Genomic DNA, 144179 nt, shown 5'->3' on the forward strand with positions numbered 1-144179 from the left:
AACTAAGGACTCTCAGTTTAAGGATTTTGTCCTTCTCAGTTTGGGACAAATGGCGACAACTACCATGTTAAGTTTGTGTGGGTGAAAAACGGAGATTTTTTTGTACTCTTTCTCTTTCTTGTAGCCTTCATTGGGGGACACTTATACTGATGGGTATATGCTCTTGCCACTAGGAGGTGCTAACACTAGGAAAAAAAAGTTGGCTCCTCCCTGGCAGGATATAACTGCCCACTGGAAGTGGGGTAATCAGTTTTGTTACAAAGCAGTAGGAGAAGCCAACAAAGAAATAAGTCCGAAGGACCATAGAAAATCCCAAATAAAAAAAAAACAATAACTGCAAAAGATTATCCGGACAAAAGAAAATTAAGAAATGGGTGGATGTGGTGTCCCCCAATGAAGGCTAGGAGAAAGAGATTTTAGGGTGAGTACAAAAAAATCTCCTTTTCTCGGTCGCTCTTCATTGGGGGGGACACCTATACTGATGGTACATACCAAAGCAGTCCCCTAGGGTGGTAATAACAGAGAAAGGGAATCAGTCCAGAGACCAAACCCACTCGCCTGTAAGGCCTGCGGACGAGATCTGGGGCCAGAGACAACCGAGGCCCAGAAACTGAGCTCCCCGAAGTTCCGCCATCCATGAAGATGGACTAGGATGCCAAAGGAAGGGACCTTCCATTGCAGTGACTCTAAACTACGGTCCAGATAGAGAGCCAAGAAAAGGGTGACTAGGAAGCCAGATGGGCCGGAACCATCCGGGAAGGAGGAAGGAAGGAAATCAACTCCAAAAAAACACAGACCCAGGCAGAGGGCTAGCCTGGCTGGAAAACAAAAATGGAAAAGGGGCACAACAAGAGAACCTCATCCAGAGTCAACTGACTCAAGAGAATATAGCAGGAAAACACCAGAGAGAGCTGCGTACGCCTGAGCAGAAAGCGAGCACAGAAGGTGGAGACCAGAAAATCACTGGAAAAAGAAAGACAGAAACCGGCTCTAGATCAATGACCTGAACATCTGCAGACCCAAAACCCACCACAAGCACACGGGAGGCGAAATTAGTTCGTCTGGTGTAATCCGGATGACCGGACCCCCCCTCCAACTCGGGAGGACATGGACTCTAAAGGAGAAAACGGAATGTAATAACTGCCAAAAAAAGGAGCGGAACACCCTGAAAAAGGGGCATCCCGGAACACTGGAGTGACATATATGGGAACTAGAGGTTCCTGAGTAAACTGGAAGACGTACACAGAAGAATAAATGGCTAAGAAAGGAGCGAAAGACCCTGAAAAGGAGCATCCTGGAACACAGGAGCGGCCGACATGGGAATTGGAGACTCCTGGAAGACTTACACCTGAAGGGTAAGTAAACCCAACGTCTGCGAAATGCTCTGGGTGACAAACTTCCATGTCGAGACAAGAAAAAAATGTGGTACAGAAATACCGCCCCACAAAAGGGATCGCAAAGGAGTCTGGGCAGGATCGCTAAACATGCCTGAGACCCCAACCATCACTAAGTCCCAAAGAACCAGGAGGACCGACCTAGAAAATAAGGCACGTCACAGCATCCTAGGACAGTGTCCGAGACAAGGAGACTAACTGGTCCTGGACCCCAGCGGTCCGAGCAGACCAGAGCACTCCAAAGTAACATCCCGTCAGGATGGGAACGAAGGGGGGAAACAAAAGGGAAGCTAGCTGGGACTCCCAGGTTCTGGGCACAGGAAGGTTACACCAGAAGACTGTGGGAGCCAGTGCAGCGCAACTGACGCTGTCAAAGGGAAGGATAAACACACCCTTCCAGGGAGATTGTGCCGAGGGAGGAGGAGAGCAATGGCAGGACCCAAACAACAGAAGGTGGCTAGACCGGCTATCGCTGAGCCATACATCATTGCATAAACTCCTCCAACAGAGAAGAGTGCCAAGGCTGCATGAGCATCAACAGATAACCAAGGAACATGAAGAGAGCTAGGCCAAGATATTGGGCAGTAAGCACACAAGCATAGAGTGCTCCAGCAAACAAAACAAGGGCCCAGCCAAATACCCCACCTATATCGTGGAAAAAGAGAGATGGCTCCATATTGGCAGTAGAAAGCGCCCAGCCAAATAGTCCCCCCCAAGCTCCCTGATCCCCATACCCCCTGAGGAAAGGGGATTGTCACAGTGCGCCAGGCATTGTAGGAGCAGGGAAATGCCGCCCTACGCCAATGGGACAAAGTACTAGGTGGATGTAGCCCTCAGGAACTCCGCAACAACCTCTCGAGGTACGGAGGAGCAAATGTGTGTCCCAAGAGAGAGATCAGAATCCTGAACACTGGTGCTGGGCAAGGATACAAAGTCATGACTACGAATGCACTAAGAAGCACACACACAGCAACCAACTACATAGAAAGGGACACCATCACGGAGCCATCACGGTCATGTCTAAGGCAACAGAGCAGGCGCCTGAGCCACCCTGAAAAGGAACCCAGGAAGATACCTGGAAGTATTGGGGGGGGGGGGGAGGCGCTGAACTGACTGTGTCGCCCCATCAGACCCCATGTCAGAACAGAGGTGCTCAACCGCCGCAGACTTGTGGAAACAAAGATCACAGGAAGGCCCGAGGCACACCCACCGAAAAGGAAAAGTGGACTCTATACGTGCAGAGGGACCTTAGCATAAGTAGGGACACAGACATGGTTACCTCACCACAGTAGTGGGGTACCAAGACTGCGGACACGAAAGAAACAGCACACATCCAAAAATCCGGCAGTATGGAAGACAGGCTCAGCACCCAACGGTGTGTCACAACCATGCCCTTAGCAGACCAATGTGGCACTCTTAGAAAGGGGAACAGAGTGCTGCTGTTGCTGTGAAAGGCCATGGAAACTGCAGGAAAAGCCCACACCCCATCTCCTAATGGTGTTACACACCAGGACTGCTGTCGCAGATGCAAGAAATGAAGGATAAGAATGGGGGAGGTCACCTGGTGAAGCCATGCAGGCACAGTCTGGATATATGGCATGGGGACCATGGCCACACCGGGTCCCGCATCCAGAACCACACACTGAAATTGGGTCACCAGCCGACAACCTTGAGAGCGGCGGGCATGTAGAGAGGGACCTGGTAAAGTAGAGAATCCTGCGAACCAGTATGTGGTGCATTGTACAGGGCAAGTGAGCAACATGGGGTGACTTACTTGAAATTACACCTTGGCAGTGGGTTACCTGAACTTCCTTCTACAGTGTGGGAAGTGTATGGTAGTAGACCCGACGTAGTAGTAGTAGTAAACCATGCAGACAACCATCTGGCTGATTGGTATAGGATTCCTGAATGCACAGGATCACTCCTTCGAACCCTACAAATAGTGGGGTACTGGAGTGCGGCCGATCTAACGGGCGACCTGGCAGTGTAGGAGACCCAGCAGACAAAAGGCTTGCTGACTGGCATCAGTCCCGTGTTACTGCAGGGACCCTCATCCAGATTCCTCCCACCAGCAGTGAGGTACGGGAACCTGACCATGCCTGCGGCAGCCCTCAGATGGGAGACAGACTGTGGCAGAAACCGTGTGGACAACAGTCTTGCTGAACAAGTACATTTCCAGGGGCTGGCAAAAAGGGGACAACAGCCAGAAAGGTGATTAATGTGCCCCTCTGTCGCATGTGGGAGGGAGGGGAGGCCTAGAGAAGCCATGGATAGTCTGCCCGCCACCCTGGGAGAGCAGGAGAGGCTGAGAAGTCGTGGATTGTATCCCTATCACCCCCTATAAGGTCCATAGGACACGCTGGTTCACTCCACACCTCGCAAAGCAGTGGGGAACTGGAACTCCAGCAGCAGATAAATCAGCCGTGCGATGAGTGACAGGCGGCAGAGAAAACCACGCAGACCACTGTCTGGCTTACTGGTATGGGTCAATGGTATACAACAAGTCACTCCATTGAACAACTTGCACCAACAGTGGGGGACTGGAATCCAGCCGCAGATGTGGCATCTGTGAGATGAGTGACAGGCGAGACTACTGTCTGGCATATTGATATCAGGTCACTTCCACAGAGACCTCGCACTGGACGTGGGGACTGGAGCAGTAGCCGCACATGCGGCAGCCTGTGAAGGAGGGATAGATTGCATGCACACAACCAGCACACTCCCTTGATGGGTGACCAGTGGATATGAGGAGGAACTGCGAAAGCGTCCTTAGCATCCGCCAGGAAAGCCAAGGGCATTTGGCCAGTGCCATCCATGGTGGGGGTGGGACCGGAATTCGGCCAAGGGCAGACATGGTATGGCACCCAACGGTAGAGAAAAACACTCACTGACAGAATCTCCAGAATCCGCCACCGCGGCTCGCAGACGCTCCCTGACAATCCAGCAAAAATAGGCATACCTCAAGCGACTCAATGGAATTTGCCATATCAGGCCCCGTACAAGGTGACAGAAGTAAATAAAAGGGACCCCATATACAGTCCTTGGAAAGATTCCTGGCAGAAATTAATCTGATAAGAACAGATTTTACAGGCATGTAATAGCTATTGGATGCAAAAAGCAATAGACATTTAGGGCAATTCAATTATTGACCACAAGAGGATGCCAAACACCACCAAATGGTCTGAGAGACCAGCAGTAGAGAAGTACTTTTTTTATTGAACTAAACAGGGTAGAAACGGGACAAAGCAGGGCGCTATAGAAGTGCCTGCTAAGCCGCCGCACGGCTCTGAGCCAGAGGACAAGAGCAGGCTGGCTGGAAGAGCTCCCGCCGGGCTGCCACTCCGGGAGCTGCTAATGGAGTCGCTCTGTCTAACGAGCGCTGCTGACCCCCTGCAGCGAGAGAGGAGCGGTGCTGGGAGAAGCTCCAAGTAATGTTACGGCCGCCAGACATATATATGAATGACCCTGGTAGCGCGCATACCTGAAGAGGAGGCGCAGCCTGACCTCCCGTTCGTGCACTGGCACAGGGGGAGAAGGGCGGAGCTAAGAGCAGCCATAACCCCCTGAACTCCTGCAGACTGAGAACCCTGCCGGGTATGCACAGCTGACCCGGTGCAGAGGTGAGGCAGGGGCGGTCCCCGTTGCATAATAGAACTGCCGGGTCTGCAGTAGATCTGACCGTATGCAGGCAGCTCCGGCGCTGCAGAAAGTGGAAGTGCTGGCAGTTCCCGGACGGGGACATGTTAAAGTAGCTCATAACCCCCCACCATAGTCATTGAAGACAGGAGATGCAGCCAAAGCTGCGTGAATAAAATAGCGAGGGTTAACCTTCATATACTACTACTGCTCGTTTCTCGGGGGGGGGGGGGTGTAAGGGGTGGCCATACTCACCTCAGAGGTCCCCACATAATCACCCCTTGATGTCTTCAGCCAGCATTAGGCCATGCTGCATCATCCTAGGCTGCCATAGCGAGGCGAGCAGGGGCAGTGGGGGACCCAGACCCAGGGTACAACCTCCAGACGTTGGCCATTGGCGATAAGGGGCTGATGGCCCATACTGTTATGTTCCATGTCCCTTTGTCGCATGTGGGAGATCAGATAGCGCCATGCTCCTGTTGCCCAACCTAGGTAAAAAAACAAAGGAAAGAGAACCTAACTAGACATACTTAACTAGAAAATAATAAAATAATAGACTAGGTCTGGGGAGCTCCCAGACCTGTGTCTTGCCTCCTACTGACACTAGCTAAAACTGATTACCTCACTTCCAGTGGGCGAGTATATCCTGCCAGGGAGGAGACGACTTTTTTTTCCTAGAGTCAGCGCCTCCTAGTGGCAAGAGCACATACCCATCTGTATAGGTGTCCCCCAATGAAGAGCGACTGAGAAAATTTGCTTTTCATCTGGCCTTTATTCCATTAAAGCCCCTTCTACATACCATAGATCTTGTAGATCTTTGTAGATCTTAGTGACACCTGCTACTTTTCGATTTGTATAACTTTAGGTCCTATTCAGTGTTGCGAAATTTATCTTAAAGCATGTGGTCTAGGTCCGCTCTTTTTCTCTCTTCATAGTCTCTCCCTGATTTTATTTATCATGTACCAATAAAGTTGTGTCAATAATTGGATAAAGATGGTGTGCAGACTCCTGATTTGTAGGTGTGATATTGTTTTATAAAAGTTAGAGGATACAATTTAGAGATTGGCTTTGTTTGTAGGTGCACTATTTTAAGAATAGTAGGTGGGGAACCAGGAACGGTATTTTTCTGCCCGAGAATAGCATACCCTCATTGTTCAATTTCTATGCAATGGTGTTTTACCTGCCACATCCATAGGAATGTAATGGTATGGCTACTTACTGTGACAGTATTAGGCTAAGATTCCACTTGTTTTTTTTCTGGCAGTTTTTGGATATCTCCCATTGCAGTTTTTGAGCCAAAGCCAGAAATGTATTCAAAAGGAACAGGACATATAAAGGAAGGACTTACACGTCTCCTTCCTTATGGATCCACTTGTTCACATGAGCAAAAACAATGCTGGAAATACCACCTCAAAATCAGCTTGCCCATCTGCTTTGTCCTGTCTGGGCTCTTCTCCTGCTATCTTACCCCCTGGCTCTTTTGAAGGTCTCCATGGTTCTCCTCCTAGACCCCATCTCTTCCTGCTCCCAGCTGCTGCAGTCACCTCCGAAATACAGCCTGCCATGAAGCTTCTTTTGATTTCAATGGGATCTTTAAAGCGGTGTTCTGAAGAAAAAAGTCACTTATGAGAGACGGCTGGCACTGTAATAGGAAATGATTTACTGTATACCATTACAGATGGCCTGTGAAGGGGAGAATGGGGTTGTTGATGCACTTGGTTTGCAAGGTGCAGTGTGAGCTGAAAGGAAAACAGCAACAGCGTAAGGCAGGGGCTACATCATATCGCACATGCCAAACATTCATGCATATAGCAAGGTTAATAAAAAATAAAAAAATAGCAAAACCTAAATAGAGAGGAATAACTTCCTTTCCCAGAAAAAAAACCAAGACATAAAAAGCTGTTTATCAGGATGCTAATAAGACAACCCCTGTGATTAACAAGAAACACTTTAAAGGGTTGCTCCGGCCCTAGGACATCTTATCCCCTATCCAAAGGATAGGGGATAAAATGTCTGATCGTGGGGGTCCTGCCACTGGGACCCCCGCAATCTAGAATGCAGAACTCACCTGTGAGCACTGCAAGAAGTGCTAGAGGCTCCAAGTCTTATGCCTCCCGACCACGGGGACGGAGTATTGTGATGTCACGCCACGCCACGCCCCGCCCCCTCAATGCAAGTCTATGGGAGGGGGCCGGGCATGAAATCACACAGGGGCGGAGTTGTGACGTCACGCTACTCCGTCCCCTTGGTCGGGAGGCATATGACTGAGAGCTTCCAGCAGTGCTTACAGGTGGGTGCTGCATGCTAGATTGCGGGACCCCCGCGATCAGACATTTTATCCCCTATCCTTTGGATAGGGGATAAGATGTCTTAGGGACGGAGTAACCCTTTAAGGAGAACTTCATTATGAAAAAAATCCCCAGCCACAGGATAGTGGAAAAGTGTCTGACCGCTGGGGGTCCCCTGCAAATTCCAGAACAGGGCCCATCCATTACCCCTTAGTGCTCTGGCCCCCACCTTCTGATATGTATTAGTCTCAGCAGTGAGGGGCCGCTCAGTCAGTCACTAGCCACAGTGATGTCCTGCCTCAGCCAGTGATTGAGTGAGCAGGCAGTCACTGTTGAGACCAGTTCATCATGAAGGTAGAGGCCGGACTGCTCAGCTGTAAAATAATGGCACTATTCTGGAGATTGCGCGTCCCAGAGGTCAGACCCCCCCCCATCGATCACACACTTATCTCCTATCCTGTGGATGGGGCATACTTTTTTCATAACTGGATTCCCCCATTAAGGGTGATCAGTGTAAGGTTCAAGTTGGGAACACGGAACTGGCTCAGTATCCTGTGACATAATAGAAATATTCAGTAAAACATTTGACTGTTTCACGGTCAGCTGAGCACAGTGACCACAGATGACTTCTGTGCTGAGAATATATCAAGCATAGTTGTGTCAGATGTACCCCTGACACAAAAACATGTGCATTTACATATAATAAAAAACTATGAAAGACACAAAGGCAAGGCAGAAAAACAATGCATAGCCACCAGAGATACCACAGTGCTCTGCCAGCCATAAATCAGATTATACGTTTTATTTCAGTTGACCTATCTTACATCATTTTGTGGTAGTTATGTTCAAATGCAGCAAATAACTGAATACTTTAGAATTACAACTTGTACTGTGGGCGAGAAAAGCTCATTCAGTAATGGTCCCATTAAAGCCAGAAAATTCAAAGTCTGGGAACACTAAGGTTGCACTGAACTGAATGTAGGTCACTGAATAACCCTTGAACTCTAGAACAAGATGGAGAGGCTTGTACTTTTTAAAAACTTTATTTTACTATTACACTTTTTTTTTTTTTTTTTAAACTAAATTTGGAAAGCAGACAGAAAATACAGACATATGAACAAGACCCTTAAGTACCCAGCCAATTTTCAGTGTAGGACCCGGCCATTTTTTTCACATCTGACCACTGTCACTTTAGGCATTAACTCTGGGATGCTTTTACCTTTCATTGTGATTCAGAGATTGTTTTTTCGTGACATATTCTACTTTATTTTAGTGGTAAAATTTTGTCGATACTTGCATAATTTCTTGATGAAAAATTCAAAAATTTGATGAAAAAAATTGAAAATTTTGCATTTTCTTACTTTGAAACTCTCTGCTTGTAAGGAAAACAGACATTCCAAATAAATTATATATTGATTCACATATACAATATGTCCACTTTATATTTGCATCATAAAGTTGACATGTTTTTACTTTTGGAAGACATCAGAGGGCTTCAAAGTATAGCAGTAATTTTCCAATTTTATTACAAGACTGAAGGCTACATTTTGCATCTCTTCTTTACTACTCAAAAGATATAGCAGCAATGAATAACATAAGGAATACAGAAAATAACTTTAAATATGCAAATAGGTAGGTAACAGGTAGCCAATCAGAGGCCAGCACAGGTGATATAAGATATAACCAGGAGCATTACTTCCTCTTCTTTGCTGCTCCATGCTGCAGATAAGTTTACCATTACATTTTTTCTCCTCACATTCAATTTGCATAATTTTTCTTATTCTAATATTGTATATATTCATATTTTTTCCGTGTATTATATCATATCTCCCTTCTGCTTAGTACAGTACCTTCTCCTCCCTCATATTGCTCCGTGCGCATATATTTTTACCTCACTCTTATTTTCATACCACACCGTTCATTCCCCTGGTCTTTCACCATTCTTCATAGTATATATATATATATTTTTCTTTTCCAGTCATTTTCCCATACCTTCCCTGTTATTCATTGCGGCTCCGCTGCGTGTTTTTTCTCCCCTCGGCTGGTTATCGCTATCTCTGGCATTGCCGGAGTTCTCGCGATAACTGCGCGAGCTGGTTGTCAGTTCGCGCTCTCAGCTGATCCCGCCCGCCGTTTGTAAAGTCAGTCAGCATCCTGTCAGTCAGCAGTCACACTCCTTCACTCCGCACCTCAGTCGGCAGATAATTGATACTTTTGTTTCAATTTGATCGTTTTGAAACTTCCCTCAGCCTCAGACATTACTGGTATAACAGCACCATCTACTGGTCTTCTTCCTGTACTGTCTTTTCTCCATTGTCCCCTATTGAATATAGATATAACCGGTTAGAGTTAGTGTTATATATTTTTCTGAGGTATTATATATATATATATATATATATATATTTCCATCCATATAATTTGCCTAATTTTGTGTAGTATTATGGCAAATGAGGATACCTCTAAGGTTTCTGAGACCACTAATTTTAACATGCCTGAGAGTAATGCCATTCAGTCCATGGTGGACCTATCCGTCCGTAAAGCCATGGCTTCTATTCCAGATATTGTGGCTCAGTCTATGGCCCTAGTCATGTCTCATTAAAGGCCTCATAAGTCTCCCAAAGCCGGACCCTCTACCCCGTCGGATCAATTTTGGTCCGCGGAGGACTCTACTTCTCAATTAGCAAAAGGCTGGAGAAAGTCTGGGAAGGCCTCCCATAAACGGCCTAAATTACCTACCGGTCCTCAGAAAACATATAAAAAGCCTAAGATGGCCAAGGACCAGGTCTCTCATACAGCTTTTACAAAAAGCAAGCATACTGATGCCAAAAAGGTGCATCCCATACCCTCTACCCGAGAGGAGATAGATAATATTCGGGCTCACACAGTCTCTCATAGGAACAAACCAGACTCTGGGGAATGGTCCCCTCACTCTAATGTTTCCCAATTTTTGAGCCTATGGTTGAGAAAACCTTTAGATAAGGCCACTCGCAATAGGTTACGGGCTGAATGTCCGAGACCCATTATTCCACACAAATTATATGTCACTCCTGACATCGATCCCACCCTAGTAAAATTTCTCAATAAATCTGGGAAGAATCCCAAGAAAGGGGTGGATCGATCATTCCGTACTATCCAAGATCGTTTTTTAGATCTATTAGGCCTATTAACTAAGATCTTAGATCTAACTGAAGAGGCAAGTTCATCAGGCAACCCTGTGAATTTGGACACCCTTAAAGGGTGGGCTCAAAGAGCCCTTTGCATATATGGGGGAATAAATTCCACTATTTGTACGGAAAGCAAAAGATCTATTCTTTTAAAATTAGATCCCCAACTCATTAACCTAGCCTCATCTGAGCCTGACTCCCCTACGGAGGGCTTACTTTTCGGAGACACCTTCATTAAGGAGATAAATAAGTATGTCTCCCTATTCTCGTCTCTGGACAAGGCACAGACTTCACTCAAAAAAGTCTTCCAGCCCCGTGTTTTTCCCAAGGCTGGGAAAAGAAGGGGCAATTTTCCCAGCCAACATGTCCAAGACAGACGATATACTCGTGCCCCTCCAAAACCAGACAGATTTATAAACCCTACCACTTCCTACCAACCCAGCCCCTTCTTCCCTACAAGAGGAAGACCCTGGAGAGCCAGAGGACACAGTGGCTACCCTAGATCCAGACCCAATGCAGGTAAGTCTACAATTGATACCTTCTTTCCCACTTCCATTAGGAGGAAGGATTACATATTTTTCCCATGTTTGGGCGATGATAACCACAGATTCTTGGGTCCTGAACACTATTCTAGGTTATCAAATAGAATTCATGTGTCCTCCACATCAAACCCTGATTCCTCAACCAATTTACTTGTCAGAAGACAACAAAAATCTTATAGACATGGAAATTAAGGAACTAAGTTCCAAGAATGCAATTACACAAATACCTCCTCATACTCTGGGTTTTCTGAGCAACCTGTTTTTAGTAAAAAAGAAAGATGGCGGTCACAGGCCTGTAATAAATTTGAAAACCCTCAACAACTATGTTTGTTATCATCACTTCAAGATGGAGGGCATACATCTATTGAGAGATCTACTCTTACCAGACAATTGGTTAGCAAAGATAGATCTGAAAGATGCTTACCTGATGGTACCCATGCATCATCTTTCTCAACCATACCTCCAATTTTTATGGAAGGATCAGAAGTGGCAGTTCACCAGCCAGCCCTTCGGCCTCTCTTCTGCCCCTTGGTGTTTCACCAAACTTCTCAGGCCGATTGTAGCACTTCTAAGAGCCCGTGGTGTCCGTCTCATTATTTACTTGGACGACATCCTTCTCATGGCTCAATCTCTATCCCTGATACAACTACACATTCAATGGACCTTATCTCTATTTTCCAATCTAGGCTTCATTATCAACATGGAGAAATCAATCCTCTCTCCCTCGAAGGAATTAGAATTCCTGGGATTTCTTATAAATACCCAATCGGCTCTTCTCAGTCTTCCCTCAAGAAGATTGAAAACCATTCGGAGAGAGATTTATTCCATTCTGAACAAGGAGATGGTTTCCCTTCGTTCAATTGCCCGAGTGGTGGGCCTTCTTTCTGCATCCATTCAGGCAATCTTCCCAGCTCCATTACACTATCGAGCCCTTCAACGTCTGAAGGCTCAACATCTTCGACAAGGTCTTGGATATGCAGACGAGATAGCATTAACCCCAGATACCAAAGAAGAACTTCTTTGGTGGCTAAAACATCTTCAGGATTGGAATGGGAAAGCTATTTTCAATTCAGTCCCGGATCTGATCATAGAATCAGATGCCAGTCTTACAGGTTGGGGAGCTCGCTGCGGCTCCTCGTCAACAGGAGGAAAGTGGTCTCCAGAGGAGACTATGTTACACATCAACTGTCTCGAGTTATTAGCTGGTTTCTTCGCCCTGAAGAGTTTTGCGAAGACCAGGTCAAATTGTTGCATCCTCTTACGGATGGACAATATCTCCGCAGTTCAATATATCAACAAACTGGGAGGTACCAAGTCTCTACCCCTAGCCAATATCGCAAAAGATTTTTGGCATTATTGTCTTCACAGAGACATTACCATCAAAGCAGAATACTTACCTGGACTTTCCAACACCATTGGAACTCTCGTTTCCTCAAAGATTCCAGCGATTGGCAGTTGAATCCCAAAATATTGAACCGCATCAACACTCTTTGGGGTCCTTTACATCTGGATCTCTTCGCATCCCGGCTGAATCGCCAGGTCCATCGTTTTTACAGCTGGCGTCCGGACCCAGAAGCGGAGGGTATAGACGCCCTTCTCCAGCATTGGCCCCCGGACAATCTTTACGCGTTTCCTCCTTTTATTCTGATTCCGAGAGTTCTTCTACTCATCAAATCTCTGAAGTCAACTGTGGTTCTGATAACCCCTTGGTGGCCAACCCAATCGTGGTTCCCCCAAATTTTGGAAATTATTATAGACTTCCCTCGTCTACTGCCATCTCATCCGCTTCTACTTCAGGATTCCTTAGGGAATCCTCATCCTCTCATAACCTCCAACAGTCTTCAATTGATAGCTTGGTTTGTTTCGGGTCAACAAACTCGGATTTCGGACTTTCTAATACATCTAGAGAGATACTCTCAGATGCTTGGGCCTCAGGTACCAGATCTGCTTACAGATCAGCCTGGAAAATTTGGTCTTATTGGTGCATACAACGGGATCTGGATCCCGTTCATGCATCTCTAGAACACATTATAAATTTTTTGTCTTCATCTTTTGATCTAGGAAAAGCGTATCGTACCATTAACGTATACAGATCTGCCATTTCGTTCTATCATTCTCCTATCAATTCTATTTCTGTGGGCAGACATCCCTTAGTTTGTAGATTAATGAAGGGTATTAAATTCAGATGCCCTCCTTTACCCAGGTATCATTCTACCTGGGATGTTAATCTACTCTTACAATACATTATCTCTCTAGGGGATAACGAGTTTCTCTCCCTTAAATTGCTTTCTTTTAAACTCACTGCTTTATTATGTCTTATATCTCTAAAACGAGTCTCAGATGTCAGAGCCCTTGACATTTCTCACAAACAATACTTACCTAATGGGGTTCGTTTTTCTATATATAGACGGACTAAGACCACACTACAGTCGGTATTCTATCCTTCTTTTCCTCAACAAAAATATCTTTGTGTGGTTTCTTGCCTTCAAACCTATGAACTACGAACTGCTTCCCTTCGCAGTCCCTCTGATTCTCAACTACTGATTTCTTTCTGTAAACCTTACCGCCCTGTCTCTTCTCCTTCTTTAGCCAGATGGATGAAGCAGATTATGCAATTAGCGGGTATTGACATTTCCATTTTTAGGGCTCATTCTGCTAGAGGAGCCATGTCTACAAAATTACAACAGGCTGGAGTATCTTTATCAGATATCCTTAAAGCTGCTAATTGGTCTTCTGAATCAACTTTCAAGACATTTTATTTTAGACCAGATCCTCATGTTTCTACTGCAATTCTCTGATTATTTAATTATATTGAATCGTATTTGAGTTCATTGTCTTTTAGCTTTAAACTTGCAAAATGGAGCCTCCAGTCTTGTAATAAAATTTGAGATTTTCCTAGTCCTAATGACGGAAAATATGGATTTTATTAAAGACAGGAGGCGAACATTTTCCCCCCCGTGTGTTCCCTACCCTTATGATTATAATTTTTTCCTTTCAGTTTAACCTCGACAACTGGCAGAGACCATCCTTTCAGAAGACGATCTTCTTCCTTCAATATCTTGTTGGTGTTTTCCTGATTCATCTATTGGAGAATTCATTCTGTTCCTGCGTTCTTCAGACACTTCTTCCCGATCCCTCGTTTGCTACGATTGATGTCATCCATCCACTCCGAGGATCAAGAGAGATTTATTTTCTTCACAAGTTTTAGTTAGACTTTATTCCAGGACGTTTAATTTTATTCTGTTTACTTTACTTAGTTTATATGCATCAAAGAAGAGGAAGTAATGCTCCTGGTTATACCTTATATCACCTGTGCTGGCCTCTGATTGGCTACCTGTTACCTACCTATTTGCATATTTAACGTTTTTTTCTGTATTCCTTATGTTATTCATTGCTGCTATATCTTTTGAGTAGTAAAGAAGAGATGCAAAATGTTCGCCTCCTGTCTTTAATAAAATCCATATTTTCCGTCATTAGGATTAGGAAAATCTCAAATTTTTCACCAAATTTTCAAAATCGAAATTTTTCAGGGACCAGTTCAGTTTTGAAGTGGATTTGAAGGGCCTTCATATTAGAAATACCCCATAAATTACCCCATTATAAAAACTGCACCCCTCAAAGTATTCAAAGTGACATTCAAAAGGTTTGTTAACCCTTTAGGTGTTTCACAGGAATAGCAGCAAATTGAAGGAGAAAATTCAAAATCTTCATTTTTTGCACTGGCATGTTCTTGCAGACCCAGTTTTTGAATTTTTACAAGGGGTAAAAGGAGAGAAATCTTCCGAAAATGTGTAATCCAATTCCTCTCCAGTAAGGAAGTACCTCATATGTGTATGTCAAGTGTTCGGCGGGTGCACTAGAGGGCTCAGAAGGGAAGGAGCGCCAGTGGGATTTTGGAGTGTTTTTCTGAAATGGTTTTTGGGTGGGTATGTCACATTTAAGAAGCCCCTATGGTGTTGGTACTGCAAAAAAAGAAAAAAAAAAACAACCACATGGCATATTATTTTGGAAACTACACCCCTAAAGGAACGTAACAAGGGGTACAGTGAGCCTTAACACCCCACAGGTGTTTGACGACTTTTCGTTAAAGTTGGATGTGTAAATGATTTTTTTTTTTCACAAAAATGCTAGTTTTCCCCCAAATTTTTTATTGTTACAAGGGCTAATAGGAGAAAATGCCACCCAAATTTGTAACCCCATCTCTTCTGAGTATGGAAATACCCCATGTGTGGACATCAAGTGCTCTGGTGGCACAGTAAAATGCTCAGAAAAGAAGGAATCACATTTGGCTTTTGGAATTTAGCTGAAATGGTTTCTGGGGAGCATGTCGCATTTAGGAAGCCCCTATGCTGCCAGAACAGCAAAATAAACCCCACATGGCATACTATTTTGGAAACTACACCCCTCAAGGAACATAACAAGGGATACAGTGAGCCTTAACACCTCACAGGTGTTTGATGACTTTTTGTTAAAGTTGGATGTGTAAATGAATTTTAAAAAAAATTCACTAAAAAGCAGTTTTTCCCCAAATTTTACAAGGGGTGAAAATTATTTTGAGGGGGCTTTCTTCCTATGTTCCCTTATGAAAATGAAAAATTTAGGGTAACACCAGCATTTTAGTGGAAAATGTTTTTTTTCCATCCAACTTTGAAGAATTTTCATTAAACACCTGTGGGGTGTTAAGACTCACTATACCCCTTGTTACGTTCCGTGAGGGGTGTAGTTTCCAAAATGCGGTCACATGTGGGTATTTCTTTTTTTGCGTTTATGTCAGAACCGCTGTAAAATCAGCCACCCCTGTGCAAATCACCAATTTAGGCCTCAAATGTAAATAGTACAGTCTCACTCCTGAGCCTTTTTGTGCGCCCGCAGAGCATTTTACGCCCACATATGGGGTATTTCCGTACTCAGGAGAAATTGCATTAAAAATGTTTTTTTTCTTCCTTTTAACACTTGTGAAAATAAAAAGTATGGGGCAACACCAACATGTTAGTGTAACTTTTTTTTTTTTTTTTTTTTTTACACTAAAAGGCTGGTGTAGCCCCTAACTTTTCCTTTTCTTAAGGGGCAAAAGGAGAAAAAGCCCCCCAAAATTTGTAGTGCAATTTCTCCCTAGTACGGAAATACCCCATATGTGGCCCTAAACTGTTTCCTTGAAATACGACAGGGCTCTGAAGTGAGAGAGCGCCATGCGCATTTGAGGACTAAATTAGGGATTGCATAGTGGTGGACATTGAGGTATTCTACGCCAGTGATTCCCAAGCAGGGTGCCTCCAGCTGTTGCTAAACTCCCAGCATGCCTGGACAGTCAGTGGCTGTATGGAAATGCTGGGAGTTGTTGTTTTGCCATACAATACGTTTTTCATTTTTATTGGGGGGGGGGGGGGGGGGGGTAAACAGTGTAAGGGGGTGTATATGTAGTGTTTTACCCTTTATTATGTGTTAATGTAGTGTTTTTAGGGTACATTCGCACTTGCGGGTTATGTTGAGTTTCCCGCTAGGAGTTTGCGCAGCTCAAACTTCAAAAATTTGCCCCAGCTCAAACTTCAAGAAGTAAACTTACTATAAACCTGCCCATGTGAATGTACCCTGTACATTGGGGGGGGGGGGGGGGGGAACCTCCAGCTTTTTCAAAACTACAACTCCCAGCATGTACTGACAGACCGTGCATGCTGGGAGTTGTACTTTTGCAAGAGCTGGAGGCACACCGATTGGAAAACCTTCAGTTAGGTTCTGTTACCTAACTCAGTATTTTCCAACCAGTGTGCCTCTAGCTGTTGCAAAACTACAACTCCCAGCATGTACTGACCGCCGAAGGGAATGCTGGGAGATGTAGTTATGCAACAGCTAGAGGTACGCAACTGCAACTCCCAACATGCCGAGACAGCTGTTTGGGCATGCTGGGATTTGCAGTTTTGCAACTTCTGGAGGGCTACAGTTTAGAGACCACTGCACAGTGATCTCCAAACTGTGGACCTCCAGATGTTGCAAAACTACAAATCCCAGCATGCCCAGACAGCAAACTGCTATGTGGGCATGCTAGAAGTTGCAGTTTTGCAAGATCTTGAGGGCTAGTTTGGAGATCACTGTGCAGTTCTCTCTAAACTGTGACACTCCAGCTGTTGCAAAACTACAAATCCCAGCATGCCCAAACAGCTGTCTGGGCATGCTGGGAGTTGTAGTTTTGCAACATCTGAAGGGCTACAGTTTATAAACCACTGTATAGTGGTCTCAAAGTGTAGCCCTCCAGATGTTGCTAGGCAACTCACTGGCTTCCGTAGGATCCAGGGAGCCAGCCGCACGACAGACGCCCGCAGCCTCCGCAGATGGGTAAGTGACCTTTGGCGCGGGCCCTGTCGGTTTCCCTGTTCTGCCCCGCCTATTGTGGATAGGCAGAATGGGGAAACTGAAAGTCCCCCCCCCCCCCGATCTACTATTGGTCGTCGCGTCTATTCGACCAATAGCAGGGATAGGAGGGGTGGCACCCCTGCCACCTCACTCCTATCCCTTCAGGGGGATCGTGGGTGTCTTGGACAACCCCGATCCCTCTTATTTTCCGGGTCACCATAGACCCGGAATTACGTAAATCGCCGGTGTGAATTCACCAGCGATTTGCCACGATCACAGACACATTGGGGGTCTGATGACCCCCCCCCCCCCCCCCCCCCCATGGGCATTTGCGCGGGGTGCCTGCCGATCGATATCAGCAATCACTCTGGTCTGGTCCCTGCCTGGCGCGGAACGAAATTCTCGCGGGCGTACAGGTACGTCCTGGGTCCTTAAGTACCAGGGTGTCAGGATGTACCCGTACGCCCTGGGTCCCGAACAGGTTAAAAACCAACTGGTCATGTTTTTAAATCTTAAATGTTTATCTGCTCAGACTTCTTATTTCAAAAGTGATTTTCCAAAAACTGTAGTAAGTATGATCACCTTAAAGGTCTATTCACACCTGCAGAATTTCTTCTGCAGATTTCAAATCTTCAAATTGACTGAACACAGCTTTGAATCCTGGGCATCAAATATGAGCAGTATACGGTATGTGTGAATACCTTAAGGTCAGGGCAAACATGCTGTATTTTGCTGCATATTTTATGCAGCCAATTTCGCTATCCATTGACTTCAAGCAGCAAATACCCAGAAAAATATGTCACCCTACCCTAAAGAGGTATTCTCATTTCAGAAAGCAGATAAGAATAACTTTAAGAAGGCTGTCCTATTAGCACAATAATTCAAATTATATGGCAGAGATTTCAGCTCTGAAGCCAGCAGACCTGTTCATTTTGATTTGCTGTATAACATGTACAAATTCCATGGAGATGAGTCATGGTTTGAAGAAAACGTAATGACGATCTGAACAAGACAGACGAAAAGGTAAGAGAACTCCAAGAAGATGCCTCCTGTGAGTCAGTAGATGTAACTGCACTGTAATCACTTATAGGGGGAGATTTATCATTGCTTTTAGAGCATTTTTTTTGTCTATGTTTAGGCACAATTCAGGCGCAAGCAGCATATTTTGAGACTTATGCGCTTTTTGATAGACAGTTTTACTCTTTTTGCCAACCCGTAGAACTTTTTCTTTTTGACCATGCAGTGGTAACGTATTTATCATTTGCGACTTTTTTCAAAAGTCGCAATTTTGTGCGCAAAGGTACTTTTTTAGGCGCAAAGCTACACCACCTACCAGTAGGCATGAGAATAATTTCTACCTTTCACAGTTCAACCTTTGACCTCTTGTGGATGACATCGTCCCACTCCCCTTCTATGACACGTTCTCAGGAGCTGAGCGCGGGTCATAGCTGGGTGGTCCTGGTGGCTATCTGCCACCAGGACCCATCTCTAATGCCAGACATTACCAATCACGGTGATGCCCTGCTTTAACCCCTTAGACACCGCAATTTGATTGTAGCGTCTAAAATGCAAGTAAAAATGTCCCAGCAGCTCTGTGAAAGTAAGTAAAAACACCAAACCTGCCAAAAAGTGTTTAGTGGTAGAGCTTTTCCCACCACTGCAGAGCTGTGCAAAATTCATCATCCTGCTGCACCTTCTTGATAAATAAGATGCACGCTAGTCAAACCCACCACCCAAATAAACATGGGAAAATAGCTCTACCATAGACATTCTTTGATAAATCTGGGCCATAGAGTCTGCAGTGTAGGTGTAGTGCTGAGTTACCACTGTATGGGCTTTGTATGGGGGTATTAGTCTATATACTAAACTCAAAACCTCTGTATGGGAAAAGCACCTAGGCTTTCCAAGGGGCAAATGCAGACAGTCATTATATTAATTATACGCAGGGTATTTGGAACTCTAACACTAAGTTGTGGCCACCATAAATATATATGGATTAAAAGGAGTTATTTCAAAAACTGGCTGAGCACTGCTGCTTTTTCAATGTTCACACGTGCTTGTACCACACACCTTACTTTTCAGGAAGATGCACTGCAGCCGTTTCCCATTCACTTGCAGATAGGCCAACGGTTTTTAAAACTGTGAAACCCTCTAGGGTTATGTTCACACTTTCAACGACAAAATTCATTGGCACTAGGATGGTGTGGACCTGTGCAATATTTGAAGGGTCAGTGACACTAGTTAATTCAGTACATTGTCTACAGCGTAAGTAAACAACCACACGTTCTCATGTCTATTCTTGGAGTAGTATAGAAATGTGTGAGAAGATTTAGAGAATGATTATGGCTTATGTTCTCCCAGTGTCACATCCATCATAAAGAACCATTCTCTGTGATGGTCACTTACCACAAAACAGTTCTTTTCATCTTTTGCCTAATACTGATCTGTTGTATTTAGTGGCCCAGGCATTAAGAAAGAACACTTTATTCATACAACATTTTTTCACAAGCAAATAGACGAAACACTATCACCCACATTGGATAGAACTTCAGCTTCCTGTAGCTGTAGGTAGGAAAACATTGCAATGAACAAAACTCCATCTGTATATACAGGCCTAATTTAAAGGGAATCCCTCTATTGTATTTGCTGCTCAAAGATGCAGACACTGTTGGATAGCTGTTGGCATTAAAAAAAAAGCAAAGTGTGCCTTCTCATGGAGCTGATGTGCTTGCCAAAAGTATAAAATCATCCTTTTATTTCTCAGCCGAGGGTCAAAGAGGCAGGGCCAAGCTATCCAAGTGCCAGACTGATACTTGAGCACCCTGACCTTCCAGCCCTTCACTGACTGGCATACTTGTGTAATTTAAAGGAGGACTCTGGTGCAGACTACTCCTGCTCCGTCCTGCCCGGGCTGCAAAATAAATGAAAATGAACCACTCACCCACCTCCCTGGGTTCCCGCGGAGCGCCACTACAGCTGATCTGTCCTCCGGTCCATCTCCTTCATACTTCCGGGTGTAACGAAGCGTCACATGGCGCTCAGCCTATCGCCGGCTGAGGCAGAAGATCGCGGCGGCCGGTGATAGGCTGAGCGCCATGTAACGCTTCGTTACACCTGGAAGTATGAAGGAGATGGACCGGAGGACCGATCAGCTGTAATGGCGCTCCAAGGGAACCCAGGGAGGTGAGTGATGGTTCATTTTCATTTATTTTGCAGCCCGGGCAGGGCGGAGCATGAATACTCTGCACTAGAGTACTCCTTTAAGGAGGGGCTAGGAAGTGAGAGCAAGTGAGGCAATGTTTTTAAGTTTGGCAACCACCATCAGCTCCAGGAAAGGCACAGTTTGCTTTTATACCCTACCAGCTATCCAATGGTGTCTGCAGCTCGAACCAGCAAATACAGCTTACAGGTTCTCTAAGATCCCTTGAAAAAAAGTGACTAGTGTATACCAGCCAATTCTAATGTCTGCATTACTCCTGTGTGTTAATAGGGGTCAGACATTATAGGTCAGCAACTTTCCATTTACCAGCAACTTTCCACTTAAAAAGAATGGAAGTTACAGACCCAGAAATATGTGCAAGGTGTCATGATAGAACTGCCTGGTTTTTAGGGTTGTTTCCAGATATATTTACCAAGGAGCAAAATAGCCTATGGCACATAGCACTTCAGAGTAGTTTACAAACACAAAATTTAGTTATTTATATATGTACATGGGAGAAGAAGTAGGAAGGAAGAAAAGAGGGAAAAAAAATAAAATAAAAAAACGCCTACAGTTACCAAGCTACAGTTATCTTCAATCACCATACCCTGTATTTCATTCTATTTAGCTCTATGTGATACTTTATAATGCAAACACCCCAACAAATATCAGGTAACAGATCAATAGCGCCGCTCTTCATTTTTGGTTTCTGAGCTTTCCAGAGTGCTGCTAGTTAAAAAACATATGAACTTTGCCAAGTCCCTACTACCATCAACAAATGAAGAAACCTATTAAAATTAACCATGAAGCTAAGGCTTATGGAGTGGTATGGCATGTAATGATGCTGGAGATGTATTTTGTGTAAAACCAATATTCAAGTGAGGTGTCTAGGACTCCCTTTTATTGTCATAAATCACCTGGACACATCTGAACCTCTATAATAACAAAATGTGCCAAGTCTTTCCCTTTTGGACCAGGATTATAGTTAAGCAGAACTGGCACAGCAGCTTCTTATTTAACACAGACAGCAATGCCAAGCTGCTGCTGATGGCAAGGCCCACAGAATATAGTAATGCGGAGATGTCCAATAGCAGTCAAAGCCAATATTGCGGCTTTTCACTTCCCAATAGTGGTTGGGTGAATCCTTTTTGTCTTTAGCAAACTAAACTTTGTCAAAATGGAATCTATTATTCACATGAAAATGTGAATAGTATTGTATTACTACATAAGTATTACTACAACCATTAATGTTTGACCAACTGAAGTTTTTGTTTTACTGTAATACTATATTTTAACGCCCTAGATATAATACTGACTATAAACAATACATATAACATTCCTGAAAATGACAAGACTAGGAAGAAAAGGCTGCATATGTATGCCTTTCTAAATGTAATGAACCCCATCCCTCGCTTCTGATGTACATACAAAAGAATTTTACTGCACACAATAGCAAAAAGATTTATATAAAACTCATGAAGCTTTTATGGGTAATTATTTTCTTGCGATTCCAGACAGTAACACAGTGCTTCCTCCTTTACATTAAAAGTAAAAATACTATACGCTGCATGGTCCCAATGTATTTAACAAGGTCTTTTTGGCAAAAAATTAAATTGGAAAAAAAAAAAATATGTGGCATTGGTCCATCCCTTTCATATACTCTTCCCTACCCAGAAAATGAAGATCAGAACCAGAATTTAAAAATAAAAAAAAATAATATATATATATACTGATCTTGGAAACAGGAAACATTGTCATTTAACACTTGAAAGATGAGGGTAAAAATCTTGGCTTTTAATTAACAAAAAGTTTGTTGGTTTTAAGCAGAGGCTTCTTTTAATCCTTTCCCCTTCTGAATGTGGCCCACATAAAAGGTCAGGGTAGCAACAGATTGTGACACTTCAGAAGTTAAATAACTGGCAGCTAACTAAACTCCTGAAATGGCACAAGCATGGAGGCACCTGGTAAAAGGGGAATAGGTGGAATGTCTCTGTGTCTGAATGGGAATGGTGGATACAAGTCTGTGCTGGAATTCTGATCATGGCTAGGACTCTGAGGAAAGTGATGAATGTGTAGTATGTGATCTGGCAGTGGGCACCTCCAGCTCAGCTAAGACTTTGCTTATTCTTCAGACGTATCATTGTTGGTGAGATTGGCGGTTAGGTCTTCTAGTTTTGAGATACGTTCACCCTGGGCTCTGATGAGGTCTTTCATAGAACGCAGTTCCTTCATCACCTCATCCAACTTTCCATCATTTGCCTGAAAATGAGTAAAAAGGTTACAATAGGAAATACTATACAACCAGCCTGACACATCACAATAAAATATACTGTTTAAAAGTAGTAATCCCTATAATTAGGGCTGCATGATATATTGCATCACAATTTTTGCATTTTTCCATATCAAAAAGAGGTGCGATTATCTAGGTACTGCTGGGAAGAGAAATAGGAGCAAACAAGCAGGGTGGCTCCAGCGGGCCGTGCTTCACCTTATTGTCAGATTGGCCTCTCCTGTGTGCGGCCCACTGTTTCTCCTCCTAGCAGTGTGTAGTGCTGAGAGGAGGCAACATAACCCCTACACTATTGGCCATTATATATATATATATATATATATATATATATATATATATATATATATATATATATGTGTATATGTATATGTGTATATGTATATGTGTGTGTGTGTCTCATGTCTATGAAGGGAGCTTAGAAGCAGAGCTTGCTTCACAAGTAGCGAATGCCAGACATCACCGATCAGGGTGCTGTCTAGCATTAACCCTCTAGATATCACGATCAAAGTTGACCACGGTGTCTAAAATGCAGAAAAATAAAGTGCCAGTGGCACCTGCATGAGTAAGTGGTGGACCTCCAAAAACATCAAGTCAGACTCTGATGGATTCTTGACGGCCATCACACCCCCTCTCATAGGAGGTCATGTCTCCAGTGCTGGAAACACAGATGTTTCCAAGGCTAGAACAGGAGCCCGGCAGAGAATGCCAGGTGCCAGACGCAATCAGACATCTTATCCCCTATCCTTTGGATAGTGGATAAGATGTCTATGTCTGGAATATCCCTTTAAAGTAGTAAATTTAAGTAAAACCTATATAAATTGGTATCATTGTAATCGTATGGAGCTACAGAATAAAGATAATGCATCATTTTTACAGAAAAGAGCACTGCATATAAAAAAGTAGCGCAAAATAAAAATGGAATCATTGCCCTTGTCAATCAGATCTGCCCTTTCCTTTTTCTAAGGTCCATAAAAGCAGCGACCTAATATCAAAGATCCACTGCTCCACTACTGCTTTGCACAAGTTTTGATATCGCCCACATTGAGAACTAGGTAACAACCTCATACATGATATACAGAGTGCCCCAAATCACAGCACCCTTCTATGTAGAGGATGAATAACCTAGGGATGCAGCATTTTTAACTGCCTTTTACTTACAGGACTAGAAGCTTGTGATGCTGGTTTGGGCGTGCTGGATGGCTCAGACTTCTTTTGCGCAAGTGGCTTACTTCCCAAAATATTCTTCTTCACCACATTCAGGTCCCGATTCTTGCTTGGCACGTAGCCATCTTTTAGGGATATCAAAACTGGATCAGCATTTTTTCCATCAAACCACTCTTCGGCTTCCATGGGGGCCTCTGGACCGGCAGTATCTGGGTATAAATCATCTTGGAAAAGATCAGACTAACAAAAAACAAACAAAAAAATGTTAAAATGTACGCAGGTCTTTGGTTTCAGATATTTATTTAGCCAGAAAATAAAAGTTTGTCTAATGTAGAAATCAATTCACTGGAAGCCAGCTACCCCACAGGTAATTCTTGATAAGAATCTAAACATTTGAGAAGCCTTATCAGCTCCAACCCTGGTGTCCCAGATGTACTGCGGGCTGGTCTCTTCACAAGGGGTAAATATCCTCATGAATGGCGTTGTGTCCCCTCCATTTTCAGGATTAATAAGTCTAATAAGTATTATAAGTAGTACTTCCAAAAACACACAAAATGAAGTTACTGTCTCTATGAACCTAGATCCCTGCCATATAGCTGCTTAAAAGTAAAAATAATGACAACCAAACTCACCTTCCTGGGCACAGTCATGATAATTGGCTCACATTTCCTTTCATGAAGTTTGTAAAACCTCAGGAGAAAAGAAAGGACACAAAATTACTTGTCCATAATGAAAAAATATATACTTTATATGGAATTTCAATTGGCATTAATTCATTATTTAATGCAGAATAATCTAGCAAAGGTAATTCTAGAGCAGATGCTTTGTTTTACTATTTATAACTTATGGTTATATATTAATCTGACTGGATTTGCACTGGCTTAAACACATTGGGGGAGAGATCAAAACCTGTTCAGAGGAAAAGTTGCTGAGGCCTCTTTTTGGTTGCTATGGGCAACTCAGCAACTTTTCCTCTGGACAGGTTTTGATAAATCTCCGCCATTGTGTATATCCAAACCATTAAATGCAAAACGGGTCAGATCTCTGGATGCAGGTACGTATTTAACCCATTAACCCCTCATCGGTCTCCTGTTCACCCACACTATAACCCAGTGTATTGGGTTTAGTCTGGATGAAAAGATGACGTTTTCATTTAAATACACTAACCCCTGCTTTTTTACTGACCAATAAAAAAGTGGAAGTTATCTGGGGAGATCAAAGTTTTTCATAATCTGGAATTTGGCTGCTATGGGCAATTGCTCTAGTAATGTCTGGACTACTCTGACACAATGTGCAATTTCTTCTAACAATGTACACAGCCTTGTATGGATAACCAGTCTATTTTTATTAGTTACAACATTCAGCCAGCAGTGACTTTATGAGTGCGATTTTATTCTCCACTAACTATACTTAACATATCTATCCATGTCCTACAACTTGTATTACAACTAGAAACAAAACAACATGATTAGTATAGACAATTATTATAGTGACGAATGTTGTCTAATAAAAGAACAACCGTTAAAGAAGTACTCCAACGATCTTCCGTACGGAGCCCCTGCTCTATGCATGAATGGAGGCGGCTTGACCACAACAAGAAGAAATGACCGATGCCCCTTGATGCATCCCTATGGAAGAGCTGGAGATCATGCATCTCTATGGGACAGCCAGAGTGCACTAAGGGGGCGTGAGGTTGAGACAGCTCTTTTCATGCAGAGAGCCGGGGCACCATACGAGAGATCATGGGGGTGGGTTGGTCTCAAACCCCAGCAGTCGGACCCCACGTGATCAGGCACTTATGCCCTATCCTTAGGATTGCCGATACATTTCCCTAACCCAGAGTACTCCTTTAAAGTAGAACATTTACAATAAAGCTAAACACAGGAAGTCTTCCCCTCTGTAAATACTAGAGATGAGCGAAGTTACCGTGATTAGATTTGTCACGAACCACGACTAGCATGCATAAATTAGTTCAGCTTTCAGGTGCTCTGGTGGGCTGGAGACTCTCTCACAAAAACTCCTCTGCTTATTTTTTATTACATTTTTCCCTTATCTGGCAGGGCTGTGCGGTCAGTGAAGCATTGACGAGTGACGGGACGTCAGGGAAGTCACTCGTCATTCCCTACAGCCGCCGCTGGTCAATGTTCTTAAGTGGATGCTGCCGGGCTACAGGTAATGACGAATGGCGTCCCTGACACCATGCAGAGGACGTCACTCACCAGTGCACTGAACCTGAGCCTGCCGGAAATGAGGCAGAGGTGATCACAGGGGAGAAATTATGAGGCACTAAAGGGGAAATAATCACAAGTGGGGGAATGATTTTTTTTTTTGGCCAAAACCAGGAACTGACACAGAAAAACTATATTGGAAGACCCACTCCTGGCTTGGCTAAAACACAGACCATAAAATACTATGCATGGACACAACCAGTGCTGCACAACTTTTTTTTCTTACCATGCCAATTGACCAATAATATAATAAAATGATAAAATTTATGACAGAAGCCTCCATTAGGTGGTTAACTACATAAAACAGCTCTTTTCATACTGCCTACTAGAGATGAGCGAACTTGCAGTAAATTCGATTCGTCACGAACTTCTCGGCTCGGCAGTTGATAACTTTTCCTGCATAAATTAGTTCAGCTTTCCGTTGCTCCCCTGGGCTGGAAAAGGTGGATACAGTCCTAGGAAAGAGTCTCCTAGGACTGTATCCACCTTTTCCAGCCCACGGGAGCACCTGAAAGCTGAACTCATTTATGCAGGATAAGTCATCAACTGCCGAGCCGAGAAGTTCGTGACGAATCGAATTTACTGTAAGTTCGCTCATCTCTACTGCCTACATATAGTGCAGAAGCAATGAAAGAGTCTTCTAGATGTCAAACAACAGATATTTGTCATATAAGCAAATTCTCAATAAGGGTGTATTCACACATACAGTATTCTAAGCATATTTAATGCACATGATTTGAAGCTGCAGATTTCAATGTACACTAAATGACTGAACACAGCATCAAAACTGCAGCATAAAATATGTGCAGGATACTGTACATGTGAATAGAGCAGTGTTTCCCAACCAGGGTGCCTATAGCTGTTACAAAACTACAACTCCCAGCATGCCCGGACAGCCAAAGGCTGTCCGGACATGCTTCGAGTTGTAGTTTTAAAACAGTTGGAGGAACCCTGGTTGGGAAACACTGGAAAAGACGCTAGAGCAATCTCAATACTTACACTGACAGTAAAGAGTAAAGAAGAGATCAGATTTAAAAAAAACTTTTTGTACCTGGCAATCTCACACTTGTTAACATCCAGTCCTCGCTTTGGCATGTACCCCATCCCTCTTTGCGGTTCCTTGCTGCTGAAAGTGTTGAGGTAGTGAACATAAGGCGATTCATCAGTGATCTCAAAATACCGAATACTGCTGTCGCCCTGTCATGGAAATGAGGTTAAGATCAGAACATGCAACAGAGATGAACAGAGATTATAACTAAAACTTCATTCGCTTTACTAATTCGGACAAACACACAATTGAAGAATTTTTTTTTTTTAGCTTTAATGCCCTCACATGTGGACTCTATAACAGGCTTGAGTCTCCTACAGGGTCAACCAATTGTCTCTGGTGTAGGAAGGTTGTCCAAGAATTTGTTTGTCTCTATTGAACAAGTAAAGGGCATTTGTTATAAGTCTCCCTTCCTACCCAAAGGCTCCTATGGAACATTTGAGGAGGTCAGAAGGTATCTCCATGGAACAACCTACACATGGCTGGCAACTGCACATTAGTAGACTATTCGTTCCTCTATCATACACAACTGACTGTCAGGGCTTATTTTACAGCATTGAGCTATGTTTCCAACCCTCATTCCCGCACTTCGCATACAAGTTGTGCAAAGGTGTAAGATTTGGAAATAAGGCTCAGTTTCCAGCTATCTGTCAATAAAGTAGATATACCAGGGAAGTAAGGCAGTGTTTCTGTCCTTTAGAACTTCAGGAGCTTGGGAACACAGAGAATAAAAGGATTTTTTGTAAGTTATGGAAGTATAAACACCTATGAAAGGTACCATGTGTCTCCGTACCCTAACAGTGTCAGCAGTTTGGAATGTGAATTGCAGCTAACAGATTCCCTTTAAAGAGGTATTCCAGGAATTTGTTTTATTTGACTATGCTACAGGGGCTGTACAGTTAGTTAGTGTAGTTCATAATATAGTGTCTGTACCTGTGTGTGACGGACGTCTCACAATTCTTTTATGATTATCGCCCGAATATTTATTTTTAACAGTATACAAAATTACTCATGTCTCGGGATTTCCCAGGTTGCAGTGCGTCGAGATCTGACACTAGTCAGGTGATCAGAAGGAGCCTATCCTGCTTCAACTTTGCAACAGCTGTAGGCCCCTGATTAGAAAACACTGTTTCAATGGGTTGGGTGGCTGATGTGTGGGAGGAAGGAAAGTGACCTCAAACTTTCAAGCATGGAACTGTGGGATGTGTAGTTTAGTGATCAAAATCCAACAGGAAATACCCAGTTCTGGCAGGAAAGTACTAAAATCACCTTATGATAGATAACCCCCTTATCACTGGAAATATCTTTATTATTATTATTTTATTTTTTTCACTTTTTTTTTTTTACTCACCTTGCCACACAAGTAAATTATGTTAGTGTCGGGGTCATAAAAAGGTAGCAAGACTCCGTTGCTTGTGTCCATTTCATGTAGTGCAATAGGCTCATCGATACTTTTCTGTGTATAAAGAAAGCATTTAGTTACAAAAACACCTTCACATGTTGCAATTTCACTATTACAACTAATCTCTCACAGTTAATATTAACACACAGTTAAGCATTTCATATACAATATAGTGAAACTTTTAAAAAGGTAAACATTCACCATTAGTAAATGTTAAAACTGAGAAGAAAAAATAAATAAATGACATGAGCTAGAACACATGCTTGAATTTATTTTAAAACCAACTTGGTGCATTAGATATAATCCCCATACAGCTATTTAAGTTGAAATCTTTTTGCATACAGCAAACCTAGCTTTCTCTCATGCATAAAACATGGTGACAACCTACCTCCAAGGACTCCTCATTTTGCACTGTGCAAACACTACCTGCCAGTAAAGCGCGATTTAATATTCAATTCCTTCATCAGACAGCAAATAAATAGCACATCTAGGGCACTAATAAGTATCAGATTCTGAAAACATCCCTCCTGCACAAGACCAAAGGACTGTACTTTTTCGCTTTCACATAAAGTTTGTAATTTACAATATGTCCCAATTGTAGTCTACAGGTGTAATATTGTGCAAAAATTAATACAGCAGCTCTCCGTAAGAAGGGGTTTTATGGCCTAAAACTACTGGTCTATACAGAGGGCCATCATTAGTTGATCAGTGGGATGCAGACAACTAGCACCCCAAAGATCAGCTGACTGGTACAGCCGAGGCACCAGAAGTAAACAGTGTACAGGATTTAGAAGCATTGGCTCAGTTATCTGTTTGTAAAGGTGGGCACTGGATAACTGCAGAGTAGATCCATTGATGTGAATAGGAGGCTTCCAGCTCTTGTACACTTTTTCCAGCGCAACAGCTGCACGGGATAAACAGGGGCATGGGTGTTGTCCCTCTGTTGCTCAAACATAGATGGCCTATCCTGTAGATGGGCTATTAATAGTTTAAAGCCAGAAAACACCTTTAAGAAATATGCAAAACATAGAATATTTCCTGTTAAACTGGAATATAGCAATATTTACTCTCCTCCCCCCTCGTGACCCATGAAAGTTTTAGTTCGCCTTGGTGCCGCTAAAGGTCTACGAAGTGGTATCCAGACACGTTCCCACACCATATTGGGCAACCCCAGCTGATCAGCTGGGGATTACTGCTAATAGCCGCCACATGGTGACTGCCATTTGTGGCTAAAAACCATTTCAATTCTGCCATTGAATGACAGCGTTACAAGTATCGTTGGTGGTGTAATGGGTCGGATATTCTGGCCATTGCGGCCAGGAGAATTGTTGCCCAGTCAGTCAGAGCGCTTACATGAGCCTCGGTGGCTGATAAACTGCTCCTATTGACAGAGTCTGTCTGTAGCAGGCTCTACCAGCAAAGCACAGATTTCATGCAGTACAAAAAGTACTTTTATTGATTTGAATGAGCCATCTAATAATGGCTCATACAAGTACCCTAAAGTATTAACCTCTATATAAATGAACCTCTTCCATAATAAAAATTTCAGAACACTCCTCTTTTCTAATTTTTCTAATAAAAAAGTATAAAAACAAAAAAAAAACATAAAAACACAAACATATTTGGTATCACCGCCGTGTGTGGAAACGTCGAACTATTAAACTATAACAATTAGGAAACTGTACTGTTAATGGCATAAATGTGTGAAAAAAGGATAAATAAATAATAGATGACAGGTCAATACCAAAATAGTACAAAAAAAAAAAAAAAAAACTGCATATGGCACAAAAAATGAGCCCTAAAACAGCCTGAAACAGAAAAATGTAAAGTTGTTAAAATAATTCCTAAAAAGATTCCAATTTTTTTTTAAAGTTGTAAAACATGACTGGAACTAAACAATTTGGGTATTGTCGTAATTGTACAAAGAACAAAGCTAACAACATTCAGACCACATGGTAATTTCACCTCAACATTTATGGCTATTAAAAAGGCAAGGAAGAAAAGGTAGAAAAAATGAAAAAAATGGACCAGTGCTGAAGGGGGTTAAACAAGAACTCCTCCATATTTCTGGAACATCTTTTGTTGTGCCATTCTTCTGTGATACTTATTACAAATACATGACTAAATGGCCATCTGGGTGTTACTAGTTTGAGGCCTGTCCCTACTGTAAGGTTTGATATCACACAGCATAACAGAGCACATAATGTAGGAATAGACTCCTGTCCCATGGATGTGAGAGGGAAGATAATTACATATTTACAGGCTGGCAGGTAATTTGGCAGCAGAGGGGATGGAGGCAGGGAAGCTCAGAAAGCTAGTTCCCGCCTCCATTGCACATATGGTGAAATTTACAAGTTATAACTATGGAATGGGACCATAAATCTTGGCACGTAATACAACCTTTCCCACACTATAACCCTATGTATTGGTTTGGGGAGCTGTCAGATTCCCTTTAAGATTTCTTCTTCATTTGCGTTCATGCTAGGCATGAGAGTGATCCAGCAGAACTACTAGAGAAATCACATTGTTTCTATCTCCAGTGGAGCGGAATAAGATTGGCATCTTACAAGACAAACTATATAATTTACTTCTAATAAAAAAAAAAAAGGTTGAAAGCATGTTTTGTGTCTACTACTGTTGTATTAAAGCACTGCTAACACTTCTGTTCATCACTTACCGGATTCCACAATGCTAACTGACGCTCACTCATACGGCTGAACCCAGTTGTGAAAATGCTGCCATCAGCTAAAAAGATTGCTCTCATTGGTCGAGCTCCTTCGTGTGCTTTGTCTTTCTCCTATAAAAACACGGACAAATTTTTTTTTGTGTGTGAAAAACCACATATTTTTGTAAATGGTGACTTAATACTACAGTGCAGTAGCCATAAGTGTAGGCTGCATTTATAGTGTAATTAAAACATACATGCAGTAATTCTTGAGGTTCTCTGCACAGAACTGACCACTACTATCAACAGAGCCTTAGGGTACATTCACACGCGCGGATTTACAGCGTATTTTATGCTGCAAATCCGCTGGTGAAGGCCCGCTCTATGCTGGCTTTACATGTGCCTGCTGGTAGCGGCAACACGCTGCTACCAGCAGACACCCTGCGATGTGCGAGTCACAGTATACATCGCGGGAGCTCTCTGCCTAGCTCAGAGCAGGGAGAGCGGCTGCAATCATCGCTGCACTGTGTCTGCTCGTAGCGGCGTATTGCCGCTACCAGCAGGCACATATAAAGACAGCATAGAGCGGGGCCTTCACCAGCGGATCCGCAGCCAAATACGCTGCAAAATCCGCCCGTGAGAACGTACCCTTAGCGTACATTCAAAAGTCAAACTCAATACAATGCAGATATCCGAGACTGAGCCTCAAATTTCTGCTGTGGTTGTACCCAATTTGGAATAACCCAATTGTCATTCAACTAGGCTTATCCTTGGCCCACACCAAATTTAGAAGACCATAATAAAGATGAGTTTCGCACCTACAAGCCCTGACTCAACCACTGTTGTACTGGCCCAAATAAAATTATAGATCCAACGGATGGTAAAGCTGAAACTTGTATAATATGAACACAAGAAAACTGTCATATTCTGCTTTTCTGAAACTGCCCTTGCACATATAAAAGTGACTTTATACTTGACAATACTTAGAGATGAGCAAATAGATTTTTGTTTAGAATCTATTTTACCGGAATGCAAAATGTTTGGTCTCCTTCCACTTCCCTACCAGGACCAGACAATTGCTATAGAAAGAATATACACTGCTGCAAATTGAACGGTTCCAACCAATCAAGCCTCTGCTCAAAATGTGGACCCCACCCAAGCTCTTTGCATCACATGGAAACAATCTTCCAACCCACATGTTGCTCCAGTTTAGTATTAAAGAGTACCTGTTACCAAACTAAACGTTTAATATATTTTTCCTTTTGTAATTGTGAGTCACTTTGCTATTTACTTGCTGTTAAAATTCTCAACCTATATAGGTTTTTAATGTGATTGAAAAAAATAAAAATAAAATAAAAAAGCCACTAGGTGGCTCTGTTCTGTTCCCTGCCAGAAGTCAAACAGTTAGCTTGGTATCCTCCCGGCCTGGCAGGAGACCAAATTCAGGAAGTGCGAGTGGGGCATGGCGTGACACAGCTCTTGCAGGCTTCAGTGACTTCGCTCCTGCTAGGGAACGCCCCCTTTCTCCTGCTGGGAGATCACACAACGTGAGCAGGGGGAAAGGTATGATACAGAGCTTTTTAACGCTTGGATTTTTTTTCTTTTTAAAGAGCAGGAGGGGTGTTAGTGAATATAATCAGAGTTACAGTGGGGCAAAAAAGTATTTTGTCAGCCACCAGTTGTGCAAGTTCTCCCACTTAAAGGGGTACTCTTTTTGCTGACATCTCTGTCCATTTTAGGAACTGTCCAGAGCCAGAAATCTTGCTTGATTGAAGGTGACCAAATACTTATTTTCCACCATAATTTGCAAATAAATTCATTAAAAATCAGACAATGTAATTTTATGGATTTTTTCCTCATTATGTCTCTCAGTTGAGGTATACATATGATGAAAATTACAGGCTTCTCATCTTTTTAAAGGAAATCTGTCAGCAGTTTCACCCGCACTAAAGCTGTCACAAAGGTTTGTAGTACGGGTAACGCTGATCAAAACGATACTCACATCATCCAGATTCGCCAAGCCGATCCACCGCAATTTCTTTTTTCTTTTTATGCAAATTAGGGCATTGGGCGGAGCTCCGAACCGAGCTAGGGGCAAGATGACGTCATCTTCACCGGGATGCCAATATTCATAACCCCCCTCCCTGCTCTTGCACTCCGTGTTAGCGTACGGCGCATGCGCTGTACACTAAAACGGGACGCAAGAGCAGGAAGGGGGTTATGAATATTGATGAGCCGGGCAGAGTGCCTGCATGGCGAAGAAGACGTTAGCGTGCCCCTAGCTCGGTTCGGAGCTCCGCCGATGCCCCAAGGCCCTCATTTGCATATAAATCTGGATGCCGTGAGTATCGTTTTGATCAGTATCACCCGCACTACATGTCTGTGAGCCAACTTTAGTGCGGGTGATACTGCTGACAGATTTCCTTTAAGTGGCAGCACAATTGGTAGCTGACTAAATACTTTTTTTTCTGCCCCGCTGTAGTTTAGAAAATATGGTTTGATGACAGGTACTCTTTAAAAGCAGCAGCTGACCCATGGCGCATTAAGGTAAGCAGGGATGCATGAGCCTCAAGGAGGAACTCTGAAAGTCCCTACTCCTGTAAATAGTTCTCACCACGTGTGACCTATGCATCCCCACTAACAGATGTGTGGCTGTTGCGGTTAATGATGGAGTTGCATGTGAGGTGGTTAGCTTCTGTGAGATACTAAGTAAACTCAGTCAAATCCTTACCTTGTGCTGCGACTCTGCAGAGGCTGCATCAGTTGTGACCAGCCGATGTGCAGCACTCCATATTCCTTCTATAGCAATCATCTGATCATGATACAGCCCAAACACATTAACAAGGCTAGGCGCGCTGCATGTGGCCCAACAAACGTAACTGAGAACTATGTGTATGCCTCTTAGCAGTGTACAGAAGCCAGAACTCCTGTGTTTTGACAGAATACCCACTCCTGTACAAATCCAAATATGTATAGAGTTTGAAAGCAGATTCCAACAATCCTTCCCAAACATATTTTGGGAGCTTGGCTCATTTCTGCCATTTTTTTTGTTTACAGCGGCACAAATGACCTGTTGAAATCTTTACTACAGGTGAAAGCATAATTGTCCTATTTGACACATTAAATCCAATTCAGATGTAAAGGACCCTAGGCCAAACAACCGAGACAGAATACACAGTGCTTACAAATAAATACGTTCATTAGAGCAGGTAACATTAAAGCTTCTCCCACACTGACCCTCCCAAATACATACTGCCACTAATTCCATTTTGCGGGGATCAATAACACGAAGCTTCTTGTCCTTGGAGGTTGTGCAAATGAGGCTGCCATTTCGGTTCCAGCTGGCACTGAATATAATGTCGCAGTGCATATCCTCAAGACAGATTAGTGCCTCCCCGGTACCCACATTCCATATATAGACGACGTTATCACAGCCTGTTAACAAATTCACAATTACCTTTAAGGACAGATTTACAGTTCCATATTACACCCCCCTGCCCCCCACCAGTCAACAGTTCAGAAAAAAGATGTATAAAAAGAAAAAGACCACATCCAGGAGTGATGAAGTAAAAATATGTGTGTCTGCATCCTATGCTAATTTAAACTGACACTATAAACATGAAAAACAATATAGGTATCAACCAATAAGTGAGACAATATACCACTAGGGGGCACTATGTGAAAGCATATTGGGATCTGAATGCACATCAGAAGTGACAGCACATTTGTATGTACAATACGTGAAGCAACACTAAAGCCTCCTAGAGTGTCCCCTAGAAAGACAAGCACAGCTATTATTGGAGAGGCTTGCTTAGAATATTTCAAGAACAACCAATGGAGAGTTAACACTGTTTTACTATACAGCTAAATATTGATGTGTTCAGGAGGCACAGTATGGCCATTCACAGCCAAATGGGAACTATGGACCAAGAAGATTGACCCCTCACCTTCAGGTATTTATACTCTATCCTCTGTATAGGGGATAATTTGCCAGCTGGAAAAACCCCTTTAAACCCCACTCCACCGAAAAAAATCTTATCCCCTATCCATAGGACATGAATGCAGCTGCAGTCGCCAGTTATCCAGCACAGAGTGGAGTTCGCTTTGTGCATGGATGACTGGGGTGCCGCTCCAGAGATTGTGGTGGTCCCCAGCTGCAGGACCCCTGTGATCAGACATCTTATCTCCTCTCCTTGGATAGGGGATCAGAAGTTTTTTGGCGGAGTACCCCTTTAAATCAGTTACATGTCAAAAAGTTTTTTGCAAATGATAGACATGTCGAAAGTTTTGGTCAGTTGGGTCCGGATATTCAGACTGCCAGCAATCATTAGAATGTGCCTAGAGTGTTAGAGTGTGTGTCACCCCTTGACTCGCTGATCTCAGTCGTATTACAGGAGACAGGCTCTATAGATTTTTAATGAAACGCGTCTCCAGCAGTGAGCAGCGAGCCAGGAGTGAAGCACACGGCTGCACACTTCTGACTCGTTCTAATTATCCGTGGGGGTGTATATGACCAAAACCTAACTGTTTAAAACTTTTGACATCAAAAGATTTTGCAAATGACAAGGGCACACATTTTATTCATGGATACGTCAGTGAACGAGGCATATGCCAACCTACCTGCACTAAGCAGCACGTTCCTGGCTGTTGGATGCCACGTAATAATGCCTACCCTCTTGGAATGTCCCTCCAACACTACCACAGGCTCTGTGAGAGGAAGGGTTAGGCCACTATCTGGGATCTGCCATACCTAAGTAACACAAGATACATATTTGAATTGTGTGTTGAAATTATTAAAAATGTTACCATAAAAAAAAAAAAATAATAATAATAATAATTAAGATATTATAGAAACAAGTGCTCTCTCTCTGCCTCTTTCTGTCCTCCGTGAAGAAGACAGCCTTCCGCAGAAAGGAGAGTGATGGGATAAGGAGAAAAGTATTGTGTTCTGCCAGAAAACTAAAATAGAAATTCTGACGCAATGCAACCATTAAAGTCTATAGAAAAACTGGTGAGAAAAAAATAAAGGCCTAAAGGTGTGAACAAAACCTTAGATGTAAGAAAATAAATCAGTAGAAATTCAGACGAACAGTTTTTTTAAATTTTTTTTTTTAGCTTAACACTTTATAATAATTTTGCATACATCTTTATTATCAATATAAAGGTTTATGGGTTACATAACAAATATGCTAATATATATTAGCATTACTAGGAAAAAAGGACATGAAAAAGGCTACAGGAGGTAACTAAAATATTGCTTTTTTTTTTTTTTACTTGGCTTATGATGAAATTAAGTAGTTTACTTTTTTTCTTTTTACTGTTGCACTTTTCCACATGCACACACATCTCCCAATATACCACTAGAGGTACTGTATGGTCTATCTCCCAGTATAGATTCATGAAGCATTTACCATGACCGTGCAGTCTTCAGAGGCACTGGCAATAACATTGTCATTATGAGGACACCAGTCAATGTCCAGCACTGGTCCTGTGTGACCGCACACTGTAGGGTACGACTTGTCAATTCTTCCACTCTAGAAAGAGAGAAATACAGGAGTTAAGAACAGAATATTAAATCTAAAAATATATCTTATTTGCAACATGAATTGTTGGTGAAAAAAATACTTAAGACATAAGGCACATAACTGTCAAGGAATCCAGACACTAGTTTGCGCTGAGACACTATCTGCATTTTGCATTAAAGGGAAACTCTGCCCCTAGACATCTTATCCCCTATCCAAAGGTTAGAGAATAAGATGTCTGATCACAGGGGTCCCGCTGCTGGGGAACCCCGCGATCTCGTCTGCTGCACCCCAGACATCCGGTGCATGGAGCAAACTGCCGGACGACTGAAGATGTGGGGTAGAGGCTGGTGATGTCACAACCACGCCCCTCAATGCATTGAGGGGGCGTGGCCGTGACATCACGAGCCCCGCAATCAGACATCTTCTTCCCTAGCCTTTGGACGGGATAAGAGGTCTAGGGGCAGAGTACCCCTTTAAGGGTACGTTCACACGTACAGGATCTGCTGCATACTTTCTGCAGCTGATTTTGCTTCCCATTGAAGTCAATGGACTGCCAAATCAGCTGCACAAAATATGCAGCAAATCCTGCACGTGTGAACGTACCCTTATACAGAATACTGCTGAGACATATACACACACACTGTTGATAGAGGGATCTGGACAATTAAAAGGAATGAAAGCCAAGTGTATCCATAACCGCAAAACATTTCTAACACTGGCCTCCTAAACAGGGAGTTGAACCACTAGTAATGGCTCTGTTCACACTACTGTTTGAGGGTTCCCCCTGGGTCTTTTGTCTGGAAAGCAGTAGGCCGAAGTATTCTTGATGTGAAAAAAAATACAGTAATGGACACCAATAAACTTCAGATATTTCTATCATTTATATTAGTTTACACTGAATGACTCTTCAAACAAGCTACATTTTGGAACTATAAAGAAGTAATCGAATATATAGTCCCATTGTACACATGTAAAGCACTCAGGAACGTGAGGAGTGGAGAGAATCTACAGTAAGTTTTACAGAATATAATAAATCAGCTATCACTTCATTTAGTCTTTAAACAGTTGTTCCACTTTCCAAGTGTTACGATTCCTGGATAAATCTGACCCAGTCCTGGGAGACCTCAGCTTCTTTAGGGAGTCAAAACACTTGCATAATGGAGTGTTTTTTTAAGATTTTTAAGACTGCCAAATCATTAGGCACAGGAAATCAAGTTAATATGCGAGTCAGCAATATATGGTTCTCACACCATAGACCGGTTATTCTTGTGAGACACATATAGCGGACACATTTCAATCATACATGTTTACGCTTTAGAAAAGAAAACAAAAAGACAAAGACTTAAAAGGGTACTCCACTGGCCAGCGTTCATAAGCAAGTGTTCTGAATGCTGATTTCGCGCTGCGGGGGTCGGTCACGCCCCTTGTGATGTCACAGCCACGCCCCTCAATGCAAGTCAGTGGGAGGGGTGTGACGGCCAGTGGAGTACCCCCTTTAAAATACATTTTGAAAGTTCTCCATTAATTAACTCCATTTATCAAAGCTCAATTCCATTGAAAACTATAGAAAATCACTCACCAAAAATGGAAAAGAAATAAATAAAAATATGCCCATAAGAGTATCAGACCAGTTTTTACATTTTCTGCTGTGTAAATACATGACATATCTACAGTGATCATACATGAAGCCCATTAAGTGTCCTTCTCCCTCCGATCACCTGATCATAATGTCCTTTTTATGAGCATATTGTAGCGACACATTATCTTCAATGAGACTAGTCAGGAGGAATCACACTGGGAAAGGTCACTAATAACAGCGGGTCTTATGGTCATAGCTGCAATCATACATTATGTGTAGTTCTCAGGGCAGCAGAGCAGAAGCACTCTTCAGCTCCATGCACAATTTACAGCTATCCCGCTGAAGGCTATAGCTAAATCTATATAAAAAGGCGCAGTGAAGGTGACTTGTTCTACTACATTCCATGTCACTGCACTTTTTACCTGCTGCCAAGGTCACACACTGCAGGGATCGCTCTCTAGATCAAGCAGCTGCTCTCACATCAGTAATTCCAACATAGACTTTGCATACACAGTACTTCCTAAAATAAACCAAGCCCCCATTGGTACTCCAGTCAAGGAGCAGTATGCAGGCCCCCTGAGGAGAGACACATGCCATCCATGTATAGTGGTCCCTCAACATATGATATTAATTGGTTCCAGGAGAACCATCATATGTTGAAACCATCATATGTCGAGTACATATGTCTATGTAAAAATGGTAATTGGTTCTGGGGCCTCGGAACCATTGTATGTTGAATACATATCTCTATGGGAAACTGCTAATTGGTTCTGGGATGACCATTGTATGTGGAGTGTTTAACAAACCAGGGTGCCTCCAGCTGTTGCACAACTACAACTCCCAGCATGCATGTACAGCCATTGACTGTCTGGGCATGCTGGGAGTTCTAGTTTTTCAACAGCTGGAGGCACACTGATAGGGAAACATTGATGTATGGGGTGTATAATGTGTGTATGTATTGTATGTGATGTGTGACATCACATACAGTACTGTACAGTTCTTTAAATACCTTCAGGGGGGACAGACTTTCCTCCATTACCATCCTGCCGACTACAGCTCTATAGGAAAGGAAGGGGAGCAGTTCATTGGATGCCTGCAGGCTATTGGCTATGGCTGCACTGGGGGGGGCGGGGCTTACACGGAGCTCACAGTGGAAGCCTGCGTGAGTTAGCAGGACAGCATGTGAGTAACAGGAGGCAGAACGGTGCACACGGGGCACATTAAACAACTATCTGTCAGTTGCTGAAGTTGTCAGCGCTGTCAGATAGCTGTTTGTATGATGGCCCCGACACACAGCAGCATCATATGTCGAGGCTGCTTTCAACATACAATGGGCTCTGAGAGGCAGTCATATGTTGAAATTATCATATGTCGGGGCCATCATAAGTCGGGGGATCACTGTATAGTCTGCAGAGGTTTGTTCTAGTCATGGAATGGCTAGGAAAGTGTATTATTAACCACTGACAATTCGCGGGGTTTGGGGATCATGGTAAAAGGGGTTTTCTGAGAAGAAATTACTATGGCTGGGTTTGGGAGTCCCCAATATGGCAAAATGTCCTCTGAAAGATAGTGATTAAAGTTCGGTAGAACTGCAGGTGGGTACAGGTTGGAGCTCTGCGCTGGACTTTTCTTTCCCCCATGGGCTAGTATGGTGGCATCCTCAAGTATTATACAGGAGTAATTACAGTACACATGACATACCGTTATCTTTGGCTAGGACACTGGTGAGCACTATATGGAGTCAGGCAGTGTATGGTGCACCCCTAAGGCAGCTGTGTAGTGTACATGGTCCTTGAGTTGACTGAAGTCTAAAGTCCTCATAACCTTTAGGGTGGACCTGAGCGGCTCAATGTGCAAGGCACACCACTGTCACCAACCAGTCACTGTACCAGTGCACCGTCAAGATAACGTACATTTACAGTGGTGGGAGGAGTCAGCTGAACACAGCACAAACTCCTTAATGGTCTTCACCATGTGACTTGTCATTGTGGTTGTAATGCATTACAGTGAAGGGGTTCTCTCCTCACAGAAAGTGTAGGACACTTATGAAAATTCACTGAACAGATCACTAAACCTTCAAAGAGATGCTGACATTTCCTGAAAGGTGGGTGGACAGGGCCGCCAGCATGCAGGAAGTGAGGAACAGGACACATCCTGTGGTAACTAGCTATAGCATATGAAAAGGAGTTCTCTAAACTGGAGAACCAATTTACAAGTATGACAAATGTCCTCATGTGTGCAATGTGCAAGTCATGTAGAACTGGTGGTACGCTTTAAAGTACTGTTTATATAGTATATTTTGAATTTAGCTGTAACTGAAAGAAACCACTATATTTAAAGGGGTATTGCAGAAAAAAAAAATTTGTCATGTCAACTGGCTCCAGAAAGTTAAATTACTTCAATAAAAAAAAATCTTAATCCTTCCAGTAGTTATCAGCTGCTGCAGTTGAGTTCTTTTCCTTCTGACAATAGTGCTCTCTGCTGACATCTCTGCTTGTCTCAGGAACTGTCCAGAGTAGGAGCAAATCCCCATAGCAACCCTCTAATGCTTGCGACAGTTCCTGAGACAAGAAGAGGTGTCAGCAGAGAGCACTGTTGTCAGAAAGAAAAGAACAACTCAACTTCAGCAGCTGATAACTATTGGAAGGATTAAGATTTTTTAATCTGTTCACAAATCTGTAATTTTGTGGATCCAGTTGTTGAAAAAAGTTTTTCCTGGAATACCCCTGTAACGTCTCACACCGCACAGGCTCAGGAAGCATACAATGGGACTTTGATGTGGTTCTCATAGTGGAAACTGACTTTGGCTGCCCGTGTGCTGTAGCATGGAGAGAATGCGGATCAGTGATCTCTTTTTCCTGATGGTCACAATTTTTGTTTTCCTTCCCATCAGATGAATATGCATTCCTATGAAAGCATGGAATCTTTTGTGTGGCAATTTAAATTATTATCAGAAGCACATCACCCTTTATAAACAGGTCATGTGCAACCGACTATGAGAGATTTAGAAGGCCAAACAATTGATCGAGCATGTTTGAAGGCTCAGCAAAGATCCCAAAGATCGCTACTCGTAACATAGCTTCATTGGCTCATCTACGTGGTGTATCTGGTTAGGGAAAGGAAACTGCATGACTACTGAGCACAGTGCTCCCTTCACATAAGCCCAACACAGCGTATGGAGACCACCATTACATCATCATCTTGTTTGGTACCAACTGTATCTATTTCCATTGGGGTAGCCAAGGGCTCTCCGGGTATGCTAGGAGTTGCATGCTGGGAGCTGAAGGGAACCGTGGCTGGAAAACACTGCATTAGGCAATAACTTTCACTTGACACATCTGGGCAGGGAACCCACCACACTATGTGATGATCCCCATAAAAGGTCATCAGGTTCTGAACCAATTTGAGGAACATTAACCCAAATATATAAAAAATGGTCTTTGTTGCCCAGAGACCACCAATCACAGCTTGGCTTCTCTTTTACCAGAGCAAAGAAAGTGGAGATAAATCTGGGACAAAAATGGATGAAATCAGAAAACTTCTCCACCCCCTTCTAAACATCAACTTATCCTATGAAGCCAGATGTCCTTTTAGTACTGCTAGACACTGAACTAGAAAGGATTTTTTGCCAAATTTCATAGGAAAGAACAAGGGGTACTATGAAGTAGAAACTATGCAACATTATTTGTTTTGCAAATGAAAATAAGCGAGTAAATGACTTTATCCAGTCATTAGCTGGAGAGGACGCCAGCAGCATTCCTGCAGAAACAGCACGACTCCAGAGGTTCCCTTGAGCATAGCACTTTACTGGCACAGACACCGCCTAGTTAATATCTGTGCCGACATTTTTCAAGTTCTTGTTCTGGAGATTGTCCGGAGCTTGGAAACCAGCCTGGCACGTAACATGTGCTGTGCAGCTTGTATTCGGCAAACGTCAGCCACGCAGACTTCTCACAGCAAAGCTTTGCAGGTGGAGATGTGGCACATATATATATATTTTACACATGATCATAAATGCATGGTGTCAGAAGTCAATGTTGCAAGAAGAATCTTCAAGGAGGTTGCATACTTCCTGACACACCTTAACCAAATGCCTTAGGAAAACTATGAGCATGAACAAGTTTGGTTTTTATGAACATATATCAGTGAATCAGAAATAAGAACAGGAAGGGGAGCAGCCAATAAGTTACTTTTGGATTGGCTTCTCAATAATAAATCCAACTTTTCATTGTGTCCAACCAGTAACAGTTTTACCGTAACTTCTCAGGAGCCACTATAAAAGAGGACGACCAATATGGTGGTGCTTTCCCTCACCATGTAAGCAACAAATACCCAAATCAACAGAGGGTGAGGGGTCCTATCATTTACAACAAACTCCAGGGCCGAAGCCCGGAGTCACTAACTCCCCTCTTATTACCTTCTCCCTAAAAAGTAACTTTTACATTACAATCACCTGCCGCACAGATTGTGTAGTACCACCAAAACAGCTCTGCTCCATCAAGGCATGGACTCCACAACAAAAACTGAAGGTGTCCTGTGATATGTCTCCAAGAGAGCAGAAGATCCTTTAAGGCTTGACATTTTTTTTTGCAGCAGTTCCCACAGATACTCTGTCGAATTGAGATCTGGGAAATTTGGAGACAAAGTCAACACCTTATACTCTGCCGTGTTCCTCAAACCATCCCTGAACAATGTTTGCAGGGTGAAAGAGGCCATTGCTAATATAGGATCAGAGCCATCAAGGTGTGTACTTGGCCTGTATGGTGGTAAATGTCAAATTAACATCCACATGAATTACAGGATTCAATGTTTCCTAAGACTATTGCCCGGAGCACAGTGAAACCTACCCAAAATTGCACTGAAAAGTGGTCTTCTATGGAAGTGGTCTTCTCAAAGAACAAAGTCATTATTATCATCTGTCACACAAATTGTGGTCTGGATAAAGGGTCCTTTGGAGCCTACTGCCTTCTTCTGGAACTGTTTCCTGGTGCCATCACTTCCCTAGGTAAGCAGCATGTGTACCTGGCCATCCACGTCATTTAACAGGAAGGTCCCTGGTTGTCCTCCTTTGGACCACTTTAGGTAGGGACTTACCAGTGCATAACAGGAACACCCTTCATGACCTGAAGTTTTGGAGATGCTGTGATCCAATGTCTAACCATCACAGTTTGGCTCTTGTCACAGTCACTTTGATGTATTGGGTGCAGAAAAAGGGTCTACTATAAGAACGGACTGTTCATTTGCTGGCATATATTCCACCTCTCATCAGGCATCAAAAAAAAAAAAAAAAAAAAAAGGAAAAATCCAATAAAAATGTCCTTATGACCGGTCACATAAAAGATCAAATTGATCACAACTGGTAAAGTCTTCAATACCAGCCACAGCCCTTGAGCAAGTGTGGTGCTATGTCTAAGGCCAAGTTCAATAGACAATATTCTGTGCGGAATTCCACAATAGAATTCTGCAAGGACATTCCGCTGCAGCAGAGTCCTATTGATTTCAATGGAATTCTGCTGCACTGTTCCCACCACAGAATTTCAGCGCCGGATACTTTTGCCACAGAAATCCTGATTCTGGCTTCTGCAGAAATAATAGGCTTGTCGATTAGCTCTGAGGAGTCTGCAAGGAAATGCATTGCAGTCTACGAGACAGCTCATTTCCAAGTGGTCCTAGCAGCGGCATGTTTTGCCGGCGTTTTGCTGTTGGTGGAATGTACGCACTGAAAGTTTCTGTGTGGATATTCAACTGTATAAATATAACCTAAGGGTATGTTCATACAGTAGAATTTCCTTCAGAATTCCACAAGAAAATTGCCCATTCACTTCAATGGGATTCCGCTGTCATTTACACAGCAGACTTTCCACTGGGGAAAATATAAAATAAAAGTCCTGTCTTCTAATTCTTATGGAATTCGGCAGGGAAAACCTAATAAAGTCAAAGGGACTTGAATTTCCGTGGAAAGATTGCAAATCGTGCATAACGTGCACAGAATTTGCATGTTCCTATCATTATGTGCCCACTTTTATATAAGTGTACTGCGGAATCCTGCAGAATTCTAAAGGAAACTGCAGAAAATTCTACACTGATTCCGCAAATGCGGGGGAAAAAAAAATGCAGAAATTCTGCAGTGTGAACATACCCTAAGGGTCCAAGTCACACACACCATGGAATCTCTGCCCAGAAATTCCAGGTAAAAATTCCATCTGTAGACAGAAATGCATTTCAGAAAATTCACATAAATAGTGTAAATGATGCAGCAGAATCCCACTGAAAACAATAGGAGGCTGCTGCACTGTAATTTCTGAGCAGAATTCAAGTAAAATACGCAGTATGAATTGGCCCTTAGAGTGATCACATTTCTTTAGTTTCTGTGTATATAGGGGGACTTTTTATCACTCGATTTGCTCTTGGTGTGAATATTACAAATGTGCTCTACACTACTTTCTATGATGTTCGTTAAATCCTGTATCTTGGATCTCGGTTTGTCAGTGAAAAAGAAAACGCACACAAATAAGAAAAAGCAAAGCAACACTGCCTTAACCTCAATGTGCAAATAGACCAACAGTGTGTGGGTGTATGTATAATCTGGATATAACAAGTGTTTAAAAAGGACATGGATTGCGGTGTTTGGGTGGTATCAGCATTCCCAGCAGCTTCCCGGCTTCCTACATCAGACGTGTCAGATGAAGACTGATCTGTTCAGTGGTAAAACACCCAGCGATCCAGCAGGGGAGTATTCGCCTCCCTCCTCCCTGGCCAGCACTCCCCAAGCCCAGACAGTAAATTTTACCATATAAGGCCATGGATGATTTGAACCCTGACAGGCACACAATCCCTGCTTCCTGCGCCCGCTCGCTCATTGGCTGCATTGTCTCCGTGCTATGATGACAGCAGGGTGTGTGCTTTGCAGGCATCCACACACAGCAGCGTTCTCCATTAACTCTTTCCCTCCAGGGAATCGCGGCATGCTTATGCCTCTCTAGGACTGCAGAAAGGAGCGTCTTAGGGAATCACCGGAGCCACAAGCAGGCTATTGACAAGACTGAAAATCAAATCCGGGCCACGATTTGTTGCTTCTCCATTTTAATTGCATCCTATTACACATATATCCTTACTAGTCATGCAAACTAAGTCTTTCTGCATTAAGAACCAAAGCTGTAAGTATGACCATACCCCGAGGGCACCTCTAGCTGTTGCAAAACTACAACTCCCAGCATGCCCGGACAGCCGTTGGCTGTCCGGGCATTCTGGGAGTTGTAGTTTTGCAACAGCTGGAGGCACCCGGGTTGGGAAACACTCGTGCTGCATGGCCACCATTTAACATGATCCATTGTATAGCATTGAGACCCTTATGGTCGCTTGACAATTTAGTTTCCCAATACAAGAAAATAAATGTACAAAAGGAAGTAAATATATTCAGTTCTCCTTTCCACAAGCCAGCAATGCTTCTCTTAAAAGCCACAGCAATGTACGTTTGCTGTGCTAGCAATCCCACTTCTATATTTTCTTTTCCTTACATATTTCCTGTTCTTTATATAAAGAAAAGACAGGAAGGGCTTCACCCCCCCCCCCCAATACATATAAGACAGTGAATGTAAACTCCAGTACAACCCTCCAGTAACTACAGAAAGAAAGGAAGATAATGGAAAGACAGGAAATTGGATGTCCGCAAGATCTTTGGCAGTCGGTGCTTACTCTGGTGTCGAGATAAGCGAACTACTTTGGAGAATTTGACCCCACTGATATTCCAAACCCACAAAAAGCGGTAGGCAGGTAACTCATAGGGATAGCTTTACTAAAGACGTAAATTCTGTAAATTTGCTAACTGTTCAGTATTTTGAGCCAGTAGCGCGGGCCCCGGGAACAGGTAATCATAAAACTGGGAATGGGGGAGGTGGCGGTCTCTGGCTGGTGGGGGGGTCGCTGTGGCGGTAATAGGACTCAGGAGGACCCCAGGACAGGCAGGGGGAGAGAAGTGGGTGGCGGCGGTGGTCTCTGGCACCGCAAAAGCTGCTGCAGTTCATTGATTTAAAGCGCCCGCTTTAAATAGCCGATAACTTATACCTGAATATCGGTATAAGCTATCGGCCCTAACCTCCAGAGTATCGTATCGGCCCTAAAAAAAAAAATCAATATCGGTCCATCCCTAATGTCTTGTACCACATCCATCATGACACTTACATGCTTAATGCTGCTTGCTTGATGACTGGGTATAGTCTCTAGGCAAAAAGAGTGGTTTTGCCCAAATGGGGCATGGCATTAAATGCAACACTGCACCAAAATCTTGGTTTCAAATATTGATGCAAAAATGTGTAAGGATGCAGCAGATTTTTAGGTGACTCATACTGTATTGATAAGCTAAGCACCTATTCGGTAGCTTACACCACCTATTGAGTAGATTAGTAGAAGCGTCAGGCAGCCACGAAACGGACGTTGTTCCAATCTGTCTGCTCCCTACCTTTATACTGATGTCGTCCCGTCTCACGTAAGTGAATAAAATTCTTTACTTCATCCACGTTGCGAAGTGCCATCTACTTCCTGTATGGGATTAGTAGCTTACTTTGCATCAATATTTGAAACCAAGATTTTGGTGCAGTGTTGCATTTAATGCCATGCCCCATTTGGGCAAAACCACTCCCTTTTTGCCTAGAGACTATACCCACTCATCAAGCAAGCAGCATAAAGCATGTAAGTGTCATGATGGATGTGGTACAAGACATTAGGGATGGACCGATATCGATTTTTTTTAGGGCCGACACCGATACTCTGGAGGTTAGGGCCGATAGCTTATACCGATATTCCGGTATAAGTTATCGGCTATCTAAAGCAGGCGCTTTAAATCAATGAACTGCAGCAGCTTTTGCGGTGTCAGAGACCGCCGCCGCCACCCACATCTCTCCCCCTGCCTGTCCTGGGGTCCTCCTGAGTCCTATTTCCGCCACAGCGACCCCCCCCCCCCCCACCAGCCAGAGACCGCCACCTCCCCCATTCCCAGTTTTATAATTACCTGTTCCCGGGGCCCGCGCTACTGGCTCAAAATACTGAACAGTTAGCAAATTTACAGAATTTACGCCCATCAAAAGAGGCATTTACTGGACATGTTAGGAAGACTTAGGCGGCAGATCCTATTTATTGATAACTAGGCCATATGAAGCAAAGAGAGTCCTTCAACATGCTATAATACTGGGAAATTATTAACTTTAATCTTGTGTCATAGGAGTAATCCAAAAATATGTCAAGGATAGCCAAAAGGATGAAGTCAGCAGAGCACAGATTCTGGTTCATTGTAATGCTACCATTATAAACCTGTTCTAACCAGTCAATCGCAGGGAAGCTGTAGGTATGTGGGGGGGGGGACCTCAACTACTGGCATCACGCTGAGAATAACGAAGATTCTGGAATTGCATTTTGTCCAATTATTAGTATAGTGAAATGACACTCCAACCTGTCAGAGCTGCAGGGAATTCCATTTTCGCTCTACTTTTCTGCAGGCAATTTTTCAGACTGAGGATGTGGTAAAAAGACATGTGATGCCAAAGGGCTCCTGTGGGGAGATTACTGGAGGCAGATCATAAAGCAAACCCGTGTCATAATAATGCTACTGTGGTTCCACCATATGCCCCTACTCCCAGGATATAGCACAATATTAAAAGGGTGTATTGAAAGATCTCCACAGTAATGGACAGATTTTTCATTAAAGAATTTTTCTTTAAAACAGATATTGGAGAATAAGAAAATAAGAGTACATAGAATAATAAACAGTCATTACATATTAAAAAGACCAGGTTACTATATGATAACATAGATCCGGCTGTAAAGATGTTGTAAAGTCCAGATTATTTCAGGTCGGCTCTGTGAGTATCCAGGGAAGACCCCACATCAGAGACATGAAGCTTAGATAAAAGCCGTTATCTAACAGATAATAAAGAATGAAGCGAGGATAATATGAAGTGCTATTAGAGGATACTAATAATATCTCTTGACTCCGCGTCCATTATACCTCAGCTTATGGTCAATAATCCAGGCAATATACAATGAAGAAGATGTAAAATAATGTAAAAAAAAAAAAAAACAACAGGAGGTAAAAAGTTTGTAAGAGGTAGACAGATTTTTCATGTGTAAATTATTTACAAGGTTGCAAAAATATTGTTTGCACACTGCAAAATGTATTTAGGGGCACCTTATTAGGCATGCATTGTGGTGGATCTCATCTATTATATGGCAATTTGTAAAGACAAGGGCAGACTGATAGGGATCCTGTATAATTACTGTTATTTGCCCTAAAACCTGCACCTTTTCCCCCATTTTTTTTTATAGTCTGCTCTCAATGATCACTACTTCTAAAGGACCTCAATATATTGTTACATAAAGATATGAGTGTAATATTGGAAGCAGCAGGCTTTCTTTAACCCCTACAGGACACATAACAGAAGTACGTAGTGTACATGGGACTAAGAGCACCATGATGTGCATTCATGGCACTTAAAGCAGCTGCGTGGCTAAGTGACAGTTTTTGACCCTTGCAGTGATCGCAGGAGTCCGATAAGTAAAAATGGAGGCCGGAGGTCTCCTCACCTGCTCCATGCAGCTTTTGGGATCTTTTTGTATACTCTGCATACAAGTAAATCGCCAATTGTACTGATCAGTGCTATGCCATTGCACAGCACTGCACAATAATAGCAGTCAAAAATAAAAAGATGTCAGTTTCACCTTAGAGTCAACTGGGTAAAAACAGAAGCCCCCAAAAGTTGCAAGATTCAGCTTTTCTTTTCAGTTTCTCCTGCAAACAATTTATTCATTGCACCATATATATTTTATAGTAAAATGAAAGGTGTCATTACAAAGTACAATTGGTCACGCAAAAAACAAGCCCTCATATGGGTCTGTGGATGTAAAAATAAGAGTTATGGCTCTTAAAAACTATGAAGGGGAAAACCAATGAAGGGGAAAACGCAAAAATGAAAATCAGCTATGTTCTAAATGTCAAAATGACTGTGTCCTTAAGGGGTTAAGCTACTGACTAGAAAGCAGAGGTGCAAACAATAACATGTTCCCAGCTCTGTGGTAATATCAGGGTAGGGCTGAATCAACAAGCCCAAGAGGCACAACTGTACTATGTGTCTGTGCTACTTTATATCAAAAGGCCTCCTGGGAAAGCAGCTAAAAGCTCTTTATGCACATTATTGATTTGTGATCTAACTCCAGAAAGCTACAATCGTATTACCTCTATTGATCAAACATGGGGGAAGGGTACATATCAGGGGCTGGCTCCACACATCTCCCACCACTCCCAAACTAGGCTTTGCCATAAATACTGAAGACTACCAACATTATATGGATGCATGAAATCCAATGTGCTTCAAGTAAAGCAATGATTATTAGCTCTATAATGCACTTCATCTGATCAATAAGACTAATAATGAGTACACTCCCATATACTTCTACTGCAGTACGGGGTAATGCTAGTCAATAGGGCAATGCACAAACCATGTGCTGTGTTCTAACATGAAAATTTCCATATGGAATACAAAACAGTACAAGCTCCATTAGATATGCTATGATGTCCTTAGCGACTGCTAATACATCTTTTTAGGTGGCCCTATGCCCAGAAAGCCATGATTTTAAAACATGGAATCCTGTGCTGCGGGTGCTAGGCTGTCTAATGCCCCATTCAATACATAGGAACCCACGTGGCACCAGCCATGGGGATCGTATGCACAATACACCCGCTGCTATGGCACACTCAAAACCTGTGCAGAGGAAAAGTTGACCAGTGCCCATAGCTACCAACCAGATCACTTTTTTTTAGTTTTCAGAGGACTTTTTAAAATGGGCAAATGGTCAGCTTTACCTTTGCACAGGTTTTGATAACTCTCCCCATAAGTAAGAGTGTACTATTTCACAGTAAAATAGTGTTACAGGACAAGGAAAAAAATGGCCATGCAGGCTTGGTCATTAAGAGGTTAAATTGCCTTACAGCAACAGAACATAGAAAAAAAAAAAATATTTAAAACGTGGATGAATATTTTACAATTGTATGACATCTGCATAATGAATACATACTTTGGTAGTACGACAAAAGAGTTATTTTTTCCTCCTTCAATATTGTAAGGGAACAGTATAACAAAAGAGTATATATCATACCACATAGCCCAGTAAGTCCAACTATATTTGAGGGCAGCGAGAGGATTAAAAGGGTACTCCATATAAATATAGATAAAAATATATCCCCTACCCACAAGAAAGGGGAAAGTGTTTGATCACAGGTGTCCGCCCTCTGGGACCCAATATGAACAACTCCAACTCTCCGTTTTAAGCTCAGGGGCCTACGTTTCAAGATGTACTTGTCTCGGCAGTGATGGCACACTCAACCAATTACCGGCTGAGGCGGAACAGAGGTTTCTATCATAGTATAACACCATTCTGATTTAATAAAAAAAAAAAAAAAAACTACAGCCTGCTAGGGCTGCAAAATAATAAATCACACTATACTTACCTCACCTAGTCCAGCACCAGCACTCTCCGAGCACTTACTTCCCTGAAGATGCGTTCTTAAGGGGGTACTCCACTGCTCAGCGTTTGGGCGTGACGGCATGATGGGGCGGGGCTATGACGTCACACGCTCCAGACGCCAGCTTCAGCGTTCCGAACAGTTTGTTCCAAACGCTGAGCAGCGGAGTACCCCTTTAATGTTCTTCACGTTTCAAACCCACTGCAGCCTCAGTTATTGGCCTCAGTGGGTTTGGAACTCCATCAGGTTAGGTAAACATATGGGTGGACAAGGCTGCTGACACTGGACTGGGAGAGGGGAGTATAGTGTTATTATGCAGGCTTTCATTTTTTTTTTTATATAAGAAACCCTTTTAATGCCTTACCAGTTGTGCATAACAGTAATTTACGATTTTTATCAGGGCAAAGCACACATTCCAGCATATTGTAGCAAATATTCCAAAAAGCAAAACATGCATAGTTAATTGCCAGAAGAAAAAAAGTAAAAAATAAACAGGATTCTTCTTTCATCTCAAACATTACCTGATGATCTGCTGAGTTTCCCCACCGGATTCCCTCACTTTGCATCTTGCAGCTATAATCCATAACCACATATGGAGTCATTGCTTAGGATTGCATGATGACATAGGCCCGAGAAGCACTAAACAGAAGATCAAGGCCTTGTGCTAGGCAATTGGCACACACAGGCCGGGACACTTCTCTAAAAGCCTTAATAATCAGATATGTGGTAATAATAATCACCACTTATCCAGCTCCAACATCATCTGCTGTGATTTCTGATCTTTAAAGAGCAATGAGAACAGAAAGCAATGGCTCCGATAACAGAACGACTGCAGCATTACAAGCTCACACCGATCCATACAAGATAGTAACGCCACATAGAAGTATTATCTTCCCCCCTTGTCTTCAAAATGTAACCAATATGCATGATTCGCATCTCAGCTCTGTATGGAGCCATTGTAATAGGGCTATTATAGAGTTGCATGAACCCTATACAGTGTTCCCTCAAGTTACAATATTAATCAGTTCCAGGACGACCATTGTATGTTGAAACCATAACTATGGAAACCTGAAATCTGAAGCCATGAAAATGTCATCCAAAAATAGGAAAAAAGTGAGGATTAAACTAAAATAAGTAGATGACATACAGAACAAAGGAAATCCTTACACATAAAAGTAATAAAGATCTGCTGGGAGCTGTAAATCACTGTATGTAGAGGGCAGGATCTTCTTCAGGGTCCTGAACAGAACACGCAATGTCCTAAAAAAACTTTAAATGGAGCCGCCCTTACCTGGTGTCCAAAGGAGCAGCTAACTATGGCACAGGTTAAGAGTAGTACAGAACATGGCCGGCTCCTTACAGTGCGCTCAGCCTATCACCGGCCGAGGCGGTACATAGCTGTGGCCGAAGATACGCTGACTGCTATGTGACATTCCCGTCCCCAGGAAGCAGATTGTTGCGGAGAACAGTGAGGCCGATACCGGAGCAACAGGGAAATGTAGGAAGGGGAGTCAAAGTTTATTTTGTTTATTTTTGCAGCCCGGGCACAGGAATATGTAAAATTAATCAGTCCAGATGTCCCGAGGGGAGGGCCTTACCGGTATAGGAAAGGTATCGTACAGAATTTAAAAAAACTGTATTTGGTATGAAAACCGGTTAGGGAATCGACAGATAGATTTTTTTTTAGGGCCGATACAGATAGTCCGAGGCCGATACCACCCCCCATAGAAGAAGCGGGCGCTTTAAATCAATGAACTGCAGCGGCTTTTGCAGGGCCAGAGACCGCCACCCGCTTCTCTCCCCCTGCCGGTCCTTAGTCCAACCACCGCCGCTGCCCCATTGCCTCCCCTATACCCAGTTTTATAATTACCTGTTACCGGGGCAGGGGTCCGCGCTACTTCTGGCTCCGGTGCAGTGGGGGGGGGGGGGGCCCATTATCGGATACCGATAACGTCCAAAATCGTGAATATCGGCCGATAATATTGGCCAAACCGATAATCGGTCGATCCCTAGAACTGGTATATCAAGCAGCACTACCCCATATAGATATGTTCCCCAGTTAGTAGGAAAACGTGGGCTCCCCCAGCAGGCAGACAGAGCCCAGATAGATATGTCCCCCATTAGGTAGAGCTCCCCCATATGAAGACAGACCCCCAGATATATATGACACATCAGGTAGGGCTCCCCAGTAGGTAGTCAGACCCCCGGGTAGATATGACCCCCATCAGGTAGGGCTCATTTAAACAATTATACTCCAAGTAGACAAGTTTAGCCCCTGGTGGTAGGCAGGTCCTCCCGTATGTAGTAAGTAACTGCTAGTATGTCCCCGCAGGCAGATGTAAGTAGCTGTTACTTACTAGCAGTTTAGTAACGGAGCAAGACTGGTTTCCCCGTCATATGTGAGTTTCCCAAAGCAGGGCTAAATGCCTAAAGAAATCACCTACCCAGCTCCTGCATCGCGTCGTGGGCGATACAAATTCCACATGCCTGGTCCAGAAAAGACCACTGTATGTTGAGGCCATTGTAAGTTGAGGGATCACTGCACTGTATATATTGGATTGTGTACAGAAGCATACAGACAAGTGGGAGGCTTTTTTTACATACTTTTTTTTAGAGGATTGTTTTCAGCCTAAAAACACACAACACATCCTACATTTTAGCACGTCATAGCCATAACAATTGAGGTCATGTATGTGTGTATAAAAAGCCATTACTTGTCTCCAGAGAAGTGCCCATCACTGATAAGATGTCTCAGAAGTAGACTAAAGAGACCAGACGATGTCATACCAGAAGCTGTGGGGTACCAAAGTAGGGAAGTATGCCTTTTTATAGTGACCCCATCAAAACATAAAAAATGTGATATGCCCAGATAATGCCTATAATGTGTATAGCCAGTTAAACTTATTTTTTTTTTTATTTTTTTTAAAGAGAACCCTTTACAACATGGAATCTGTAAATAAGGTAGCCTCTTAAAATAGCCAGTTGTGTCAAACTGTGGCCCTCCAGATGTTGCAATACTTCAACTCCCAGCATGCACAGACAGCCGTTGGCTGAAGCCAACGGCTGTCCGGGAATGCTGGGAGTTGAAGTTTTGCAACATCTGGAGGGCCACAGTTTGACACCACTGGCCTACACGATCATCATACACATATCAAAGCAAGCACAAGCCAAGGGCATCATTAATCGACAGCAGCTCCGAACAAGAGAGATTTCTCTCAAAGGGTGTGAGCAGACTCGTGTTTGTACAAGCTACACTATATGATTAACATCAGTAGGTGCAAACCAAGAAAAACAAATAAATACATGTTCTCCCCTATAGGTGAGCATACAGCAGCAAGGCAAACAGTACAATCCAACTCACATTCATGCTATAAAGACCGGCATGGTCTTTTGTTCTATGTGTGCCATTGTGGTAACACTGACTCCGGCACGTTTTCTAAAACATTTCTAGAAACCAGCTCATAATAGTTCAGTTAAGAGAGGGGCACTCCAGGACACAGTGTTATCATGGCAAAGTCAGTGGTTGTCTGAATGGGCAGCTCCTGCAAAGACATCTTAATTTGGAACAACCAAGAAATGGTGATGAACATGGGGCCGGAGCTGGGACAGGAGCTACGAAGTACCGAGGTAAAGGAATCTCATTTATTTTACCATGCCCGGAACCAGAATCCGGAATACCCCTTTAATTGTGCTGGTAACTAACAAGTATACATACAAAAAAAGCATAGTCAAGAAGGGAAAGACATGAACAGACTAAAAGAACGTAAATTGAAGAGCATAACAAAAGCAAAAAAATGTTTCTTACCTTCACTAATGGCAGCACCAGGAAAGCTCCACCACCACTGGCTTCTATTATTATGGCAACGAATTTGGGGTTAACAGCACAGAAGGAGCTATCCCAGGTAACGCGGGAAACTCTGATGTCATCATAGCACTGATCATTCTTCACAGCCTGCCCGAAGACATGCCGGAATTTACTTTGTCGAACCACACGCCTCATTGTTTCTGTGGACACAGATACAAAAAATGAAAGTCAGTATAGATACAATATTTAAAACAAACAGGGCAATAAATAGAAACTGTCAGAGTAGTAGTTTTGATTGACCATAGCAACCAATCAGAGCTCAGCTTTTATTTTACCAGAGCTCATAAAGCATGAAAGCGGAGCTGTGATGTTATGCCCCCCAGCATGGGCTCTGAGGCAAAGACTGGTCTTTTCGGCAGCCAGTAATATGGTACTGCCAACTCATAAAAGCACTGTGCTTCCATGAAAACCTACCTGCAAGGCCAAGTGTTAGAAGGCTGTGTGAGGATGAAGCAGTGCAGACTATCATTAAAGTAGATAATGACCCAAATTAAACATTTATAGTCCAGGTCTCCAAAGTCAGCTGCTTTTACCCATAAGGTTGACCGTACTTTAGCAGGACTCCAGCAGAACACAATGGTACGGACTCTGGTAGAATTTCAAGATGACATTTTTAAGAAATGTAAATGGTTGATTTACACATGTAGTTCATGGGATAGGCCCTTTTGAGTCTGGTGGCCCAATTTACTAGTCATTATCGCAGATACATCAATGTGCAGGTAAATCTGGACCTGTCAAATAGAGACTAGGAAAAGGGAAATGGTTTACTTTGCCAGGCAGAGTCATACGCGCAGGTGGGCTACAGGTACGGTGTTCTGTAATGCAGAATGCTCCTCAGGCATATTAGTCCCAAGCAGCTTCCTTCAGGTTAAGCTGCAGAACAGATGGAAATAGGGAAAGAAACCGGCTTGTAAAGAAAGGTCTAAAAGGGTGATAGCCCATAACTTGACCTCCACCATTACTCCCCGCCAATAGATGAGTAGAAAAGTATGCACTGGACATAGCACTATAGCTACAATTATAGGAACTGCAAAGCATAGTATAGCCAGATATTAGAAGACCCAAAGAGTCTCCTCCAGTCTTCAATAGGAACACTTTCTATGCTATCCTTAAAGAAATCCTTGGAAAGACAAATCTGGAAACATCAGAGAATGCAGGAATGGGACAGCAATATGGAGATTTCCTATACTACAGGTCAATGTTTGAGGGAAAACAAATGTAAAATGCTTGTATCCTATCCAACCAGCCTTCCTCCTATGACACTGAGCAGCAGTGACATCAGATCTGCAGAGACTTCAAGAAAAGAATAAAGGAAGCATCCGCTGCTGGTACGCAGCCATTAAGAACTGGCAATGCTTCAACAGCATGGGCGCAAGAGAAGAGTAACCTTTACATTGCCAGAAAGACACTCCTGAACAGCAGATATCACTGACTCTGGCAGACATCACTCTGATGCAGGCACTACTCAGATCACTGCAGATATACTCCATGACTATGGGCAAACAATATAGGAGGGCTGTCCTGAAGAGAAGAGCTGTCTGGTAAGCATTCCTAGTTTTTGGATTTCTACAACACATCTACAGGCTTGAGGAACTGGCTACACCCAGCTATATTATTCGCCCGCACCACAAGGCTTTTAGAAAGACCAACAAAGAGAACCAGCGGTTTGTTTTACATACTGGGAGATTAACACTCAAACACATTTATATGGCCAAAAATAGGTCGCACACCGCTCTTTGGGAGATTACCATCTTCGGTAACAACCGCTCTTAGTACCCACACAAAATCTGGAATCCACATAGGGAAAGCGTTACCCTTTTATGTCCAGGTTTAGCTCATAGCATGACATTGCTTTCTCTCTAGGGTGAGTACAACAGAAGTTTAACTCTTTACTGACTCTGGTGCTTATTACAATAAAAAACCCTTTCAGCCAGGAATTCTACATTCTGCTATATTTATCTGACATATTAGGGCCACTGTCTAGGTCACAATCTTGAATAGTTTGAGTAACATGAATATATGAGTGTACTATACCTGGCTTTACTGACACTACAATTGTCCCCACTATACCGGACATGCTCACTTGTGGGCTCCTTCTACTCTTCATGCAGTGGTGATATGACAGCACATGTGATCACACAACATAAAAAAGGATGATTGTTTTCATGTTTTTAACGCTGTGGTTTTTCCACATAAAAGTGGGTAAAACCATAGCAAATGAGAAAGCACCAAGTGCTAAATACCATGTGGTTTTTATTCACAATAGGTGAATAGATTTTCAAGAAAACAACCCCTGGCAAAAATGATGGAACCACTACCCATAGAGCTTTATAGCAAATACACAAATCACAATATCTGTTTAATCCCTCCCCAACATATAACATATGTGAATGAACATCACAATGTGGACTGGGGAGCACACTCCATACATGATGGGTGCAGTGTTATACAGCCAACACCCACCTCCAATAGCTGGGACAGGAGATAACTCATCACAGCCATTTAACCTCCTGGATGTGGTAGTCAATAACAGTGGCATGACGTCGCCACAACATCCTGCAGCCACAGTAGGCAGGAGTGGTTTTGTTGTATGCAGCAATCGCAATATAGTTTCAGTCCTGCCGACATAGCCCACCCCCTGCAAGCAGGAAAAAAGAAATGGGCACTGATCATGGGGCGTGTTAAGCATTGTTACTCCACCCCAGTCATCTGAACTGGGAAGAGCTGCAATACCAGGTACAGCCCATGTGCAACAACAAAAAACACACACACACACACACACACACACACACACACACACACACTGTTCAAGCCTTGTCGGATATATTTTTTTTTATCTTTAACAAAATGACACAAACACAGCATGACAGATCCCAACTAAACAATCATAGAACGGAAAAGAAAACATATATATACCTGCGCTTAGAGAAAAGATTCTTATCACAGTTTAGAGGAAACCAGCAGTTTGCTGCCACTTTGTCCATAGTGGTGGGATGTAAACTCCTTTTTACATACCGCCCTCCATGTAGGTGTATCTCATTGCCATCCGGGGCCAAGGCTCAAGTCTTCCACAACATCCAGTTTATATACATAAGTTTCTTACCCAGTCTCCCGCCACTGTGCGTCCATTACGGCCGGCATCAGGCAGTGTCTGACGAACTTCCGATCAAGTGAAATGTTAGTGCTGGGCGGTATACCGGTTCATACCAAATGCCGAATTTTTTTCCTGCATGATATGAATTTTTCCTATACTGCAATACCAGTTTTGTGCAGGTCACATTTTCTGAAATTTCTCTCTTCAATTACACCAAAAAGCTAAGCTAAGTCTGGAGTGGTGTAGTTTTAGAGACTTTTCAGTGGCTTTGCACCTTTTCACAAAAAGGCACCGTTCATAAATCCCTTCCATATCATGTGTATTGCCAAAATCAGTGGATTGCAATGCAAAATCAGCAAAAAAAAAAGTGTAACCCAAAAGGCGTAAAAAAGGCGCAAATAAACCCTGCTTGCACCTTTTTAGCGTCTTTTGTAGACACAAAAAACAGTCTAAAGACAATTATAAACGTCGGCCATTGGGTTAAAAATATGTACACCACTTGGAGTATAAAATGAAAATGTATTCTCTGTAATATGCATTTCATTATTCTATGTAACAATACACTGTGTCCATCTATATTACAATATATATAAAAACATAAAGATGGTAGATTTAAAATAAAACAAAGTAAACAATCAATACACTTGCTCTAAAACTTCATTTAAACCCTGAGGAAATAAGGTGTTCAATCTAAAAATCCAGTAAATCTTTTTGCAGAGCATTTTAAAATCCTGATCTTCAATTCTCTCTAGCAGAGTAACCTTCATAGCTGTGGAATCTCTCTCATGGTGGGTTAAAAATGCCAAGATAAACAATGGATACACATTACATAGTGTATGTTGGACCGGTGTTTGTTAATTCATATTCTCAGAATATTAATGGTCCTACCAATATATCTGTCTACAGGGACACTCAATTATATAAATAATAAAATTGCTACTGCATCGAAGATGTTCATTAATGTAATAAGGTTTGGGTTCATCTGGGATAATCACTTCTGTTCTTTTATTACAAATATGTGCACAACATTTACATCGGTTGACACTGCACTTATATGGCCCCCTAATATCTCCCCACAACTCCACTTTTGGTTTCGGTTTTAGGGTATTGAGGGGGCGAGAATATTTTTCAATGTTTTACTTCTAAAGATGCATCTGGGTTTATCCATGATGAATTTACCTAAGATGGGGTCACTTTTAATCAAACTCCAGTTGGCACATAATATTTTATTGATCTCAGAATGTGAGGCGTTATATCTCATGATAAAGGCTATGTTGAAATCTACCTCTCCTTGTGGTTTATCCATTTTTTCTTTTGTCCTATCTGGAAAGCAGTCTGACTTATTCCGTATTAAAGGTTGGGGTATCCCTTTTGCCTAACACTGTTATGTATAATGGATAGATGTTTGAATTCACCAGAGGACCCTATTTCCACCTCACTAAAGCCATGCGCCATGTTGGAAAGCAGAGGACCATTTTTTGGAAATGTCAGTTTTAGAGAAATGTACAAAAAGAAACAGATTTTACAAAAATCTAAATAAGGAACAACAATCAGCCCTAAAAACACTTGTTGAAAATAAAAACATAGTACTGAAACCGGCAGAAAAGGGGGGGGGGGGAGAATTATCATAATGGATTATGAAGACTGCCACATGTAGGATTTTATCAGATGAAAAATACTATAAAAGTACTATGAAAAAAAAAAAATTGAGAAAAATCCAACTGACATATACAAACATTTTGATAAATTTAGATAAAGCTCTGACCGGCTCCTTACGTGACAGTGTGCTCAGCCTATCACCGGCCAAGGCGGGACATCGCTGCGGCAGGTGATACGCTAACGGTTCTGACATTCCCGTCCCCAGGAAGCAGCAAGAGGACCGCAGCGCAGGACCGTGAGGCCGATACCAGAGCAATGGGGGAATGTTATTTTGTTTAGTTTTACAGCCTAGGCACAGGAATATGTAAAATTCATGCAGTACAGATGTCCTTTAAGATAAATGTAATGGATTGCTGTTTGCATCCCACCACCCATTTCAAGATTTAGATTGCAGTGGTTGCCACAAAAAAAGCTGTAAAAATAATTTACCCTATGGTTAAATGAAGAGGAAAAGACGGAATTGTTCCTCTGATGGTGAATTCAAACAACAACTATCCATTCTACATAACCATTTTAGGCAAAAGGGATACCCACAACCTTTAATAGAGAGGGCCCAAAAATGAATAAAAGACATGACACAGAATGCTTTCCAGACAGGACAAAAGAAAAAATGGATAAACCACAAGGAGAGGCAGATTTCAAAATAGCCTTTATCACGAGATAGCACCTAACATTCTGAGATCAATAAAATGTGTGCCAACTGGAGTTTGATTAAGGGTGCGTTCCCACATGGGGTATACACAGCGTATTTTACGCTCTGCAAAATTTACGGCAGCAGCGGGAAATACACTGCGTATTCCTTGCTCACTATACACACAGGGCTTTCCGGCAGCAGCCCTATGCGTGTAGTGAGTTTTGGAGGCGGAGCCGCGTGTCACAGTCACGCCGGCACACGGCCCCGCCTCTAAAACTCACTACACACATAGGGCTTCTGACGGAAAACCCTGTGTGTATAATGACCAAGGAATACGCAGCGTATTTCCCGCTGCTGCCGTAAATTTTGTGCAGCGTGAAATACGCTGCGTATACGCCATGTGGGAACGCACCAAAAAAGTGACCCCATCTTAGGTAAATTCATCATGGATAAACCCTGCAGCATCTTTAGAAGCAGTAAGACATTGAAAAATATTCTTGCCCCCTCAATACCCCATAGACAACGTATAAAACCCAAACCAAAAGTGGAGTTGTGGGGAGATATTAGGGGGCCATATAAGTGCAGTGTTAACCGATGTAAACGTTGTGCACATATTTGTAATAAAAGAACAGAAGTGATTATCCCGGATTAACCCAAACCTTATTACATTAATGAACATCTTCGATGCAGTAGCAACTTAGGGGGAGATTTATCAAAACCTGTGTAGAGTCAAAGTTGCCCAGTTGCCCATAGCAACCAATCAAATCAGCTCGCTTTTTACATTCCTAACAAGGCCTGTGAAAAATGAAAGAAGCGAGCTGATTGGTTGCTATGGGCAACTTTGCCTCTGCACAGGTTTTGATAAATCTCCCCCTTTATTATTTATATGATTGAGTGTCCCTGTAGACAGATATATTGGTAGGACCATTAATATTCTGAGAATATGAATTAAACACCGGTCCAACATAAACAATGGATACACATTACATAGTGTATCTTGGCATTTTTAACCCACCATGAGAGAGATTCCACAGCTATGAAGGTTACTCCGCTAGAGAGAATTATAGATCAGGATTTTAAAATGCTCTGCTAAAAGGAGATTTACTGGATTTTAAGATTAAACACCTTATTTCCTCAGGGTTTAAATGAAGTTTTAGAGCAAGTGTATTGATTGTTTACTTTGTTTTATTTTAAATCTACCATCTTTATGTTTTTATATATATTGTAATATAGATGGACACAGTGTATTGTTACATAGAATAATGAAATGCATATTACAGAGGATACATGTTCATTTTATACTCCAAGTGGTGTACATATTTTTAACCCAATTTAAATTTTAGAGCAAGTGTATTGATTGTTTACTTCGTTTTATTTTAAAACAGTTTTTATAATAAGGTAATGTTCCCTGGTATCCGCTTAGCTCCTGTTAAGGAATATAAAAAGCTGATCGGGATTTTATGCCAAGCCAGTCTACTCCCCAAAAGGGAAGTTTCTACCCATCTGCAGACAGCTGTTTCGTGGTTTTTGCCACTCATCAGTACAGAGCAGGGTAATCTGGCTTGGCTGGGGTAAGAGGCCTGAGAGCAGCTAAAGGGGGTGAGTATTTACCTCAGGGTGAGGCCACCACGCTGCTCTGTACTGACGAGTGGCAAACAGCTGTCTGCAGATGGGTAGAAACTTCCCTTTTGGGGAGTAGTCTGGCTTGGCATAAAATCCCGATCAGCTTTTTATACTCCTTAACAGGAGCTAAGCTAATACCAGGGAACATTACCTGAAAAGGTGATGTAATGAGCTGCTTTGCATATTCCCCTACCCGGAATGCCCGCGGAGTGCTTAATGGCCCTCTGAAGCTCCGTTACACCAGGAGTGGTGGCCTCACCCTGAGGTAAATACTCACCCCATACATATATATTATACACACTGTATGTGTATATGTGTATATGTGTATATATGTGTATATATGTGTGTATATATATATATATATATATATATATATATATATATATAGCAACAGGCCCATATAATAGTTTGGTATCAACTAAAGTGCTGGCTGACTTATTCTTTGTCTATATATTTATTTATTGTAATATAGATGGACACAGTGTATTGTTACATAGAATAATGAAATGCATATTACAGAGGATACATGTTCATTTTATACTCCAGGTGGTGTACATATATTTTAAACCGAATATGTTAATATTTGTAGTTTTTAATACCCACTGTATGACCCTTCCGGTTCCGGATATCCGATTTAACAATGCATTGCACCAAAAACAGGAAGTGACATCACTTGGAACCAATAGCGTGTCACGTGATCGGACTCCGACCGGAAGTTTGGCAGACACTGCACAATGGCGGCAGGAATGGACGCACAGTGGCGGGAGACTGGGTAAAAAACTTATGTATATAAACTGTTTGTATTGTAACTGTTTAATAAGCCTGATGAAGGAGGTGGCAAATTATTATTATACCTCAGAAATGCGTCGCAAATAAATCTTTAATATTATAAGGATTGGAGTCAATGTCTGGATGTTGTGGAAGACCTGAGCCTCGGCCCCGGATGGCAGTGAGATACGTCTATTTGGAGGGCGGTATGTAAAAAGGAGTTTACCTCCCACCACTGTGGAGAAAGTGGCAGCAAACTGATGGTTTCCTCTAAACTGTGATAAGAATCATTTCTCTGAGCGCCGATATATATATGTTTTCTTTTCCTTTCTATGGGACCTATATTGATACCTTTATGGTGGAGGAAGATTTAAATAATTGATGTTGACATGGCTTCAGTGGTGTTTGTGGTGAATTCTTGGTTATACTGGTCAGTAGCGCTCCCCATCTTTTTGGTTTCATTATAGATCCTAACTGAAAGTAGATCTATCTGGAAAAGTAATCTTATGCCGTCTCGATACAACCCCTAAGTGCTTGCTCCAAGAGGCATTGTGAATGTTTTCTGTGATATACATTTGAGAAAGGCTCTATAGCAAGCCAAAATGCGTCATGTGATGCACATTTTATAAAGTTTGCTTTTCTTTTACAAATAAACTTCTCATCTGTATTCAAGCTACATGTGAGTGCCAGTGTCTACACTTACCTGCTACAAAGGGACGGCTTTCCCTGGATACATGCACCAAGCGGTGAAACTCTGGCTGATTTACCTAATGCCATGCTCTCCAAACTGAGTTGCGACAAGTTAGTGCGTCGGCTGCAGTGTGTAGGTGTGTCACGCAAAAATCAGCAATACCAACTTGCATCTTTTTATGGCTTCCCTTTCTGTCCTATTTGAGCAGTCACACTGTGGTTAAGGGATCATTTGCAGTATGTATAATGTGGTTGAAACGGTGGGAAGCTTTTTGATCACACCAGGCAGGAGTACAACATCTAAGACTGTTACTATGTTGTTAAATTTTGCATTTCTAAAAAATTAGTCACCAACAAGAATAATCTGGAAAGCTCTGACCTAGTGGAACTCAATACAATCCATGGCCCTTTTAAAGGGGTACTTTGCTGCCCAGCTTCCAGAGCTCCGCTCCCCAGCGTCCGGAAGTTTATTGTTCCGAACGCTGTGCGTGGGCTTCCGTGTTGAGGGGGCGGGCGTGACGTCACGAGGGGCGGCCCTGAACACGGAAGACCGTACACAGGGTTCGGAACAAACTTCCAGATGCTGGGGAGCAGAGCTCCAGTAGCAGGGCAGCGGAGTACCCCTTTAAAAGATGCCCCATAAACAAAAAACAAATGATGTGTTTTGCAGAGATGAGGAAATGGGACATAAGATATAACACAGAAGTATGTCTGTGGCTGGTAATTCTATCGTAGTCATACTAATTTCATGATAAGTTTCCTTTTGGGAACAACAGAGGAAGTGGATTTCAGATAGGGAAGTGACTATATGTTTTGTAAAGCTGGGGGCAGTACAGGGGGATGAAAAGTTTGTGATACTAGGTTTCCTTTGTTATAGCACTTTTTTCAATGTATGCAGGACAGTTTAGCCGACAGCAGTTCCACATTATTCCTCCTCCCTCCTTGCAAATGGAGATTGGAGGACTGGAGTCCTGATCATTGATCAATGTAGTAGACTTCAAGCAAGGATGGACATGCTTCCAAATGGTGGCCAAGCATAGCATAACTTGAGGAATCGAGCACAATTCTCTTGCGAGGACTAAACCGAAATACTCCGCAGCTGCTGTATAAACTGCTGGGAGCAATTTTCATGTTCTGACATTTCACTTGCAATCAAATGAAAAACAATACTTAAAAGTGAGAATAACCACCAACCAACTATACATAGCACAATATGTATCCCATAAAGGTTAGAAAACAGTGTATTAGAAGTGATATAAAATCTTTTAAAGGAGATGTCTGGTGCAGATTTTCTATTCCATCCTGCTCGGGCTGCAAAAAAGAAGAAAAACGTTCACTTACCTTCCTACATTCCTCCGGAGCTCCGCAACAGCTGATCGGTCGGCCCGGCTGTCTACTACCTACTTCCCTTAGCTTGGGACGTCACACGGCGCTTCAGCCTATCACCAGCCGAGGCTGGACATAGCTGCGGCCGGTGATAGGCGGAAGCACCGTGTTACCTACTGGGCTAAGGGAAGTAGGTAGAAGACAGCCCAGCCGAACGATTAGCTGTTGCAGAGCTCTGGGGGAACGTAGGAAGGTAAGTGAAAGTTTGTTTTCTTTTTTGCAGCCTGGGCAGGATGGAATAGAAAAAGCCTGCACCAGAAATGTCCTAAGGTAACAGGGTTAAGGTACACAGATTGTCAGTCAAACCTGCTGATAATCTTATGTATATGGTCACTGTGGCCTCCTAACTTTCCTCCTACAGATGATGACAAAGCAAAAGACTGGGCCGGTTGTATTTATACATACCCAACTGTTTTGTTCTCGGGAAGATAAGCTGGCTCCAGGGGTGTCTGGCAGCAGCGTACCCTCCACACCCTAATAAAAATGTATATGGGGCAGGAAAGGACCGTTACAACAGATGGCTGTGGTTTGAATGAGATTTAGCAAAAGTTATATGGCCACCTTAGAACACTGGAAGCAATAGGGGTGGACTAACTACTAAACATTTCATTTTTGTATATATTTTCAGTTCAAAGCTGTTAACAGAGCAAATAATTCTAGATGCACTGCATAGCTGTATTTTAAGACTTTACAGCCCTTTCCAGGGACAAAACTATGAGAAAGCCTGGGATTGTTAAGACACATGATGGTTGTTAGCCGCAGAGCCAAGCAACATGTTTATTTTATTAAACAGAGATACTAGTGATGCATAGGGGGTTTATGCCAGTGTTCTTTTAACCTTACCAGCCGATCTGTAATGTAAAGCAATAAAGGGATGTCCCAATGTAGAAACTACCTTTAGACATGAATTACGCACTGACAAGTTGCATATTGATATATTCAACAATTCTAGCAACATATTCAGCATGTAACCTCCTGCATACCTGAACAAGTTAAGACAGCACAGCCAAGTATGCTTACATAGAGTACTACAGTGTAACACTTGCTATGTCAACAGGGCACAAGAATGTTTCAAACATACCTGTAGAGGGCAAAGGGTAAAGATCTCATTCACATCTGCATCGAAGGCTTTATTTAGGACAGTGATGGCGAACCTATGGCACACGTGCCACAGGTGGCACGCCGAGCCCCCTCTGTGGGCACACGGCCATAGTTCGCCATCAGCCCATTCAGGACATCCCTGTGTAACAAAATATCTTTTCGGGATAAAAGGATATCCCTGTGACCTTTCTGCAGCCCCGCGTTAACGTTAACAACGCAGGGGCCGCCGGGAGGTAGCGCACGCAGGGACATCACTGACGTCCCGTGCGGGCACCCATAGCAACAGCAAAACGGAGCAGCGAGGACGACGCACGGGCATGGTAAGTTACATGCACGTCATCTTCAGTGTTCCGACCACCGCTCCTCCGGTCCCATAGCAGTAGATTGTAACCCCTGACCGGAGGAGCAGTGGACAGAGGACTGAAGTGGGGCAGTACACAGGCATACAGCCTCCAGCCATACACTGGAGGTCGAGGGAGGAACTATACTGCCAACCTAATGTGGGGGGGAGGACGACGACTATACTGCCAACCTTATGTGGGGGAACTATAAACTATCAATTAAAAAAAATCAAGTTTGGATCATTGAACTCAAATGAATGGGGTCCTTCAGTAGTGGCCGTTGTGTTCTGACCAGTTTCAAGTGGCGAACGGACCCTGAACAGGACAGAAGACAATGTGAACCTAGTCTAAAATTTAAATATACTCCTCTTTTCCCCATTGTAAAAAATGCGTTTTTCTTTTGTCACATCATATCCTGGGAAAAAAGGCAACAAGAAGTGCCAACTACCCCAAAATAGTAAAGATTAAAAACTACAGATCGGTAAGCAAAAAAAGGCCCATAAAAAAAATTTAAAAAAACAACAATTTTTAAATTATAATAATAATAATAATAATAATAATAATAATAAAGAAGAAGATGAAGAAAGTATTAAAACACAGAGAACTATACAAGTTGGGCATTGATTGTATGGACCTGCTGACTAAATATAACATGTCACATTCACTGCATATTAATGAGTAAAATCAACCACTTACTTGCGAAATTGCATTTTTTCTTTAAAATTCACCTTACAAACTATCTTCCTGTTTAGAAGTATTTTATGGTAAAATGAAGGGTGTCATTACAAAGTACATTTGGTTCCACAAAGCCATCATATGGATGGGGAAAAAAATTCAAAGTTATGGCTCTAAGGCCCCATTTAGAAATGTGGGTTGTCTGGTGGAGTTTCCCAGAGAGAAGCATTAAAGGGGTTCTTCCCTTGTTTATACTGTTTTTTTTGTTATTATGTTTGTGTGTAAAAGTATGTGTTTTTTTATGTGTGTTGTGATTATGTATATATGTATTTTCTTACCTTTTGTAAAGATCCGGAAGCTGGCCCCTTTTTCTTCCAGTGGCTTGCTGTGTAACCTCGGCCTCCGCCATGTTGTGTTCGGTAAGTGGGATGTCGGGGGGTGTGTTCTTGCTTCTGTCCTTCCTATCTTCTGACGTCTGAGGCAAATCTTTTCTTCCGTGGCTCAGCGACTAATCTGCGACCTCTTCCAGCGCATGCGCAGGTAGTTTTTTTTTTTACCAATAAAGTTTTTTTTGTCTAATTGACAAACTGTCTGCGCATGCGCGAGTACGCAAGTGCTACGCTAACAGCGTAGCGTACGTTAGGTCTACGCTAATAGCGTAGCTTCGAGCAAGTGCAGACAGTTTGTCAATAAAAAAAAAACTTTATTGGTAAAAAAAAATACCTGCGCATGCGCCGGAAGAGGTCGCTGAGCCACAGAAGAAACAGGAAGAAAAGATTCGCCTCGGATGTCAGAAGATGGGAAGGACAGAAGCAAGAACACCCCCCCCCCCCCCCCCCCCCCCGACATCCCACTTACCGAACACAACATGGCGGAGGCCGAGGTGCACTGCAAGCCACTGGAAGAAAAAGGGGCCAGCTTCCGGACATTCACAAAAAGGTAAGAAAATACATATATACATAATCACAACACACATAAAAAAAAAAAACAACACATACTTATACACACACAACACACAAACATAATAACAAATAACAGTATAAACAAGGGAGAACCCCTTTAAAAAGGAAACAGATGATAGAATGGCTCCTATTCATTTCAATGGAACAGTTCATATTAATCCAGCGTCTCAAGTTGGACACTGGAGAGTGGAACATGCCACATGGGCGCTGTACTGATGCGAAAAGTGCATTATTTGGCATAAGTTGTTTAAGATCCAGCATTTATTAATTGTGCAAGCTGGACAGGGGAACCCAGCAAAGTGAGCTCCCCTGTCCGGCAAGCACAAATAATAAACACCGGATCCTAAACAACGGATGCCAACTAATGCACTCTTATCAGTTGTGGCATTGAATGTAGCCAATTTCAGGCTGGGTTTACTGAACCAAACATATGTGAACTCAGCCTTGAAAGAAGAGGGGGAAAAAACGTAAAAACGTAAATTTCAGGTGACTATTCATGATAGGCTGCCATGTGTGTATGCATGAAGAGCAGCACTTTTTACGGCCATCATATAACTTATTTTCAGCAGATTTCTGCTCTGCAGGCTTTATCTCTAATTTGCATTTCTCACAGAGCTGGTAGGTGGAGCTCCCTCCTCCCCTCTATAGATTACATTTGCTTGTCTTACAGACACAGGACAAAGTGGAGGACATTTTTAGAGGAGAAGATTTGAGTAGCAGAGGGGGAAAGAATACGGAGTAGGTCTGATAACATGAAACAAAAAATTTTTGTCTAAAGATAGATTACAAAGTTTCTTATATTCACTTGTGCTATTGATTTATTAAAATGTTTGTTGAAATGACACAGCCTATTTGAAGAGGACCTGTGGCCAACCTCCACAAAACTAGATTTCATTATCAATAAATAGCTTAAAGTCCCCTGATCACACACCTTTTTACAGTTTCTTGATATGCTCTCCTGTTTCCGAGCTATGAGGGTATAACATTTGTCTAACAATTTAGGCAGTCAGAAGAACATATTTTTAATGATGTAAATATGTAAAAAGAGGACACAATTATACAGTCAGGTGGTGTGAATGTTTTACATTGAGGGGTGTGTATGTTTAATGCATACCCCTATAATCTCGCCCATCTCCTGATATTCAGTCCCATCGTGAAAAATACATTTACACCCATCTGACTGATTGCTTAAATTGTCAGATAAATTATACACTCACATATCTAGGAAATTGTGAGAAGATTACATTCAGGAAGCAGCACTGAGTACACACAGTAGTACTAACAAGTATTTAGAGCTGAATATAACGTTATGGGCCTTAAATGATGGAGAGGAAAGCTCTGATTTACTTTTTTATTCACAGTGTGGTCCTCTAAAGGAGGCAGACAGGCTCACAGATTGCAAGTGCACAGCCCAGGCTCTTACCCTTTGTCCAGCATGTAGCGGTGTTCTGCCCTTGTCTTTGTTACTTGACAGCATTCCCCTAACTACACCCAGTGGCTGACAGATTGCAGTGAAGTGAGACACCAAGGGGTCAAGACTTTATGGCTTTTATTTGGGGTGAGGAGTGATTTTTGTTAAAGGAGTTATCACTTCGTGCTGTGGTCAACACACTTTATTCATGCAGAAAGTCGGGGACACGTATCCCCTATCCTGTGGACTACTCCTTTAAATGAAACAGTATACAAATATATTGCAGATCACCTAGACTATCAAATAAATGGAAATTGTTTAAAACAGCAGTGACCATTTAAAGCATGCAGGCTTTGAAGCTTGGGGAAGAAAACAAAAAAGGTATGAGTTTTAACCCTTTAAAACACAGCCCACCTAGGCCTTGAGGACACAGAATTAAAATGTTTACGTTTTAGCACAACAAATGTACGTCTTGGTGTGGTAAGTGCCAGGGCACCAGGAAGTATATTTAAGTCCATTGTCCCTAAGGCGTTAAAAACCTGCCAATACTAAATGTATTGAAGGGTGCCAGAAGCAATAAAAACACTTTGATCTTGGTTATATAAGCCTATCTAAAAAAGATGACACCAGGCAGGTGCTACAACCTCCCACATCAAAACAGCCACACGTTATTGGACAAGAGAAACTGCTCACTGTTGTGCCGTAAAGAATCATCCCGTTCACTCAAATTCACTGGTTTCCAACAAATGATGGGATGGAAACCAGATGACCAGTATATTCAATGGCTTAAATTCCACCAGTACTTAATTGTTTTAGCTCTAGTGGTGTTTAGCTTACGAATAATATCTCATAGCAACCTTTAAAAGGTCCTGTATAGATGCTGTCCACTGCGTAAAGGTACAAAGCAACGTTTACTAGGTAAAGGTTTAGAAAACCTTCAAAATGGCTAAAGGGATCATGTGTCTGCTATAAAGCAGAAGACAAATATGCCAAGGCTATAACTGGGTCAATTCAGGATGTCAGGACAACCAAGGAAGCACTGCCATGTGAGTAAAGTGCAATAAATGTCCCAAAGAGGTATATATATTATATATATATATATATATATATATATATATATATATATATATATATATATATATATATATATATATGTGTGTGTGTGTGTGTGTGTGTGTGTGTGTGTGGTGCCACAGGAAACATGTTGCTGCTAATCTAAAACATATAGGAAGTTTTAAGACATGTTCACTTGTTACAGAAATCTCTGAGGCTGTTCTACCAATCTGTATGGGGTTAAATGGGCACTCATTAAAATAAAATTGTTATATTGTATTCTAATATATTCTAATATACTTGCTTGTTAAATTTTCAACATTTACATGTTTGTTTTTTATTTTGAAACCACAGCCACTAGGGGTCTCCCTCTTAGTGCTGGCTGTATTTTCTGTCTGCACAAGACCTGATTTTGGACTGGTGCCGACCGGGCATTAGTCCAAAGTTAGGAAATGAGGGCGGGATATCAATCATGCGGGGCAAAGCGAACGCTGTGTTCAGCTGCGCTGCAGGTCTGCTTCGATCCTCCCCTCCTCTCTGCGATATGCAGAGGGGAGGAAGAACCGCCTGCAGCGATTGGCTGCCTCTTCTATGCTGCGCTCTGTAGTGGGAGGGCAGATGTTCCACTGGCACGGCTTTAGATTATGTCGTGCCTGCCAGGGAATGCCCGCTCCCTCCCGAGTGTGAGCCGAACATAGGGGCTGAAAAAAGGGCCAAAAAACACGAAAATTAAAAACAAAGGCTGGGAAGGGGGGGGGGGGGTACTTGGTGACAAGTACTATAAGTCCATGCGACAAATCTGTCCCATTTAAACAAGTCAAAAATTATACCATTCATCTCAAAGGGAGGTTTACTCAGCATTGATGGCAGTCTTTGATTCCAACATTTGAGCCAAATCCAGAAGTGGATCCATGGTATTAAAGAATACCACTGTGTATATAAAGTAGTGAGAACACAAGGGGCTGCTGCCCGAAACGGTGTGTGTTGTCAGAGATAAGAGGGAGGCCTTGATTCCCTTTTAGGGACAGTGTGGTTCTGTCACTCTTTTCTGCACATAGTACATGCTATGCCCCTACATTTTGTACTGCCTTCTAGTCTCTCTGTTACTAGAGACAGAATTACCCTAACAATAGGCAGGGGAGGGCAGACTGCAGAGTGGGACATTAGCGGCCAAGCCTACAGAGCTTTTTTTCTGGGGTAAGATGTCATTTTTGGTAAATTTACAAATGTTACATATCAGATCTAGCAATCACGAGGAATTTTTTTTTTCAAAAAGTTAGGAACTTACAAATTTCTTAGTACACTGGCTACCATACACCCATGATATGTCTGAATAGCTGTACAGAGAACTGTAGTTATCCATAACAAACTATTATGGCCTAGATATGAGCTGAAACCCAATCTAAACTCTCCACCACCAATGTGTATATGTCTACCCACATTTCCAGGGCTGTGGAGTCGGACGAAATTTTGGGTACCTGGAGTCGGAGTCGGCAAACAATGAACCGACTCCTCCTAAATTTAGAGATTGGAATAAAAAAAAAAAAAAAGCAAGTTTAAATGTTCCCATTCACAAAAAGTTATAATTAATGACTTTTCTACTTTAAGAATAAAGACCAATGCATGCAGTGCCTTACGTAACCGCAAAACGAACACGTTAAGTGACCGTGAAGAAGCATGCTTTTCATGTGCTTTACTATATGGCACACAACGCACAATTAGGAGCGGCAATACTTATACTTTCCATAGTGTTGTGTTCTGCTGTTACAGGGAACCCATGGGTAACCTAGCCTCTCACTGATAAGGGGTTAAGGAAATATGTTTTTTGCAGGACTAGAGACACTTGTATAAGTGAAGGGAATGGAGGGTCAATAGTTCAAGACTGAAGCTGTAAACCATTGGAAAAACTGCTGCCATTCAGCTAAGGCTATAAAAACTTGTAAACTCGATTGTTAGCTTAAAGGGGTACTCCGTACCTAGACATCTTATCCCCTATCCAAAAGGATAGGGGATAAGATGTCAGATCGCCGGGGTCCCGCTGCTGGGGACCCCCGGGATTGCAGCTGCGGCACCGCGAGTTCGCTCTGTGCGTAATGACGGGCGATACAGGGGTTGGAGCACCGCTATGTCATGGCTCTGCCCCTCTTGATGTCCCGACCAGCCCCCTCAATACAAGTCTATGGGAGGGGACGTGGCGGTCTTCACGCCCCCTGCCATAGTTTTGCATTAAGGGGGCGGGCCGTGATGTCACGAGGGGCGGAGCTATGACATAACGCTGCTCCGTCCACTGTATCGCTCTGTATCTGTCCCCCGAACTCGCTCAGTGTAGTAATGAAAGCGCGGTGCCGCAGCGGCGATCCCGGGGGTCACCAGCAGCGGCACCCCGGGGATAAGATGTCTAGGGGCAGAGTACCCCTTTAAACTTTAAACATGACTATGGGATTCTACTAGGGAAATCATGTTTTATAATAAATGCCCCTTCCTTGATCCTTCCACTGCCCTATCTTCAGCAGCAGATCAGCACACAAACTGTTCAATACAGTAGACTGTTGGCTTCCCAGCCAGTAGTCCTGTAGTAATGACAGGTATGTTACCTTTCTTTCCTTCAAGGACTGTATAAAATACATTCGCATATTAATACAGAGGAGTCGGAGTCGGAACATTTATCTACCGACTCCACAGCCCTGCACATTTCACTAAAGTGTTTAATCAGATTGACCTGCAACTATTAACACACTAAACTACAGCACCACAAAAAAAAAAAAAAAAAAAAAAAAAAAAAAAAGGTGCTAAAACCTATTTAGTATGAACACAGATATTTACTCAACCTGGTATATACAGAAGTCCATAAAATAAGAAAGCAGCATCTTCAGTGTCTTCCTCTTTTGCTGGTACTGTACGTTACAAAGCACTCACAGAGCCAGAATAAAGGGAGCAGATGCACTGGCGCTGGGAAGCCAAACACCCTGCACACATTTTCAGGCTCAGTGAATACATGCGAGCAGTCTCCTTTCATATACATCATTCCTGGATGCTACCAGGTTGAGTAAATGGCTATAGATTTATGATGAGTTATCAGGTGAGGTCAGCTCTCCCCCCCCCCCCCCCCCCCAACAGAAGCACAGTGATTTTTTTTATATTTTTTTGGCGGGGGAGGTTATCTCCACCAATGGATTGTTTTCTATACATAGAAAGGTATGTATGTCATCTCCAGTCCTGGGTTATCCAGGATTTTAGCAGCTCATGTGACTTACTCTCCAAGGAAGGAAAGATTTCAGGAAAAGTATCCTCTGATATTTTAACCGGTCACAGGAAGAGTGGAATTCCTGAGAGAGGAAGCAGCGTCTGTACAGCAGTAAGGTTGAACAGGAGGCACGGCATCAAAGATCCTCATCATATCATTATAAAGGGCACTCCTCAACCCCAATATATGCCTGGAGCTGTCTAATATGCCTATGAGGCTGAAAGGGTGTTGACAATGCAGGGTAATGTCTGACACAGCAGTATCGCCATATGGGCACGGTGGAGATGGGTAGAGTGGGCATCACTGTTCCCATCTACATCAGAGCTTCACTTTCTGTTTCTAAATGTTAACCTGATACAAAACAGACCCTCATCAATCCCAATGTGATCTAGCTGGGAATCTATGGGTGTAATACCGGTGTGAACGGAGACTAAGCACACGATGCACATGGCTTCCCCTAGGCGACAAACAAAAAAAAAAAAAACGTGCCCAGGGAAGTCATTTCCAATATAAAAAGGTCAACCCTCTAAATAACATATGAATGAATACATATATGAATTTATGAGAGATCAGTAAAAATGGGTGTATTATTATTACTGTGCTGAATGTTACATTGTAAAGTGTGCTGTGCCATAAATAGCAGGAAAACTGTGATATAAAAAACAACAGCAAGTAAACACCAAGTAATTTACAAGCATCTGCTCAGAGGCCAAGGGCGCACACGGCCCCTGATACAGGCTGCCACAAGGCTACTGTATCAGACTAGTACCCAATAAAACTAACAGGAATGACCTACTGTGATGTACTGTAGTGGACGGCACACGCTGACACACACCGCCTCCACCCTCTCAGGCACCCACACCCATATAACAATCACTACGGCTCTAAGGGGTTAACAACATACCACTGTTCCCTATAACACGCCCAGCCAAGGTGCACGACGCGTCTTAGACGTAGGCTACGTACGTCTCGCAAGTCACCGTATTCACAGCATTGGCCCAAATCTGGATCCCCTACAAGCCAAGCTAAATGAGAAGCGTATAGAGCAGCATCTCGCAAGTCACCGTATTCACAGCATTGGCCCAAATCTGTAGCCCCTACAAGCCAAGCTAAATGAGAAGCATATAGAGCAGCGTCTCGCAAGTCACCGTATTCACAGCATTGGCCCAAATCTGGAGCCCCTACAAGCTAAGTGAGAAGCATATATAGCAGCATCTCGCAAGTCACCGTATTCACAGCATTGGCCCAAATCTGGAGCCCCTACAAGCCAAGCTAAATGAGAAGCGTATATAGCAGCGTCTCGCAAGTCACCGTATTCACAGCATTGGCCCAAATCTGTAGCCACTACAAGCTAAATGAGAAGCATATATAGCAGCATCTCGCAAGTCACCATATTCACAGCATTGGCCCAAATCTAGAGCCCCTACAAGCCAAGCTAAACGAGAAGCGTATATAGCAGCGTCTCGCAAGTCACCGTATTCACAGCATTGGCCCAAATGTGGAGCCCCGACAAGCCAAGCTAAACGAGAAGCGTATATAGCAGCGTCTCGCAAGTCACCGTATTCACAGCATTGGCCCAAATGTGGAGCCCCGACAAGCCAAGCTAAACGAGAAGCGTATATAGCAGCGTCTCGCAAGTCACCGTATTCACAGCATTGGCCCAAATGTGGAGCCCCTACAAGCCAAGCTAAATGAGAAGCGTATATATAGCAGCATCTCGCAAGTCACCGTATTCACAGCATTGGCCCAAATCTGGAGCCCCTACAAGCTAGGTGAGAAGCTTATATAGCAGCGGTTCCCAACCAGGGTGCCTATAGCTGTTGCAAAACTACAACTCCCAGCATGCCAGGACAGCCGAAGGCTGTCCGGGCATGCTGGGAGTTGTAGTTTTGCAACAGCTGGAGCCACACAGATTGGGAAAAACTGCTATATAGCACCAGTATCCATTTATCCAATACAGCAGTGATTCCCAACATGTGGCTCTCCGGTTACTGCACAACTACAACACCCAGCATTCACTGACACGTTGGGGAACGCCGCAATACAATATATGGATAATATTACACATTCTTAAGCAGTTGTAACTGATAAGGACTGAAATGTGGCAGATTTAATGAATCTTGTGAGAGAGGAAAAAAAAGAATCTGCAACATTCCAGTCCTGTGTGAACATACCCTAAAGACATGGCCAATCCCCACTATACATAAAAAGGTGCAGGGTGACCCAGCCCCCACCCATCCCCTGCAGACATTGCACCCATCCATGGGCTGCCCATAAATGCCCAAATTCCTTCATCAGGATGTGGAGGACACGGACGAGAGGATATATATAAATTAACCCCTTACAGACAGGCAGTGCCTCCCCCCCCCCCCCCCATGGGTGACGACATGCGTCCTCCCCGACCACTGTAATCTATGGAAGACGTGGGAAGCCGCACGGCACATCTGGAGCCCGCATTGCTGCATACAGCGCCCCGTACACACTATGCAGCGGCACGGGGATGCGGATTCTCAGCGGACAGTGCCCATCATTGATTTCCCCCCACAGCACAGTCCGCCCAGCGGTACCGCACACATCCCTGTACACGAGCGCACGGCTCACCTATTGGTCCGTCTTCCGTTTTTGGAGCCTTCGTGTGAGGCGCCGCCTGCACTCTGGTACTGAACTGGTGGGAGGTGGTGGCCTGTGGATCCGGGGAATCAGGTGCTGAAGCTCGGTCTCCCCACACTCTTCTTCCTCCCTAGCACTATCGCACCGAGTAGTCCTCGTAACCGGAAACGCAGCTCACACAGCACCCCCCCTCCCGCCGCTCCAAACAGGCAGCGCTCACAGCCAATCACAAGCCGAGAACGGACGGGCGCTACCCAAGCCGGATCTATATCGCTGGAGTCCTCCGCGCGGTGAGCCGCCTATTGGGGAGGTAACGTAATATAGTCCACAGTTGTTGAGGTGACGCCTCACAACCCATGAGCGGGCTGTGGCTGCACGGCTAGGGGGCTGCGAGCAGTGCTATGTTACGGGGGTCTCCACGATTAACCCTAAATAGATAAATCAGAGTTCATCATTTAGGAAAAGTTTTAATGGAAATTGTGAGGTGCATTTATACTTGAGCCCTAACCTCAAATACTGACTTTACCTCATAACAGCCCCAGAGAGCACCCATAACAGTGCCAGCCAGAGTGCCCCAGCAGATCACATTTGTTACAGACATGTTTGGCACTGGAATTTGCAGAAATCCACATAGAAACAGATGAATGGAAATCATTTTCAACTGAAGAAATTCCTGGGACAAATCTGCTGCGTGTGAACACACCTCAGTTCCAGCCTGCGTTACATCGGTTTTCAGGGATGTTTTTATTAATGGCCTTACCTCAGCACAGACCAATAGACCAATTAATATCTGATCCGTGGGCAAAACTGGCACCCCCTTCCCCCATTAGCTGTACACCACATACACAGAGCCAGAAGCAGATACACAGGAATGAATGGGAGCTGGGCTGCAATAACCAAGCATGGCCACTACACAATGTACCACATTGTATGATTGAATATTGGAAGTTCCCATGTGTCAGACCCCATCAATTAACCACTTAACCCCTTAAGGACCCGGGCTTTTTCCGTTTTTTCATTTTCAATTTTTCTTAACTTTAAAAAATCATAACTCTTAAAAATTTTCACCTAAAATTCTATATTAGGGCTTATTTTTTGCGTCACTAATTCTACTTTGTAATGACATTAGTCATTTTACCCAAAAATCTACGGTGAAACGGGAAAAAAAATCAATCTGCGACAAAATTGATGAAAAAACACTATTTTGTAAGTTTTGGGGGCTTCCGTTTTTACGCAGTACATTTTTCAGCAAAAATGATACCATATCTTTATTCTGTAGATCCATACGGTTAAAATGATTCCCTACTTGTCTAGGTTTGATTTTGTATTACTTCAGAAAAAAATCATGAATACATGCAGGAAAATGTATACGTTTAAAATGGTAATCTTTTGACCCCTATAACTTTTTTATTTTTCTGTGTTCAGGGTGCTACGAGGGCTCATTTTTTGCGTCGTCATCTGAAGTTTTTAGCAGTACCATTTTTGTTCTGATCAGACTTTTTGATCACTTTTTATTTTTTATTTTTTTGCGCGTATGCCATTAAACGAGCGTTTTAAAAGGCAGTATATTTTTATAATTCGGACATTTCAGCATGCGGCGATACCACATATGTTTATTTTTATTATTATTTACATAATGTTTTTTTTATTCTTGGAAATGCCGGGTGATTCAAACTTTTATTAGGGGAAGGGATAATTGAAAGGGTTAATGATTTTTATACACTTTTTTAATGCAACTGGATCAATCAGTGTTTTCGGCGATTGAATGCTCAAGCCTGGATCTCAGGCTTGAAGCATTCATTCGGCGATCGGACTGCAGGAAGGAAGGTAAGAGACCTCCTCCTATGCTACAGCTGTTCGGGATGCCGTGATTATACCGCGGCGATCCCGAACAGCTCCCTGAGCTAGCCGGTCACTTTTACTTTCGTTTTTAGCCGCGCGGCTCAGCTTTGAGCGCGCGGCTAAAGGGTTAATAGCGCGCGGCACAGCAATCAGTGCCGCGCGCTATTAGAGGCGGGTCCCGGCTTCACTATGACGCCGGGCCCGCCGCGATATGATGCGGGGTCACCGTGTGTCCCCGCGTTATATCGCAGGACCCAGGACGTACCCATACGTCCTGGGTCCTTAAGAGGTTAAGGACACAGGGTTTTTCCTTTTTTGCATTTTCATTTTTTTCTCATCACCTTCTAAAAATCATAACCCTTTCAATCTTGCATATAAAATTCAGGCGAAGCTGAAAAAAAAATTAATTGTGCGACAAAATTGAAGAAAAAATTTCATTTTGTACCTTTTGAGTGCTTCCGTTTCTACGCAGTGCATTTTTTGGTAAAAATGACACCTCATCTTTATTCTGTAAGTCCATACGGTTAAAATGATACCCTACTTATATAGGTTGGATCTTGTACTTCGGAAAAAAATCATAACTACATGCAGGAAAATTTATACATAAAAAATTCTCATCTTCTAACCCCAATAACCTTTTTATTTTTCCGCGTACAGGCCGGTATGAGGACTCATTTTTTGCGCTGTGTTCTGAAGTTTTTAGCGGTACCATTTTTGTATTGATCAGACTTTTTGATCGCTTTTTATTCATTTTTTCATGATATAAAAAGTGACCCAAAATATGCTATTTTGGACCTTGGAATTTTTTTGCGCGTACGCCATTGACCGTGCGGTTTAATTAACAATATATTTTTATAGTTCGGACATTTCCGCGCGCGGCGATACCACATATGTTTATTTTTATTTACACTTTTTTTTTTTATGGGAAAAGGGGGGTGATTCAAACTTTTATTTGGGAAGGGTTAAATGACCTTAACTTTTTTTTTTTCCTTTTTTTTTGCAGTGCTATAGCTCCCATAGGGACCTATAACACTGCACACACTGATCTTTTACTCTGACCCCTGCAAAGCCAGGCTTGGAGCAATCAAACGCCGATCGAACGCGACGGATCAAGGTAAGGAGGTCTCCGCTCGCGTCCTAGCTGATCGGGACATCGTGACTTTATCGCGATGTCCCGATCAGCCCGACTAAGCTGCCGGGAAGGATTTACTTTCACTTTTAGACGTGGCGGTCAACTTTGATCGCCGCGTCTAAAGAGTTAATAGCGCGCGGCACAACGATCGGTGCCGAACGCTATTAGCCCAGGGTCCGGGCTATCATTAGCAGCCAGGACCGACCCGGTGTGATGCAGGGTCACGGTGTGACCCCATTTTAAACACCGGCACCAGGCGTAGGGCGTACAGGTATGCCCTACGTCCTTAAGGAGTTAAAAGCCCATTTAGCGTCTTTTCAAATGTACAGGATTTGAAGCTGTGTTCAGTCATTTAGTTTACATATTGTACGTGGTAATGTTTAATTCAGTTAATATTCATTGCTGATATCACAGGTGACCATTTTTCCGCACCATAGTAATTTTGGGTGGGTGGGTGGGTTCACACCACGATTTTGCTATACGGTTTGCTATACGGTTTCGGCATACAGTTTCATTAAAAAAACGTATGAAACCGCACAGAAAACCGTGCCCATAGACTTCCCATTCAAAACCGTATGCACCATATTGTATACGGTTGTCTCCATTTTTCAATCCACACGGTTTTTTACTTTTTTTTTTTTTCCGGACAGAAAACCGTAGCCTACCATGGTTTTTGGTCCGGGTGAAAAACCGTATTAAACATATACGTTTTTTTTTAACATGGGAGTCAATGGGAACCGTACAGAACCGTATGTGCGTACGGTTCCATCCAGTTTTCACCATACGGTTTTTGACTTTCCACATTTTTTTTCTTGGAATTTCAATCAAACAAGTGAAACTTTATTCATAATGGAGTGAAAAGTTCAAAACTTTTACGTTTTTTTTTCTTAAAAAACGGATGCAACCGGAAATAATTTTTCAAACCGTATATGGTTTTCAACCGTATACAGATAAAAATTTGTACACACGTTTTGATACAGTTTAGTCAGGTTTTGAGGAATCTGTGTTTTTTTTTTAATCAAAAACCTGATACAGGAACCGTATAGCAAATTCGTGGTGTGAACCCACCCTAAATTATCTTCATTTTGAATTCGGCATTTAATGGCTCCCCACCACTCTTCTCAGCTCATAAGTGTGCGAAACCCATCTCCAGTGTGAGACCCAGCACAATTTATTCTATGGCACCCGGTCTTTAGCTGGATACAAATTTTGCACAGCTAGGCACCCAGTTGTAAATGAAGAAAATTTAGAAAAATGACTTATGCAGGGTGCTGCACATTTGTACGCTTTAAGATCCACCCACCTGTAGGAGGAAACCAAAATACTTGGAGGAAACCCGTACAAACACAGGTAAAACATACAAACTCCATACAGCTGTTGCCTTTGATTAAATTCAATCCCAGGATCCCCAGCACTGCAAGGAAACAGAGCTAACCGCTAGAGAAATTCCTGCACACCTTTGGGTTACGAGGGGCTCTTTGTAGGCAAACAATCTTAAAGGGGTACTCCACTGGAAAAAAAAAATTTAAATCAACTGGTGCCAGAAAGTTAAACAGATTTGTAAATTACTTCTATAAAAAAATCTTAATCCTTCCAGTACTTATCTGATGTTTTATTGTCACGATGCCGGCTGGCAGGTAGTGGATCCTCTGTGCCAGAGAGGGATTGGCGTGGACCGTGCTAGTGGACCGGTTCTAAGCCACTACTGGTTTTCACCAGAGCCCGCCGCAAAGCGGGATGGTCTTGCTGCGGCGGTAGTGACCAGGTCGTATCCACTAGCAACGGCTCACCTCTCTGGCTGCTGAAGATAGGCGCGGTACAAGGGAGTAGGCAAAAGCAAGGTCGGACGTAGCAGAAGGTCGGGGCAGGCAGCAAGGATCGTAGTCAGGGGCAACGGCAGAAGGTCTGGAAACACAGGCAAGGAACACACAAGGAACGCTTTCACTGGCACTAAGGCAACAAGATCCGGCAAGGGAGTGCAGGGGAAGTGAGGTGATATAGGGAAGTGCACAGGTGAACACACTAATTGGAACCACTGCGCCAATCAGCGGCGCAGTGGCCCTTTAAATCGCAGAGACCCGGCGCGCGCGCGCCCTAGGGAGCGGGGCCGCGCGCGCCGGGACAGAACAGACGGAGAGCGAGTCAGGTAGGGGAGCCGGGGTGCGCATCGCGAGCGGGCGCTACCCGCATCGCGAATCGCATCCCGGCTGGCAGCGGAATCGCAGCGCCCCGGGTCAGAGGACGTGACCGGAGCGCTGCCGCGGGGAGAGTGAAGCGAGCGCTCCGGGGAGGAGCGGGGACCCGGAGCGCTCGGCGTAACAGTACCCCCCCCTTGGGTCTCCCCCTCTTCTTAGAGCCTGAGAACCTGAGGAGCAGACTTTTGTCTAGGATGTTGTCCTCAGGTTCCCAGGATCTCTCTTCAGGACCACAACCCTCCCAGTCCACTAAAAAAAATTTTTTTCCTCTGACCTTTTTGGCAGCTAAAATTTCTTTGACCGAGAAGATGTCCGAGGAGCCGGAAACAGGAGTGGGAGGAACAGATTTGGGAGAAAAACGGTTGAGGATGAGTGGTTTGAGAAGAGAGACGTGAAAGGCATTAGGGATACGAAGAGAGGGAGGAAGAAGAAGTTTATAAGAGACAGGATTAATTTGACACAAAATTTTGAAAGGACCAAGATAGCGTGGTCCCAACTTGTAGCTAGGGACACGGAAGCGGACATATTTAGCGGAGAGCCATACCTTGTCTCCAGGGGAAAAAACGGGGGGGGCTCTTCTTTTCTTATCCGCGAACTTCTTCATGCGTGATGAAGCCTGTAAGAGAGATTTTTGGGTCTCTCTCCATATGATGGAAAGGTCACGAGAAATTTCATCCACAGCGGGCAGACCAGAGGGCAAGGGAGTAGGGAGGGGGGGAAGAGGGTGACGGCCGTACACCACGAAAAATGGGGATTTGGAGGAAGACTCAGAGACCCTGAAGTTATACGAGAATTCGGCCCATGGGAGGAGATCTGCCCAGTCATCCTGGCGGGAGGAAACAAAATGTCGCAAATAATCACCCAAGATCTGGTTAATCCTTTCTACTTGTCCATTGGACTGGGGATGATATGCAGAAGAAAAATTTAATTTAATCTTGAGTTGTTTACAGAGAGCCCTCCAGAATTTAGACACGAATTGGACGCCTCTATCCGAGACAATCTGCGTAGGCAACCCGTGAAGACGAAAAATGTGTACAAAAAATTGTTTAGCCAACTGAGGCGCAGAAGGAAGACCAGGAAGAGGGATGAAATGTGCCATTTTGGAGAATCGATCAACGACCACCCAAATAACAGTGTTGCCACGGGAAGGGGGTAAATCAGTAATAAAATCCATACCAATCAGAGACCAAGGCTGTTCGGGGACAGGCAGAGGATGAAGAAAACCAGCGGGCTTCTGGCGAGGAGTCTTATCCCGGGCACAGATAGTGCAGGCTCGCACAAAGTCCACAACATCCGTCTCCAGAGTCGGCCACCAATAGAAGCGGGAGATGAGTTGCACAGATTTCTTGATACCCGCATGACCTGCGAGATGGGAGGAGTGACCCCATTTGAGGATTCCGAGGCGTTGGCGAGGAGAAACAAAGGTCTTTCCTGGAGGAGTCTGCCTGATGGAGGCAGGAGAAGTGGAGATCAGGCAGTCAGGTGGAATGATGTGTTGCGGAGAGAGTTCAACTTCTGAGGCATCCGAGGAACGAGAGAGAGCATCGGCCCTAATGTTCTTATCGGCAGGACGAAAGTGAATCTCAAAATTAAATCGGGCAAAGAACAGAGACCACCGGGCCTGGCGAGGATTCAGCCGTTGGGCAGACTGGAGGTAGGAGAGGTTCTTGTGGTCGGTGTAGATAATAACAGGAGAACTTGATCCCTCCAGCAGATGCCTCCATTCCTCAAGTGCTAATTTAATGGCTAGAAGCTCTCGATCCCCGATGGAGTAGTTCCTCTCCGCTGGAGAGAAGGTCCTAGAGAAAAAACCACAAGTGACAGCATGCCCGGAAGAATTTTTTTGTAGAAGAACAGCTCCAGCTCCCACTGAGGAGGCATCAACCTCCAATAGGAAGGGTTTGGAAGGGTCAGGTCTGGAGAGGACGGGAGCCGAAGAAAAGGCAGACTTGAGTCGTTTAAAGGCGTCTTCTGCTTGAGGAGGCCAGGACTTGGGATCAGCATTTTTTTTGGTTAAAGCCACGATAGGAGCCACAATGGTAGAAAAATGTGGAATAAATTGCCTGTAATAATTGGCGAACCCCAAAAAGCGTTGGATAGCACGGAGTCCGGAGGGGCGTGGCCAATCTAAGACGGCAGAGAGTTTGTCTGGATCCATCTGTAGTCCCTGGCCAGAGACCAAATATCCTAGAAAAGGAAGAGATTGGCATTCAAACAGACATTTCTCAATTTTGGCATAGAGTTGGTTGTCACGAAGTCTCTGAAGAACCATACGGACATGCTGGCGGTGTTCTTCTAGATTGGCAGAAAAAATTAGGATATCGTCCAGATATACAACAACACAGGAGTATAACAGATCACGAAAAATTTCATTGACAAAGTCTTGGAAGACGGCAGGGGCGTTGCACAGTCCAAAGGGCATGACCAGATACTCAAAGTGTCCATCTCTGGTGTTAAATGCCGTTTTCCACTCGTCCCCCTCTCTGATGCGAATGAGGTTATAGGCGCCTCTTAAGTCCAATTTAGTGAAGATGTGGGCACCTTGGAGGCGATCAAAGAGTTCAGAGATGAGGGGTAAGGGGTAGCGGTTTTTAACCGTGATTTTATTAAGACCGCGGTAGTCAATGCAAGGACGTAAGGAGCCATCTTTTTTGGACACAAAGAAAAATCCGGCTCCGGCAGGAGAGGAGGATTTACGGATAAAGCCCTTTTTTAGATTCTCCTGGACGTATTCGGACATGGCAAGAGTCTCTGGGGCAGAGAGAGGATAAATTCTGCCCCGGGGTGGAGTAGTGCCCGGGAGGAGGTCGATAGGGCAATCATAAGGCCTGTGAGGAGGTAGAGTCTCAGCTTGTTTTTTGCAGAAAACATCCGCGAAGTCCATATAGGCCTTAGGGAGACCGGTTACTGGAGGAACCACAGAGTTACGGCAAGGGTTACTGGGAACCGGTTTTAGACAGTTCTTGGAACAAGAGGACCCCCAACTCTTGATCTCCCCAGTGGACCAATCCAGGGTAGGGGAATGAAGTTGAAGCCAGGGAAGTCCAAGGAGAATTTCCGAGGTGCAATTGGGGAGGACCAAAAGTTCAATCCTCTCATGATGAGATCCGATGCTCATAAGAAGGGGCTCCGTGCGGAAACGTATGGTACAGTCCAATCTTACATTATTTACACAATTGATGTAGAGGGGTCTGGCGAGACTGGTCACCGGGATGTTGAACCTGTTGACGAGAGAGGCCAAAATAAAATTTCCTGCAGATCCAGAGTCCAAGAAGGCCACTGTAGAGAAGGAGAAGGCAGAGGCAGACATCCGCACAGGCACAGTAAGACGTGGAGAAGCAGAGTAGACATCAAGGACTGTCTCACTTTTGTGCGGAGTCAGCGTACGTCTTTCCAGGCGGGGAGGACGGATAGGACAATCTCTCAGGAAGTGTTCGGTACTAGCACAGTACAGGCAGAGGTTCTCCATACGGCGTCGTGTCCTCTCTTGAGGTGTCAGGCGAGACCGGTCGACCTGCATAGCCTCCACGGCGGGAGGCACAGGAACAGATTGCAGGGGACCAGAGGAGAGAGGAGCCGAGGAGGAGAAACGCCTCGTGCGAACAGAGTCCATATCTTGGCGGAGTTCCTGACGCCTTTCGGAAAAACGCATGTCAATGCGAGTGGCTAGGTGAATAAGTTCATGTAGATTAGCAGGAATTTCTCGTGCGGCCAGAACATCTTTAATGTTGCTGGATAGGCCTTTTTTGAAGGTCGCGCAGAGGGCCTCATTATTCCAGGACAATTCTGAAGCAAGAGTACGGAATTGTACGGCATACTCGCCAACGGAAGAATTACCCTGGACCAGGTTCAACAGGGCAGTCTCAGCAGAAGAGGCTCGGGCAGGTTCCTCAAAGACACTTCGGATTTCCGAGAAGAAGGAGTGTACAGAGGCAGTGACGGGGTCATTGCGGTCCCAGAGCGGTGTGGCCCATGACAGGGCTTTTCCGGACAGAAGGCTGACTACGAAAGCCACCTTAGACCTTTCAGTGGGAAACAGGTCCGACATCATCTCCAGATGCAGGGAACATTGGGAAAGAAAGCCACGGCAAAACTTAGAGTCCCCATCAAATTTATCCGGCAAGGATAAGCGTATCCCAGGAGCGGCCACTCGCTGCGGAGGAGGTGCAGGAGCTGGCGGAGGAGATGACTGCTGAAGCTGTGGTAGTAACTGTTGTAGCATAACGGTCAGTTGAGACAGCTGTTGGCCTTGTTGCGCTATCTGTTGTGACTGCTGGGCGACCACCGTGGTGAGGTCAGCGACAACTGGCAGAGGAACTTCAGCGGGATCCATGGCCGGATCTACTGTCACGATGCCGGCTGGCAGGTAGTGGATCCTCTGTGCCAGAGAGGGATTGGCGTGGACCGTGCTAGTGGACCGGTTCTAAGCCACTACTGGTTTTCACCAGAGCCCGCCGCAAAGCGGGATGGTCTTGCTGCGGCGGTAGTGACCAGGTCGTATCCACTAGCAACGGCTCACCTCTCTGGCTGCTGAAGATAGGCGCGGTACAAGGGAGTAGGCAAAAGCAAGGTCGGACGTAGCAGAAGGTCGGGGCAGGCAGCAAGGATCGTAGTCAGGGGCAACGGCAGAAGGTCTGGAAACACAGGCAAGGAACACACAAGGAACGCTTTCACTGGCACTAAGGCAACAAGATCCGGCAAGGGAGTGCAGGGGAAGTGAGGTGATATAGGGAAGTGCACAGGTGAACACACTAATTGGAACCACTGCGCCAATCAGCGGCGCAGTGGCCCTTTAAATCGCAGAGACCCGGCGCGCGCGCGCCCTAGGGAGCGGGGCCGCGCGCGCCGGGACAGAACAGACGGAGAGCGAGTCAGGTAGGGGAGCCGGGGTGCGCATCGCGAGCGGGCGCTACCCGCATCGCGAATCGCATCCCGGCTGGCAGCGGAATCGCAGCGCCCCGGGTCAGAGGACGTGACCGGAGCGCTGCCGCGGGGAGAGTGAAGCGAGCGCTCCGGGGAGGAGCGGGGACCCGGAGCGCTCGGCGTAACATTTATGCTCCACAGGAAGTTCTTTTCTTTTTAAATTTCCTTTCTGCCTGACCACAGTGCCCTCTGCTGACACCTCTGTCCATTTTAGAAACTGTCCGGAGTAGAAGAAAATCCCCATAGAAAACCTCTCCTGCCCTGGACAGTGCCTGACATGGACAGAGGTGTCAGCAGAGAGCACTGTGGTCACACAGAAAAGAAAATTCAAAAAGAAAAGAACTTCCCGTGGATCATAACAGAAGCTGATAAGTACTGGAAGGATTAAGATTCTTTAATAGAAGTAACTTACAAATCTGTTTAACTTTCTGGCACCAGTTGATTTATTTAAAAGAAAATGTTTTCCAGTGGAGTACCCCTTTAAGAGTTATCAGGCCCTTTCAGTCTAGTTATAATGGGCAGCAGTCTGAACCCCTAAATTAATGATGACATATCCTAGTAATATGCCAACAACTTCAAGAGTGCCAGTCAGCCTTCTCTATCTATCCTTTAACTTCTTCAGGAAGATACTTGTGATCACCCAACAAGAAAGTGCATTACTGTACATGACACTTCTTCCCCCTGCACTAAACTCTATCAATTTTAGCCATTATCAGAGCACGGAAAATTGCTATTTGTCCACTGACGAAAGCAGACCAAATACCTTAGCTAACTTTTGCCTATCCCACCAATTTTGCCAACATCAACAGACTATCCAGTGTGTTTAATGTCCTTTTGACTCTTCTCCAATGGCAGATGTTGGTGAAGCTAAGGATCGGGCATGTTGGATTACATGTGCTGTTGTCACATGACGTGGCAACTTCCGGGGGCCGGAGCTTTTGTTGGAGGCAGCATTCATGCGCCATGTTTCCTAGCCGCATGGTTCTACACTGGGATTTGGGGAAATATACATATAATTATACATATATTTTATTATATGCAATTATCTGAGCCACATCCTGATTGGCCATTGGTGTGTATATATAAACAGAAAGTCTGGGATAATGCCACTCCTAGAAGAAGGTGTGACGTGCCGAAACGCGCATTGGAGTGATGCTGTCCCAGTTTCTGCGCACATTACTCATTTATATTGGTCTGTATGTTTTGCATTTTTGTATTTTGCACATTCTTGCAATTAAGCACTTAGCACTTTGTTGTACTGTTTCATTACTTGGGTTGAGCAATTACTTTGAGGGACTTGTGTATTTTTTATGTCCCCTGGTGCCCATTCTGTTATTGTTACTGCACGTGCAATACATATTTTCGCTGCTATGATCTGATCCATTATTGTAGATACTACTTTTTTTTTATTGATGTGCGGATCCGGTGATATCACATTTTCCGATGTCTGATTCTTTCCTTGTAATATGAACATGCACATTAATTTTGTTTTTAACGTTATGTAATTAATTGTATGTCTTAAAGGGGTACTCCGGGGAACTAAACCCCTAGCCCATTCTTTCCCTCTCACCAACCTATGTATTTGTCTAAATAACATTCATTAGCCATAAAGAGCAGTTTCCCTCTTTCAGCTGTCAATTACATGCAGGGATTGAGAGAAAGACAATCCTCCTTGTTTTTCTGCAAACTCCTCAATGAGACTAGCCCCCACCCTCCTGAAATAGAAACACCACATGATTTCTATCTTCACAGCCACACCTCCCCTCCCCCTCCCCTATCTATGTGAGGAACTTGCCAGCAGAGAAGCCCAGTCTCAGCACATAACGCTGCTCTTTCCCTGCTGTAGATCTAATTACTGACTGCTGCCATTCAGAGAATATCATGATTTATTGCTGGGGGGAAGGAAAGGTAGAAAAAAAAATACATGTACAGTGTGTTTACACAACACAGCATGCACACAGATAGGAAGAGCAATTGGCTGTCAGCCATTAGTCTGGGCTGCAGCAAGAAAAAAGGATATTCAGGAGACAACAGGGGCCACAGGAGCTGGCAAAATCACATGAATAACTACAGGGGACACAGAACAGGTATTGTGGCTTTGGGGCATTTTTATTTTTCTTAACTTCCCCGGAACACCCCTTTAATAAAGTATTGTAATTTATTTTTTGTTGCACAATTTGAGGTTGAGAGGTCACCAATAATTGCCATACTATTTACTTAGGGGGTTTACTTTGCCTTAGAGTATTGTACCTATTTTCCCCTGGGTAGCTTGTATAATTTGGCTATTTGTCCATTGACTAAAGCAGACCAAATACCTTAGCTAACTCTTGCCTATCCCACTAATTTTGCCAACATCAGCAGACCATCCAATGTGTTTAAGCCCTTGGGGACGGAGCCCATTTTGACCCTAAGGATGGGAGCATTTTTTGCAAATCTGACATCTGTCACTTTAAGCATTAATAACTCTGAGATGCTTTTACTTATGAATTTGATTCTGAGAAAGTTTTTCGTGACATATTGTAGTTTATGTTAGTGGTAAATTTTTGTCGATACTTGCAAAATCTCTTTGTGAAAAATTTTAAAATGTCATGAAAATTTAGAAAATTTTCCATTTTTCTAACTTTTACTTACAAACTCGTTGCTTGTAAGGAAAATGGACATACCAAATAAATTACACAGGGTGGGCCATTTATATGGATACACCTTAGTAAAATGGGAATGGTTGGTGATATTAACTTCCTGTTTGTGGCACATTAGTATATGTGAGGGGGGAACTTTTCAAGATGGGTGGTGACCATGGCGGCCATTTTGAAGTCGGCCATTTTGAATCCAACTTTTGTTTTTTCAATAGGAAGAGGGTAATGTGACGCATCAAACTTATTGGGAATTTCACAAGAAAAACAATGATGTGCTTGGTCTTAACGTAACTTTATTCTTTCATGAGTTATTTACAAGTTTCTGACCACTTATAAAATGTGTTCAATATGCTGCCCATTGTGTTGGATTGTCAATGCAACCCTCTTCTCCCACTCTTCACACACTGATAGCAACACGGCAGGAGAAATGCTAGCACAGGCTTCCAGTATCCATAGTTTCAGGTGCTGCAGAATGGGCAAAACAAAAATTGGAACAGGACCCTCAGTTTACGCAGAAGATTTTGTTCAGAGATGAGGCAAACTTTTATGTGAATGGTGAAGTTAACAAACAAAACCACCGCTATTGGTCTGAGACTAACCCACATTGGATAGATCCCTCCAAGACTGTTGGAACACAAAAAATTGATGGTATGGTGTGGTATATGGGGTACAAAGATAGTGGGGCCATTCTTCATCAATGGAAACCTCAAGGCCACTAGATATGCAAAATTGCTACATGATGATATGTTTCCCTCTTTATGCACTGAAGCTGGTGGTGCACCACCACATTATGGGCGTCAGGTCCGAGCATTCCTAGATGAACAGTTTCCTGGAAAGTGGATTGGTCATCGTGGGCCAGTTGAATGCCCCCCAAGGTCTCCCGATCTGACCCCCTTAGACTTTTATCTTTGGGGTCATCTGAAGGCAATTGTCTAGGCTGTGAAGATACGAGATGTGCAGCACCTGAAACTACGGATACTGGAAGCCTGTGCTAGCATTTCTCCTACGGTGCTGCTATCAGTGTGTGAAGAGTGGGAGAAGAGGGTTGCATTGACAATCCAACACAATGGTCAGCACATTGAACCCATTTTATAAGTGGTCAGAAACTTGTAAATAATTCAAGAAATAATACAGTTACGTTAAAACCAAGCACATCATTGTTTTTCTTGCGAAATTCCCAATAAGTTTGATGTGTCACATGACCCTCTTCCTATTGAAAAAACAAAAGTTGGATTCACAATGGCCAACTTCAAAATGGCCGCCATCGTCACCACCCATCTTGAAAAGATTCCCCCCTCACATATACTAATGTGCAACAAACAGGAAGCTAATATCACCAACCATTCCCATTTTATTAAGGTGTATCCATATAAATAGCCCACCCTGTATATTGATTCACATATACAATATATCTACTGTTACACACTGCGCTCCCGGCCCGTCTCTCACCACGCCTTAGGGCACATGCGGCGGAGCTCTGAAATTTAAAGGGCCAGTACACCCATAATTTGTGAATACACCTGACACCACATTATAAGTTGTTTGCACCTCCCACACTTTCCTGCTGGATCTTCAGTGCCTATTGCCTGAGAGAAAGCGTTCCTACTGCCTGTTGCCATACCCGTGTATCCATACCTTCCTGCTACGTTTTTTTACTACGAAACGTTGCCTCCTGCCTTGACTTTTGGCCACGTTTACTACGCTACTGCCTCTTCCTTCAGTACCTCATCTTGCCCAGTTAACTGTGTGGTCGAGCCGTGTCGGGGGTAGCGACCTGGGTGTCGCCTGCCGCAGCAAGCCCATCCTGCCTTGCGGCGGGCTCTGGTGAAGACCAGCGGCACCTTAGACTCCGCTCCCCGATGCGGGGAGTCATCAGCCACACAGGTAGAGGATCCACATCCAGCTCTGTTACAGTAAGTTCCCGCCATGGATCCCACTGGGGTTCCTCTGCCTGACAACACGGATCTTGCTTCTATCATGGCACCTCAGTCACAGCAGTTGGCCCAGCAGGCACAGCAGCTGAAGCAGCTATCCGCCATGATGCAGCAGTTGCTATCTGTTCAGCAGCAACCGACACAGCCTCCTCCAGCTCCAGTACAGCTGCAGCAGTATCCTCCGTAACCAAACTCCGTTTGGCGCTTCCAGTAAAGTTTGAGGGGGATCCCAAGTCCTGTCGTGGTTTCGTGATGCAGTGCTCCATGCACATTGAACTCATGACGGACCAATTGTCCATGGAACAAGCAAAGGTGGCCTTCGTCATCAGTCTCCTATCTGGAAGGGCCTTGGCCTGGGCAACTCTGCTGTGGGATTGCACTGATGCTATCACTACCAATCTCCAGGCGTTCCTGATGGAATTTCACAGTGTCTTCGAAGAACCTGCTCGAGCTTCCTCCCCTGAGACGGCTTTGCTGAGGCTTTCTCAGGGCAACTCCACTGTGGGCGAGTACGCCATCCGGTTCCGGAGTTGTCTTTCAATAATGAAGCTCTCTGCGCTACTTTCAAGAGAGGATTATCAAGCCAAATTAAGGATGTCCTCGCTGCCTGGGAATTGCCATCTAACTTGAATAAAGTTATACAATTGGCATCCCGGATTGATATCCGTTTCTCTGAGCGACGAGAGGAACTACGACAAGAAAGGGAATGTGCACGACCTCGGCGCTTTCCTTGTCTGGCACCAGTCTTCCAGCAACCCCACGCAACCTTCTATGTTGCCTCCCGCAGTGGAGGCTATGCAAGTGCATCGGTCTCGCCTGACCCTGCAGGAAAGAACTCGCCGACAAACTGAAAATCTATGCCTATACTGCGCCAGTGCAGACCACTTCCTTAAAGATTCTCCTCTGCGTCCACAGCCACAGGGAAACACCCGCACCTAGGATTCGTGGGAGAGGCCTACCTAGGTGTGAATTTTACCTCTCCACGCTTATATTTGATGGTCCAGCTTCTTCTTCCCTCTAAAGAGATCATCTCTGTTCTGGCTTTCCTGGACTCTGGCTCAGTGGGGAACTTTATTGATTCATCCCTAGTGCATGGGTATCATCTGCCAGTGTCTCACCTCTTAAAACCACTGGACATCTCTAGGGTCAATGGAGAAAGACTAGACTGTACCGTGCTATATTGCACAGAACCCCTGTCGTTGCAGATCGGGTTCCTGCATAAGGAGAATTTGTCCTTCTACCTTGGTTGCAGCTTCATGCCCCACAGCTGGATTGGAAAACTGGAGCTGTTCTTCGCTGGGGTCCGTACTGCAACAACCACTGTATTCATATACGTGTGACCAAGTTGAAATCATCGTCTAGTCCTATGCCGGTTTACCTTCATTCCTCCAGGATTTTGCTGATGTCTTGCCTCCACATCGTCCATACGATTATCCCATTGATTTACTGCCTGGCACCACACCTCCAGGGGCTCAATCTACCCCTTGTCTGTTCCTGAAACCCAGGCCATGTCAACCTACATCCAGGAGAACCTTCAGAAAGGATTTATCAGGAAATCCTCTTCTCCTGCCGGAGCTCAGTTCTTCTTCGTGGAAAAAAAAGATGGGTCGTTGCGTCCTTGCATCGACTAACGAGGACTGAATAAAATCACAGTAAAAAAAACTTTATCCCCTTCCTTTAATCTCGGAGTTGTTTGATCGTCTGCGAGGTGCCAGGATTTTCTCCAAACTGGATCTTTGTGGTGCCTGTAACTTAATTCGTATAAGATAAAGGGGAAGTGGAAGACTGCAGTTAATACTCGAGAAGGACATTTTGAGTATCTTGTAATGCCATTCGGTCTATGTAATGCTCCAGCAGTCTTCCAGGAGTTTGTCAATGTTATTTTTTGGGACCTTCTCTACTCCTGTGTCGTTGTCTATTTGGATGACATTCTCATGTATTCGCCCAATCTCCACACTCATCGTCTCCATCTCTGTCAAGTTTTACAGCGTCTCCGAGACAACCAACTCTATTCAAAACTTAAAAAGTGTACCTTTGAAAAAAACAGTCTTCCGACATTTATCATTGTCTTTTAACTGTTTTGTGTGTCTACAAAAGGTGCAAAAAAGGGGCAAGCAGGGTTTATTTGCGCCTTTTTTGCGCCTTTTGGTTTACACATTTCTGCTGATTTTGAGTTGCAATCCACTGTTGTTGACAATACACATGATATGGAAGGGTTTTATGAACTGCACCTTTTTGTGAAAAGGTGCAAAAAAGGCGCAAAGCCACTGAAAAGTCTCTAAAACTACACCAGCCCTGCTCTGGTAATGTCAAGACCTGATCCAGACAAGCCATTTACTTTAGAGGTGGCTGCATCGTCAGTTGGTGCAGGAGCAGTCTTGGCACAAAGAACTTCCAAGGGAAGGACTGTGATGTGACTTGCGGATTTTTCTCTAAGACCTTCTCTCCAGCGGAGAGAAATTATACTATAGGAGATTGTGAGCTCCTGGCTATTAAGTTGGCCTTGGAAGAATGGCGATATCTCTTAGAGTGCTAAGTGCATCCAATAACTATCTATACGGATCACAAGAACTTGGTCTATCTTCAGTCTGCCCATTGTCTCAACCCTCGACAGGCTCACTGGTCCCTATTCTTTTCCAGGTTTAACTTTTTTATTCATTTCCATCCAGCAGAGAAGAATTTTCGGGCTGATGCTATATATAGATCTTCTGAGGTACAGGACCTGGAATCACATCTTCAACATATTGTCCTCCTAATCGCCTTATTTCCGCAGTACCTGCAAGTCTTCAGCATCTGCCCCCTGGGAAGACTTATGTATCTCCTTGTCTGAGACTCCGAATCTTGAGTTGGGGTCATTCCTCTCTGTTGGCTGGTCATGCCGGTGTCCGTAAATCCTTGCAACTAATTTCCCAACAGTACTGGTGGCCCACTCTGAAACGGGATGTCATTGACTTTGTTCGTTCCGGCTCAGTCTGTGCCCGGGACAAAACACCACGTGCCAAGCCTGCCGGTCTTCTACATCCTTTGCCTGTCCCTGACTTGCCCTGGACTAATATTGCAATGGACATTACTGACATTCCTTCTTCTAGCGGCAATACGGTCATCTGGGTTGTTTTGGATTGATTTTCTCAATGGCTCATTTTGTGCCCTTGTCTGGTTTACCATCTGTACCTCAACTAGCTAAACTGTTCCTTTCCCATATCTTCCATCTCCATGGATTACCAACACATATTGTCTCTGACCGGGGAGTCCAGTTTGTCTCCAAACATATTGTCTTCTGGAGGGCACTCTGCTCACATCTTCAAGTTAAGTTGGATTTCTCCACTGCCTATCATCCCCAATCCAATGGTCAAGTTGAGAGGGTGAACCAGATCTTGGGAGATTATCTTCGCCACTTTGTTTCTGCCCGCCAAGACGACTGGGCTGATCTACTACCCTGGGATGTGTTTTCTTACAACCATAGGTATACCGAATCCACAGGAACTTCACCCTTCTTAGTGGTCTATGGACGTCATCCTCGTGCACCTTTGCCCTTGTCTTCTCCCTCCAGTGTCCTTATGGCAGATGAACTTGTATGGAACTTCACCTCCATCTGGAAAAAGACTCGTCTCTCCCTTCTTCATGCCATGACCCGTATGAAATCCCGTATGATCTCAAGCGGACAAGAAAAGGCGCCCTCCTCCTGAATATTCACCCGGGGACAAAGTGTGGTTGTCATCTAAATATAATTTACCCTGTTACAAACTGGGTCCACACTATTTGGGTCCTTTCAAGGTCAAGAAATGTCTTAATCCTGTGGCTTATTCTCTTCATCTGCCTTCCTCCCTTCGGATCCCAAATTCTTTTCACGTCTCCCTCTTGAAACCCACCATCCATAACCGCTTCTCTAAAAAGGACATTCTTCCTACTCCCATCTCGGGTACTTCTGATGTATATTCATCAGAGGAAAATGTTTCTTTCTTGTAGATTGGGAGGGATTCGGACCAGAGGAGAGGTCTTGGGAACCACAGGATAACATCCTAGATCAGGATCTTTTTAAAAGATTCTTGAGCCATAAAAGGAGGGGGAGACCAAAGGGGGGGGGGTACTGTTACACACTGCGCTCCGGCCGCAAGCACCAGCTGTGATCATGGGACGCGCCCGCATGCGAATCCCGGCCCGTCTCTCACCACGCTCCGCTCCTGCAGCTCCCCCTGTCTCTCAGCTCCAGCGCGCGTGTCTCCATCCCTTAGGGTGCACGCGCGGCAGAGCTCTGAAATTTAAAGGGCCAATACGCCCATAATTAGTGAATACACCTGACACTACATTATAAGTTGTTTTCACCTCCCACACTTCCCTGCCAAATCTTCAGTGCCCATTGCCTAAGAGACCTTCCTGCTACCTTTTTTGACTACGTACCTTTGCCTCCTGCCTTGACCTTCTGCTACGTTGACTATGATACTGCCTCTTCCTTCGGTACCTCGCCTTGCCCAGTTACCTGTGTGGTCGAGCCATGTCGGGGGTAGCGACCCGGGTGTCGCCTGCCACAGCAAGCCCATTCTGCCTTGCGGCAGGCTCTGGTGAAGACCAGCGGCACCTTAGACTCCGCTCCCCGAAACGGTCTGAGTCATCAGCCACACAGGTAGAGGATCCACATCCAGCTCTGTTACATCTACTTTAGGTTGGCATCATAAGGTTGACATGTTTTTACTTTTTGAAGACATTAGAGGGCTTAAAAGTAAAGCAGCAATTTTCAAAAATTTCATGAAAAATTCAAAATTTGTAATAGGAGAAAATTTAAAACTCCATTTCTCCCAGGTAAGGAAATACCCCATATGTGGTCGTAAAGTGCTCTGCTGGCGCCCTAGAGGGCTCAGAACAGAAGGAGCACCATTGGGCTTTTGGAGAGAGAATGTGGCTGGAATTGAAGTCGGGGGCCATGTGCGTCTACAAAGCTCTCATTGTGCCAGAACAGCAGAAACCCCCCACATGTGACACCATTTTGGGGTTAGATTGGGGGTTAGAGTGAGTGATTACACCTCACAGGTTTTTTGAACAGTGGGCCGTAAAAATGAAAAACTTGATTTTTAACACTAAAATGCTGGTTTTACCCCAAATTTTTTATTTTCACATGGGGTAATAGGAGAAAAGGCCCCAAAAATGTGAAGCCTAATTTCTCCCAAGTAAGGAAATACCCCATATGTGGTCGTAAAGTGCCCTGCTGGTGCACTACAGGTCTCAGAAGAGAAGGAGCGCCATTGGACTTTTGGAGAGAGAATTTTTTTGGAATGGAAGTCATGTGCCATGTGGGTTTGCTAAGCCCCTTGGTGCCAGAACAGTGGACCCCCCCACATGTGACCCCATTTCGGGAAACTACACCCCTCACTGAATGTAATAAGGGGTGCAGTGAGCTTTTACACCCCACTGGCGTTTGACAGATCTTTGGAGCAGTGGGCTGTGCAAATGAAAAATGTATTTGTTAATTTTTACAGACGACTGTTCAAAACATCTGTCAGACACCTGTGGGATGTAAATGCTCACTGCACCCCTTGATACATTACGTGAGGGGTGTGGATTCCAAAATGGGGTCACATGTGGGGGGGTCCACTGTTCTGGCGCCATGGGGGATTTGTAAATGCACATGGCCTTCAATTTCAGCCAAAGTGCCAGAGCACTTGACATACACATATGAGGTATTTTCTTACTCAAGAGAAATTGGGTTTGAAATTTTAGGAAGATTTTTCTCCTTTTACCCCTTGTAACAATTCAAAAACTGGGTCTACAAGAACATGCGAGTGTAAATGAAGATTTTGAATTTTCTCCTTCACTTTGCTGCTTTTCCTGTAAAACACCTACAAGGTTAACACACTTAATGAATGTCATTTTGAATACTTTGAGGGGTGCAGTTTTTACAATGCGGTCATTTGTGGGGTATTTCTAATATGAAGGCCCTTCAAATCCACTTCAAAGCTGAACTGGTCCCTGAAAAATTCCGATTTTGAAAATTTTGTGAAAAATTGGAAAATTGCTGCTGAACTTTGAAGCCCTCTGATGTTTTCCAAAAATAAAAACATGTCAACTTTATGATGCCAACATAAAGTAGACATATTGTATGTGTGAATCAATATATAATTTATTTGGAATATTTATTTTCCTTACAAGCAGAGAGCTTAGAATATGCAACATTTTCAATTTTTTCATCAAATTTTGGAATTTTTCACCAATAAATGATGCAAGTATCGACGAAAATTTACCACTAATATAAAGTAGATTATATCACGAAAAAAAAATCTCGGAATCAGAATGAAAAGTTAAAGCATCCCAGAGTAATTAATGCTTAAAGTGACAGTGGTCAGATTTTATTATTTTTTTTTTTTAAATCAACTGGTGCCAGAAAGTTAAACAGATTTGTAAATTACTTCTATTAAACAATCTTAATCATTCCAGTACTTATCAGCTGCTGTTATGATCCACAGGAAGTTCTTTTCTTTTTGAATTTCCTTTCTGCCTGACCACAGTGCTCTCTGCTGACACCTCTGTACATTTTAGGAACTGTAGAAAAACCTCTCCTGCTCTGGACAGTTCCTAAAATGGACAGAGGTGTCAGCAGAGAGCACTGTAGTCAGGCAGAAAGGAAATTCAAAAAGAAAAGAACTTCCTGTGGATCATAACAGCAGCTGATAAGTACTGGAAGGATTAAGATTTTTTAATAGAAGTCAATTACAAATCTGTTTAACTTTCTGGCACCAGCTGACTTAAAGAATACAACAGTTTTCCAGTGGAATACCCCTTTAAGGTGAAAATGGGCTTGGTCCTTAAGGGGTTAAAGCACACCGCTGCACTATTATATTGGTTATAATAGTGTCAATGTTTACTACCGTACTTACCTTATATAAGGTACCGTAGGGACTTAAACAATTTTGAAGGCAATGCAGTATAAATTTGCAGTATCAGATTAGCATTTTGGGTGTATATATAAAGAATTTTTATATATATGCATGTTGTGCCAAATAATTAATTTACTGTAATGTAATTTACGATAATTATAAACACTCGGTGTCCCCCTCCCTATTGTTTGTATAAATCAATCCTTTATGTGTATGTGTTTTTATGAAATATTTTTGTGGCATGTTTTTTCATTTCTTATTTACTTTTAAAACGTAATTTGCATATGATATGGTTGTTATTTTCATAGCGGGTACTTGTAGGTTGGTTTAATATGTTGACGCATTCTTACAATTTTATGTAGATTTTTTTATTTATTTAAGGGGTATCTATCGTATGTGGGTGTATTGTGCCTAGTGTTTACCCCCTTAAAGAGTAACTTCCACCATCCTATTTTTTTTTTCTGTCCCTGCCTATTGCCAATCTATCCCTAACCCCCTCCCTGCTTTTAATTTTAATTTTTACTATATTAAAAATGCTTTTTGTCTGCCTGGCAGTGTGCTCACTAACAGGCAGACTTCCCCAGCAGGCACCACGTCACTGATGCCTGCTGGGGGGGACTTCCGCCCTTAGTTCATCTACACAGGGTGCCTCCAGCTGTTTCATCACTACAACTCCCAGCTTGCCATGACATCTATTGGCTGTCAGGGCATGCTGGGAGTTGTAGTATTGAAACAGCTGGAGGCACCCTGTGTAGATAAACTATTAGTTACATGCGGCGCTAGCCCGTCCCCCCCCCCCCCCAGGGACAGCGGCGGTGGCGACGAGGCGGAGGCGGCGGCGATGTGCGGGAGGAGTGGCCTCCCAGCCAGTGGCCGAGGAGCCAATGCGCTCGCTCCCTGCCTGTCTGACAGGCAGGGAGCGAGCGCAGGCTGAATGAAAAAGGACCGATGCCCGGCCGCATCGGTCCTTTTTCATCGTCACACCAGGCTGCAGCCAGCCACTAGGAGGAAGACCCCTAGTGGCCGGTTTTCAAATGAAAATTAAACAATTTTAATTAAAAAATAAAAAATAAAAGTATATTAGAGATATGTTGTAGCACATAAGTACTACAACATATCAAAAAATAAAGTTGGTAACAGTGCCCATTTAAGGACGGAGCCATTTTTTGCAATTCAGACCACTGTCACTTCAAGCATTCATAACTCTAAGATGCTTTTACCGATTATTCTGATTCTGAGATTGTTTTTTCGTGACATATTCTACTTTATTTTAGTGGTACATTTTCGTCGTTACTTGCATCCTTTCTTTGTGAAAAATCCCTAAATTTCATGAAAATTTGGACAATTAAGCATTTTTCGAAATTTGAAACTATCTGCTTGTAAGGAAAATGGATATTCCAAATAAATTTTATATTGATTCACAAAAACAATATGTCTACTTTATGTTGGCATCATAAAATGGACACATTTTTACTTTTTGAAAAAATTAGAGGGCTTCAAAGTATAGCAGCAATTTTTAAAATTTTCATGAAAATAGCAAAATCTGAAGGGACAGATGTTACAGAACTACAACTCCTAATGGCAGGGGCTAGGAGGAGGCTGCAGCACTGCAACCTCGCTCCTATCCCTCAGGTGGATCAGGGCTGTCACTGACAGCCCCGATCATCCCTATTTTCCGGGCGATCGGGTCACCCGATCAGCCCGGAATAGCAGAAAATCGCATTTCTGAATTGACATGCGATTTTCTTCGATCGCTGACCTGGGGGGGTCTCAGGCCCCCCCTCGGCGATGTGCCGGGATGCCTGCTGAATGATTTCAGCAGGCATCCCGGTCCGGTCACCAACCGGCTAGCGGCGGTCACGCCCCCTCCATAGGCTTTCATTGAGGGGGCGGAGCGTGATGTCACACGGGGGCGGAGCTGTGATGTCACTATGCTCTGTCCCCGTGATCGCCAGTAATCAGACCCGGAGCGAGCACGCTCCGGGGGTTGATTCTAACGGGGTGCGGCGTGGAAGCGGCGGGACCCCCACGATCAGGCATCTTATCCCCTATCCTTTGGAGTACCGGAGTACCCCTTTAAGGACTCAGGATGCAGGGCGTATGCATACACCCTGTGTCCTGAGCAGCTTAAGGTGTCTGTGTCAATTAGAAGTACTTAGCATTCCACCAATCAGGAAAACAGTGGGTATAAGTGCGTGGCAGCATGTTTTACTCCCTTACTCTCAGCAACCTTTGTCTTACTGCTCCATTAAAAGTCTATGGGGTAGCAAAACAAAATACAAAGATCGCTTAGAGCTAGTGATTAACCTCTTAAGGACCCAGGGTTTTTCCGTTTTTGCATTCTCGTTTTTTTCCTCCTTACCTTTAAAAAATCATAACTCTTTCAATGCTGCACCTAAAAGTCCATTTGATGGCTTATTTTTTTCGTCACCAATTCTACTTTGTAATGACATCAGTCATTTTACCCAAAAATCTACGGCGAAATGGGAAAAAAAATAATTGTGAGACAAAATTTTTAAAAAAACACCATTTTGTAAATTTTAAGGGCTTCCGTTTCTACACAGTACATTTTTCGGTAAAAATGTCACCTTCTCTTTATTCTGTAGGTCCATACGATTAAAATGATACCCTACTTATATAGGTTTGATTTTGTCTTACTTCTGGAAAAAATCATAACTACATGCAGGAAAATGTATACGTTTAAAATTGTCATCTTCTGACCCCAATAAGTTTTAGTTTTTCAGCATATGCTGCGGTATGAGGGCTAATTTTTTGCGCTGTGATCTGAAGTTTTTAGCAGTACCATTTTTGTATTCTTAGGACTTATTGATTGCTTTTTATTAATTTTTTCATGATAGAAAAAGTGACCAAAAAGACACTATTTTGGACTTTGGAATTCTTTTGCGCGTACGCCATTGACCGTGCGGTTTAATTAACGATATATTTTTATAATTCGGACATTTTGTGATACCACATATGTTTTTATTTACACTGGGGTTTTTTTTAAATGGGAAAAGGGGGTGATTCAAACTTTTATTAGAGAAAGGGTTAAATGATCTTTATTCACTTTTTTTTTTCACAGTTTTTTTTGCAGTGTTATGGCTCCCATAGGGGGCTATAACACTGCACACACTGATCTTTTACATTGATCAGTGGTTTCTCATAGGAAACCACTGGTCGATGATTCTGCCGCTTGACTGCTCATGCCTGGATCTCAGGCACTGAGCAGTCATTCGACGATCGGACAACAGAAGGCAGGTAAGGGACCCTACTGCTGTGTCACAGCTGTTCGGGATGCTGCGATTTCACCACGGACATCCCAAACAGCCCCCTGAGCTAACCAGCAACTATTTACTTTCACTTTAGATGCGGCGTTCAACTTTGAACGCTGTGTCTAAAGGGTTAATAGCGCGGCATCACAATCAGTGCCACGCGCTATTAGCCACGGGTCCCGGCCATTGTTAGAGGCCGGGCCCGACCTGCTATGACGCGGGGCCCCACGTTATAGAACGGGAGCGGACTCATGACGTACCAGTACATCATGGGTCCTGTAGAGGTTAAAGGGGTACTCCGGTGGAAATTTTTTTTTTTTTTAAATCAACTAGTGTCTGAAAGTTTAGCAGATTTGCAAATAACTTCTATTTAAAAAATCTTAATCCTTCCAGTACTTATCAGTTGCTGTATACTACAGAGGAAGTACATTTTTCGGCTGACCACAGTGCTCTCTGCTGACACCTCTGTCCATGTCAGGAACTGTCCAGAGCAGGATAGGTTTCCTATGGGGATTTGCTCCTACTCTGGACGGTTCCTGACGTGGAGGTGTCAGCATAGAGTACTGTGGTCAGACAGAAAAGAACTATACAACTTCCTCTGGAGCATAGAGCAGCTGATAAGTACTGGAAGGATTAAGATTTTATATAGAATTAATTTACAAATCTGTTTTACTTTCTGGCACCAGTTGATTTGAAAAAAATTATTTTCCACCGGTGTACACGTTTAACCTGTTAAGGACCCAGGGCGTACCTGTACACCCTGAGTCCACTCCCGATCTATAACGCGGGGCCACGGCGTGCCGGGACCCGTGGCTAATAGCACGCGGCATTGATCGCGCTGCCGCGCACTATTAACCCTTTAGACGCGGCGTTCAAAGTTGAATGCCGCGTCTAAAATGAAAGTGAAACTATGCCGGTTAGCTCAGGGAGCTGTTCGGGATAGCCGCGGCATCCCGAACAGCTTACAGGACAGCTGGAGGGTCCCTACCTGCCTCCTCGCTGTCCGATCGCCGAATAACTGCTCAGTGCCTGAGATCCAGGCATGAGTAGTCAAGCGGCAGAATCATCGATCACTGGTTTCTTATGAGAAACCAGTGATCAATGTAAAAGATCAGTGTGTCCAGTGTTATAGGTCCCTATGGGAGCCATAACACTGCAAAAAAAAAGTGAATAAAGATCATTTAACCCCTCCCTTATTAAAAGTTTGAATCACCCACCTTTTCCCATTAAAAAAAAACTGTGTAAATAAAAATAAACATATGTGGTATCGCCGCGAGCGGAAATGTCCAAATTATAAAAATATATCATTAATTAAACCGCACGGTCAATGGCGGTCAAAATTCCAAAGTCCAAAATAGTGCATTTTTGGTCACTTTTTATATCATGAAAAAATGAATAAAAAGCGATCAATAAGTCCTATCAATGCAAAAATGGTATCGCTCTCATACTGCCCCATACGCGGAAAAATAAAAAAGTTATAGGGGTCAGAAGATGACAATTTTAAACGTATACATTTTCCTGCATGTAGTTATGATTTTTTCCAGAAGTACGGCAAAATCAAACCTATATAAGTAGGGTATCATTTTAATCGTATGGACCTACAGAATACATATCAGGTGTCATTTTTACCGAAAAATGTACTACGTAGAAACGGAAGCCCCCAAAAGTTACAAAACAGCGTTTTTTTTTTCAATTTTGTCGCACAATGATTTTTTTTCCCGCTTCACCATAGATTTTTGGGCAAAATGACTGACGTCATTACAAAGTAGAATTGGTGGCGCAAAAAATAAGCCATCATATGGATTTTTAGGTGTAAATTTGAAAGAGTTATGATTTTTTAAAGGCAAGGAGCAAAAAACGAAAATGCAAAAATGGAAAAACCTCCGGTCCTTAAGGGGTTAAAGGGGTTATCCAGGAAAAAACTTTTTTTTATATATCAACTGGCTCCAGAAAGTTAAACAGATTTGTAAATTACTTCTATTAAAAAATCTAATCCTTTCAGTACTTATGAGCTTCTGAAGTTTAGGTTGTTCTTTTCTGTCTAAGTAATCTCTGATGACACCTGTCTCGGGAACCGCCCAGTTTAGAAGAGGTTTGCTATGGGAATTTGCTTCTAAACTGGACGTTTACAGAGACACGTGTAATCAGAGAGCACTTAGACAGAAAAGAACAACCTTAACTTCAGAAGCTCATAAGTACTGAAAGGATTAAGATTTTTTAATAGAAGTAATTTACAAATCTGTTTAACTTTCTGGAACCAGTTGATATATAAAAAAAAAGTTTTTTCCTGGAATACCCCTTTGAGTTCTAAAACCCAGAAAGTTTAAACTTTTTAAATTTCTTACCAATTATCTTTGCTCAGAAAAAAGGAGTATAAGGACTTGTTTAGTTGTATTTTATTTGGGCAATAATTTTGGCACCTGCAATAGCCTTAATTATATTATGGAGAATGCAGAAAATAAATGTCTGCCATGTTATTTTTATTTCGCAGTTCACCTTTAACAATTATATACATTTATTGTACAGATTTTTAAAACCATATTATCTAATGTCTTCCAAAATATATTAAATAAACATTTAGTAAAAATGCTTGGTTTAATTGTTTATTTGTTTATTATAGTATTATTATTATTATTGGTTTTAGATTAGTTTTGAACCCATGAAGATACTTTTACCACTAACATGCATACTTTTGCATTTCATATATTGCAGTTGCTGACAATTTGGTCCAGGCGCCCCTTGAGACTATAGCACATATGGAAAGCTTTAATCCAATGCTTACTGCCTGGAGGCCCTTCAGAGGCAGAGCTGCTGGGTTCCAATAATGAATTTTACAGTAAAATATAAATTATACCCTGTTTCCAATTCTTTATGAATTACTTCATAAAAAATAACCATACACAGTATGATGGAGATGAAGCTGACAAAGTCATGTACATTGGCCCAGATTTATCAAAGAATGTCTATGGTAGAGCTATTTTTCCACGTTTATTTGGGTGGTGGGTTTGAATAGCGTGTATCTTATTTATCAAGAAGGTGCAGCAGGATGATGAATTTTGCGCAGCTCTGCTGTGGTGGGAAAGGCTCTACCACATACACTTTTTCTAGACACTTGTGAGGGAGGGAAGTAGACCCTTTCCCGGGTCCTGAAATTGGCAGGTTGGGTGTTTTTACTTACTTTCACAGAGCTGCCGGGACATTTTTACTTGCATTTTAGACGCTACAATCAAATTTGATTGCGGTGTCTAAGGGCTAAAAGCAGGGCATCACCGTGATTGGTGATGTCTGGCATTAGAGATGGGTCCTGGTGGCAGATAACCACCAGGACCACCCAGCTATGACCCATAGAAGGGGAGTGGGACGCTGACGTCCACAAGAGGTGAAAGGTTGAATTGTGGGAGGTAGAAATTATTGTTATAGGTGGTGTAGCTTTGCGCCTAAAAAAGTACCTTTGCACACAAAATAGCGACTTTTGACAAAAGTCGCAAATGGTAAATACGTGACCACTACATGGTCAAAAAGAAAAAGTTCTACAGGTAGGCAAAAAGAGTAAAACTGTCTATATTAAAAGAAGCATAAAAGTCTCAAAGTATGCTGCTTGCGCCTGAACTGCACCTAAACGTAGACAAAAAAATGGTCCAAAAGCAATAATAAATCTCCCCATTGTGTAGGTTGTATGGTATATGTATATTCTTATATCATTACCAACCCTAATCGATATATGTAAATTACATTAATATAGCACCCACAGAAACAGCATATGGTTTCCTAATTTTTACTTGATATGTGTAGTAATTATAAAATATAGAAATGATTTAATCATTAAAAAAAAACATGTTTTGTAACATATTCATACTTAAAAGGTTTTCACGGGTCTAAGATTAAAGAGTCCAGAAATTCTGGAGTTTTTTTGTTTAAATGGGTACTCTCATTAAATGGGCACTGTCACAAACTTTTTTTTTTTTTTTTTACATGTTGTAGTACTTATGTACTACAACATATCTCTAATATAGTTTAATTATTATTTTTTTTTATTGAAATAGTTTATTTTACATATTAAAACCGTCCACTAGGGGTCTCCCTCCTAGTGGCCTGCTGCCGCCTGGCATGACGCCACGCCTGAATTCGGACCGATGCCGGCCGAGCAATCGGTCTGAATCCATTCAGGCTGCGCCCGCTCCTGCTCTGTGAATCAGACAGGCGGAAGCAAGCACTGAGAATACAGAGGAGTGCATTGGCTCCCACACCGGCCCTACCTCCCTGCATACACACGCCGCCGCTGAAGTCCTGCACTCTACTCTACGGGTATGTCTTTTTTGGGGTCTGGGGAGCGCAGTGGGGAGAGGGTTGTGGGGTTCGGGGGAGCGGGTTACGCGGCCGTAACTCAGATACTGTGTTCACCATAGGGTGCCTCCAGCTGTTTCACCACTACAACTCCCAGCATGCCCTGACAGCCAATAGATGTCAGGGCAAGCTGGGAGTTGTAGTGGTGAAACAGCTGGAGGCACCCTTCATAGGCAAACTAAGGGTGGAAGTGTCGACCCCAGCAGGCATCAGTGACGTTGTGCCTGCTGGGGAAGTCTTCCTGGTAGTGAGCACACTACCAGGCATACAAAAAGCCATTTCTAAGATAATAAAAAAAAAAAATTAAAGGCAGAAAAGGGGTTAGGGATAGATGGGCAATAGGCAGGGACAGAAAAAAAATTAAAAGGATGGTGGGAGCTACCCTTTAAAACTAATTTTTGCTATTGCACTCCTTATGGTAAATAAAAAATCTTTCTAATGTACTTTGTTTAAAAAAATGAAGTTTTCTATGTTTTATTTGTGTTTAAAAAAAGCTGCCACTAGGTGTCTCCCTATGTTTCCCACCATCTCTTGCACAGACTTTGGACTGCTGCTGGCCAGGCAGAAGTCCAAAATCAGGTAATGTAGTCTGGAGTGCTGAGAGGTGTGTGTGCAGCCTTAGCCAATCATAGCTCACCTCACACACTGAACTGCTCTAGGCTGTGTGTAGCAGAGTAAGGGAGGAAGTTCTCCAATGTATGACTTCAGATGATGTCACGCCTGTTGGGAAATGCCCCTTCCCAGTCTGTGAATCTGACTAAGGCTGGGTTCACATCATGTTTTTACCAAAACGGGACTGGATACAGCCTTGGGGGAGCTAAAACCCTGCGCTCCCGTATCCCTGCCGTATGCCGCCCGTATGTAATCCATTTCAATGAGCCGGCCGGAGTGAGACGCTGACTCTGGTCGGCTCATTTTTGCCCCGTATGCGGTTTTCCACTGCACATCAAACTGTGGCTGACTATGATTTTAGGTGTGGTGGGAAAACCGCATATGGGGCAAAAATTAGCTGACCGGAGTCAGCGTTTCACTCCGGCCGGCTCACTGAAATGTATTACATACAGGCGGCATACAGCAGGGAAACGGGAGCGCAAGGTTTTAGCGAAAATACGTATGCGGTCCCGTATTGGTAAAAACGTGATGTGAATCCAGCCTAAGACTGAGCAGAAAATACAGAGCAATATCAAGGTAGAGAACTAAAAAATTATAAAAATAAAGGCAGGGGGTGGTTTATCATGATGGGGGCAGTGAACTGGGAGGATTATTAATCTTAACAAGATGATGAGAAGTACTCTTTAATCAATTGTAAGGCTGGGTCCACACTACGTTTTGTCCCATACGGGAGCGCATACGGCAGGGGGGAGCTAAAACCTCGCGCTCCCGTATGTGACCGTATGCGCTCCCGTATGCCATTCACTTCAATGAGCCGACCGGAGTGAAACGTTCGGTCCGGTCGGCTCATTTTTGCGCCGTATGCGCTTTTACAACCGGACCTAAAACCGTGGTTGACCACAGTTTTAGGTCCGGTTGTAAAAGCGCATACGGCGCAAAAATGAGCCGACCGGACCGAACGTTTCACTCCGGTCGGCTCATTGAAGTGAATGGCATACGGGAGCGCATACGGTCACATACGGGAGCGCGAGGTTTTAGCTCCCTCCTGCCGTATGCGCTCCCATATGGGACAAAACGTAGTGTGGACCCAGCCTTAGACAGTTTTCATTGATACAGTATTAGTACAATCAGCCATTAAAATGTAGGTAGCTAAAACTGGCTGTAGCTCTGTGTCACTTAAAAGCAAATTTCTACCATTTCTAGAAATGGTGTAGCTCTGTGTCACTTAAAGGGGCTTTCCTGAAAGGGAGGGTGTTTTTTTTTTTTTTTTTTTTAAATGCCTCGAGGTGCAGTAAAAATAAGAAAGAGAGCATATTCACCTGCCCTGATCTCCCACAGTTGCTGCATCCGGTCCCTGCTGCTGTCCACGTCTTCCTGGTTCCTGTGATGTTTCATTTGAGCACTAGATGCCTGACTGCCTATTCACTGGGCAGATTCTTTAGAAAGAAAACTTTACAGTAAGCTGTCAAAATGGTAGAGGTGGCCAAAACACTCCTTTTATTCTACATCAACAGATGATGCCATTGGAGAAAAAGGTAAAGCACACTGGATTTCAACTATCCAACCCATTTTTCTCAGATAAACAAGTCACAGCCATAGTTGTCTGGCAGCACCTTACCTCTCCGTCCACCATTGACAACCCATGAACAGTTGGCCAAGCTGAACATTCATGTATATTTGGGACACAGGAGAGATACAGTGGGGCAAAAAAGTATTTAGTCAGCCACCAATTGAGTAAGATCTCCCACTTAAAAAGATGAGAGAGGCCTGTAATTTTCATCATAGGTATACCTCAACTATGAGAGACATAATGAGAAAAAAAGAATCCATAAATTCCCATTGTTTGATTTTTTTAAAGAATTAATTGGCAAATTATGGTGGAAAATAAGTATTTGGTCACCTACAAACAAGCAAGATTTCTGGCTCTCACAGACCTGTAACTTGTTCTTTAACAGTCTCCTCTATCCTCCACTCGATACCTGTATTAATGGCACCTGTTTGAACTTGTTATCAGTATAAAAGACACCTGTAACGCCGAGCGTTCCGGGTCCCGCATCCATCCCGGAGCGCTCACGGCGTCTGCCCCTCCTGCAGCTCCCCGGTCTCTCACTCTGACCGGGAGCGCTGCTACAGTGCTGACGGCGGGGATGCGATTCGCATGGCGGCACTAGTCCGCTTGCAGGCCGCATCCCGTTCTGATTACCTGCCCTGTGCTCTGTCTCAGCCCCGGCGCGCGCGGTCCCGCTCTCTAGGGTGCACGTGAGCCGGGTCACTCAGATTTAAAGGGCCAGTGCACCATTAATTGGTGCCTGGCACAATCTGTCCTGTCCTTGCCGGATCTTGTTGCCTTGTGCCTAGTGAAAACGTTTTTGTGTGTGCCATAACCTGTGTTACCAGACCTTCTGCCGTTGCCCTAGACTACGAACCATTGCCGCCTGCCCTGACCTTCTGCTACGTCTGACCTCGCCTCTGTCTAGCCCTTCTGTACCACGCCAGTCTCAGCTGTCAGTGAGGTCGAGTCGCTATTGGGGGATATGACCTGGGAGTTACCGCAGCAAGCCCATCCCGCCTTGCGGCGGGCTCTGGTGAAAAGAGAGAACCGGTTCCCCGGTACGCACGCGTCATCGCCTCACTGATCCAGAGGATCCACTCAAACAGTCACTCACACAACCTCAAACAGTCACACTCCAAACTCCACTATGGACAAGATCAAAGAGCTGTCAAAGAACAACAGAAACAAAATTGTAGACCTGCACCAGGCTGGAGGAAGACTGAATCTGCAATAGACAATCAGCTTGGTGTGAAGAAAGCAACTGTATGAGCAATTATTAGAAAATGGTAGACATACAAGACCACTGAAAATCTCCCTCAATCTGGGGTTTCACGCAAGATCTCACCCCGTGGTGTCAAAATGATCACAAGAACAGTGAGAAAAATCCCAGAACTACATGGGGGACCTAGTGAATTACCTGCAGAGAGGTGGGACCAAAGTAACAAAGACTACCATCAGTAACAGCAAGGACTCAAATCATGCAGTGCCAGACGTGTCCCCCTGCTTAATCCAGTATATGTCCGGGCCCATTTGAAGTTTCCTAAAGAGCATTTGGATGATCCAGAAGAGGATTGGGAGAATGTCATATGGTCAGATGAAACCAAAGTAGAATTTTTGGGTAAAAACTTAACTCGTGTTTGGAAGAGAAAGAATGCTGAGTTGCATCCAAAGAACACCATATCTACTGTGAAGCATGGGGGTGGAAACATCATGCTTTAGGGCTGTTTTTCTGCTAAGGGACCAGGACGACTGATCCGTGTAAAGGAAAGAATGAATGGGGCCATATATTGTGAGATTTTGAATGAAAACCTCCTTCCATCAGCAAGGGCATTGAAGATGAAACATGACTGGGTCTTTCAGCATGACAATGATCCCAAACACACCACCCGGGCAATGAAGGAGTTGTTTCCTAAGAAGTACTTCAAGGTCCTGGAGTGGCCTAGCCAGTCTCCAGATCTCAACCCCATAGAAAACCTTTGGAGGGAGTTGAAATTCGGTGTTGCCCAGCAACAGCCCCAAAACATCACTGCTCTAGAGGAGATCTGCATGGAGGAATGGGCCAAAATACCAGCAATAGTGTGTGAAAACCTTGTGAAGATTTACAGAAAACATTTAACCTCTGTCATTGCCAACAAAGGGTTAATAACAAAGTATTGAGATGAACTTTTGTTATTGACCAAATACTTATTTTCCACCATAATTTGCAAATACATTCTTTAACAATCAGACAATGTGATTTTATGGATTTTTTTTCTCATTATGTCTCTCATAGTTGAGGTATATCTATAATGAAAATTACAGGCCTCTCTCATCTTTTTAAGTGGGAGAAGTTGCACAATTGGTGACTGACTAAATACCTTTTTTGCCCCACCGTATATATATAATGAGGGGGGGAAAAACACAGCTCTGTCCCTTAATCTATTTATACCCAAGACTGAGGGAAAAAGGTTTCTACACCAGCAAAGAAAAGATTCTTTATTAAAAGGCCTCATTCACATTTTTTTCCCTGCTAAAATCCTGTAAAATTGTGCAAACCGGGTGCTCCCGTATCCCAGACGGATTCGGTCCCCGTATGACATAAACATTGTGTGAATGCAGGCTGATAGCAGGGTCGGACTGGGTGTGAAAACCAGCCCTGGAAAAAATTACATACGAGCCCCATAGTGTTGGTCGTTATACCAGCACGTCGTCATTTTCTTGTTCATAAAAGGTAAACCAGGGGTAGACATCCAGATGTTGTGGACTACACCTCCCATGATGCTTTGCAAGCCTTAATGGAGATGTAGTCCAAAATATCTGAAGAGTCAAAGGTTACCTACCCCTGCTCTAAACCAAAAAATATATCATATTGCAATATATAATACCATCACCCTAGTCTTTCTCCCTCAACCTATTTACATTTCCTTCCCCACAAATATATATAATATTAAAATATATAATCACCACAGCCCAAGTTGCTTAACTTTAGACCCCTACATAATATAATCTAAAAATGCCTCATCTCAAATTCCCATGTCAGATCTTTCCCGTCCTCCACTCTTTCCTGCGCTCTAATACAATGCTGACTCCCCTCCTGAACTCTAATGCAATGCTAACTCCCTAATCTAATACAGTGACCCCTCGACTTATGATGGCCTCGACATATGATCATTTCAACATATGATGGCCTCTCAGAGCCCATCGTATGTTGAAGGCAGCCTCGACATATGATGCTGCTGTGTGTCGGGGCCATCGTACAAACAGCTATCTGACAGCGCTGACAACTTCAGCAACTGACAGATAGTTGTTTAATGTGCCCTGTGTGTCCCGTTCTGCCTCCCGTTACTCACATGCTGTCTTGCTAACTCATACAGGCTTCCACTGTGAGCTCCATGTAAGCCCCGCCCTCCCAGTGCAGCCATAGCCAATAGCCTGCAGCATCTTGCTGCGGGCATCCAATGAGCTGCTCCCCTTCCTTTCCTATAGAGCTGTAGTCGGCAGGATGGTAATGGAGGACATTCTGTCCCCCCTGAAGGTATTTAAAGAACTGTAGAGTACTGTATGCGATGTCACACATCACATACAATACATATACACACTATACACCCCATACATCAATGTTTCCCTATCAGTGTGCCTCCAGCTGTTGCAAACCTATAACTCCCAGCATGCCCAGACAGTCAATGGCTGTACATGCATGCTGGGAGTTGTAGTTGTGCAACAGCTGGAGGCACCCTGGTTTGTTAAACACTCCCCATACACTCCACATACAATGGTCATCCCAGAACCAATTAGCAGTTTCCCATAGAGATATGTATTCAACATACAATGGTTCCGAGGCCCCAGAACCAATTACCATTTTTACTCGACATATGATGGTTTCAACATATGATGGTTCTCCTGGAACCAATTAATATCATATGTTGAGCGACCACTGTACACTGCAGACCCCCCACTAATACACTGCAGACCCCCCTCCCCCTAATATACTGCTGATCCCCTCCCCCTAATACACTTCTGTTCCCCTCCCCTCTCCCTAATGCTGACCCCCCTCCTCTCCCATCCCCCCTAATACATTGCTGATCCCCCTCCCATCCCCCTAATACACTGCTGATCCCCCTCCCATCCACCTAATACACTGCTGATCCCCCTCCCATCCCCCTAATACACTGCTGATCCCCCTCCCATCCACCTAATACACTGCTGATCCCCCTCCCATCCACCTAATACACTGCTGATCCCCCTCCCATCCCCCTAATACAATGCTGATCCCTTCTCACCTAATACAATGCTGATCCACCCTCCCCCTAATGCCATGCTGATCGCTCCTCCCCCTAATACAATGCTGATCCCCTCTCCCCCTTATACAATGCTGATCCCCCCCTCCCTCTAATACAATGCTGATTCCCCCATCCTCCTAATACTATGCTTATTCCCCATCCCCCTAATACAATACTGATCACCCCCTGCCCCTAATACAATGCTGCCCCCCTCCCCTTCCATCCCCCAAAACACTGCTGCCATCCCCCCTAAAACACTGCTGATCCCCCTCCCATCCCCCCTAATACAATGCTGATCCACCCCTCCCCCTAATACAATGCTGATCACCCCCTCTCCCTAATATAATGCTGTATACCACCCCTGTCCCCCTCCACTTAATACAATGCTGCCCCCCCCCCAAGGCTCCCTCCCCTTAATACAATGCTGATCCCCCCGGGCCCCCTCCCCATGATACAATGCTGTTCCCCTCCCCTCTCCCTAATGCTGACCCCCCTCCTCTCCCATCCCCCCTAATACATTGCTCATCCCCCTCCCATCCCCCTAATATACTGCTGATCCACCTCCCATCCACCTAATACACTGCTGATCCCCCTCCCATCCCCCTAATACAATGCTGATCCACCCTCCCCCTAATACCATGCTGATCGCTCCTCCCCCTAATACAATGCTGATCCCCTCTCCCCCTTATACAATGCTGATCCCCCCTCCCCCTAATACAATGCTGATTCCCCCATCCTCCTAATACTATGATTATTCCCCCATCCCCCTAATACAATACTGATCACCCCCTGCCCCTAATACAATGCTGCCCCCTCCCCTTCCATCCCCCCAAAACACTGTTGCCATCCCCCCTAAAACACTGCTGATCCCCCCTCCCATCCCCCCTAATACAATGCTGATCCACCCCTCCCCCTAATACAATGCTGATCACCCCCTCTCCCCTGTCCCCCTCCACTTAATACAATGCTGGTCGCCCCTGGCCCCCTCCCCATGATACAATGCTGATCCCCCCCCCCATCCCCTCTAATACACTGATGATGTCCCCCCATAATACAATGCTGATTCCCCCTGGCCCCCTCTCCCGAATACAATTATGTCCCCTCCCCCCCTGGCCCCCTTCTCGTAATACAATGCTGATCCCCCCCCCCCCCCCGGCCCCCTCCCCATAATACACTGCTGATCCCCTCCCCATAATACAATGCTAAATGCTGATTCCTCCCTGGCCCTTAATACAATTCTGATAGCCCCAAATCAAATGCAATACACAATAGGTCCCCCAATCCCCCTTACTCTTACCTGTACTACAACAATGCAGGGCAGCTCAGCGATGCCGATGAATTCCGCTGTCATGCTGTGCAGCCAGCAGCCAGTCACTCGATCCTCCACCGTGCAGCCGCCGGATATGACGTCATATGACGCTCACATCCGGCGGCTGCAGACTGCAGTAACACAAATCATTGCGCTCGCTCAGGCCGCGACCGGAGTCATGGCGGCCGCCAGGGCCAGATTAAGGCTGCCTGGAAGACGGAGCACTTCATGTAGTTCCCCCAGATTAGGTGCAGTATAAGTCCCTGCACATTAGGTTGGAAGTACAAGTCCCCGCACATTTGGTTGGCAGTACAAGTTCCGTCGCATTAGGTTGGCAGTACACGTCCCCGCACATTAGGTGTGCAGTACAGTTCCCCCACATTAGGTGTGCAGTACAGTTCCCCCACATTAGGTGCAGTATAGTTCCCCCACATTAGGTGCAGTACAGTTCCCCCACATTAGGTGCAGTACAGTTCCCCCACATTAGGTTGGCAATATAGTTCCCCACATTAGGTTGGCAATATAGTTCCCCACATTAGGTTGGCAGTATAGTTCCCCACATTAGGTTGGCAGTATAGTTCCCCCTCACATTAGGTTGGCAGTATAGTCCCCCACATTAGGTTGGCAGTATAGTTCCCCACATTAGGTTGGCAGTATAGTCCCCCACATTACATGCAGTATAGTTCCCCACATTAGGTGCAGTATAGTCCCCCACATTAGGTGCAGTATAGCTCCCCCACATTAGGTGCAGTATAGTTGCCCCACATTAGGTTGGCAATATAGTTCCCCACATTAGGTGCAGTATAGCTCCCCCACATTAGGTGCAGTATAGTTCCCCCACATTAGGTGCAGTATAAATCCCCACATTAGGTTGGCAGTATAGTCCCCACATTAGGTGCAGTACAGTTCCCCCACATTAGGTGCAATATAATTCCCCACATTAGGTTGGCAGTATAGTTCCCCACATTAGGTGCAGTATAGCTCCCCCACATTAGGTGCAGTATAGTTCCCCCACATTAGGTGCAGTATAAATCCCCACATTAGGTTGGCAGTATAGTCCCCACATTAGGTGCAGTACAGTTCCCCCACATTAGGTGCAGTATAGTTCCCCCACATTTGGTGCAGTATAGTTCCCCACATTAGGTGCTGTATAGTTCCCCCACATTAGGTGCAGTATAGTTCCCCCACATTAGGTGCAGTATAGTTCCCCCACATTAGGTGCAGTATAGTTCCCCCACATTAGGTGCAGTATAGTTCCCCCACATTAGGTGCAGTATAGTCCCCCACATTAGGTGCAGTATAGTTCCCCCACATTAGGTGCAGTATAGTCCCCCACATTAGGTGCAGTACAGTTCCCCCACAGACATACAGCCTTCAGCCATATACAGTTTATGGCTGGAGGCTGTATGCCTGTTTACTGCCCCACTTCAGTATTCCGACCACCGCTCCGGGGTCACGATCTACTACTATGGCCTATGGGCCATAGCAGTAGGTCCCGGGACCGGAGGTGGGGTGGTCGACTGGTCGACACTGAAGATGACGTGCCGCTGGTCACTTACCATGCACGCACGTCCACCTCACCTCTCCGCTCTGTTACTATGGGCACACGCATGGGACGTCAGTGACGTCCCTGTGTGCGCTACCTCCCGGCGGGCCCTGCGTTTTTAAAGTTAACGCGGGGCCGCAGGGAGGTAACCGGGGCATCCTTGTGTCCCGAAAAGATTTTTCGGGACACAGGGATGCCCCTAATGTGACAGGGGCCCCCTGCGGGCACGGAGCAGGCGCTCCATGAGCGTCAATGATGATCCGGCCCTGGTGGCCGCTGGAGGGGGAAAAGATTGCAGTCACATCTCAAAGTGGCCCCAGGGGCGGCGGCCCACCGGGTAATTTCCCGATATCCCAGTAGGCCAGTTTGGCCCTGGCTGATAGGCTCGCTTTAAACCCTCTAAATATAATTGGCCAGGCAGATTACATACACAGTGAAGTAGTCATTGCAATTTTCATAAATTACAGTATTATTATTAATAATAATAACAATAATAATTATCCACTAGTATGTTATTTCCACCTGTGTGCTGACTCAGCATGTCTATCATACAGAATACCAAGGGTCACATGACATGTAGGGGTCCCATGATTTATGCCATGTTTAGGCCTATTCTTTTAGCCCATGGATGCATTATACATGCCTGATCTACTGTGGAGACAAGTGTCAGGTCTCTCACATCACTACAGAAAGAGGTGGTGTTAGATCTGTTCCTATCGCAGCCTCCAACATACGACTAAACTGTACTGATGAAAAAAATAAGGTATGTGATCAACATTTTAAACAGGTGTTTTAAAGACAATTGTATCATTTCCTATTTTATCAACTAATAAAAAAAAATATAAAGAGAGAAAAAGAAAACAAGACGAGCTCAGGAATGCTACTACAAATGCCTCCCATTTTCAGTTCTACCCAAAAAGCTCTATATAAAATGAACACCTTTTTTAAAAAAAAAAACATCTTGGCTTGACCAATTTAAAAGCATAGATGTGTATTAGGAGGAAAACATTCCTCAATACGGATGAAGCCGTCCAAATAACATTCCACAGAATAAGCTTTCTTTGAATTCACACTATATTAACCCTTTATGGCCATCTCACCCTTGTACTTTTACATGCTAATATAAATGACTTCAGATGCCATTTCAGATGTACTGCAATAACTATATAGATCAGAAGCTTCAGTGCTAGTTGTGGGGGACTGCAGAAAAGGCTCTTCTTCCAGGGGATTTCTGTACAATTGCAGCATTGTCTCCTGCACCCTGTTATATATCTACTTGGCAGGGACATTCTTTACCACAAATGGCAACTTTCTGTTCACTATGACGAGCATTAAGGTTCTTGCCAGTGCACGCTTGTACAGTGGTCCCTCAAGTTACAATATTAATTGGTTCTGGGACGACCATTGTATGTTGAAACCATTGTATGTTGAGAACAGAACTCTATGGAGACCTGGTAATTAGTTCTAAAGGCACCAAAATGTCATCCAAAAATAGGAAAAAGTGACAATTAAAGAAAAATAAGTAGATAACTAATATAGATAAAGCAAATCCTTACATATAAAAGAAAGATCTGCTGGGAGCTGTAATTCACTGTTTATTTCAGTGTTTCCCAAGCAGGGAGCCTCCAGCTGTTGCAAAACTACAACTCCCAGCATGCCCGGACAGCCTTTGGCTGTCCGGGCATGCTGGGAGTTGTAGTTTTGCAACAGCTGGGGGCACCCTGCTTGGGAAGCACTGGTCTATGTAGAGGACAGGAGCTTCTTCAGGGTCCTGTACAGTACACACAATGTCCTAAAAAAGTAACATGGAGTCACCCTCACCTGGTGTCCAAAGGAGCAGCTAACACCTGACCCAAAGAGTAGTACAGAACATGTAATACCTCCCTGTACTGTAGGGGGCGCTACCAGACACCAGTCAGTGCATACACTTCAGTAATACAGGGGTTTTACCAGTGAATGCCCATTCTGATTGGTCGGTTCATTGACACGTTTCACAGATCTGGTCTGTCTGAAGCATTGTATGTTGAGTCTGGTTTCAACTTACAATGGTCCAGAAAAGACCATTGTATGTTGAAACTATTGTATGTTGAGGCCATTGTAAGTTGAGGGATGACTGTATATGTCTCTGGAGATATGCGAGATAAAGTAGTGACTGGTATAGTGAGTAGTCAATAGGACAACCTAGAAATAACAATGCTGGGAGGCACTTACCCCTCTTGGAGTGAGAAGCTACTGCTTTGCGTTTGGAAGTGCTTGAAGCCTCAAAGGCTCTCCGGGCATCTGCTACCGAGAGGACCTTGTCTTCCTCCGGGTCACCTTGCTTGGGCTCAGAAGAGTTCCTAGCCTGGGGTACGGTTTCTCCTGAGAAGACCCCTTTAACCACCTCAGTACAGGGACTGGGAGGAGTGTCTTCTGGGGGCTTTGCATTTTGCGCAGCTCCTATGTTCCATAAAGTTCCCTCCTCCGCAGCTGCATGTAGTCCAGGATCCTCTCGTGTATATCGGGTCCTCTCCTCCTCTGAATCGCTGAGGTTGTCCTTACAGGATGCCTCCAGCTGGTATATGCGCTTGGGTGGCCCCCTGCTCCTCGCAAGAGGCTCCTTCCCCTTGTCATGGCTGTTTTTGGAGATCCCCTGGGCTTGGACTTGAATACTGGAGCACATTAAAGCATGGACGCTACTTACCATCTTCTCCACACCTTCCAGTAAGTGGTCAGTGCTGTGCGATTTCCCAATTCTCTGCAGTGACAGCCTGGTGACCTGTCTGTGCCCATCACTGCTCTCTGAGGCAGAACGGGTGAGTGCCCGGATACTGCCCTGCAGGTAGGAGACCAGGTTCTCACTCTGTGCCCTCCGGTATAACTTCACCTTCCTCATCCTGTCATCTCCTTCTATAGAGGGGCTGGGTTTAGTGGTGGCATGCTCGGTGTGTGCCCTGGAGAGGTTGTGCCCTTCACTCCACAGTCTGGACTGATCCTCTTCCATCTTATACAGAATAACATTCATCTGTTTGGGCTGACTGCCCTCTGCTTTCTCCAGCTTTACTTCTACCATGTCCCCTCCATTGTCCTGGTGGAGCTCACCTGCAAAGCCACCGGTGTCTAGCACATCCCAACTTAGGCTTCTTTCTTCTAGCTTCCATTTTCTCCTCTGAATACACTCTCTGCTTGACATTCCTAAGGAACTCTCCTTTGTGAGACAAGTCCCAGACTCACCTTGCACCTTTACTCCACCTCCAAACCTCTGATCCTCACCCAGACCCTGTGCAAGGTGCTCAGACTTTTCTGAAGTTGTGTGCTGGTTATATAGATCTTCTTGCCCTTCAGCCAAGGTACAGTCAGGGTACAGATGGGCAGTGCCAGTAGTGTGCTTCTCCAGCTCTGTGATGGTGTCTCTATAAGGGTGCCCTCCTGTGTAATCCACCTCCTGCATGCAGCTCCTAATATCAGCTGATAGAGGATGAATCGGATCCATGCTGTAGACTGGATACTTCTCTTATTACAGAGAACACCTATCTGTTCTTTTCCATGAAGAAGTTACTCTATGCTGCTGGTTACTTATTCATGCCTGTGCTGAGGAGCCAAGGAAGACAAGTAGAACTGATCTCTGATACTTGGCTATTAAAAGGATTGCTTCCTTCAAGGTTCATGCATGACTGTGATCAAGAAACTCCAAGAGGAGGATGAGGCAAGTGCTTGGTACTAGTATTCCATGATCCTGTACTAGTATTTCATGATCCTGTCCTAGTATTCCATGATCCCGTACTAGTATTCCATGATCCTGTACTAGTATTCCATGATCCTGTACTAGTATTCCATGATCCTGTACTAGTATTCCATGATCCTGTACTAGTATTCCATGATCCTGTACTAGTATTCCATGATCCTGTACTAGTATTCCATGATCCTGTACTAGTATTCCATGATCCTGTACTAGTATTCCATGATCCTGTACTAGTATTCCATGATCCTGTACTAGTATTCCATGATCCTGTAGTAGTATTCCATGATCCTGTAGTAGTATTCCATGATCCTGTACTAGTATTTAATGATCCTGTACTAGTATTCCATGATCCTGTACTAGTATTCCATGATCCTGTACTAGTATTCCATGATCCTGTACTAGTATTCCATGATCCTGTACTAGTATTCCATGATCCTGTACTAGTATTCCATGATCCTGTACTAGTATTCCATGATCCTGGAGGTTCTGTGCCGGTATGTCAGCAGTCCGCCCTCCTCAGGGAGATGAAAAAAGTCTCTGTGCTTTGAATTATGAGCTATGAAGACTTTCCAGAAGTAAACAGGAGGATGTGACAAGTACACCAGGACTGTCCAACCTATTCTCTGCTAGTATCCACTGTATCATAACCTCAAAACGCTTCTAAAGAGTGGAGGATACAATGAAACCCTCAAAGCAACCCAGTACAGTGATCCCTCAACTTACAATGGCCTCAACATACAATAGTTTCAACATACAATGGTCTTTTCTGGACCATTGTAAGTTGAAACCAGACTCAACATACAATGTTACGGATAGTCCAGATCTGTGAAACGTGTCAATGGCCGGAAGAACTGACCAATCGGAATGGGCAATTTACTGGTAAAACACCTATATTACTGAAGTGTATGCACTGACTGATGTCTGGTAGCGCCCCCTACAGTACAGGAGGTATTACATGTTCTGTACACTTTACCTGTACCAGGTTTACCTGCTCTTTTGGACACCAGGTGAGGGCGACTCCATGTTACTTTTTTTTAGGACATTGCCTTAACTGTACAGGACCTTGAAGAAGCTCCTGTCCTCTAAATAGACCAGGGTTTCCCAAGCAGGGTGCCCACAGCGATTGCAAAACTACAACTCCCAGCATGCCCGGACAGCCTTTGGCTGTCCGGGCATCCTGGGAGTTGTAGTTTTGCAACAACTGGAGGCTCCCTGCTTGGGAAACACTGACATAGACAGTAATTTACAGCTCCCAGCAGCTCTTTCTTACTTTTATATGTAAGGATTTGCTTTATCTATATTAGTTATCTACTTATTTTTCTTTAATTCTCACTTTTTCCTATTTTTGGATGACATTTTGGTGGCTTCAGAACCAATTACCAGGTTTCCATAGAGTTCTGGTCTCAACATACAATGGTTTCAACATAAAATGGTCATCCTGGAACCAATTAATATTGTAACTTGAGGGACCACTGTAGAACATAAGATAATACAAAAGAGAACAGGGTGTGCGCCCCTGGATGGAACCTGATGGATGAGATAGTGAAGAGCCCAATCAAAACGCACTCGCCTATGTGAGTTGTGCGAATGGAGGCACAACACTCAATCAGGAATCCTGTAACCGCGGCTGCTGTGGCTCCCAGCGTCCGGGCACAAATATAGATAAAAGGAGATCCAAGCCGTTCCGGCTTTGAAACGCGTTGCGTGGATACTTTGTGTGCAATAAATTTGCCCATATATACTTCTTGTGGCAGCACGATTCATCTCTCTTTCTTGGATCTCCTTTTATCTATATTAGAACATAAGGGCAGATTTACTGCCTTGAACATGTAAAATGCACTGAAATATGGCACACTTTATCGCATCTCATTTTAGACACATTTATATGTTTAAGACACCTTTTGTGACTCACTTGACAAGATATAGTTTGCTTGCAGAAGTGATAAACTGTGTAAAATATTCCAAAATTGCACCAAAAATGCTACTTAACCCCTTAAGGACTCAGACAATTTTATTTTTACGTTTTCGTTTTTTCCTCCTCCCTTTCAAAAAATCATAACTCTCTTATATTTTCATCCACAGACTAGTATGAGGGCTTGTTTTTTGCGTGACCAGTTGTCCGTTGTAATGCCATCACTCACTTTACCATAAAATGTATGGCGCAACCAAAAAAAAATACTATTTGTGTGGGGAAATTAAAAAGAAAACCGCAATTTTGCTAATTTTGGAAGGTTTTGTTTTCACGCCGTACAATTTATGGTAAAAATGACGTGTTCTTTATTCTCTGGGTCAATATGATTAAAATGATACCCATGATTATACACTTTTCTATTACTGTTGCGCTTAAAAAAAATCGCAAACTTTTTAACCAAATTAGTACATTTAAAATCCCCCTATTTTGAAGACCTATAACTTTTTCATTTTTCCGTATAAGCGGCAGTATGAGGGCTCATTTTTTGCGCCGTGATCTGTACTTTTTATTAATACCATATTTGCTTATACAAAACTTTTATTACATTTTTTATTATTTTTTTGGGAATAAAATGTTATAAAAAAGCAGCTATTTTGGACTTTTTTTTTTTTTCCGTTCACGCCGTTCACCGTACGGGATCATTTACATTTTATTTTAATAGTTTGGATATTTACACATGCGGCGATACCAAATATGTATATAAAAATTTTTTACACTTTTTGGGGGTAAAATAGGGAAAATGGGACAATTTACGTTTTTATTGGGGGAGGGGTTTTTTCACTTTTTTTTACTTAATTTTTTTCCTTTTTTTCCTTTTATTTTTACACTTTAATAGTCCCCATAGGAGACTATTTAAAGCAATCACTCGATTGCTAATCCTGTTCAGTGCTATCTATAGGACATAGCACTGATCAGGGTTATTGGTGATCTTCTGCTCTGGTCTGCGGGAAGGCAGATCAGAACAGAAGACGCCGGGAAGGCAGCGGAGCCAGGTGATCGGATCGCCGCGGCAGCGCTGCGGGCGATCCGATCACTCTGTTAAGTGACTGTGATGCTGCCGATGCCGTGATCGGTATTGATCACGGCATCTGAGGGGTTAATGGCGGACATCCGTGGGATCGCGAGTGTCCGCCATTACCGGCGGATCCCTGGCTGCGATCCACAGCCGGAACCTGCCGCGCATGATCCGGGCATCGCTCCGATGCCCGTGGTTATGCTCAGGACGTAAATGTACGTCCTGGTGCGTTAAGTACCACGTCACCAGGACGCACATTTACATCCTGCGTCATTAAGGGGTTAAAGGGGTACTCCGGTGGAAAACTTTTTTTTTTCTTTAAATCAACCGGTGACAGAAAGTTAAACAGATTTGGAAATTACTTCTATTAAAAAATCTTAATCCTTCTAGTACTTATTAGCTGCTGAATACTTGTTACGCCGAGCGCTCCGGGTCCCCGCTCCTCCCCGGAGCGCTCGCAACTTCCTCGCATTTGCAGCGCCCCGGTCAGACCTGCTGACCGGGTGCGCTGCAATGTCTCTCTCAGCCGGGATGCGATTCGCGATGCGGGAGGCGCCCGCTCGCGATGCGCATCCCGGCTCCCGTACCTGACTCGCTCCCCGTCGGTCTTGTCCCGGCCCGCGCGGCCCCGCTCCTTAGGGCGCGCCGGGTCTCTACAATTTAAAGGGCCACTACGCCACTGATTGGCGCAGCAGGCTTAATTAGTGTGTTCACCTGTGCACTCCCTATTTATACATCACTTCCCCTGCACTCCCTTGCCGGATCTTGTTGCCATTGTGCCAGTGAAAGCGTTCCCTTGTGTGTTCCTAGCCTGTGTTCCAGACCTCCTGCCGTTGCCCCTGACTACGATCCTTGCTGCCTGCCCTGACCTTCTGCTACGTCCGACCTTGCTCTTGTCTACTCCCTTGTACCGCGCCTATCTTCAGCAGTCAGAGAGGTTGAGCCGTTGCTGGTGGATACGACCTGGTTGCTACCGCCGCTGCAAGACCATCCCGCTTTGCGGCGGGCTCTGGTGAATACCAGTAGCAACTTAGAACCCGTCCACCAACACGGTCCACGCCAATCCCTCTCTGGCACAGAGGATCCACCTCCAGCCAGCTGAATCGTGACAGTAGATCCGGCCATGGATCCCGCTGAAGTCCCACTGCCAGTTGTCGCCGACCTCACCACGGTGGTCGCCCAGCAGTCGCAACAGATAGCGCAACAAGGCCACCAGCTGTCTCAACTGACCGTGATGCTACAGCAGCTATTACCACAGCTCCAGCAACAATCTCCTCCGCCAGCTCCTGCACCTCCTCCGCAGCGAGTGGCCGCTTCCGGCCTACGATTATCCTTGCCGGATAAATTTGATGGGAACTCTAAGTTTTGCCGTGGCTTTCTTTCGCAATGTTCCCTGCACTTGGAGATGATGTCGGACCAGTTTCCTACTGAAAGGTCTAAGGTGGCTTTCGTAGTCAGCCTTCTGTCTGGGAAAGCTCTGTCATGGGCCACACCGCTCTGGGACCGCAATGACCCTGTCACTGCCTCTGTACACTCCTTCTTCACGGAGATTCGAAGTGTCTTTGAGGAACCTGCCCGAGCCTCTTCTGCTGAGACTGCCCTGTTGAACCTGGTCCAGGGTAATTCTTCTGTTGGAGAGTACGCCATCCAATTCCGTACTCTTGCCTCCGAATTATCCTGGAATAATGAGGCCCTCTGCGCGACCTTTAAAAAAGGCCTATCCAGCAACATTAAAGATGTGCTGGCCGCACGAGAAATTCCTGCTAACCTGCATGAACTTATTCATCTGGCCACCCGCATTGACATGCGTTTTTCCGAAAGGCGTCAGGAGCTCCGCCAGGATATGGACTTTGTTCGCACGAGGCGGTTTCTCTCCCCGGCTCCTCTCTCCTCTGGTCCTCTGCAATCCGTTCCTGTGCCTCCCGCCGTGGAGGCTATGCAAGTTGACCGGTCTCGCTTGACACCTCAAGAGAGGACACGACGCCGCATGGAGAATCTGTGCCTGTACTGTGCCAGTACCGAACACTTCTTGAAGGATTGTCCTATCCGTCCTCCCCGCCTGGAAAGACGTACGCTGACTCCGCACAATGGTGAGACAGTTTTTGATGTCAACTCTGCTTCTCCACGCCTTACTGTGCCTGTGCGGATATCTTCCTCTACCCTCTCCTTCCCTGCTATGGCCTTCCTGGATTCCGGATCTGCAGGAAATTTTATTTTGGCCTCTCTCATCAACAGGTTCAACATCCCAGTGACCAGTCTCGCCAGACCCCTCTACATCAATTCTGTTAACAATGAAAGATTGGACTATACCGTGCGTTACCGCACAGAACCTCTCCTAATGTGCATCGGACCTCATCACGAAAAAATTGAATTTTTGGTCCTCTCCAACTGCACTTCTGAAATTCTTCTTGGATTACCGTGGCTTCAACGCCATTCCCCAACCCTTGATTGGTCCACAGGAGAAATCAAGAACTGGGGTACTTCTTGTCTCAAGGACTGTCTTAAACCGGTTCCCAGTACTCCCTGCCGTGACCCTGTGGTTCCCCCTGTATCCGGTCTTCCTAAGGCTTATATGGACTATGCTGACTTCTTTTGCAAGAAGCAAGCTGAGACTTTACCCCCTCACAGGCCTTATGACTGTCCTATTGACCTCCTCCCGGGTACTACTCCACCCCGGGGCAGAATCTATCCTCTGTCTGCTCCAGAGACTCTTGCCATGTCTGAGTACATCCAGGAAAATTTAAAAAAGGGCTTTATCCGCAAATCCTCCTCTCCTGCCGGAGCTGGATTTTTTTTTGTGTCCAAAAAAGATGGCTCCCTACGCCCTTGCATTGATTACCGCGGACTTAATAAAATCACGGTAAAAAACCGCTACCCCTTACCTCTTATCTCGGAACTCTTTGATCGCCTACAAGGTGCCCACATCTTTACCAAACTGGACTTAAGGGGGGCTTATAATCTCATCCGCATCAGGGAGGGGGACGAATGGAAGACTGCATTTAACACCAGAGATGGACACTTTGAGTATCTGGTCATGCCCTTTGGCCTGTGCAACGCCCCTGCCGTCTTCCAAGACTTTGTTAATGAAATTTTTCGTGATCTCTTATATTCCTGTGTTGTGGTTTATCTGGACGATATTCTGATTTTTTCTGCCAACTTAGAAGAACACCGCCAGCATGTCCGCATGGTTCTTCAGAGACTTCGGGACAATCAACTTTATGCCAAAATGGAGAAATGTCTCTTTGAATGTCAATCTCTTCCTTTCCTAGGATACTTGGTCTCTGGCCAGGGACTACAAATGGACCCAGATAAACTCTCTGCCGTCTTAGATTGGCCACGCCCCTTCGGACTCCGTGCTATCCAACGTTTTTTGGGGTTTGCCAATTATTACAGACAATTTATTCCACACTTTTCCACTATTGTGGCTCCTATCGTGGCTTTAACCAAGAAAAATGCCAATCCCAAGTCCTGGTCTCCACAAGCGGAAGACGCATTTAAACATCTCAAGTCTGACTTTTCTTCTGCTCCCGTGCTCTCCAGACCTGACCCATCTAAACCCTTCCTATTGGAGGTAGATGCCTCCTCAGTGGGAGCTGGAGCTGTCCTTCTACAAAAAAATTCTTCCGGGCATGCTGTTACTTGTGGTTTTATTTCTAGGACCTTCTCTCCAGCGGAGAGAAATTACTCCATCGGGGATCGAGAACTACTGGCCATTAAATTGGCGCTTGAGGAATGGAGGCATCTGCTGGAGGGATCAAAATTTCCAGTTATCATATACACTGATCACAAGAATCTCTCCTATCTCCAGTCTGCCCAACGACTGAACCCTCGCCAGGCCAGGTGGTCGTTGTTCTTTGCCCGTTTTAACTTTGAAATTCATTTTCGCCCTGCTGACAAGAACATTAGGGCCGATGCCCTCTCTCGTTCTTCTGATGCCTCTGAAGTAGAGGTCTCTCCGCAACACATCATTCCTCCGGACTGTCTGATCTCCACTTCTCCAGCCTCCATCAGGCAAACTCCTCCAGGGAAGACCTTCGTTTCTCCACGCCAGCGTCTCGGGACTCTCAAATGGGGACACTCCTCCCATCTCGCAGGCCATGCGGGCATCAAAAAATCCTTGCAACTCATCTCTCGTTTTTATTGGTGGCCGACTCTGGAGACGGATGTTGTTGATTTTGTGCGGGCCTGTACTGTCTGTGCCCGGGATAAGACTCCTCGCCAGAAGCCTGCTGGCCTCCTTCATCCTCTGCCCGTTCCCGAACAGCCTTGGTCACAGATTGGTATGGACTTTATTACAGACTTGCCCTCATCCCGTGGCAACACAGTTGTTTGGGTGGTCGTTGATCGATTTTCCAAGATGGCACATTTTATTCCTCTTCCTGGTCTTCCTTCAGCTCCTCAGTTGGCAAAGCAATTTTTTGTACACATTTTTCGCCTTCATGGATTGCCCACGCATATCGTCTCGGATAGAGGCGTCCAATTCGTGTCTAAATTCTGGAGGGCCCTCTGTAAACAGCTCAAGATTAAATTAAACTTCTCTTCTTCTTCTCATCCCCAATCCAATGGGCAAGTAGAAAGAATTAATCAGGTCCTGGGTGACTATTTACGGCATTTTGTTTCCTCCCGCCAGGATGACTGGGCAGATCTTCTACCATGGGCCGAATTCTCATACAACTTCAGAGTCTCGGAATCTTCTGCTAAGTCCCCATTTTTCGTGGTGTACGGCCGTCACCCTCTTCCCCCCCTCCCTACTCCCTTGCCCTCTGGTTTGCCCGCTGTGGATGAAGTAACTCGTGATCTTTCCACCATATGGAAAGAGACCCAAAATTCTCTTTTACAGGCTTCATCCCGGATGAAAAGATTTGCCGATAAGAAAAGAAGAACTCCCCCCATTTTTGCTCCCGGAGACAAGGTATGGCTCTCTGCTAAATATGTCCGCTTTCGAGTCCCCAGTTACAAACTGGGACCACGCTATCTTGGTCCTTTCAAAGTCTTGTGCCAGATCAACCCTGTCTCTTATAAACTCCTTCTTCCTCCTTCTCTTCGTATTCCCAATGCCTTCCATGTCTCTCTCCTTAAACCACTCATCATTAACCGCTTCTCTCCCAAACTTGTTTCTCCCACTCCTGTATCCGGTTCTTCTGACGTCTTCTCCGTGAAGGAGATTCTGGCCTCCAAGACGGTCAGAGGAAAAAAAAAATTTTGGGTGGATTGGGAGCGCTGTGGACCAGAAGAGAGATCCTGGGAACCTGAGGACAACATCCTAGACAAAACTCTTATTCTCAGGTTCTCAGGCTCCAAGAAGAGGGGGAGACCCAAGGGGGGGGGGGGGGTACTGTTACGCCGAGCGCTCCGGGTCCCCGCTCCTCCCCGGAGCGCTCGCAACTTCCTCGCATTTGCAGCGCCCCGGTCAGACCTGCTGACCGGGTGCGCTGCAATGTCTCTCTCAGCCGGGATGCGATTCGCGATGCGGGAGGCGCCCGCTCGCGATGCGCATCCCGGCTCCCGTACCTGACTCGCTCCCCGTCGGTCTTGTCCCGGCGCGCGCGGCCCCGCTCCTTAGGGCGCGCGCCGGGTCTCTGCAATTTAAAGGGCCACCACGCCACTGATTGGCGCAGCAGGCTTAATTAGTGTGTTCACCTGTGCACTCCCTATTTATACATCACTTCCCCTGCACTCCCTTGCCGGATCTTGTTGCCATTGTGCCAGTGAAAGCGTTCCCTTGTGTGTTCCTAGCCTGTGTTCCAGACCTCCTGCCGTTGCCCCTGACTACGATCCTTGCTGCCTGCCCTGACCTTCTGCTACGTCCGACCTTGCTCTTGTCTACTCCCTTGTACCGCGCCTATCTTCAGCAGTCAGAGAGGTTGAGCCGTTGCTGGTGGATACGACCTGGTTGCTACCGCCGCTGCAAGACCATCCCGCTTTGCGGCGGGCTCTGGTGAATACCAGTAGCAACTTAGAAGCGGTCCACCAACACGGTCCACGCCAATCCCTCTCTGGCACAGAGGATCCACCTCCAGCCAGCCGAATTGTGACAATACTACAGAGGAAATTATTTTCTTTTTGGAACACAGTGCTCTCTGCTGACATCAGGGACACAATGCTCTCTGCTGACATCTCTGTCCATTTTAGGAACTTTCCAGAGCAGCATATGTTTGCTATGGGGATTTTCTCCTAATCTGGACAGTTCTAAAAATGGACAGAGATGTCAGCAGAGAGCTTTGTGTTCCAAAAAGAAGAGAATTTCCTCTGTAGTATTCATCAGCTAATAAGTACTGGAAGGATTGAGATTTTTTTTTTATAGAAGTAATTTACAAATCTGTTAACCTCTTAAGGACGCAGGGCGTATGGATACGCCCTGCATTCCGAGTCCTTAAGGACGCAGGGCGTATCCATACGCCCGTGGGAAATCCGGTCCCCACCGCTAGCCGGTTTGGGACCGGAGCCGGATGCCTGCTGAAATCATTCACATTGAAAGTGAAAGTAAATCGATCTTTACTGTGGCAACCACTAGGGGGGCCAAACTGCAACTCCCAGCATGCCCAGAGAGCCAAAGGCTGTCTGGGCATGCTGGGAGTTGTAGTTTTGCAACATCTGGAGGGTCACAGTTTGGAGACCACTGTTACAGGGGTGCCCAAACAGTAGCCCTCCAGATGTTGCCAAACTACAACTCTCAGCATGCCTAGACTGCCCAGGCATGCTGGGAGTTGTAGTTCTGTAACATCTGTCCCTTCAGATTTAGCAATTTTCATGACATTTTTGAAAATCGCTGCTCTACTTTGAAGCTCTCTAATTTTTTCAAAAAGCAAAAATATGTCCATTTTATGATGCCAACATAAAGTGGACATATTGTGTTTGTGAAGAAAAATAACATTTATTTGGAATATCCATTTTCCTTACAATTAGAGAGCTTCAAAGTTAGAAAAATGCAACATTTTCAAAATTTTCATGACATTTTGGGATTTTTCACCAAAAAAGGATGCAAGTAACGCCGAAAATTTACCACCAAAATAAAGTAGAATATGTCACGAAAAAACAATCTCAGAATCAGAATATTCGGTAAAAGCGTTTTCGCGTTATTAATTTGTAAAGTGACGGTGGTCAGAATTGCGAAAAAGGGCTCAGTCCTTAAGGTGAAAAAGGGCTGCGTCCTTAACGGGTTAAACTTTCTGGCACCAGTTTATTTAAAAAAAAAAAAAGTTTTCCAATGGAGTACCCCTTTAAGTCAACCAATAGTTGGTAGAAATGGACTAAAAATAGATAAATATTAGCAAACAGCATGATTCACTGTAATAAATTTGGTGCATCCCTAAACTGGCTGAAGTTTATCCTGAGTATTAGACAGGATTAGTGAAGCCGCCCCATAGCTTTTCTTCAGCAGGCAGTGCTCATTTTTGCACTAGTTTTTGGGCATAAACAGCATGAGGAAATATTTTCCTCTAATTTCATCGAAGCACTGTACTGCAGAATTAGTATTATTATTTAAAAAAAAAAACTGTCATCACTTTAAAGCAATACTCCACTGGCCAGAGTTTGGAAATAAATGCTCCGAACGCTGTTTCCCGCCATCCTCATGACGTCATGGTCATGTCCCCTCAATGCAAGACAACTGCCGTCACGCCCCCTCCCATTGACTTGCATTGAGGGGGCGTGACCTTGATGTCACGAGGGGGCGTGACAGACCAGGCAGAGAGAAAACAGCGTTCGGAACATTTACTTCTGAACGCTGGCCAGTGGAGTACCCCTTTAATGCTGCCCAAACCACAAGCCACTAGTGCAGTCTTTGATAGATCTCTTCCAAATAGGTAAAAATCTATCTATCAGTCAAGGCCAGCAAAGGGGAATAAGCAACTGGGGCAGGGGTGGACTTACAACTCATGGAGCCCCCAGGTAAAAGATTATCATGGGGCCCTGTGCGCCCACCCATATGGATGCCCCGCCCACATACAATAAATAAATGTTTTAATAAGTAAATAAAATATAGAAAAATAAACTTACATGTAATAAAGTGTAACAAATAACTCGTTTTGTTAAATAAATAAGCAACATAAATAAATAAATAAATAAATTGATTACAAGTATAAACTAATTGGACCAGAAATTGGTTGTCTTTAACCCCTTTGCAGGTTTTTTCATTTTTGTACTTTCGTTTTTTCCTCCTCACCTTCTAAAAATCATAACCCTTTCAATTTTCCACCTACAGACCCATATATGGGCTTGTTTTTTGCACCACCAACTGTACTTTGTAATGCCATCAATCATTTCACCACAAAATCTACGGTGAAACCAGGAAAAAAATATTTGTGGGGCAAAATTGGGAAAAAAAAAAGCCATTTTGTAACTTTTGTGGGCTTCCGACTTTATCACATCCACTGTATGGTTTAATTAACATTATATTTTAATAGTTAAGACATTTCCACACGCAGCGATACCACATGTTTATTTTTGTTAACATTATTTTTATTTAATATAAATGGCAAAATGGGGTAATGTGAAAGGGGTTAATTCACATTTATGTACTTAAAAAAAAAAAAAAAAAAAATATATATATATATATATATATATATATATATATATGGAGTCTTTTGATTGCAAAACACTGAACAACGCTGTGCTACAGCACAGTATTGATCAGTGTTATTGGCGGCGTGCTCTGCTTGTCAGTTTCTGTTGTGCATTTTATTTACTCTAATGAGTCAGGGAATGCTGGAAGTTGCCATTAAAGGGGAAATGCAGCCCAAAACTCTGCTTGATAACATTTTCTTTAAAAAAAAATCTGAACCCTTCCAGTACTTACAGCTGCTGTATTCTACAGAGGAAGTTCTTTTTTTTCTGAATTTCCTTTCTGTCTAACCAGAGTGCTCTCTGCTGACACCTCTGTCCGTTTCAGGAACTGTCCAGGGCAGTAGGGTTTGCTATGGGGATTTGCTCCTACTCTGGAGCAGCACGCACTTTGTAGTTTTGGTTCTGCAGCTGACCGAAAGTACAACTCCCAGCATGTTGCACCATAATCAAAATTGTACTACTATATAGTGCAAGATGCTTGGAGTTATAGTTTTGGTCAGCTGCAGAACCATAGGCTGTGTCAGGGCATGCTGAGAATTGTAGTTAGTAGCTGCAACTCCCAGCATTCCTTGATCCAGCCTATATCTCTGCAGCTGACCCAAAACTACAACTCCCAGCATGTAACACCACAACTTATACTATACTTTTATATAGTACAATATGCTGGGAGTTGTAGTTTGGGGTCAGCTGCAGAACCGTAGGCTGGATCAGTGCTTGCTGAGCGTCACAGTTAGTAACTACAACTCCCAGCACAATCGCGGGAGGGGGCGATCCACTACTGAGGTAGCCTGAGGGCTTACCTGTCTTGCTGCGGCAGCTCCGGTGCTCAGAATGATAAAGCCTGGCCGGACCAGGCTTTATCAATTGAGCGCAGAGCACACAGATCAATGGGATTGTATGTAATCCCATTGATCTGTATGAGAAATCAGATGATTCCTCCTAAAAGTCTCCTAAGGGGCCTAAATGTGTAAAAAAAAAATTAAAAGTTTAAAAACACACATTAACCCCTTCCTTATTAAAAGTTTAAATCACCCCCCTTTTCCCAAATTCCATATAAAAAAATATATAACCATAATAAAAATAAACATATATGGTATCGCCGCGTGTGTAAATGTCCGAACTATAAAACTATATTGTAAATTAAACCGCACGTTCAATGGTGAATGCGCAAAAAATTTCCAAAGTCCAAAACAGCATATTTTTGGTCACTTTTCATACCATAAAAAAAGGAATGAAAAGCGTTCAAAAAGTCCAATCAAAACAGAAATGGTACCAATTAAAACTTCAGATCACGGCACAAAAAATTAGCCCCCATACCACCTCATACATGGAAAAATAAAAAAGTTATAGGTCAGAAGAGGACAATTTTAAATGTATAAATTTCCGTGCATGTAGCTATGATTATTTCCAAAAGTATGACAAAATCAAACCTATATAAGTAGTGTATCATTTTAACCATATGGACCTACATAATAATGATAAGGTGTCATTTTTACCGAAAAATGTACTGCGTAGAAACGGAAGCCCCTCCCCCCAATTTTTTTTCCGTTTCGCCGTAGATTTTTGGGTAAAATGACTGACGTCATTACAAAGTAGAATTTGTGGCACAAAAAATAAGCCCTGATGTGGATTTTTAGGTGCAAAATTAAAAGTTTTTTTTTTTTTTTAAGGTTAGGAGGAAAAAAATGAAAGTGCAAAAACAGAAAAATGCTTGGTCCTAAAGGGGTTAAAGAGAGTCTGCAAGCAGTTATGATAGCGCAAATCTGCTGACAGCACTATAATGAGGATGGGGAGAGCAATGAAATGATATCTTGTGTTATGGTCGTACAGGCTGCACGACCAAGAAAACTCATTTTAATGCCCTGGTCATCGCTATCAGAGGTTCGCGGGGGATGCACCCTTCTGTGCTTTGAGTGAAGGTTGTAGCATCCAACAGGACACCACTAGAACGTGGTGTGCATGCACCCTTACACTCTTTTTCAACGACCCTTTAAGACCAGTAGAAATGTAATCATTCTGAAAGTAGTCCGAGATGAAAAAATATATTACAGGGTTAACCTTGCAATGACCTAAACCATGGGTTTCCTTCTTGGTATGATAAGTAGGTGGCAGTGACATTAGTGCTCAGTCCTGAATATTATTCTTGAACACATTGTAATCTAAGTACACCACAAATTAGTTTTGGTGCAATTATTTCAGCTATGTTTTCTTTATTTATCTATCAGAATGATGCGGTAATTACCGTATATGTGGTATTTTTTTGTGGTATTTCCTTTATATAGAAATCATGGCCTTTAAAAAAACACACCACTAAGGCTTCTTTCACACTATATGTGTCTCCGTTTTAAAGACCTATTATAGTGTCCTGGTAAGAAAACCCTTAAAAACGGCCGTTACAAAATCCCTTTCAAGTCTATGGGATTTTTTGATTATCTCTTATCACCCGTTATAAATAACAAACGTTATTTATGATGGGAGAAAAAACGTCACATGCACTAATTTTTCTCCCGTCACATATAACATCAGTTATTCATAACGGGTGATAACGGATAATCAAAAAATCCCATAGACTTGAATTAGATTTTGTAACGGCCGTTTAACGCCGGTTTTTTAAGGGTTTTCTTAACGGCACATTAATATTGGTCTTTAAAACGGAGCAACATCTAGTGTGAAAGGAGCCTAAGGGTGCCCATATCATCCAAAGCAGGGTCATGCCCAGCTGAATCATCTTTGTACCAGCTGAAGCACAGGCTGGGACAAAGTCCAGTAAATGAGGGCGGGACTAACACTTCTCTGCTCACTCCTGCCATGTCTATCAGACTCCTGTGTGAAAGAAGAGAGGAGGGGTTACAGAGCAGTCTACAGTGATTGCATGAAGAGACCTAGCACTGCACAGCAGACTCAGGGCAAAATGCATGGTGAGTGAGGGTGGGCTCAGTGCTTGCTTGAGACGCACCCTTTCCTGAGCAGTGGGTGTTAGAATAAATGAGCAGCAGAACAGAGAGATTTGTGAGTTAAATACAGAAGCTAGACACACATAAAAGACATGTAAAGCATTAGCATGATCTAGTGAGTAACACATATAAGCATTATATTTTTCTGTGATATGACAGGTACTCTTTAATTATTTTTACAATATTTATTTTGAAAGATGACAAATTCTAGGGGGGGGGGGTTTGATCGGTTTTCCCTCTTCCTGAGCAGACAGTTTATGTGGACTTGATCTTGGTCTGCTTATGTGGACTTGTTGATCTTTGTCTTCTTAGATTCGGCAGCTCATTACAGCTACCCAGCACCCAGTGATCACAAAAAGCAGGAAGCCTTATGGCAGGGGTCTCAAACTGGTGGCCCTCCAGATGTTGAAAAACTTCAACTACCAGCATACCTGGACATGCCCGGACAACAGTTGGCTGCAGCTAACGGCTGTCTGGGCACGCCGGGAGTTGAAGTTTTGCAACATCTGGAGGGCCTCCAGTTTGATACCCCTGCCTTATGGCTTTCTCCTGTGCTGTGCAGACAGAGATTGTTAAGTTCTGTGTATACAGTGATCGGGGGAAGGCAGGGACAGCAATAACCTGTCTCTCTTGTCTTGCAGCTGCATAATCATCAGGGGTGGATTATCATGAGGGCACAATGGGCTACTAGTCGGAGGAGGGAGTGGGGGGGGGGGGGGCAGAGCTGTAAAGCAATTGCCCTCCTTATAATCCTCATTGTGCTTACTCGATTACAGGGAATCCACAACACTTGCCCCAGATCCTTGGGCAAGTGAGCACCGCTCTCAGCATATCTTCCTACTGAGCAACCTACCTAAGGTCATACCTGCCTACTGGGGGGGGGGGGGGGTACTATGGAAATACCTGCCTTCGGGGGAACCTTAGGACATACCTGTCTACTAACGGGTTATATTACCAACTTAAGGACATACCTGCCTACCTAATAAGGGAACTACTTAAAGGGGTACGCTGGAGTCGGAAGCTTGTGATGTCATAGCCCCGCCCCCTCAATGCAAGTCTATTGGAGGGGGTGTGACAGCCGTCACACCCCTCCCATAGACTTGTATTGAGGGGGGCGGAGCATGACATCATGAGGGGGCTGGGCTATGACCTCATGAGCTCCCGGCACCGGCTCCAGTGTTCGGGACAGTTTGTTCCAAACGCTGAGCAGAGGAGTACCCCTTTAACTAAGGGTTTATATTACCAACCTAAGGACATACCTGCCTACCTAATAAGGGAACTACTTAAAGGGGTACACTGGAGCCGGAAGCTCGTGACGTCATAGCCCCACCCCCTCAATGCAAGTCTATTGGAGGGGGCGTGACAGCCGTCATGCCCCTCCCATAGACTTGTATTGAGGGGGTGGGGCATGACATCATGAGGGGGCTGGGCTATGACCTCATGAGCTCCCGGCGCCGGCTCCAGTGTTCGGGACAGTTTGTTCCAAACGCTGAGCAGAGGAGTACCCCTTTAACTACTTTAGGGAATACACATATGTAATAGGGGGGATTTACCTACTTAACATAGGACCTTCTAAACTACTCACTTTTACTGTGTGGGCCACTGAGGGGGGTCTTTATAACGGTTATAGGAATATAGATAGTGAGTCTGTGAACAGTGCATTTATTGAATAGCAGTATGGTTCAATAGTCAATCACTGCGTGATGTATGTTCCTGGTGTTCTGATATTATTTAGGCCTTGTGTGCTGGTATTATTGGTATTGTTGGTCTGTGTATAGTGGTTTTAACCTAGTAACAGTATGGTGGTATTAAAGGGGTACTCCGGTGAAAAACTTTTTTTTTTTAAACCAACTGGTGCCAGAAAGTTAAACAGATTTGTAAATTACTTCTATTAAAAAATCTTAATCCTTCCTGTACTTATTAGCTGCTGAATACTACAGCGGAAATTCTTTTCTTTTTGAAACACAGAGCTCTCTGCTGACATCTCTGTCCATTTTAGGAACTGCCCAGAGTAAAAGGAAATCCCCATAGCAAACATATGCTGTTCTGGGCAGTTTCTAAAATGGACAGAAATGTCAGCAGAGAGCACTGTGCTCATGATGTCAGCAGACAGCTCTGTGTTTCAAAAAGAAAAGAATTTCCACTGTAGTATTCAGCAGCTAATAAGTACAGGAACAAATCTGTATAACTTTCTGGCACCAGTTGATTTAAAAAAAAAAAGTTTTTCACCGGAGTACCCTTTTAATCTGTCACTTTGTAATGGTAATACTGAAGCAGAAATATTTGTCCCTTGTAGACTGGTATTATTCATAGTCTTCGTATAAAGGATCGACCAATATCGTTTTTTTAGGGCCGATACCGATAATCGGTGGAGGTTAGGGCCGATAGCCGATAACTTATACCGATATTCCGGTATAAGTTATCAGCTATTTATCCCCCCGCGACACCGCTGCAGATCATTGATTTAAAGCGGACGCTTTAAATCAATGCACTGCAGTGGCTTTTGCGGTGCCATAGGCCATACGGCGTAGCGGCGTCTATGCAGCGTACTAGGCCGGAGCCTGCCCGGAGTGGAGAAGAGGACCCCCGGAGAAGGACAGCCCGGACCGGTTCACCCTCCACCTGGAATGCCGCCGGACACTACAGGAAGGATGGATGGCCCGGAACACCCCCATTACGGGTAAGTTTATTTATTTTTTATTGATTTGGAGGGTGGGGGAGGGGCCCAACAGGTATAGCGGTATGGGCAAAAATCTATACCGTGGGAGAAAAGAAAAACGGTATCCGGTTCATACCGGTATACCGCCCAGCGCTACGGTGGGGGGTGCGGCGCGGTGCGGTGGGTCGGTTGTGGTGCGGCGGGTCGGGGGGGTGCGGTCGCGGTGCGGTGGGGGCGGTGCGGCGGGCGGGGCATTATCGGCAAGGTAATTGCCGATATCGATAATGCCCAAAATCGTGATTATCGGCCGATAATATCGGCCATACCGATAATCGGTCGATCCCTACTTGGTATGCTAAATTTGGTCAGTAACAGTATAATATATAGCAAAAGAACATTTACATGTGCAGATCAGCCATAGTATTAAAACCTCTAAAAGGTGATAATGTGAGAACCATTGATTATGTTAGGGTCTTGTGAGGTTTTCCTGGAAAGCAATTGTCAGTACCATCCAAAAGTGGTGTAAGAAAGGACAACCAGTGAATTGGCGACAGAGTCATGGGTGCCTAAAACTTGTTGATGCATGTGGAAAACATAGCCTAGCTTGTCTGGTTCAATCCCACAGAAGAGCTACTCCTGTGCAAACTGCTAATAATGTGAATGGTGCCTATGGTAAAAAAAAATAAATAAATAAATAAATAAAAAAAAAAGGGGCACAGTACATGGTAGCGCATTTGTAAAAACCTCAACTGCACAGCTGTTATCACAAGGTTGAATAAAATAGTTTTGTATGTAAAGTTATCCATACACATCTTTTACCTCCACCATAAACATTCATGCTTGGACTGGGTGATCAACCATGTTTACTAGGACTTATAAGACACTTCCACACATACATCTGGCAGTGCTTATCTCTTCGAGGGAACAAGTAATAGAGAAAATTCTAATCTAAAGTACAATGGGGGAGATTTATCAAAACCTGTGCAGAGGAAGAGTGGTGCAGTTGCCCATAGCAACCAATCAGATTGCTTCTTTCATTTTCCACAGGCCTCTAAAGAGGCCTGTGGAAAATGAAAGAAGCAATCTGATTGGTTGCTATGGGCAACTGCACCACTCTTCCTCTGCACAGGTTTTGATAAATCTCCCCCAATATTGTTTTTCTACCTTGCCATATTTATGTGTGCTGTCAATGAATGACATTCATGTTTATACTCAGAAGCTAAAAACCCCATACAGACTGCATCCAGTATTACAACCACAATGCATGGACCCCCTGCTATTCCGCTGAACCAGACTAACATGTCTTCAGGCTTCTATGGTTCTATACAGAAGAGAGATTTGTTCTGCTGATGTTTTTATCTTACATGGGATTAAATGGGTATGCAGAAGGAAATAAAAAAAAACAGCTAGTGCCAAAAAGTTATACAGAATTACTTCTATTCAAAAAATGTTATCCTTCCAGTACTTATCAGCTGCTGTATACTACAGAGAAAGTCATGTAGTTCTTTCCAATCTGACCACAGTGCTCTCTGCTGACACCTCTGTCCATGTCAGGAACTGTCCAGAGCAGGATAGGTTTGCAATGGGGATTTGCTCCTGCTCCGGACAGTTGTCTACATGGGCAGAGGTGTCAGCAGAGAGCACTGTGGTCAGACTGCAAAGAACTTTGTCTGCAGTATACAGAGTACACAAGTACTGGAAGGCTTAAGATCTTTAATACTTATGCTATGGTGTCCTCTGCAGGGCCCTTGCATTGGACAAACCATAGACTGATTGAACAATAAAATTGAATTAATTATAAATACCATATAATCATAAAAACATATGGAAATAAGCAAATAGTATAAAATCCCCAATGGGCAGGCTGGATGTAGATATACTAATTAAATGTCTCATTTATCAAGTGTATGCAGCGCTGTAGGTACAAACTTCAGTACCACTCCAAGATGTACAGGGTGGGCCATTTATATGGATACACCTTAATAAAATGGGAATGGTTGGTGATATTAACTTCCTGTTTGTGGCACATTAGTATATGTGAGGGGGGAAACTTTTCAAGATGGGTGGTGACCGTGGCGGCCATTTTGAAGTCGGCCATTTTGAATCCAACTTTTGTTTTTTCAAAAGAAGAGGGTCAAGTGACACATCAAACTTATTGGGAATTTCACAAGAAAAACAATGATGTGCTTGGTTTTAACGCAACTTTATTCTCACCATAACATAAGTATTAATAAATAGTGTTAATATTATATTTCATGCACTCTTTCTTCTAGTTTATTCACCTTCTATTCTCTCATATCCTTAAACCTAGTAGGACTGTTTATGATTTTATTTTTGGATATATTACGTATTGACACATAGGGGGAGATTTATCAAAGGATTTAGACTGGTTTTTCCTGTCTAAATTTGTCGCACAGAAAGTCGCAGTCTAAATATGTGCGACTTTTCTGCGACTTTTGCTGTAGAGGATTTTTAGAACATGATGCATGCAAGTCGATTTTAGACGGAAATGCGTTGGAAAATGAATTGGTGCTGAATTTATCAAGTGCGACTTTTGTGCGACAAGTCGCATCTGCCCAAAATACGCTGAAATGTCAGACCATGTTGGAGCAGGTCTAAATGCAGTTTAAGCTGTAGACCCTGAAGTCTGAGCACAGAATTTATCAAGGGCTGTGAGACCTTTGATAAATTAGGAGCACAATAGACAGGAGACTACCACATACACAGTATCCTTGGTTGGGATTTCTTGGTCGATGTTGAGCTCCCATAACCATTTTTGCTCTGTTTACTAAAATGAGAACCAGTGTATTGTAACAATGTACATGAAGTGATAAACTCAATGGAGCCTTTGTGCATCTTCTCAATGCAAGAGAGAAAATCCCCGGTAAAGGAGAAAGTCTCACATCTAGTTTCAAATTGCCGACCACTTTAAAAAAGCAGGCGATGAGGGGCTGACTTGTAATCTTCCAATGTGCCATACAAAGACATGTACTTCAGGAGCTAAATGGCAATTCTCTCTACAAGCCTTCCCTTCACTAAGACATAAACAGCACCTTAGCCTGCCGGAGACACAGGCCAGGTATACCTAACTATATCGCACAGCTGAGGATCAGAGAGAGGAGGAGGCGGAAATAACGTGGCACAGGGGCGTTAAAGGGAATTAAATGGCACAGGGGAGCTCAGAGGGGAGATGAAATGGCACAAGGGGGGTATAAAGTGGCACAAGGGAGGGAATAAAGTGGCACAGGGGTGATGAAGGAGGGGATGAAATGGCATAGGGGCTTAGCATCCATATTTGTAATGCGGATACTGGTATCACATGGTGTGCATTGTAGGACGCGCGACATGATACATGGTGATACAACAAAGGATGTGTCATCAAACTATGTACGGTATATCACCAACAGGAAGAGCTGGAAAGCTCTGTTTTAGTTTGAGTGCTAAGTTTGAGTCTGCAATCTTAATTTCTTCATTCACTTTCAGACGCTATCATGTGGGTGTGTGTCCCCCCAGTACTAGATGCCACATGTGAGATCTGTGTTCAGGAGTCTAGAGTCACTGTGGGTGCTCTGCTTTTGGTCTACACTTGTACACAGCCCAAGTTATTCTCCCCCTGTAAACTGACCCCCCCCCCCCCCCCACCATTGGCATCCTGTGTGGGCTGCCTAGAAATTTGTTTAATTATTGAGGACAAACATTTATAAAAAATGTTAGTGCCAGGGTAGCCATTGCCTTTACGTTATGCACGTCTAAAAAATGTAGGTTTCCACAAAGTGTACCTGTCGTTAACAAATACTTTTTATATAATATAGATAGTAGCATTACATGTATATTTGTAATATACATTGGTTAAAAAATGTGTATATTTTTGAGTGACAAAATGCTGTCCTTGCTACTATTGCCTATGTGTCTCTTTGAGGAGACCAAACACAGGAAGTGAGGGCAGGACAAGCAGGGCTTTGTGCAGACTCCTGGCTTATCAATCATCCTGCTGTATGAGCCGGGAGCGTGTCAAAGAGCCCTGCTGGTCCCCAGTGCGCAGAGCCCCTGCTTGTCCCAAGTGCGCAGAGCCCCTGCTTGTACCCAGTGCGTAGGGCACTGCTTGTCCCCAGTGCGTAGGGCCCTGCTTGTCCCCAGTGCGCAGAGCCCCTGCTTGTCCCAAGTGCGCAGAGCCCCTGCTTGTCCCCAGTGCGTAGGGCCCTGCTTGTCCCCAGTGCGTAGGGCCCTGCTTGTCCCCAGTGCGCAGAGCCCCTGCTTGTCCCCAGTGCGCAGAGCCCCTGCTTGTCCCCAGTGCGCAGAGCCCCTGCTTGTCCCCAGTGCGTAGGGCCCTGCTTGTCCCCAGTGCGTAGGGCCCCTGCATGTCCCCAGTGCGTAGGGCCCTGCTTGTCCCCAGTGCGCAGAGCCCCTGCTTGTCCTAAGTGCGCAGAGCCCCTGCTTGTCCCCAGTGCGCAGAACCCCTGCTTGTCCCAAGTGCACAGAGCCCCTGCTGGTCCCCAGTGCGCAGAGCCCCTGCTTGTCCTCACTGCACAGAGCCCTGCTTGTCCTCACTGCACAGAGCCCTGCTTGGTTAAAAATGAAAGAAGCAATGTGATTGGTTGCTATGAGCAACTCAGCAACTTTTCCTCTGGACACATATTGATAAATCTCCCCCATAACATTGTTATTTTCTACAGTTTTATTGTTATTTTCTTAGGTTTTTGTTAATGGCAGGTACACTTTAAGAACACAATTAGACATGAGTTCAGCTTTCAGGTGCTCCGGTGCTGGAGACTCTCTCCTAGGACTGTATCCACCTTTTCCAGCCCACCAAAGCACCTGAAAGCTGAACTCATTTATGCAGGCTAAAGTCTGCAAACGCTGAGCCGAGAAGTTCCTGACGAATCAAATTGCTGGAAGTTCGCTCATCTCTAAACACAATGGCCCAGACTTCCCATAGCAAATGTAGCACAATTCTGGTGCAAAAGAAAATGGTTTTTCATGACTTTTGCCACAGTTATTCTGAGTTTTAAACACTTTTTAGACTTTTCCTCTGTGCCTGACAAAAGACGCATGGTCTTGATGTGCACTAAATTTGAGTGCACAATATTGGTTTGTAGTAAGCCAATTAATAGTTGGTCTGAACCTAGATACGCCAGATTTAACAATCAGCCTGATACACTTTAATAAATCTACCAAATTTGAAGAATGTTTAAGTTAGCACTAAGCATTTGGCAATTTTAGTAAATCTGAGTCAATCATTCAGGGAGATTTATCAAAACCTGTCCAGAGGTTAAGTTGCTGAGTTGCCCATAGCAACCAATCATTTTTTAAAAGGTTTCTGAAAAATGAAAGAAGCGATCTGATTGGTTGCTATGGGCAACTCAGCAACTTTTCCTCTGGACAGGTTTTGATAAATCTCCCCCCCATGTCAACAAAAGTCATTTCTTACCAGGTAATCACACTACCAATGGACATCCCTTTAGAAATGTAGAACATGTGAGGACACCATTTTAGGGGTGGAGCCACCATTAAAGGGAACAAATTAAAACTGACAGCAAAACTGTCTCTCTCTCCCATGGCGACCAATTACAGCTCAGCTTTTAGATTTTAAGTTCTGGTAAAATAAAACCTGAGCTGTGATTGGTTGTTCTGGGAAAGCAAGGCAGTGTTGCCGTTAGTCAGTTTTTATGTATTTCTCCCACATGGTTGAAGTCATGTGCGTTTTTACAGTATGTCACATGGTCACCTAAATATTCTCAGCGCTGTATCTTGGAGCAGGGGTGCGTTTGTGTGTATAAGGACAAAGAAGGAAACTTACTTAAAAATGCCAGCGCTGCCTCAAATGCAACCAATAATATTAGTGCTTTTATTAACCCAGCTATGTAAAAAAAAAGGGTAACATAACATGTTTTTAACATGCTAAGAATTATAAATGATCAGGGCATGAAGTAGTTAAGTTAAATACTGACTCGGAAGCTCCACAAAATAGCCTTTGGTGTTCCAAGATCCATAATAAAAAGGGAACACATCAAGTGTAAGATTCAGAAGCTTAAATCCTTCTCCTTAAATGGTTAGCTTAGTCTAGTCTTTTTATTGCTTACGCTTCGTGGACTTCACAGAATACATCTTACCAGTAAGAAATGAAAATTGTGTGTGAACATGTTCTTCATATATACAGACATATGGATCCAGATAACAGCCAAACACCAAAGGTAAAAAAATAAAAAATAAAATCTGTCAACTTGGCTGGGAACGCTCGTGGCTGTCGGCAGAACTAATCTTTGCCGGTTAACTATGTGATGTATGTGGCTAGAATACATCATCTATGGCAGTAACAAGCAGCAGAAAATAGGAAACAGTATTGTAGAACACTATCATGGTAGAGCAGAAATAAAGAGCACTCTGGAAATTATCACAAGTATTTATGTACACAATGCCAAAATTTAAAGGCCGAATTATACAAGGGCCCTCTGCTGTCTGTGTCCGCCCCTTGGGCTGCATCTCTCTATATGGGGGTGCAGCTTCATCCCCTGAAAGAAATCTCTCCCCCCTGCCAGGCTGGTCCATCAACCCCCCCCCCTATTTCCTGCTCGCCGCTTTAAAAAGAAAAGCGCAGTTCACACTGCGATTCTTTCATCACTGCTCCTGCTCGGCAGCACTGTGTGCGCCTTAAAGACGCACACAGCATTCAATATGCGCCGGCGGCTGGAGTGACAGGAAGGAGCCAGCTGCTTCATCCTGTCACTCCTGCCCGGGCTTCCTGTGGGGCAGCAGTTTCGCAAGAGGCTGTCCGCATAGGGAGCAGAGAGAAGAGGAGTGACAGCAGCTGCATTTTTTTTTTCATGCTATGAGGGGATAATATATGATGTGGGTAATATGAGGGGGATAATGTAGAAAGGGGGGGGGGGGCAATATGAGGGGGATAATACATGATGGGGCAATATGAGGGGGATAATATAGAAAGGGGGGGCAATATGAGGGGGATAATATATGATGGGGCAATATGAGGGGGTAATATAGACAGGGGAGCAATATGAGTGGTATAATATACAACGGGGACAATATGAGAGGGATAATAATATACAATGGGGGCAATATGAGGGGCATAATATATAATGGAGGGCAATGTGAGGGGCATAATATGCTATGGGGTAATGTGAGGGGCATAATATACTATGGGGTAATGTGAGGGGCATTATATACTATGGGGTAATGTGAGGGGCATAATATACAATGGAGGGCAATGTGAGGGGCATAATATACAATGGAGGGCAATGTGAGGGGCAAAATATACAATGGAGGGCAATGTGAGGGGCATAATATACAATGGAGGGCAATGTGAGGGGCATTATATACTATGGGGTAATGTGAGGGGCATAATATACAATGGAGGGCAATGTGAGGGGCATTATATACTATGGGGTAATGTGAGGGGCATAATATAAAATGGAGGGCAATGTGAGGGGCATAATATACAATGGAGGGCAATGTGAGGGCCATAATATACTATGGGGTAATGTGAGGGGCATAATATACTATGGGGTAATGTGAGGGGCATTATATACAATGGAGTAATGTGAGGGGCATAATATACAATGGAGGGCAATATGAGGGGCATTATATACTATGGGGTAATGTGAGGGCCATAATATACTATGGGGTAATGTGAGGGGGCATTATATACTATGGGGTAATGTGAGGGGCATAATATAAAATGGAGGGCAATGTGAGGGGCATAATATACTATGGGGTAATGTGAGGGGCATAATATACAATGGAGGGCAATGTGAGGGGCATAATATACAATGGAGGGCAATGTGAGGGGCATAATATACAATGGAGGGCAATGTGAGGGGCATAATATACAATGGAGGGCAATGTGAGGGGCATTATATACTATGGGGTAATGTGAGGGGCATAATATACTATGGGGTAATGTGAGGGGCATAATATACTATGGGGTAATGTGAGGGGCATAATATACTATGGGGTAATGTGAGGGGCATAATATACTATGGGGTAATGTGAGGGGCATAATATACTATGGGGTAATGTGAGGGACATACTATACTATGGGGTAATGTGAGGGGCATTATATACTATGGGGTAATGTGAGGGGCATAATATACAATGGAGGGCAATGTGAGGGGCATAATATACAATGGAGGGCAATGTGAGGGGCATTATATACTATGGGGTAATGTGAGGGGCATAATATACTATGAGGTAATGTGAGGGGCATAATATACTATGGGGTAATGTGAGGGGCATAATATACTATGGGGTAATGTGAGGGGCATTATATACTATGGGGTAATGTGAGGGGCATAATATACTATGGGGTAATGTGAGGGGCATAATATACTATGGGGTAATGTGAGGGGCATAATATACTATGGGGTAATGTGAGGGGCATAATATACAATGGAGGGCAATGTGAGGGGCATAATATACAATGGAGGGCAATGTGAGGGGCATTATATACCATGGGGTAATGTGAGGGGCATAATATACTATGGGGTAATGTGAGGGGCATAATATACTATGGGGTAATGTGAGGGGCATAATATACTATGGGGTAATGTGAGGGGCATAATATACTATGGGGTAATGTGAGGGGCATAATATACTATGGGGTAATGTGAGGGGCACAGGCCCGTCGCTACCGTACCGCCAAACCAAGCAATTGCTTGGGGCCCCGAGCTGGCTGGGGGGCCCCGAGCTGAGCCGGTGCTTGCCCGTCCTGTAGCGACGGGGCACTTCGGGGGGCCCGCACATTTGAATGAAATTACC

General features: G+C 44.0%; 1 protein-coding gene across 3 annotated transcripts; it reads right to left on the reverse strand.

Annotated features, from left to right (window-relative positions):
* Positions 1-22032: 22032 nt before the first annotated feature.
* Positions 22033-118201, reverse strand: CORO1C (coronin 1C). 3 transcript variants are annotated; one of them, XM_056528788.1, is made up of 11 exons: positions 116733-116872; positions 54789-54988; positions 36780-36902; positions 35989-36118; positions 34622-34803; positions 31381-31500; positions 28653-28757; positions 27305-27450; positions 24658-24715; positions 24020-24265; positions 22033-22830 (listed from the first exon to the last, which is right to left on the reverse strand). In XM_056528788.1, the coding sequence occupies exons 2-11, from the start codon at positions 54981-54983 to the stop codon at positions 22693-22695; spliced, it is 1443 nt and encodes a 480-aa protein (XP_056384763.1). In that variant the 5' UTR covers positions 54984-54988; positions 116733-116872; the 3' UTR covers positions 22033-22692. The 3 variants fall into 3 exon arrangements, with proteins under 3 accessions (XP_056384763.1, XP_056384764.1, XP_056384765.1); XM_056528789.1 differs by lacking the exon at positions 116733-116872 and adding an exon at positions 76091-76248; XM_056528790.1 differs by lacking the exons at positions 22033-22830; positions 24020-24265; positions 24658-24715; ... (5 more) ...; positions 36780-36902; positions 54789-54988 and adding an exon at positions 56387-57486 and having other exon boundaries at positions 116733-118201.
* Positions 118202-144179: the final 25978 nt, after the last annotated feature.

The sequence above is a fragment of the Hyla sarda genome, chromosome 1 (assembly GCF_029499605.1).
Source record: "Hyla sarda isolate aHylSar1 chromosome 1, aHylSar1.hap1, whole genome shotgun sequence".
Lineage (NCBI taxonomy): Eukaryota > Metazoa > Chordata > Amphibia > Anura > Hylidae > Hyla > Hyla sarda.

Bases quoted from the DNA above. Each gene is read 5' to 3' on its own strand.
- CORO1C (XM_056528788.1), bottom strand. From the start codon at position 54,983: ATGAGGCGTGTGGTTCGACAAAGTAAATTCCGGCATGTCTTCGGGCAG. The intron at 36,119-36,779 runs GTAAATGCTTCA...TGTGTTACTTAG, and splicing joins CTGAAGACTGCACGGTCATG to GTATGGCAGATCCCAGATAG. The intron at 27,451-28,652 runs GTGAGTAAAAAA...TTTCCATGACAG, and splicing joins TAATTTACTTGTGTGGCAAG to GGCGACAGCAGTATTCGGTA.